The 110,532-nt window shown below is 35.9% G+C and overlaps 4 protein-coding genes across 5 annotated transcripts; 3 read left to right on the top strand and 1 right to left on the bottom strand.

Moving 5' to 3' along the window:
• The first annotated feature begins 7,839 nt into the window (after window positions 1-7,839).
• Window positions 7,840-13,071, top strand: LOC114259274 (uncharacterized). The gene is made up of 9 exons (XM_028199289.2): window positions 7,840-8,110; window positions 8,235-8,297; window positions 8,424-8,479; window positions 9,580-9,673; window positions 9,874-9,934; window positions 10,666-10,747; window positions 11,589-11,644; window positions 12,429-12,492; window positions 12,679-13,071. The coding sequence occupies exons 1-9, from the start codon at window positions 7,961-7,963 to the stop codon at window positions 12,740-12,742; spliced, it is 690 nt and encodes a 229-aa protein (XP_028055090.2). The 5' UTR covers window positions 7,840-7,960; the 3' UTR covers window positions 12,743-13,071.
• An 18,449-nt stretch (window positions 13,072-31,520) lies between these two features.
• Window positions 31,521-35,841, top strand: LOC114319725 (calcium-dependent lipid-binding protein-like). 2 transcript variants are annotated; one of them, XM_082918979.1, is made up of 4 exons: window positions 31,521-31,710; window positions 31,998-32,223; window positions 34,719-34,883; window positions 35,494-35,841. In XM_082918979.1, the coding sequence occupies exons 1-3, from the start codon at window positions 31,643-31,645 to the stop codon at window positions 34,758-34,760; spliced, it is 336 nt and encodes a 111-aa protein (XP_082775105.1). In that variant the 5' UTR covers window positions 31,521-31,642; the 3' UTR covers window positions 34,761-34,883; window positions 35,494-35,841. The 2 variants fall into 2 exon arrangements, with proteins under 2 accessions (XP_082775105.1, XP_082775106.1); XM_082918980.1 differs by lacking the exons at window positions 34,719-34,883; window positions 35,494-35,841 and adding an exon at window positions 33,922-34,329 and having other exon boundaries at window positions 31,998-33,520.
• Window positions 35,842-50,315: 14,474 nt separating this feature from the next.
• LOC114259272 (MACPF domain-containing protein CAD1) lies at window positions 50,316-70,560 on the top strand. The gene is made up of 11 exons (XM_082918978.1): window positions 50,316-51,275; window positions 51,990-52,122; window positions 52,339-52,534; window positions 53,366-53,490; window positions 54,178-54,336; window positions 66,453-66,691; window positions 66,789-66,984; window positions 67,123-67,206; window positions 68,616-68,799; window positions 68,955-69,118; window positions 69,659-70,560. The coding sequence occupies exons 1-11, from the start codon at window positions 51,157-51,159 to the stop codon at window positions 70,286-70,288; spliced, it is 2,229 nt and encodes a 742-aa protein (XP_082775104.1). The 5' UTR covers window positions 50,316-51,156; the 3' UTR covers window positions 70,289-70,560.
• Window positions 70,561-71,236: 676 nt separating this feature from the next.
• LOC114259271 (expansin-A8) lies at window positions 71,237-72,810 on the bottom strand. The gene is made up of 3 exons (XM_028199286.2): window positions 72,509-72,810; window positions 71,864-72,176; window positions 71,237-71,685 (listed from the first exon to the last, which is right to left on the bottom strand). Exons 1-3 carry the CDS (start codon window positions 72,675-72,677, stop codon window positions 71,382-71,384), a joined length of 786 nt encoding a protein of 261 aa, XP_028055087.2. The 5' UTR covers window positions 72,678-72,810; the 3' UTR covers window positions 71,237-71,381.
• Window positions 72,811-110,532: the final 37,722 nt, after the last annotated feature.

Raw genomic sequence — 110,532 nt, 5'->3', positions numbered from 1 at the left:
TTCTCAATCACCAAATCATCATTCTCATTATTATTCACACAATGAGTAGGTTCTTCAATTACCAAATCTTCATCATCATTGTCATTTGAACCCAAAATATCTACTTGTTTCTTGGTACCAAAATATTTATCAAGTGCTCCCGATTGAGATTGAATTAATTGTTCTACTTTCATCCTCTTCTTTCTCTTTTCATTTCCAGAACTATACTTCCTATGAAACATGGCTATAATCACAAACACTTCAATTCAATCCACAAATCACAAACACTTCAAATCAATCCACAAATCACAAACACTTCAATCCACAAATCACAATCCACTGATCTGATAGCAAATAAATTATACAAAATAATTTAATGAAACAAAATTAGGGCAAACAAATTATTCAATTAAAACTGATAAATACCTAGGTAAAAAAATTAGGGCTAAATTATTTATTCCACTAAAATCTAATGGATAAAGAAGGTAATAAAAAAATTAGGGCAAATTTATTATTCCACTAATTGATAGAGAAAGAATATTAAAAAAAAAAATTAGGGCAACTTTATTTAATAAAATCTGATAGTGAGAGAGAGGACTTACATGAGAGAGAGTGTGTGTGAGGGAGAGTGATTCGCCGGAGGAGGAGTGTGTGAAAGAGGGAGAGTGAGTCGCTCACAATGTGCTACGCTATGCTCTGCGTCTGCTGCCTTCAAGTTGAAAGTCTTTCATTTCATTTCATCACTTTGTTTTGTTAAAGAGAGAATGAAAACAGAAGCACTCACCACACTAGCAGTGCACTAGACATGATTTGTATATTGTATTTGTATGTATGGTTTGGGTTGGGCCCAAACAAATTTTCAGTTTTTTTTTTTTTTTTTTTTTATATATTTTTTCATTTTAATAAATATGGGCCAAACACATTTATAAATAAATATGGGCTAAATTATACATGGGCCCAATAAAATATTTGGGGCCCTTTAAATTGATCTTCAAATCAAAAAAAAAAAAAAAAAAAGTTAGGCCTATAACAATTTTTTAAATTTGGGGCCCTTTTTTTGGGCCAAAATTTGGGGCCTAAGGCTTGTGCCTTACCTGCCTTAGGGCAGGGCCGGCCCTGACTTACCCATCAAAGTGCCATTTTCTTTTTTTTCCTTCTTACCCACGAAATTGCTATGGACTATTAATTAAAATAGTTTAAGACTCTTTTCATGCATATATTATAACTAGTCTAATAATGACTTGTAATTATATAAATAAAAATAAAAATTATTAAAACATAATGTTTAGATTTTCCTTTTCAATGGTGGTGGACAGTCACAAAGCGGAAGTGGCGATAAGTCACTTCGTTCAATACCCATTAGAGAGAATTAAATTGAAGTTGATGGTTAAATGTATGGACTAAATTTTGAATAGTTATCCATGTGAATCTATCAGTCCATCCGTACCAATTATTTGGTATTACGAAACACAGGCTTACCCATCAAAGTGCCATTTTTTTTTTCCTTCTTACCTACGAATTTGCTATGGACTATTAATTAAAATAGTTTAAGCCACTTTTCATGCAGATATTATAACTAGTCTAATAATGACTTGTAATTATATAAATAAAAATAAAAATAAAAATTATTAAAACATAATGTTTAGATTTTCCTTTTCAATAGTGGTGGACAGTCACAAAGCGGAAGTGGCAATAAGTCACTTCGTTTAATACCTATTAGAGAGAATTAAATTGAAGTTGATGGTTAAATGTATGGACTAAATTTTAAATAGTTATCCATGTGAATCTATCGGGCCATCCGTACCAATTATTTGGTATTACGAAACACAGACTTACCCATCAAAGTGCCATTTTCTTTTTTTTCCTTCTTACCCACGAAATTGCTATGGACTATTAATTAAAATAGTTTAAGACTCTTTTCATGCATATATTATAACTAGTCTAATAATGACTTGTAATTATATAAATAAAAATAAAAATTATTAAAACATAATGTTTAGATTTTCCTTTTCAATGGTGGTGGACAGTCACAAAGCGGAAGTGGCGATAAGTCACTTCGTTCAATACCCATTAGAGAGAATTAAATTGAAGTTGATGGTTAAATGTATGGACTAAATTTTGAATAGTTATCCATGTGAATCTATCAGGCCATCCGTACCAATTATTTGGTATTACGAAACACAGGCTTACCCATCAAAGTGCCATTTTTTTTTTTTCCTTCTTACCTACGAATTTGCTATGGACTATTAATTAAAATAGTTTAAGCCACTTTTCATGCAGATATTATAACTAGTCTAATAATGACTTGTAATTATATAAATAAAAATAAAAATTATTAAAACATAATGTTTAGATTTTCCTTTTCAATAGTGGTGGACAGTCACAAAGCGGAAGTGGCAATAAGTCACTTCATTCAATACCTATTAGAGAGAATTAAATTGAAGTTGATGGTTAAATGTATGGACTAAATTTTAAATAGTTATCCATGTGAATCTATCGGGCCATCCGTACCAATTATTTGGTATTACGAAACACAGGCTTACCAATCAAAGTGCCATTTTTTTTTTTTCCTTCTTACCTACGAAATTGCTATGGACTATTAATTAAAATAGTTTAAGACTCTTTTCATGCATATATTATAACTAGTCTAATAATGACTTGTAATTATATAAATAAAAATAAAAATTATTAAAACATAATGTTTAGATTTTCCTTTCAATGGTGGTGGACAGTCACAAAGCGGAAGTGGCGATAAGTCACTTCATTCAATACCCATTTCAAAATTTTTTTCAAATTTTCTTAAGTTTTCAAAGGAAATTTTAATTTGTACTATAATGCTATTATATGTATTACAAATTCAGCTCATTAACTTTTTTAATCATATTCTGGGTGCCTGACCCCAAATATAGTGAAATAAACCAAACGAAATTAAACCAAAATTTTTTTATTTAAATAAAATAGAGTCAAAATTAAATATTTTGAGACAACATGATATTTTCATATATTATTTTCAAGTCAATAAAAATATTTTTTTTGAATAAAATAGAGTCAAAATAAAATATTTCAGAGAACATGATCTTTTATTTGAGAGAACAAGATCTTTTCATTTATTATTTTGAAGTAAATACAATTTTTTTTAATAAAATACATTCAAAGTTAAATATTTTTTGTTTAATAATTACATTTAGTAGAAATTAGACATTTTGATTCAAAAAATATAGACATTAACAATTTCTGAAGCATAATTTGATTAAAAAAATATAGACATTTTGATTCACAAGCATAATTTCAAAATTTCAATTTCTTATTTCAAATTTCAAAATATAGACATTTTGTAATTCCAATTCAACAATTCTCAATTACATGAATTTCGTAATATGACATTAACAATTATGAATTATATGAATTTCAAAATTTTAAATTTTATTCTTAATTAAACAAAATTACTTTTAAAACCCTAATTTCAAACCCTAATTTCCTTTTAATTCCTCTTAACAAGCCAAAAAAAAAAAAAAAAAACTCACAAGCATAATTTCAAAATTCCAATTTTTGATTTCAAATTTCAAAATATAGACATTTCATAATTTCAATTCAACAATTCTCAATTACATGAATTTCATAATATGACATTAACAATTATCAATTATATGAATTTCGGATTTTTTAATCACGATTCTTAATTAAAAAAAATTACTTTTAAAACCCTAATGTCAAACCTTAATTTCCTTTTAATTCCTTTTAACAAGCAAAAAAAAAAAACAATTTCCAATTCAACAAACATAAGTTGGTTTATTCAAAATTCAAAATATAAACATTTTGATTCACAAGCATAATTTCAAAATCCCAATTTCTGATTTCAAATTTCAAAATATAAACATTTCATAATTTCAATTCTCAATTCTCAATTCTCAATTATATGAATTTCATAATATGACATTAACATATTTATGATTTATGAATTTATGAATTTCATAATTCCAATTTTCAATTCTCAATTCTCATATTTATGATTTATTTAAAAAATTCAAAAAATTAAAAAAATTCCAAACCTGATTTATGATTCAAAAGCATAAAAATTCACAAGCATTAGAACCCTTAATAATGTGAAGCCTAAAATGTCATTCTAAAAGGATGTGTGAACAATCTGATATCGAACAACAATTATCATTAGAACCCTAATTTCATAACCACACTGATAAAGCGTAAAAAATCCAAACCCAAATATTCAATTCACAAGCAGCATCCAAAAATTCAAAAGCATAAAAAATTTCACAAATTCAAAAGCATTCACATTTCTAATTTCGGATTTCCAAACCCTGATTTCTGATTTCAAAAAATTCCAAACCCTAATTTCAAAAAAAAATTCAAAAAATTCCACAAACCCTAATTTCCAAACCCTAATTCCACAAACAAATTCAAAAATTCCAAACCCAAAAAATTCCAAACCCTAACACATTTAATAATTCACATATAAAACCCTAACATTCACAGCAAATTAAAACACATCACATTTTCACAAACACAAAAAATAAATACATAAAATTAGGGTTAACTGTCATACCACGGAGAGAGAGAGAGAGCAGAGAGCAGAGAGCAGAGAGCAGAGAGCAGAGGGAGAGCGATAGTGAGCCGAAGCAGAGCGAGATCGAGTGAGTCTGAGAGCAGAGAGAGATAGAGAGTGAGAGATGAAGAGTGAGAGATGGAGAGTCTGTAGATCGAGCAGAGACGAAAAATGTAAGTGTGAAAAACATAAATGCAAATGACGGGGTTCGTCTTTTATAGCAATGTGAAAAACGCTTTTTCAATTAGCGTTTTCATTTAGGTACAGTGAAGTCGCCATTAGAAATAGCGTTTTATTCACAAAGGTGATGCACAGTGAAGTCGCTATTCTGAATAGCGTTTTCTCAAAATGAAGCGCTATTAGAAATAGTGTTTAATAATTTAAAACCGCTATTCCGAACAGCGTTTCATTAATTAAACTCGCGATTCACAATAGCACCTTAACTATTCATCAAATTTTGGCCTCCAAACAGTTAAAGCGCGATTTGTAATAGCGCTTTAGCTTAGTTTAGGAATTCCGTCAAAACTAGGCCTAGTTTGGGAAATAGGAGGCAAATGAGGCTTAGTTTGGGAAAAGTCCCTATTTTATAAGTTTCTAGGCTCATGAATAATATAATTAGTTATATTTTTTGAATGAAAATAGTTTTTATCCTATCATCTTAAATATTTTTTTTCTATACTATCTTGCTATATGTAATGTGTTTCCTTCTTAGGAATAAACAAATATTGCTTATCATATTGTCTAATTTTGCATGATTACTGGCGCTGTTTAGAAAGGAGGTTTTTTGATTTTTTTTTGTTTTTTTTCACTAAAAGATAAATTGGTTACAAAATCAAAAAAAATAAATCCAAACAAAATATCGCATCAAGCTCCATAATCATTTCATTTTTTCTCTCACAAACATCACATTCAACCACAAAAAAATCCAACTATCTTTCCAAACACAAAAAAAAAAATTCTCTAATAATATCCTACAACTAAAAAAACCCACTTCCCAAACATCCACATTGTTTTGGAAATTTTTTACTCCCAAAAAAGAGAGTATTTTTTGTAAAATCAATAAAAAAAAAAATATTAAAAATACCCAAAACATATGGTTCCTTTGATGCAATATAGTATGCTATGCTCAAGATAATCTGTAAAAAAAAAATATTTAATATGTCATAAATATTATTAACTATTTTACCCAATTATCTATCTTCATGATTTACATGACATTAAGTTCGCATCTAGACTAATTAACTCAACCAATAAGCATTTTTGAGCTTGTATAATTATTTATGATAAAATCCAACTACAATATAGAAATGTATTGTGCTGTTAATAGATGAAAGTGAAACTACTCATATAAGTAAAAATGTGAACTCTTTAATCTTATTGAATATAGAGATACTTATAGAGAAAAATATATTACATATTATAAAGGGACAATATATTTTATGTAGATGAAATCCAAATTATGCTAGTAATTTTCCTGTTCTTATTATAGATCTAACCATTTTACAAAACACTTATAGGGCTGTGTAGAGAGATTTTTCTTCTTGATTGGTTATGCAAAAAAAAAAAAAAAAAAAAAAAAAAAAAAAAAAAGATTCGGATTGATTTGCTTCTCAGTGAAGCACATCTTATGTTATAAAAGGTGGTTCATGCACATTTTACTTTTTAATAATATAAAAAATGTGATACATTGGGTTTACTTTTATTATAAACATATAGATTTTTTAACAAATACACTTAGATTCGTTGTAATATAAATAGTGGAATTTATCAAAAAATTTACTCTTCAAATAAAAGAGATTAATATAACAAGGTAACTAATTTTATTAGGGCAAATTACATTTTTCCTATTAACTATCATAGTTTTCACTCTATTTTTCAAATTAAAAATTGATATAATGCACCTCTTTATCTTTTAAAAATTTTAACTCTTATGTCTTCATTCTGTTAACAAAATAGACAAAAAAAGGCATATTTAATTTGCACTTGTCACATTTATGACAAAAATACATTTTAAAAATATGTCATGAATAAGACATGTGCTTATTATATGCACATTTTTATTTATTTTGTTAACAAAAAGGAGACTTAAGGGTTAGATTGAAAATTTTTAAAAGGTGAAGGAAATATATTATATTAATTTTTTACTTGAAGGAATAAAGTGAAAAATGGTAATAGTTAAAGGAGGTGAAGTATAGTTGGCCCTTTTATTTATGGTCAAAAATTGGGTTGAATTACCATAAAAATAAATAAATAAATAAATAAATAATGGGGCATGATCCGAGTAGTAGCAAAGTAGCGAGCGGATCCTCTAGAGTCAATCTCCTAGAGTGATCTCCTAAAGTACGTGATCGAACGGCTGAGAATAATACTCACCAAAACGACGTCGTTTTGGTGAGTATTTTGAAAAAAAAAAAAAAAAAAATTCAGATTTTTCGATTTCAAACACAAGAACAACAAGATTTCCAATCCAAAAACTCAACATTAACCTATCACTTCAAAAGACAAATTCCAATCCAATCTATTACAGGTCCAAGAACAACAAGATTTCCAATCCAACTAAGATTTTATCAGATTTTTTGATTTCAAAACAACGAAGGTTCCTGGAAATCTGAAATGAGAGAGAGAGAGAGAGAGAGAGAGAGAGAGAGAAGGGCAGATAGTTTCCGACATCCGACGCACCACCGTCGCCGCTGACATGTTTTGCCCATGAAAAGCCATAGGGCAAATGGAAACAGAAGAACATCTGAAGCCACCCATGTTCGAGTCTGTATCTTTTTCTGATCCCAGTTTTTGCGGCTCGCCAGGTGAGTACTCTGATTAACTTCTCTGCCCTTTCGACTTTGCTTCCGAACCAATTCGATGGGTTTGAAGATTGCTTTTATAGTTTTAATTATCAAGTGTGAGCATTGCTACTATCTCTTGTTTCCATACTGCTTTGGGGTTCAAAAATTGTTGGACCTCCATTGCCAAGTTCATCAATTTGTAAATGAACACTTCCGCTTCCTTCTACATCTTGCCCGCGATCCATCTTACTGGAGCAAGATCAAAATCAAAATCAAAATGGGTAATAGATTGGATTGGAATTTGTCTTTTGAAGTGATAGGTTAATGTTGAGTTTTTGGATTGAAAATCTTATTGTTCTTGTGTTTGAAATCGAAAAATCTGAAATTTTTTTTTTTTTTTTTTTTCAAAATACTCACCAAAACGACGTCGTTTTGGTAAGTATTATTCTCAGCCGTTCGATCACGTACTTTAGGAGATCAATCTAGGAGATTGACTCTGGAGGATCCGCTCGCAGCAAAGTAGTAAAATTTCACGGTTTTCATAGCAAAACAATTTTCTCTTCACACTCGTGTAAAGAGTCGATAGACTAGACTGCGAGGGCTTAGCAGAAGAAAATCATCAGAAGACCTTTCATCAATGGCAAGAAATGGTAGAATAGGCACAAATAGAAGAACAATCATGAATTCAGTGTTGCTAACATCAATGTTAATGTCTCTGGTTTCCACCTCTCTCGCTTACAGACCCGGAGACATCGTTCCCATGAGCAAGATGGGCCAATACCACTCTGTCTGTACTCAAAACCCTTCAATTCCTCTCTCTCTCTCTCTCTCTCTCTCTCTGTATATATATATATATATTCAATTCGATTATTGATCTGTGAATTTGCTGTGTTGTCTATTGCGTGCTTCAGTCGAGAACTGTTTGGCATGACATGATTGGTCGCCACTGCCCAATCTTTGCTGTAAATCGTGAGGTAACCTTCTTTTGAATATATGATTTGGGGGTTTTTATTTGCCTTGAATCAATCACACCCACAATTGGATACACATGTATGTTTTGATTTTGTATTTACTTTGACATTCATTCCAATGTTTTGCAGGCTTTGATTCCTATACCAAAGCCAATTGGTTACACTGGCGCTGATCCGTATAAAATGTGAGATATCTTCTCAAGCTCTTATTGTTATCTTTTTGCCTTCTTCTTCAGATAATTGTCTTTCGATTTGGTGAAATTTGAAGCTGTTTAATGGATAATTTACACTGTGTTAGGAGAGAAAATAAAAGAAATGATTTGCTATGTTAGGGGAGAAAAGAAAAGAAAAGATTGTGTTTTCTCTCCCTCTTATTTGGTTAAGCTGGAGAGGAAAGAAAAGGAAATATTGTGTATTTAAAATTTTGTATGGCATGAATGCTGCACACAAAGTCTCCATCAACTTTTAATGTGTTGCAAATAAAATGCTAATAGAGTGAAAGGTAGATTGTACCTCTTAGTTGACCTAGTGGGTACATTTTGCCTGTTTGTGGTTTTGTACATTCATGACTATGTTAGTATGTGTATTTATCGAGGAGCAATGGCAACAATCTAAAATCACCCATTCGGAGCAAATGATGCAAAGCATATGTAACAACAATATATGTATTACATAAACTAGTAATTGAGTTTTATTTATGACAACGATGAAGGAACCTTCTCTAATTGTTAGTCTTGAATTAGATTTCCTATTGTTTCTTGTATAAAAACAACAACGCTCAATTAGTGCACATTAATGTGTATTTGGGAGGGGAAAGATTGAGTACACACCTAAACTTTGGCATAATGCACAAAGTGGTCCCAAGACTTAAACACGTAACCTCAAGGTTATTAGGCATTAGTTGTTAATGTATCAATTTCATTTTTATGCAAGCATTAGTTGTCATGTTGCATCTTATATCAACTTGTATTGATTGTTGAGAGCCTCTGATGTAGGGCATTGACAAGGGTCTGCTTCATAATTTAATTGAACCCAACATAATAGTTTGGCTTTGCTTTCTATTTATACATTATTTTGAAGGCTCAAAGGTGTTAATTTTTATTATTTATAGAGATACAAATGAAATGGTTTAAGTTTCTATTGCTTGTGCATATGATTGTATGTATCCCTTGAAGCTTTATTTGCTTTAGATGTTATTACAATTGTAGAAGTGATGCTTTCAATAAGCATGTGTTCTTAAGTTGCACAGATATCCAAAGATATACTGAAAATTATTCTCATGCAGATCATTTCAAGTTGGAAAAGAAAAGTTTTTTATTCCATGGCTTTTTGTGATAAATCGGAAGAGTTCTGAGGTTCCAATGATTGATGTTCATTTGGTAAGGGTTTCAATGAGTGGTAAACTTGTTCTCGTGCTTAGAATTTCATATTTTGAACATTTTAAAAGGTACAACTAAATAGTGAGATGTTCTTTATAGTTTTTTTAACATCCAATAAACGACTTTTTGATTCTTTGAATGGTTATTAGAATTTAATCCTCTAAAGTTATGGAAATGTTTTTTATTTGTATGTCATACAGAGGTACTCTGGGAGCGATTTGCTTGGTGTCACTGCCAAAGTTGTAGATATGCCACATCGATGTATGTAGTACTTTTATAATTAGCTTCTTATTTTGAAGTATTATGCTAACTATTACATCAAATCACACAGTGAATGTTAGTATTCATTTGTTTTTCCTCCGTTAATTTCTATACAATGTTCATATATTATCCATTACCTGTCAGAGGTTTGAAAACTCCATTTGCGTCATGCTTTGTTTGTTATCTTTATGTGATTGGTCTTAAACTTGCGGAAATAAGGGTTATTTTGAGTAGATGCTCAAATTAAAACTTGTAGTCACATCTTGTGGTATGGACTACAAGAACTTCCTAGTAAGAGGTTACAATTGATTCTTATTCAAGCATTCTTAATAATTTCTCTGTCCAAAAATCTATGTTGAGGAAGTTGAAACTAGAAAAAAAAAATTAAAATGAGACGTGTTTGTTTTAAATCCCTAATTTCTATGCTATTTTTCATTCTATAATGAGATGTGTTTGTTATAAAAGGCTCACTTTGCTCCTTTTTTGTTCTTCTTCTTCTCCCCTTTCGTTTCTTGGTTAGATTAATGCTATTAGAAATGTTGTAAGCAAAATAGCAGTCATTATGATGTTGGTTCTACTTATTGAGGAATGTCAAAGAGTACTTCTATTGATTAAATTTTGCAGAATATCATCCAAAATTCTGATGTAGTGGGGACTTTGATTTTGTTCTTCCAAGAATAATTTATTCTTTAAGCTTACTCTCAAAAGAATTTATCTTTTGTCTTGAGCAGATGTTGAAATACATCCAGATATCCATAAACAATTTTGGGATCCACAACATTGGCCAAAACATGTGCTTGTCAGATACACATGGTCAGTGTAACTACTTTGACACTCTTGCAAACTTTCCAGTTATTGGTTGATAGTTTTGTTGGTTTGTTTGGTGAGTCTGATCACTATATGTTGAAATGGTTAAAAGGATTTTAGTGAAGTAAAATTCTTAATTATTCTAACTTTGCCTTTTTTGGATAATGCATGTGAGAACTGCTGAGTATGTGGTTGGTATTTTATTATACACGGGAACGTTTTTCTTTTTTCTTTTTGGCTCATACTCAAATAATCTAGGTTTTAAAAAATAAATAAATACAAATGAGTAATCTAGACTTTTGAATTTTCGGTTTATATCATTTATTACGAGTTGCATGGGAGGATCTTTAAGATTTATTGTCTTGCTACATTCAATGCCATTGCCTTGATGAGTATGATAAACTTGCATTGTGTATACTGCATTTCACTTGAGACTCAAGAGTGGGATTCTGTTTGGGTAAGATCATGAATCCTTGCAGTTGGTCATCTGGCCAAACCAGTTACAACAGCCACATTTCCTGGGTTGGGGTCACGTTATCTTTTATCCACTCTGATCTATATGGATAGGTTGATCTTAAACATAACTGCATCTATTTTCTTTCTGGATCTGTATCTATGCGAGCAGCATGTTGAAACACTATACAAGGAATGGATTCACAACAAATAGAACTTTTGTAGTGAAACAGGAACATCTGCAGATTTCAGTGCTTCCTTTTTTGTTTAATGTTTGTAACTGATGATGTCTTTGCAATGGCCAATACATTCAGCTTACCTATTCCCTTTTTTTCTTTTTTATAAATAAAAATAATAAAAATTTGTTGTTGAGTCATTGTTCTGGTGTACGCAGGGAAGAACAGTCAGAAGTAGATGTGGCTTCTGGGTTTTATGTTCTGTTTGGATCAGGTAAGAAAGCTCAATTAAAAGTATAAAACGGTACATTTGTTTTCTGTATTAGCAAGTTCAGCAATGTTTTTCAAGATTGACAAAATCACTGGTGAATAGTTTGTTATTATAATGGTAAAAGTGCTGTTATTTTATCATGCTCAGAGTATTGCCCTTTCACAAGTAATTGTGATTAGACTATCAAATCACTTTTTACTTGACAGAATGCGGCCATTTCCTGTTTCTTGATTGTCATAACATTGCCACATTGCTAAAATGGTTTGAGTTGCGAGGCTTGTTCTGCCATCTGGCTTTAGAACCTAACTTCATGACTTACATGCTACCACATCTAACTGCATGTTTACATACCAAGCAGAAAAAAGGGCCACCAAGTAGTTGCCCGTAGGCTCTCTCTCTCAGTATTATTTTTGCTTTTTAGTTTATTGTAAAATCTTGTGTATATTTTCATCTCAAGTAACAAAAGTAGCTCAATAGTTGTGTCTTCAAAACTTCAGTGAAGGGTTCCTAGCCGCTGCTACCTAATGAGGTCACGAGGATGGGTAGGGTGCCTGGGATGCTTGATGTATAGCCAGCACACCTGTCTGATAGCCCGGCTATTATTCCCCTATACCTGAGTCTGTAATCTAAATGGCCTTAAATTTTGCCTTAAAGCTGGAGTAGGTTCAATTTGAAGTTCATCCTTGAACCATGAATTCATGGTCAATATGCAACTGAACAATAAGATGTGACTAATTGAAAGGTGTCATTACCTAACCTTCTGGTTTCTTCTGAGCATGTAAAACAGGGCTTCTAATGACATTCATTCTCTCGATTTACATCTTGCAATCGTCTCGTGATAAATTTGCAAGGTATTGTTTCTTTCTTCTCCACGCTACTAAAAATGCCATTACAACTGGATTTTATTATTGTTATTTTTCCCCAACTTTTTTTTCCCTCTCTCCCATACCCCATTCAACTTCCCCACAACAATAAAAAGAGAGATATATGTTTTCTAAGCACCATTGAGACCGTTAGAGTTTTGCATTTCTTTCCAGGTTTGTGATGGAGACTGTTGCAGAAAGCAGTATGCCTCCCGGGGGAGTGGCAAAGGTTGAATGATGAACTCTATGAAGTTTCCAAGCACCATCTTTATGTGCAAGTCCAGCAAAGATGAGAAAGAAATTGATGAAATTGTTTGGAGGTGGTTTGAACCTGTAGTTCCCTGGAGAGGATCTTAGTTGTTGTGGCCATTTTTCTTTATTTTTTAATTTCGATACTTGTGTAGAAGTAATTGACATTTGACGACAATTGCCCTCCCTTTGGCCTTGAGGGAACTTAAAGACAAAATCTAAGTAATAGTTTTGTAGAAAGGATTTTGGAGTGATGTGGAAGATCATATTTGTATTATGGTGCAATCTATCATAGGAGCTATATCTTTGATCTGTAAAGTGATGGTTTTGCCTTGAAGATCTCGGCTCTATTCTGCCTTCTAACAATCATTTGGATGGATGAAAACATTCATGTGGCATTGAATGTCGATGTCCCATTGTTTTTTATCGAGTCCATTATGTGTTGGCATGAGTTGCTTGTGAACTATGAAGTTTTTTCCTACATGTGGGGTGCAAAATTGCAATCCCTCAAAATTCAGAACTTGATTTTAAGGGACAAAAAAAAACTCTTGGGTGTTATCAACCATCTTTCTGTCTCCCCATTTTCCTTCTCTTTGCCTTTTTTGCTCTATAAACCCCTCACTGTCAGCCACTCCTTGCTGATCACCATGGCCCCTCCTTTTTCCGTCACTCCCAGCCCCTCCGCACCCTATCTTCACTGCCACTGCCAACATCAACTCATTCCATACCAATGCTAATTCCTTCCATCCCCACACCACACCACACCACAATTCCCTCTCCCAAAATTCTAATGCAATCACCTAAACTCGAGGGCTGAGTAAGGTATCCGTAAAATTCGTAATTCGATTCGATCCAATCCAATCCAATCCGGTAGGTTTAAATTGATTTTTTGAATCCGTGGTTCGGTTTCGGATTAAAAAATTAAAAATTCGTAATTCACAGATTGGTTCTGGATTAAACCCATGGTTCTGGATTGGAACCGATCCAGACCGTATACAAATAGCCTATATTTATATCATACACTCTCCCACATAGTATCTTCTTTTATTTCATATAAAACCTAACCCAAATTTAAACCTGCATAGTATCTTTTTTTATTGCTTTTATTTGTTAGTTTTTAATTTTAATTTGTAATGGTATAAATACTTATGTGGAACCTGTTTTCTTATGATTGTTTAAATTCTAGAATAGTATGTCGTCATTATGGAAAGACATGTTGCTATTGTGGAACTAATATGATATTATGTTTATATTTTTATGAAATTAAAATGTTTTATATTTTTTTTTTGTTATTTAATTATGTAAATTCGTGGTCTTAAACCTATCAAATCCCTGTTTAAATGGATTGGTTTCACGATTAAAACGGATTAGATTGACTCCAATTTTTCAATAACCATAGGTAACTGATTGATTCTGATTTTATCTCAATCTGAATCATTCTCATCCCTAGAACTCTCAACCCCTTACCCCTGTGACCCTGCACCCCCAACCCATGCGTATACTTTGGTGCAATTGAAAATCATACTTAAATATAAGTTGTGGGGTCTTTTGGAAAGAAAATAAAAAGTCAGCTTTTAATTTTTTATTTATTTTGGAGTACATTACTTTTCACAATTTTTTACTCTCAAAAAGACAAAATAGACTAAAGAAGTCAAAAAATTAATTTTTTACCAACTTTTCAAAACACTCATATGTCGTCTAAAAAAAGTAATCTCTATCCACATTTTACATATTGTCGTACATTTTTTTACATAAATATCAAGATTAATTGTTGTTCAATGAGTGATTATTAACAGTTTCATTTTAAAAATAGGAAATTGAAACTGAAGCCAACCTAAGTTTTATATTTAACCTTCATTTGGCAATATGGTCTCGTTTGGGAACAGGTTGTCTTAGAGCATCCACATTACCCTCACCAAATGTAGTTTTTGATTAAATATGACTAGCAAATCATAAAATTCTTGCTCAATCAGTCTTAACAAATTATTTCTAAACTAGCTTTTAGTTAAATTTGCTACAGTACCTCAACAAAATTCATTGGTTATTCAATAGTTTTTTTTTTTTAGACAAGTTAATCTATTTTTTATTATATTTTCTCATCCACCGAACGTCCTCCTGGATGTCCGCCCAGATGTCCGTGCAGAGAAAGAAGTTTTGTTGAATTTTGACCTGACCAGTCAACTGCCCCCTCAGTGGGTTTGCCTCCTTCGGCTACTGCTCTCTGCTGCTACTATGTTGCAATAGAAAAATGTATATTTAAATTGAAAAAGATAAAAGAATAAAAAATAATATTTTAATGAAACAGAATTTTAAAATAGAGAGTTTGATGAAGTGTGTATATAAAAAAGAGGTTAGCTAAAATACAAAAGTAGATTTTGATTTATAATTCAACTCAAAATTTGTTGAGACTGATGCGGATACTCTTAGTAACTTTTTAGTTTTTTACGAAATAATGTGCAGAAATGTAGAGAGTGATGTGAAAATTTATAATGACTTTTTGACTTTTTTGCTAAAATATATAATTGAGAAACGAGGCCTTAGGCCTCATTTAGGGAGTAACTATTTTAGCCAATAAGTCAAAAAATCACTATAAGTTATTACATCACTTTCTTTACTTTTCTGTACATCTTTTTGTAAAAAGTCAAAAAATTACTAAAATAATTTGTTCCCAAAAGAGGCCTTAGTCCACTAAAAAAATAAAATAGGTTAAAAAGTCAATAAGATAAAATATCATATATAAACCATCAGTTTGTTTGGTTTCAAGATTCAGAATTCACTTTTCAAAAAATTAAGGCCTTGTTTGGTTTGTTTTTCAGAAAAAATTTTGAGAAAAATTCTCTACAAACAAATTTTCAAGAGTAATTAAACCAAACAAATTTTTTCAAAAAAAATCTCAAAATTTTGTTTGGTTACCTACTTTCCAAAATCACACTTTCTCTCATACACATCAAATCAATCATTTTTTTTAAACTCTCTCCCCAAAATAATTTTTCAAAACTATTTCTGAAAAAAGGTAAACCAAACAAGTTTTCGTACTTTTTATTTCAAAAACTACTCTACAAATACAAACCAAACACATCCTAAAATTTTTTGTTTTCCTTATTTTTTTATTTTCACTGAATTTTTTTAATATTTTAACCAATTTTTTTTTTTAATTTTTAGATCTATCTAACGTAAGTACACGTAAAAAGTATGACATTTGTTATAAAAAAAAATCTATAAAAAATTCAGTAAATACCAAAAATTTTTAAAATAAAAACAAAAATTCAATACATTTTCGTATTCGTGTGTATTTATTGATTTTTTAAAATATTTTTTTTACAAATATTTAACTTTTTCGATACATCTAAGTAAGTAGGAGTGTAAAAATGGTTTGTGGCCCGTGGGCGGCGCGAAGCCCGCCCATGGCCTGAGATAGGCCCGAGTCTAGTCTAAGACCCTGGGCCTAGGCCTAGGTCATCATTTTGAAGCTCCGACCCATTGGCTTGCTTAAGACCCACTCGAGATCCGGTCCGCTTAAGGCCAACCCAAGGCCCAATGCCTTTTTTAGTGAAAAATAATAAAATTTTGGTTGAAAAAATTTAAAAAAAACAAAAAAAATGTTTAGACCCAGTCCAAGCCTTAGCCCAAGGCCTAAATACCCCCTATGCCTGGACCTAATTTTTTGGCCTGTGAACCAGTCCGACCTAGCCCGAATTTTGACGGGAGCCCACGAGGCCCGACAATGGCTGGGCCAAGCCAAATTTACACCCCTATAAGTAAGGTGCATCTAAAAAAGTAAAAAATTACTTGAAAATTTAAAAATATTCACTATAAATAAAAAAATACGAAAAATAAAAAGGGGAATGCACCAATAAATCCCAAATTTGTATCTTGTGGCCCATTTGGTCTTATTAATTTTCTTATGAACCGTTAGGTCCTACCCCAATGTTAATGACCAAATTAATCGCGTTACATCGCATGTGGGAAGTTATAGCCAGGACAAATCTGGGATTTCACAATGTGTAATTTACGCTTATACCCAAAGCTTGAAATGGAAAAACCAGGGATTACAGATCAACATCAGGCCATGATCAACATCATCAACATTATACATGTATTTCCATGATCAACATTATGCATGTATTTCCAAGATCAACATCATCAACATCAGGCCATGATCAACATCATCAACATTATTTCCATGATCAACATCAGCAACATTATTTCCATGATCAACATCAGCGAATCAACGCCGTGATCAACATCAGCGACATCAGACATCATCAACATCAACATCAGGGCCGTGATCAATATCATCAACATTGGTTCCATCATCAACATCAGCGATATCAACGCTATGCTCAACATCAGCGCAGATCCACACCGATCCATCATCAACATCAGTGGCAGACATCATCAACATGGCGAATGGGTGAGGATCATTTTTGCAATGGCGGATGGGTCTTCTTCGACGTCTTCTTCGGCGCCTCTGTGCATATCATATCAGCGCTGCATCTATCTCAGATCTGTCGAATCTCCGATGATCTCGATCGGGTTTTCAGAAAACATGGATGCAACCGGCGTTGATGTCAGATTCCGGCGAACTCTTTGGGGTTTCGACTATCGGAATCTGAGTTTGAAAATGGAGATTGCATCGCCGGCGGAGAGAGAACATGAAGGAGGAGAAGATAACAATGAAATAATGTTAATCAATAATAATGAAAAGGGTATTGGTGTAAAAACAATCATGAAAAGGGTATTGGTGTAAAAACAAATGTAATCAAATCACATCCAAAAAATCAAGTAATAAATTAGGACTAAATGGTGTACAAGAAAACTTAAAGGACTAAATGGTTTAACTTTTATCAGGATAGGATTTATGGGTAATTTTTCTAAATAAAAAACTCAATTTTCAGAAAATTGAATTTAGAAAATTAAAACCAAACACAATGAATTATTTTTTCACAAAATTATAAAAAAGTCAAAGTTCTTTCTTAACAGAACTTTTTTAAATAATTAAAAAAAAATTAAAAATCAAATTAAAAAAAAAATCCCCAAACAAATGCTTAGTTTTTGGGCCAATAAAATAATACTTCAAAAATAATCCGTCCTCATGAACTTAGCTTCGCCAGAAAGTCAAGTCCATTTTTCCGGAAGCCACAAAGCTAGAAACCTACGAAATTAAGTAGTTGTTTAGGATCTGTTATATAATCAGCAATGGTAGAGGGCCACAAAAACAGTGGCTCAAATGGCTCAAAACTGTTTTTGTGGCCCTCAAACATTTTTCTTATACAATTGTATTTTTTGATTTTTTTTTTTTGTGAAAAAAAGTCAAGAAAAAAGATGTAGATTTTGGATAATTTTTAAATTTTTACGAAAAAATGTGTAATAAAATATTTTAATAAAATTAAAATGTTCATTTTATCCTTTTGACTTTTAGACTTTTTAGGTAATTGAATTCAAATGGCAAAATTATGGCTTCCCCCATAAACTACCTTTGAATAGTATAGATTTTTTTAATTTTTTTAATAATTTTTTGACCTTTTAATTTTTTTAATTTATTCCAAACAAGACCTAAATTCTCATATGTAGGGGTGTAAGTATATGACAATAAGTGATAAAGAGTTTTAAACAAAAAAAAAAAAAAATTTATTTGAATTTTAGTAATGTGGTATAGAAAAAAAAAATAGAAAAAAGAGCGTCTTTGGTAGGTTTTTCAAGATCCTTATCCTACCACTCTCACACCAGCATTACAGCTGGAGTGAGTGTTTTCTAGCGAGCTCTCCTCAACTCTAAGCTCTTTTTGACTTTTTCACAGTTTCACCAATGGCAGACTCTTACCACATTGGCCCTCCACCTAGGGTCTCTGGTTTAGACGTCGAACTTCTTGAAGAATCGGGAGAAAGTGATGATGTTTCAGACCTCTGTCTTATTGGGAAGGTTATCGCCCAAAAGACTTTGAACAAACAAGCGGTATGTAACATCCTCCAGACTACTTGGCAGCCCAGAGCAACGTTGAATATGTCGCTATGGTCGAAGAATGCTTTCTTGTTCCCGTTCCGCGATCCGGAGGATAGGAGGAAGGTGCTTTTCGAAGCCCCATGGTCAGTTATGAGACACCTACTCGTTGTGCAACCACTAGAGGCAAGCAAATCGGAGTCGGAGCTTGAGTTTCAATGGTGTCCTTTCTGGGTTCAAGCACATGGGTTGCCGGTGGCAAAGCTGACCAGACACAGTGATGAAATAATCGGACAACGAATTAGCAAGCTCATTGGAGTGGAGGCAATGCACGATGGGCTTTTCCATGAAAGAAGTTTTCTCCGAATGAGAGTTAATGTGGACATCTCCAAACCTCTCCCTAGGGGGTTTTTCCTCCACCAAAACACATTCCAGAGCAGCAACGTCAAAGAGCTTTGGATCTCCTACAAATTCGAGAAACTCTTTGACTTCTGCTATGATTGTGGACAAATTGGCTATGACAACACTGTTTGCAAGTTTACATCTAGAGAATTGGGAAGACGATCTGGTTATTGCCCTAACTTGAGAGCGGAGTGAGCCCCACAGCTGAAAATGACTCCGGAACAAATCAGGATATGGGTGGACAAAATGGAGGTTGCAGTTAAAGCTTTGGTGGATAATGGTTGCTAGAAGTTCACTTTCAGGCCATCGGAATTAGTCTCAACCAGGCTGAGTACTGCGGAACTGGTGACAGGCTCCAGTGGGAGTAGTGGGAATATGGCTGTCCCTCCTGCACCAAATCGTCCTTACTCGAGGTCTGCGATACCAGAAGGTGGCGAGAGATATGCACAAGAGAACAAATTTGATACCTTGGTGGAGACGCCTCCAAAGGACCTTGACAAGGAGGAGGGCTTGATAGTGGGCCAAAGGGGTCCGAATGGCAGGGAGGAAGTGGGCCTAGCGGTAGAAGCCCAAAAAGGTTAGTCAGGAAAGGCCCCCACAACATCTTACAGAAAATGCGGGCGAGTTTGGGCCCAAATATTTTGTAACTGAACCAGTAGAGGAGGTTTTGGCCTTAACTCAAGCCCAGATGCAAATGCCAAGTGAGCAGCCTAGACTTGAAATTGCAATAGAAGAGGTTAGCCCAAATGTTAGCCCCAGCCGTGTTGCTGTGAATCCTCTGGTGGAGAGATGTATGGCCCACTTATTCCAAGATCTAAATCTTAAAAGGAAGCTGGAGGCTGAGTTGTCTCCCTCTCTTCGTCCACTCAAATACTTGAAAGGGGATGTTTCTAGGGCATCGTGGACAACGGTCGGGCAGGAAAAAGGGAAGTCTCAATCACCACATACCAAGCCTAATAGGGGGTACCGACAGTGTCCCAACACGCATTTGAACCAACAATGGCTGACTGATGTGTGTATCACTAGCCATGGAGGACACCGAGAGAATGGGACTCTATTCACCATTCCAGTGCAACCGCTCCAAGGGGAATTGGCCGATTACGGCTCACAAGTGGCAAACTCAACTCTGGAGCCAAAAGCGGAAGGAGGAGAATGGGTGCTGGCTGGGCCCAAACAGCCATTTCTCCCATGTTGATATTGAGCTGGAACTACCAGGGGATGGGGTAACCCCTGACAATCCGGATCCTCCGAGGGTTGTGCATAACCCATTGCTCTTTCATTGTTTTCTTAATGGAAACCAAAAATAAAGAGGCCAAGATTGATCGTATTCGTAGAAGGCTTCATTTTCTGAACAAATGTTATGTCAATCCCAGTGGTATGTCAAGTGGGCTTGTCTTTTAGTGGACCGAAGATGTAAATTTGGAGGTTAGACTCAAATCTAAGGATTTATTTCGTTGTATCATCAATAGAGGAGCGGACAGTTGTTGGGCCACTACGTTTCTTTACGCCGTTCCCAACCGGAAAGAACATCAAACTTTTTGGGATTTGCTTAAATGGATTGCAGTGGATAACCAATATCCTTGGTTATGTGTTGGGGGTTTTAATCAGGTAGGCTCTGTAGGGAAGAAACAAGAAGGAGTGGAATGTAGTAGATCTCAATTGATGGGTTTTCAATAGATGGTGTCTGACTATGAATTGATGGATCTTGAATTCAAAGGAAATGACTACACCTGGTCAAATAATCAAGTAGTGGACTCATGCGTCCGAGAAAGACTTGACAAAGCCTTGGCATCTATTGAGTGGCAAAACCTCTTACCTTTCGCCTAAGTTGTTCATGAAAGCCTTTTAGGCTCGGATCATTGCCCCCTCCTGATTCATTGTTGTGTCCCTCCTAAAAAAATCCCCTCAACTTTTCAAGTTTGGAGCTATGTGGCTTACAAGTGAGGAGTGTGGAAATGTTATTTGAAGGTCGTGGGCACAGGGTGTAAACGGCTCCCCAATGTTTCAGTTGACCCAGAGGCTCAAAAACTGTTGGTGGAATCTCTCCTCATGGAGTAGAAGTGAGTTTGAAAATTCCAAAACCCAAATAGCCATCTTAAAGAAATAGTTGAATGAACTCCAAGCACATCTCCCGTCTGAGGAAAACGTTTAAGAGCAACTGAATATCAAGGCCAATCTCACAGAACTTCTGGAAATAGAGGAAATTTATGTTCATCAGTGCTCTCGGGTTAATTGGTTATCCCATGGGGATAAAAACACAGCGTTTTTTCATGCCATTCTAAACCAAAGGCGCTAATGGAACCAATTGGTCAAACTGCAAACTGAGGAGGAAGATTGGGTGTCTACGGATGAGGACATCAATGCTCACTTGCATGTCTATTTCTCACAGCTTTTTATAGGAGTTTGACCTAAGGACATGGATGAGGCTCTCAGGAGCATGCGCCCAGTGACATCTACAGACATGAATTCTTCCTTAACCAAGTGTGTAACTGACAGGGAGATTAAAGCAACAGTTTTTCAACTTGCCGCCAATAAGGCCCCTGAACCGGATGGCTACCCTGGACTTTTTTATCAGCGTTTTTGGGAAGAGATTGGCCCTGATGTCTGCAAAGCAACTAGAAGCTTTTTCGAGAACGGATGTTTACTGAAGAAACTCAATCAGACGAATTTGGTCCTGATTCCAAAAATAAAAGCCCCGCTTAAGGTGTCTCACTATAAGCCTATAAGTCTGTGCAATTTTGGGCTCAAAATTATAACCAAAATTCTAGCCAACAGATTAAAAGGTGTGCTCAGTAAGCTCATTTCTCCTAACCAATCTATTTTTGTGCCAGGCAGAATGATAAAGGACAATATTCCCATCGCTCATGAAGGTTTTCATCATCTAAAAGTCCAAAGAATGGGAAACTCCCCAGATATGACAGTGAAATTGGACTTCAACAAAGCGTATGATCGAGTCCAATGGGATTTTCTTCAGGAGTAGTTGCGAAGACTGAGTTTATGTTGTCAATGGATTGAATGGGTCATGGAATGCGTTACCATAGTCTCATTCTCTATTTTTGCCAATGGAGAGAAGCGTGCCATTTTCAAACCGTCTAGGGGGCTTTGGTAGGGTGACCCCTTATCCCCCTACCTTTTCATTCTAGTGGTAGATGTTCTATTGAGACTTATAAATCAAATTCTGTTGACCAACCAAATCACTGGCATAAAAGTAAGACGTTCATGCCCAACCATTTTCTCACTTTCTGTTTGCAGATGACGTTTTTCTTTTCCTTAAAGCTAATCTCAACCAGTGCCATAATGTGCAACATGTTCTGAGGGTCTACTATGAGGCTTTAGGCCAACGGATAAATTTTGATAAGTCAGGCATCCAATTCTCAGCCTCTGTCAATGTGGGCCTTCAAGGTCAGATTTGTGCATTGCTTCAGATGCCCTCTGCAAGATATGGGGTGAAATATTTGGGATTTCTTTTTGTTGGGGGAGATCGCGCTGCGAAACGTATACATACCTCGTGGAGAGAATGATGTACAAGCTCCAGGGATGGAAGTTGAAATTGCTCTCGCATACGGGACGTGAAATTTTGATTAAAGCGGTTGCCTGGGCGATTCCTTCTTTCACCATGTCTTGTTTCTTATTTCCCAAAAAGTTGTGCCCAACTATGAACTCAATCCTCAGCAATTTTTGGTAGAAAGGTGATCCATGTAGGAAAGGTATCCATTGGGTAGCTTGGAACAAAATGACAGTGCCTAAACTATTGGGTGAGATGGGCTTCCGTGATTTCCACCTTTTTAACAAAGCCCTCATTGCTCGTCAAGGCTGGAGGCTCGTGAAATTCCCACATTCTTATTGTACCAGATTTCTAAAAGGCATTTATTACTCTAACACAAGCTTTATGAAGGCTCTGCAAGGTAATCGATCTTCTTGGGCTTGGTCCAACATCATGGAAGGGAGAGAGATCTTGCAAAAAGGCATCTGTTGGAAGATAAACGATGGGGCCTCATTGAATTTCTAGAATGACAAATGGGTTCCTAAGGCACACAACCTCTACATCCAATCTCGGAAGCTGATTGACTGCCCCATTTAAATAGTCCAAGATATGATTCACCCAGTTTCTAAAAACTGGAATATTCAAGCTCTTAAATATGTGGTGATGCCAGCTGAAGTGGAGGATATTAGTGTTATTCTCATTTCTGTTTGTAACTGTAAGGACCAACTGATGTGGCATTTGGACTCCAAAGGACAGTTCTCTATCAAATCTGGTTATTGTGTGGCTATTGGTGATCACCATGCCCAGCTCTTAGCCACTCCCTCTACTTCCTTCCGAGTTCCCGAAAACGTATAGAAGAAAATTTAGAATCTTCTTATTCCTCCAAACTCAGGCATTTTGTCACGACCCGCTCCCCGCACCCAATGGTTAAATATCGTGATGGCCAGTAACTGAAGTTACCTCCGGCCAATTCTTGAATAAATTAATAAACGCTAGCGGAAATAATATTTAAGTGAGGGTACCAAAATAATCATCGGAGCTTCTATTTTTATTATAAAATTTATTGACCAAAAAGGCCGATATTTACATATAAAAATATGATAAAAGTGTTGTGTGTGTCTATTCCGTGCCGCGCATCTAAGATTTTTCAAAAGCTATTTCTGAATTGCATTATTTTCTGAAAATTGGTAAACAACTATAAGCACATGGCAGAGTGAGAATATTATGCCAAGAGTATAAGGGACATGGCAGAGTGAGAAATATTATGCCAAGAGTATAAGGGATACAAAAGAACAATGTATAGTTATGTAACTAAAATATTTAAAATCATTTGGTCTGAACAAATAATCATTTAAGTAGCAAAACTGAGATTATGTAAATAAATAATCATAACCACGATACCGAACAGAACGAAACAGAGATCACAGGAGTGACAGTCAAAACAGAGGTACGGATTCAAGAGGTGGCTCGTACGGATTATAGAGGTGGCTCCCACAATAGTGTAGCATTTATCTCCGCACAGCACTTTGCTCCGCACAGAACAAAGGTCAATAGATCTATGACAACAGAGGGCCACAAAGTGACCAAATAGAAGCCGATAGTTATTTAAATCCCCTAAGGCGTGGGACTCCCATGGTGGTAATTACAAAACATAATTGTTTACAAAATCATTGTCAAATAATCATTAAAAGTTAAACGAACATATCCATTGGTTTCATTTTAAGCAAATACAGTTCAGAAAATAATCAACGTAATTAAAACATAAATATAAGTTATAAAATATAACTTGTATAAAATGAATTATGGTAACTAAAAACATACGTAAAATATATTATGGTAACTCAAAGTATAATATAACTCACCTTAATATTAACCTTTACTATTTTCTTCTTATTTTTACTACCCTTTCATGGCTGTTCCTTTGCTCTCATTTTTCCATTCTATTTCCTTCATCTTTCTTAGTTTGTTTTCCTTCTCTTTTTTCCTTCACCCCAGGAAATCCTCCATTTTGTAGAGAGGTAGCCGGGGCCACCAAGCTACTAGGCTGCCACGTGTCATTCTATGCACCAAGCCACAAGGCTACGTGTCCCAAGCTATTAATTTATACTTATCTAACATATTTAACTTTATGTTTAATTCTACTTTGGCCCAAATTTTAAACTAATTATATGCCTTTTTTTCAATAACATATAATCTCTAATTTAATTACACCTTATCTCATACACCCATAACGTTTAATATTTTATTTTACTTTTACGGAATATTTAATTAAACATTTAATATTTTTCTCATTTATAATTAAATAATACGAATATAAAATTTAAGGACAACTTAAATTTTCGGGTTGTTACAATTTTCCATCTTTTAAAAAATTTCATCGTCGAAATTTGTCATATGTATAAGCTATCCGCTGCGCACTCTAATAAATATATATTTGATGATTAATCTGATAGAAAATATTACCTCAAAAAAAAAAAAAGCTTTACCAAAAATAACTCACTATTTATTTGTCAAAAATTGTTTTGGGCCAAAATAAGAAATAATTGGTGACTTTAAAAACTTTTCATTAGTTTTGTTTCTGAAAATAAAAAATAAGAACATAATTAAACAAGCGACTGGAAATGAAATGATAGAATCATATGCAAGACTTGAATGAATTTGAAATGGACTTCCATTTCTTTTATCCGTGAATCTTTCATTGGTAGGAAATAGTTTCAAAATTAGTATCTTCAAAATTTGAACCCATTTGTAAAAAGTCGAACCAAATTTTTTTTTTTTTTTGAATACTTAACTGGAAATTATATGTATTTAATTATATTATAATTTTGGTGGGTGCTTGAGCCCGACACCCTCTATTTCTTTTCCTTCTTTTGTTATAACAAATATAAATTATATCTAATATCCTTCACAAATTATGCACACACAAAAAAAATAATTTTATATATATATAATCACATAAAATTATAATATAATTAAAATCATATAAAATTATAATATAATTAAATAATTAGCCGCTATCCAAAATATTCTTGACTTCCAATATTTTCTTTTCTTTTTTCTTTGTGTTTTTCCTTAGCTCGAACATCTCCTCCCTATATAGGGAGGCAAAACTGTGAGTCCCAAGCTTATCCAATCGTGAGTCATCACACCTATACACAGGTAGGCAAGCCAGATGTCTTTCTCCAAATTGAAGGTGGCAATTTCCCTTTTATATTTGCACTTTAACCCCTAAATTTTTTACTAATTATATTATTTTACAAAATTACATATAATAATATAAAATAAATCGTATATTGTCCCAATTGTGATTAAATGATTTTAGTATAATTTTTAAAGAATAATTAAAAATTTGAGTTGTTACAATCTTCCTTCCTTTTAAAAATTTCGTCCTCGAAATTTGTCATATGTGTAAACTATCCGCTGCGCACTCTGATGAATATATATTTGATGATTAATCTGATATAAAATATTATCTCAAAAAACATTTTATCAAAAATAACTCATTGTGTAATTGTCAAAACCTGTTTTAGGCCAAAATGAGAAACAATGGGTGACGTTAAAAACTTTTCATTAGTTTTGTTTCTGAAAATAAAAAAAAATAAAATAAGAATACAATTAAACAAGCGACTAGAAATGAAATGACAGAATCATATGCAAGAGTTGAAGGAATTTGAGATGAACTTCCATTTCTTTTATCCGTGAATCTTCCATTGATAGGAAATAGTTTCAAAATTAGTATCTTTAAAATTTGAACCCACTTGTAAAAAGGCGAAATGAAATTTTCTTTTTTTTTAAATACTGAACTAGAAATTATATGTATTTAATTATATTATAATTTTGGTGGGTGCTTGAGCCCAACACCCTCTATTTCTTTTCCTTCTTTTACTATAACAAATATAAATTATATCTAATATCCTTCACAAATTATGTACACAAAAAAATAATAATTATTATATATATATAATCATATAAAATTATAATATAATTAAATAATTACCTGTTATCCTACTTCTTAAATATGCGTGTCCTATACTCCAATGATGAACTTCTTTTTTTTTTCATAAGCCATTGCTCTGATACCATTTGTCACGACCTGCTCCCCGTACCTGAGGGTTAAGTATCGTGATGGCCAGTAACTGAAGTTACCTCTGGCCAATTCTTGAACAAATTAATAAATACGAGCGGAAATAATATTTAAGTGAGGATATCAAAATAATCATCGGAGCTTCTATTTTTATTACAAAATTTATTGACCAAAAGGCCGATATTTACATATAAAAATATCATAAAGTGTTGTGTGTGTCTATTCCGTAGCCCCGCGTCTAAGACTTTCCAAAAGCGATTTCTGAATTGCACTGTTTCCTGAAAATTGGTAAACAGCTATAAGCACATGACCGAATGAGAAATATTATGCCAAGAGTATAAGGGACACAAAATAACCATGGATAGTTATGTAACTAAAATATTTAAAATAACTTAGTCTGAACAAATAATCATTTAAGTAGCAAAACTGAGATTACATAAATAAATAACCATAACCACGGTACCGAACAGAACAAAACAGAGGTCACAGGAGTGACAGTCAGAACAAAGGTCAATGGATTCATAACAATACAGAGGTACAGATTCAAGAGGTGGCTCGTACGGATTATAGAGGTGGCTCCCACAATAGTGTAGCACTTATCTCCGCACAACACTTTGCTCCGCACAGAACAAAGGTCAATAGATCCATGATAACAGAGGGGCCACAAAGTGACCAAACAGAGGCTAATGGTTATTTACATCCCCAAGGTGTGGAACTCCCGTGGTAATAATTACAAAACAAAATTGTTTACAAAATCATTGTCAAATAATTATTAAAAGTTAAATGAACATATCCATTGGTTTCATTTTAAGCAAATAGAGTTTAGAAAATAATCATGGTAATTAAAACATAAATATAAGTTATAAAATATAACTTGTATAAAATGAATTATGGTAACTAAAAACATACGTAAAATATATTATGGTGACTCAAAGTATAATATAACTCACCTTAACATTAATACCTAACTCTTTCTTTCTACTATCAAAAACATTCTTGACTTCCAATATTTTCTTTGCTTTTCTATTTGTTTTTCCTTAGCTCGAACATCTCCTCCCTATTTATAGAGAGGCAAAACAGTGAGTCCCAAGCTTATCCAATCGTGCGCCATCACACCTATACACAGGTAGACAAGCCTTATGTCTTTCTCCAAATTGAAGGTGGCAATTTCCCTTTTATATTTACACTTTAACACCTAAATCTCTTACTAATTATATTATTTTACAAAATTACACATAATAATATAAAATAAATCGTATATTGTCTCAGTTGTGATTAAATGATTTTAGTATAAATTTTAAAGAATAATTAAAAATCTAGGTTGTTACACATTTTTGGTGGCGGGTACGCAAAAACCTTTTAGCAACTAAACACAACCTGTGGTTACGGAAATGCAGTGTAGATGGAGTCTGTCCAATATGCCACAGGGAGCCTGAGACAATGGAAAACCTACTCTTTGGCTACCTGTGGACTCAAGCTGTCTGGTTCGAGGGTTTGGTCTAAGGTTTGGTAGGGGATTTCCTTCATCTGTAGCAAGGTGGACCTGTGATTTTTTTCTCTGGAATGTCCAACAAAGACGGTGTGTTGGTCAGTTTCAGTCGAATTGTATGGTTTGCTTGCATATTTGGAAGGGGAGGAACAATGAGTTTTTTAATCACATCTCGGTAGACCCTACATTTACTATTGTTACGGCAACTCATAACTGGACTGAATGTGAAGCAGTCCAACCCCAACACCCAGTCCATGCCTCTTTTCCCCCTCAACCCCTACCCCTCATGGCCAGATGGACTCCTCCTCCACAAGGTCAGCTCAAAGCAAATTGTGATGTTGCCTCTTAACCTAACTCTACCTCAGCAGCCATTGTGTTTTTGATTCGCGATTGGAATGGCTCACTTGTTAAAGGAACTGTTTGAAAAGTGACTATTAGTTCAGCCTTCCAAGGTGAAACCTTTGCTATCTGTTGGGCCTGCCTTATGAGCCAAGAGCTCAGTATGTCCCTCATTGAGATAGTTGGGGACAACAGTATGGCCATTAAGTTGAGTGTCTCTGAGGTTGATCCCCCTTGGAACTGTGCTGCAATTTTCCATGATATCCGAGAGTTAGCTGCCAGTGTAACAACTATAAAATTTAAGTTGTCCCTTAAATCTTATACTAGTATTATGGTTGTATGTGATAATATATTATTAAATAAATAATAATAAATACATAATCTAATTTGGCATTGGATTATCAAATATGGGATTAATTAGGGCTTATTATTTGGGGCCAAATTAACAGAAATATGAAATTATAATACTAGTTGGGCCAAATTAAAGTTAAAGATAGTAAATAAATAAATATAAAAATAAGAGTAAATAAATAAATAATAATAATAATAACAACAACAACAACAACAACAACAACAACAACAATAATAATAATAATAATAATAATAATAATAATAATAGGTGTGGTAGTAAAATAAATAAATAATTTTCTGCTAGTATACGATAGAGTGTAATTTAATTAGGGATTGATTTATTTATATAGTTATATTAGAAAATTGGGTTAAAATGTAATTATTTTAAATATTTATTAAAGATAAATATAAATCTATATAATTTATGAATCAAATCTTTTAGGGAGGAGGTGATTCACCTAGAAAGGAAAGAAAGAAAGAGAGGAAGGAGAAGGGAAAGAGAGGAAGAAAAAGAAGAAAAAATAATAGAAGCCGAGAAGGTCTTTGATAGTGGAAAGAAAGAGTGGTGTATTAAAATTAAGGTGAGTTATATTATACCTTGAGTTACCATAATATATTTTACGTATATTTTGACTTACCATAATTTATTTTATACAAGTTATGTTTTATAAATTATTATAAATTATATTAATATTTCAATTATGTGGATTAATTTCTGAACTCAATTTGTTAAAATGAAACACATGGATGTGTTTATTTATATTTTAAAGAATATTTAACTATGACTTTATAAACAATTATGTTTTGTAAGTACCACCATAAGAGTCCCACGTCTTGGAGGACTTAAATAACCATTAGCCTCTGTTTGGTCACTTTGTGGGCTTCTATTGTCATGGATCTATTGACCTATGTTCTGTGCGGAGATAAGTGCTACACTATTGTGGGAGCCGCCTCTATAATTCGTACAAGCCACCTATTGAATCCGTGCCTCTGTTCTGACTGTCACTCTTGTGACTTCTGTTATGTTCTGTTCGGTACCGTGGTTATAGTTATTTATTTACATAATCTCAGTTTTGCTACTTAACTGATTATTTGTTTAGACTAAGTGATCTTAAATGTTTTAGTTACATAACTATCCATAGTTATTTCGTGTCCCTTATATTCTTGGCATAATATTTCTCACTCTACCATGTGCTTATAGCTGTTTACCAATTTTCAAGAAACAATGCAATTCAGAAATAGTTTTTGAAAAGTCTTAGACGCGGGGCTGCGGAATAGACACACACAGTACTTTTATGATATTTTTATTTATGTAAATGTCGGCCTTTTTAGTCAATAAATTTTGTTATAAAAATAGAAACTTCAATGATTATTTTGGTACCCTTATTTAAATATTATTTTCGCTTGCGCTTATTAATTTATTTAAGAATTAATCAAAAATAATTTTAATTACTGACTATCACAATATTTAATCCTTAAATACGGGGAGCAGACCGTGACAATCAGAAATAAATTGACCTTTGTTGGTATGCTAGACCAGCCAATGTGGCTGGTCATTGGACAGCGAGAGCAGCACTGAGGAACTGCTTGCCAATGAACTGGGTTTCAAAACCCCCGTAGCCCTGCAAAGGGCATTATCTTTATATTAATTGAGTTCTATCCTCCGTTCAAAAAAAAAAAAAAAGTCATTTCTAATATATGAAATGTGTGTATACTTTCAAGCCAACATAAACTAATCCACCCTTTATCTGAGTACGACTCACCTGGTTTTAGATGTGAATTTTTTAAGTTTTTTATTATTATTAAAATAGTTATAAAAAATTAAAATAAATTTAAAAATTAATAAAATAAAATGTCACATAATTATTTTATTTTTTTCTCATAAAAATAAAAAAAAAATCAAAAAATTTATTCTAAACTAAGCTTTTCAAACTATTTTAATAACTTTTTAGTTTTTTTTTTCAATAAGATGTGCAGAAAAATAGAGAGAGTGATTTGACAACTTATAGTAATTTTTTGATTTTTTAGCTAAAATATATAGTTGACAAATGAGACCTAAAATAGTCAAAAAGTCAAAAAACTACACTACAAGAAAAGCTAGCTATAACAACATTTCTTAGACAACGTTTCTTGGACAAATGTTGTGAAAGACGCGTTAAACACACGCGTTAAATTAAAATACATCCGTTAAACCCGCGTTTCACTTTGTAACAGTGCTCCGTCTCCCCATTTCTCTTTCCGTCTCTATCATTCTCTCTCTATCGTTTGCTCTCTCCGTCCTAGATCTAGGGTTTCCTCCGTCTCTCTCATGCTTCTTGAGAGATTCACCAGTTCGATTACGATTACTTGGTCAGATTTAATTCTAAATCCATCGATTCTGGAATCGATTTGGTTGAAATTTCCAGACGATTTTTTGTTTTTCTTGATTCTGATTCTGATTCTGATGATTTTGCAGAGGAAGATGGACCGGTTGAGTTGCACGAACGCGAGGTTACGAGACTGAGGAGTGAAAAAGGATCGAGATTATGGATCAGGATCGAGACAGGGATCGAGACCGTGACCAGTCGAGTCGAAGCAAGAGGAGGAGAAGAGATCATGAATACTGGGTTTCTGGTAATCCTCCTAAGGTCTGGTCCTCCCGTTGCTACCGCCCCTCAGGTCTCGTCCTCTCTCTCTCTCTCTCTTTCTCTCTCTCCCTCTATTGTTCCATCAGATCTGGTCTCAAACACATGACTCACTATCTTCCTCGCTCTTCATACTGGATTTCGAAATTTCTTATTCAATAACATATGTTTCAGGTATGAGATTTCTTATTCAATGGCCTCACAGGATTGTTGTGCCTATAGGTGGTATAGCTGTAGATACAAGGTAATCACACACACATATATATATTTTAATTAAGAAGGGTTCTTAGTTGTACTTGGCTAATGATTTGCACCATAAGAACAAGATTTATTTGCATTGTTTATGGTATATCGTGATTGACACACTTTTTTCATCGTCAGGTTCAAGTATTTTTTTCATTTTTAGATGTTTTGTTCATCACATAAATTGATAGTATAACACTTTTTCTTTTCTTTTTTTTACTTTTTTCTTGCTTTATTTTATTTTATATGGCAAGTTGGAGTTAACACTTCTTTGTGCCTTTTATGCAGTGAACTAGAGCTTAGACCACAGGGAAAGCTTACGGTGACAGTAATGAAGGCAAATGATCTTAAGAACATGGAAATGATTGGAAAATCTGATCCTTATGTTGTTGTGTACATTCGACCATTGTTCAAGGTTAAAACAAAGGTCATTGACAATGACCTGAACCCCATTTGGAATCAAACATTTGAGCTGATTGCAGAAGACAAGGAGACACAGTCTCTTATTCTTGATGTTTTGATCCACATGCCTTTAGGTCTCTTTTGACTATACTATTTTGTGAAATTACTGGGATGGTGCTTTACTTGTTGACCATTCTTGGAAAGTTAATTTGTGTACATACTGAGCCTCTATGCAATTATTCTCGTAATAATCTCTTATGAAAAAGCTTGAACCAAGGGGATGTGGGTGGAGGCCATTGCACCGGGGTAATTGCATAAAGGGTAGGAAATTATGAGAATAATTGACAAATATTGGGAATAATTGAATAAAGAGGAGAAAATGCACAACAGTGTAAAGGGCAGACTTACGGCATGTTTCCCTCTAGTTGTTCCAAGTTTACTGATCTGTTGACTCAGGTTAGGCCAGACCTGTCACATGACCGGATAAGTGGGGCAGACTGGTTAAAAAAAATGGTTGATCACGTTTGATAAATCTGATGCCAGTGATGATATAGTTCTAGATTAGTTTTCTTTCCACTAGTGTATTAAAACAATTAGGTATCTTTTTGTCGTGATGCGATACATATTCAGGTCCGATGGGTTGGATTACCCTTCTCCATCACCATCCTGAACCCAATTGGGTTCTCGAATTCCACCCTCTAACCTGCCCCTGCGCTATTAAAAAACACTGGGTCAGTGTTTGTGCTATCCCTATCCCTACCCCTTACCTAGATTATGTCCGAAGCTTTTCTCTCACCTTTACCTTTTCCTATTAAAATTTAGCTAAATATAAGCTAGGTCCTTTTATGAAATATAAGCTAAATATAAGCATTACCCTCACAGATTGTCTGTAGCAGGAACGGCTTCAACTTCATCACCAGTTCTCCCTCCGGCATCCATGTATAGTTTTCCTCTGCTTTTCTCTGGTCTCCTCAACTGTCTTCTCCTCTGCTCTCCTCACTGGTTCAATTGATTGAATAATTTTGATTAAGAATATATTTAATTAATGTATTGTGTAGTTGATGTTTAGCATATGCGCTAGTTATAAAAAAATTAAAAAAAAAAAAATCTCTTCGTTTTCTAGTAATGTATCTTTTATGTTCTTCAATTTCTGCTAAACCAGAAAATTTTAAGAAAATATAATGAAATCCCATGGGATTTATATGTACGTAGCACTTGCTAAACTCACTGGGTTAAGGAATCAATTAATTAAATTCAATTAAATGAAGAATTCAATTCGAAATCAAAATTACAGCACTGATAGGAAATTGGCTGACTGGAATACAGGGAGAAACTGAGCCTGCAGTGATCTTCTTTTGCAGAATTATGTTTTACAAACTTTCTTTGATGAGTTAATGGAATTACCTGTGGTACGCTGGTACCACCTCCAGAAAGCATTGAGGGGAATTGAGCTTAGAATTTTGTCAATTGGTCCCAAGAACAGTTGCTGCTGCATAAAGGTGCTTTCTTAATATTGACATGTAATAATGACTTGTTATCACACTCGACATACTAATAGTCTAATACATTCTTGTCATTGTGAAGTTTGGTCCTCATAGTTTCAGCTCCTGACAGCTACTGTAATGGTATTGAATTTGCTTCTAATATGAATATAATACCCAGGCAATTTGTTGTGCATGTGATAGATAATTCCAAGGAATACTCACCATTTGCATTAGTTTATCCACTAATTTGGGCTATTATCAACCAATATACCTTTGGGCAATCTTTATTCTATTTTATTTAGTCATATTTATCATTTGGGTAGAAGGAATGTGATTGATTGTTTGAGAATTATTGTCAAAATACCTCTTTTTAGACAGATTCTTCCCTGAAGGTGTACTACAACCATCAGCTAACAAACTTGTGGAACTGATGCCATTTCTCTTAGCCATAATGTATATATATATATATATATATATGTATTTTTCTACAATGATTGCAGTTGGAAGGTGTGGTAACCTTCTTTGGCCGGGTTGCAATACTGATAGACTAGAATACACAGGCATTCCACATGTTCATTACTGCTCTTCTTCAGGTGCTTTAATTTCCTTGTGTCCCCATTTGATTATTTGCAAGATGAAATTGTTGAGTCTGGTCGTTATAATATGATAGGTATGTTTAATTAAATAACTCGTGGAGTCATCATGTGCAGCTGTTGGATCGATCGGGATGTATATGTGGATGTATTAATATCTTCTTCTGTAACTACCGTTGCAACCCCTTCCTTACCTGCTATTGCTGTTGCCACCAGCAATGTTTTCAAAACCGGACCGGTGAGGGTATCCCTATTAGAATTTAGCTTATATTTCATTTGCATTTCCCTCACCTTTTCCTTTTTCTTTCCCTTTCCCTTTCCAAATCACTACCCAAATCTATAATTAAACACAACCTAAAGGTCCTTTGAATGTCTAATTGGTCCTTTCGAGTACCACAGAGAGCCATTTGTTATGGATACTGTCAAACATTTGTATTATTTTATTTTCTTTTATTTTTTGCTGGTTGAAATGGAGAGTTTCTATTTGCTTTGACTGTGTGCACATAAATTTCACAATCCTTTCATACAAGTTTTCGATGAAGATGTTGGGCAAGACAAATGATTGGGCATAGCAAAATTAAAGCTGATTGAGCTGGAAGCTAAAACTCCAAAAGAGGTTGAAGTGAGACTCTTTCCATCACTTGATATGCTTAAAATAAAAAGATAAGAAGGATAGAGGAACTCTTACTGTTAAGGTACACATTTCAATTTATGTTCTTAGATCTCTTCTTCATTCTTGAATATTCTTTCATTTGTAATCAACCTATTTTACATGGACTCGGATACAGAGGCGTGAGTGCATGTTTGTAGGTCGGACTTATCAAATTTCAAATTTATACATATTCGGACTGGCAAAAAAGTGTCGTATTTTTAATATTTTTAAACTACTATATAAGATAAAATAGCGTTATAAGTAACATACAATGTCAAAAATAATTTCTCATTTTTGTAACAATTATACAACAATATATATATATATATATATATAATACAAATATGTAAGACATGTCTGATGGAAAATATCAGACACGTATTCCATACCTTGTCCAAGTGTCGACACGGAAATTTAATTTTATTTTAAGAGTCCATGTAACATAGTAATCAACTGCCATGGTTTCCTGCATCTCTGTGGCTTTACAACCACGTGTCTTAATGGTGATTTTCTTAGATGCTGAAATTTGTATTTAGTGTTTCCTAGCATTAATTCTCTCCGTCGATAATATTTATTTAGCGTCTGGTTTGGTGTTTGTTAGGAAAAGAATGCTATTATTTGTTTATTTATTAGGAAAATAGTGAAATTTTCAGGTGTTGTATCATCAATTTAATACAGGAGCAATTGGCCGCCTTAGAAGCTGAAAAGATGATCCTAGAAGAGAGAAAGAAACTGAAAGCAGCAGGAGATGATCCTAGAAGAGAGAAAGAAACTCAAAGCAGCAGGAGTTATAGGAATTGGATGATTCAGGTATATAATCATCATTTTGGTGAAGATGATTGATGACTTGATGAAGCTGAAGAGAGCTATGGATGAAGTTATTTTCAGAGAATTTGGAGAGCACACTGAATATTGTTATTTTTTTGATTTTGTATTGTCATATTGTTTTTAAAGGGGTTTTATTTATTTATTTTATGGGAAATTGAAAAATGAATGCTCATTTACATTATGGTATATATTTTGAGAATGGTGATGGATGATGTAGGTTTGGTTTGAACAAAAGTAAAAAGATCATTAATTATGATTTTTCAATTTTTTTTCAAAAAAATGAAAGAAATGGTGGCGTTTTTCTTAAAAACGTCGCGAAATGTTGTCATTATGACGTCAGAGATAACTCCTTTAACGTGTGTAGTTAACGGCTGTAAAGAATTAGCGGCGTTTTAGAAAACGTCGTCTAAAGTCTTTAGTGGCGTTTTTCAAACGTCACAAAAGATACAACGACGGCCGCATCGTCGACGAATTTTATAAACGTCGTTTTATCTTTTTGCGGCGTTTTTCTAGCCTATAGCGGCGTTTTATAAACGCCGCTAATTTCCCATTTTCTTGCAGTGCTAAAAATCCAATCTACTTCCCAAACGAAGCCTCAATAACATCATAAATAAATTGTTATTGACTTATTTGAATCTCATCATATTTCTATTTTTCTACATATTTTTTATAATAAAAAATAAATTAATTTATAAATCATTCTCAAAACAATCCAAAATATAGTTAGAAATCTGAATTAAGCTCGAACAGAGAAAGATGAGTTATTTGGTGGTTTTGAAAGAATATTTTATAATGAGGTTGTTTTGTGAAATTTATTTAAATTATTTATAATTTTTTTATTTTAAAAGTTTGTGTGTGACTGCTTGATGCAATTTTTTTTTTTACAATTTATTAACAAGTATAAATAATTTAAATAAATTAAAAATAATTGATTATGAAAATTAAAATAGAAGTAATTTTGATTTTGATTTTGATTTTTTTATTTTCATCCTTTTAATTTATAATTAAGGCCTCGCTTGACAACATTATTTTTTAGCCTAAAAGTCAAAAAGACACTAAAAAAATAAAAAAACTAACAACTTATACCAAAAAGTCAAAGATTTCCTTTTCTTTCTACTTTTTGTATATCTCTTCGTAAAAAATCAAAAAGTCATTCCAAACATACTAGTTTTTTTAAATCATATAGTATAAAAAAGTCAAAAAATTACTCAAAAAAATCTGTTCTCAAACAAGGCTTAACTACATCATATAGTCTTGCTATTCACATTGAGTCACTTGTCTCATTGTTTCTCGAAAGCCAACATGAAATAATGGATCTTACAATTTCAATCAATAAAATACTAGTTGGGACGCTAATATATGTTGAGAAAATTACCATTCAATAATAATCCTAAAAATTTATTATGCATTAAAAAAAAAATATAATTATAACTATTAATATTTATCACCTTTTTTATAATTTTTTCTCTGATCATCCTATTATATATGGCGGTGTTTGGGAAGTGAAGTTAGAGGCTATTTTAGCATCATTCAAGAAAAAAGTAGAAAAGCATTTACTGAAGCTGAGTTTGGCACGTGGGTTTAGGGCTGTGCAAGATAGAGGGCAAAATGATGATTTTGCCCTTTGAAATTTTGACTAACACACCAACTCAGTAGTCTAACACAAATTTCTCATATCTCTCTCATCTCCCTCAGGCAACACCCCCAAATCAATGGGCATGCAGGGGTGTTGGTGCAAAGCGCAACATTGGCGTGGAAGAAGTGCACCCAAGAAGAAGAAAGTGATGATGTGTCTGGTATGTAATGGTGGAGGCATAGACGAACTGGCGATGACATTGAAACAACAGTAACAACGGCAATGTGGATGACGAGGCAAGGGTCGCAGACCGGTGACGGTACTAGAGAGGTGCGATCGACGAGAGTGTAGTAACGCATAAGAGGGGAAAAAATGAGAGAGAAAGTGAAAGGAAGGAAAAAACGAACGGTGGGTTGGCGTCGAAGAGGATGTTGTCGATGGTGCAACGATGGTGGTAACGATGGTCAGGTGGTGGTTCAATGGTGGTCAGGCAAAGTGGTGGTGTGGGTTTTTGGTTAGAAAAAGGGTAAATTACATTTACCTCCCCTGAGGTTTCTGACAAATACAGGAACCTCCCCTGTGGTTTGAATAATTACAGTAACCTCCCCTACTTTACCTTACAATACCAAGATTCCCCCAATCTGTCAATTTTGCTCAAACGACGGTATTTGCTTATACAAAATGACCATATTACCCATTTACTTGAGCACAAAAAGACAAAAATATCCTTTAATATTTTTTTAACCCAATAATTTATATTGATCCTTTCCCTTCCTCCATTTACCAATCTAAACCCTCTGAAGAAATAAGAGAGAGAGAGATAGAGAGAAAAGCTCTTCTTCACTAGTGCCCCTTCTCTCTACCGTCTGCCACTGCCGTCTTTCCTTCTCCTCCTCTTCTTCTTCCTCCACTCCCTTTCCGTCGTCCGTCGCTGACCTACCTGAGTTGACCGATGATGGCAGCAGCGTTGACCGATCTGGGTTTGTGACGATTGGTTGCGATCTTGGTCACGATCGAAAGAAGAAAAAAAAAGAAAGGAGAGGAAGAGAGAAGGGGGACGAACGACGGGAGAATGAAATGGGGAAGATGGCATCAATTGATAAAAATGGAGCATTATCTCTTTTTGATTGCAAGGATGACAATGGTGGGCCTAAGATTCGGATAGTGTTGAAGAAACAGGAAACATAAGTTTTACACACCAAGCATTCTGGTAGTGATTGATAGATGCAAAAGTTCATAAATCTTGCTGACTTGCTTTCTATTCATTTTTTTTCTTTGAAATCAGATTTCATTGATTTTTGTTTAAACCATACTCTTTTCTTCTCTTGCCTTCTCAACCATTGATTTTTGTTTAATCCATACAGTTCCATTGTTACAATAGAACAAATTTATGAGCTTTATTTATTGTTGCTTGTAATGAAAAAGGAATTGAACATGATTGGCTTTATTCTTTTGGATTCTTTTTCATTAATTTTCATTTTCTTTGGCATGATGGTTCACAATACATTATAGATGCCAAAATTTGGACCAACTGAAACCCAAAATTTGGACCAACTGAAACCCAATTTCATTCTAGTTGTTTCTGTTTGCTGCATATTATAGTTCCCAAATATTATGAATTGTTACTTCTGCGCAGAGACAAATCATGCTATTATGAAGTCTACTAGTTCTTACAATTTTTGTATAAATTTAATGTTGTGTTTGGAATGGATAATAAGGAGATGGAAGTGGTAAGGATTAGAGAGAGAGAGAGAGAGAGGTGATGGTAGTAATGCTACCAGTGGAGGAGTGGGAGAGGAAGGAAAGAAAGAAGAGCAATGTTTGTTTGTGATGTTGTGGGTTGTTTGGTTACAAGGAACAAGGGGTAATTTTGGTATTCAGTCACCATAATATGCCGTTGTAAGAAATTTTCATCACCTGTCTAACGACTAGTTAACAGAAGGGTGATTTGCATATATTGTCAGGTAAAGTAGGGGAGGTCACTATAATTATTCAAACCACAGGGGAGGTCCCTGTATTTGTCAGAAATCTCAGGGGAGGTAAATGTAATTTACCCTTAGAAAAATGATGAGTTCTTAGGAACAATTTGGTCATTTCTTATCCTAACATCATTTCAAACACATTTTCCAATATAACAATCAAGCAAAAAAATCTAATCCATCTTTCCAAACACAAAAACTAAAATAATTTACTAAAATAGTCAAATAGTCAAAAAAAATTGAAAGTAACCACTTCTCAAACGAGGCCATGGTATTTCCAAAAAAAAAGCCAAGACAAGCTGCTGAATCAACAAGAAGATGACAATCTCTGGATTGTGTGCTCGTGAGAATACCCTCGACCAATAACGTTTAAATACTTGTCTCGCCCATATGCTATCCACGTGTTTTCTTATTATTGGCTACTCACTTTCTCTAACTTCTCACCTGTCCACAATCTGAACTATGTTATTTGTATTAATGGCGGGTTTTGGGAATATGTTATTTTAGTTGACATTTTAATTTTTTTAGTTATTTTAACTTGGTTAAAAAAATTATGTTTGGAATATTAGTTGACTTTTAAAAAAAAAAAAAATGATTTGATGATTGTAAGAGAAAAAATAAAATGATAATGGCTTGATTGTGATATTTTGACTTCTTTTGGGAAGTGCAAAAAAAATCAATTTATTGACTTTTTTTGCTTATTCAGGTCGCATCACCTTCTATTTTTTGTACATTTTTTTCATAATAAGCAAAAAAATCAACCTTTATAGCATTTTCCAAAATACTCTTTTTCATATTGGTTATTTTAACTTATTTTGTCTTTATTGTCTATTTTGCCCTAAACCACACTTCCCAAACACCTCTAATGTTAATGTTTTATTGTGAAGGAGGAGGATCCCAGCAAGTGGTGCAGCTGATGGAGAAGACATGTATGATAAATTCCCATACAAAAGACTATTGGAGGATGCTAAAATTCTCTTTAGAAGATATGAATGCACCATACAATATATTTTTAAAGAAGGGAATTTGTGTGCAAATGCTTTAGCAAAAATAAGAGCGGAGCAACCAAAAGACATCTTGGTGGTTAATGAACCACCAGCTAAGATTAGGAGCATCCTTGCAACGGATATGACACGTCTCTCTAGAGAGAGGGCTTAGCCTTTTGTTATTTCTATTGTACCTAAGGAGGATTCCCTGTAGTCGAAAATATGGATTAGAGGAGATTGCTTGGGACCGTAGGCCCCATCACAGGTCTTGTTTTGATGATCCGAACCATTCATGTTGTTGAGCATTTCGTATATTTTATCCACAAAAAAATTAGGATAATTAGATAATTGTAACTTGTTCAATTGATTGTATTTTTCACTAAAAAAATGAATGATAATTGTATTTTTAAAAAATAAATTATACATTTTTTTGATGACAAAAGTAATAAATTGAACAAGTTGTAGTTATTAGATCGATTTAATTTTTTGTGTGGATAAAAATACAAAGTGCCCAACAAAATGAATAGTTTGAATAATTAAAATAGGACCCGTGGTGGGTACCACGGGCCCAAACAGTCTCTTTCAATCCAAATTTTGTTGGATATGGTTAATTTTTTCCTAAGTTAGGTCTATTTTTTAGGTGGGCCCCGAGTGTCGATTAACTCGGGTTAAAGTGGTAACGCGTTCTATGCCGCGTTGTGATTCACGTGGTATATTTGGTTGCTCAAAACCATTACCGAGTGAATGGGAAATTGAAGCCAAAGTGTGCTCCATGAAAATGGAGTTTTGGTGGAAATTCCTTAAGGTTGTAAATTGGCTTGTCCCACATTGATTTGGTGGGAGGTTTTGAAAGGGTTTATAAGGCTTAGGGTGAGATACTTGGGGTGTGCCCCAAGGGGTACCCAAGTGTTTTAGAGGGAGAGGTTATGGGCAAAATGGGCTAGACCCATTGGACCCAAAAATCACCACACACGCGCGCGCGCGCCGCCGCCGCCGTCCGTCCGGTCGGGCGGGCTGGGCGCAGGTCTAATCTTTTTGGGCCAAAAACATTTGAATTTAATTTTATTTTTTATTAAAATAAAATCCATAATTCAAATTAAATTGGTTTGGATTTTTTGTTCATCCAAACAGGGCCCTTCCCGGTTTCAAACAGAAATAACCTGTTTTGGAAATAGTGCACACCCAAACAGGGCCCTTCCCGGTTTCAAACAGAAATAAACTGTTTTGGAATTAATGCACACCCAAACAGGGCCCTTCCCGTTTTGCTATCTGTTTGAATTCAAATCCAACAGGTATCATACCTGTTCAATTCAAAACCAAGAGTTACATACCTGTTTAATTCAAAATGAAGAGCCACCTTCACATCTATAAATAGGACCACCCTCATTTGATGTTTTGGATTCAGAAATTTCGTATTTCACTTCTGTTTTCTATTCTTCATCTTGCTGCATTTTATTTTCAAAAGAAAGAGTGTAAACACTAAGTGTGTTCGTAAGGCAAACAATTAGTAGTGCTGCTATTGTTTGTGGAAGATCATTTCATCCTGGGAGATAGACGTCCGAATTCTGAAAGCACCGTGGAGAGGACGAATCTGTCTTAAGGAGACAGTGTTAAACACTGGACTTGATCACAAAAAATAATTCGAAGAAATTAAATCAAGTAAGTTATTTAATTACTTTCAGTGTTATTTTTATTTGTTTATTTATTCAGATTTTAATTTTGTTTTTGTAACAAAATAAAATCTGTTTTGTTTTTATTTATTTATTTTTTATTTCGAGTTTGATTTTTGTAATCAAACATATTCTCTCTTTTTCTCTATTTCTTTTATTCTTGTTGTTGTTTTGTACACAACAGAATTAAATCTTTTTAAATACAGTGAAGATTGTCCAACAATCTTAAGACAGATTCCTTTTTGGGTATCTTCATTGTATTTAATTTTCTGTGTTTTCAAATTAATATTCTGGTTGGAAAAACAAATAGTGATTTATGCTATTTGACAGATAGTAGTAATATACTGTCTCTTTTCTTTGACAACTACTAGTAGTACGATACTGGTGTCATTAACAATTCAGAATATTATTTGGTATTACAGAAAATTCTTGTGATATTTTATTTTTCTAGTTTTAGTAACAAGGAAAATAAAATTATTTTGTTGTTATAATTATTTTCTGGTTTTAGTAACTAGAAAATTAATTTGTGTTTTAATATTTTCTGATTTTTGTAATCAGAGATTATGGCTACTGCAACTGAAACTGCATCTGGCAGTGATACTCCTATTGTTACACCTACATCGGTCCCTATCCAGAACCATGTTCATGTACCAATCAATCATGGAGAAAAACCGGAAAAATTTAATGGTACCGAGTTTAAGAGATGGCAGCAGAAGATGCTGTTCTATCTTACAACTCTTAATTTGGCCCGGTTTCTCCATGAAGAGGCTCCAGCACTTAAAGAGGGTGAAAGTGATCGGCAAGTTGTTGCCGCTGTAGATGCTTGGAAACATTCAGATTTCCTGTGCAGAAACTACATCCTAAATGGCCTTGACAATATGCTGTATAATGTATACAGTCCTCTGAAAACAGCAAAAGAATTGTGGGATTCTTTGGAGAAGAAATACAAGACAGAAGATGCCGGCACGAAGAAATTTGTCGTCGGTAAATTTCTGGACTTTGTTATGGTAGACTCCCAAACGGTAATATCTCAAGTTCAAAGTTTTCAAATAATTTTGCATGATATTCATTCAGAAGGTATGTCTCTTAGCGAGTCATTCCAAGTCGCAGCTTTAGTGGAAAAGTTACCACCGGCTTGGAAAGATTTCAAAAATTATTTAAAACATAAACGCAAAGAGATGACTATGGATGAATTGATTGTAAGGTTAAGAATTGAAGAAGATAACCGAAAGGCTGAAAAGAGGAATGGGAAAAATCCCATTGAGTCCAAGGCAAATGTGGTTGAACAAGTTCATAAACCACATAACAAAAAGAGAAAGTTTACTGGAGATGGTCCTAAACAAGGCGATAGTAGCAAGAAGTTCAAAGGAAAATGCTATAACTGTGGCAAAACCGGACATCGAGCTTCTGACTGCCGCCGCCCTAAAAAGAATCATGGAAGTACAAGTAAGAAGACCACCAATCAGGCCAATGTAACAGAATTGGATTACATCTCTGACGGAGTGAATGACATCAACCTTTCTGCTGTGGTGTCTGAGGCTAACTTGGTTGGAAATCCCAAAGAGTGGTGGGTTGACACTGGAGCAACTCGTCACATATGTGCGGACAAGAAGATGTTCACTACCTACAATGAGGCTGCAAATGGTGAACAACTTTTCATGGGAAATTCTTCTACTTCTGCTGTGGCTGGACAAGGGAAAGTAATCTTGAAGATGACATCAGGGAAAGAACTGACCCTCAACAACGTACTACATGTACCTGACATCCGGAAGAATTTAGTTTCTGGGTCTTTGTTAAGTAAAAATGGTTTTAGGCTTGTATTTGAGTCTGATAAGTTTGTATTAACAAAGAGTGGTATGTATGTTGGTAAGGGATACATGAGTGATGGTCTCTTTAAGTTAAATGTAATGACAGTTGTACCGAAAGTTGCTATGAATAAGAATAACACATCTTTTGTTTATATTCTTGAGTCAAATTTATGGCATGGTAGATTAGGACATGTGAATTTTGATGCTTTGCGTAGATTAATTGGTTTAGATTATATACCAAAGTTTGAAATTAATCCTAATCATAAATGTGAAATTTGTGTAGAAGCGAAACTAAATAAGGCTCCATTTATATCGGTTGAAAGAAAAACCGAACCTCTAGAATTAATTCACACTGATGTATGTGATTTAAAGTTTATTCAAACTAGAGGTGGCAAAAAGTATTTCATAACATTTATCGATGATTGCACAAGATTTTGTTATGTTTATTTACTTAGAAGTAAAGATGAAGCCTTAGAAATGTTTAAACTCTACAAAACAGAAGTTGAAAATCAACTTGGTAAAACCATTAAAATGGTTAGAAGTGATAGGGGTGGTGAATATGATGCACCATTAAATGAATTTTGTGCACAACATGGCATTATTCACCAAACTACAGCCCCTTATTCTCCACAGCAAAATGGAATTGCTGAAAGGAAGAATAGAACTCTAAAAGAAATGATGAATGCCATGTTACTAAGTTCAGGCTTACCACAGAACTTGTGGGGGGAAGCAATATTGTCTGCTAATTATGTTCTTAATAGAATACCCCACAAGAAAACCAAAAGCATTCCTTATGAATTGTGGAAAGGTCGACCACCTTCCTACAAATACTTAAAAGTGTGGGGGTGTTTGGCAAAAGTTGAAGTACCTGTTCCTAAAAAGACTAAGATTGGACCAAAAACAATAGACTGTGTGTTTATTGGTTATGCTCAGAATAGTAGTGCATATCGGTTTCTGACTTATAAATCAGATATACCTGATATAAATGTGAACACTATTATAGAGTCAAGGAATGCTGTGTTTTTTGAACATGTCTTTCCTTACAAGAAAGGACAGGAATTAAGTTCACAGAAAAGAACTTATGATTGTACACAAAGTCAAGAGACTAATGACAATCAAACACAAGAGACTAGTAATAGTCTCGACCAACAGGATTTAACTAATGATGAACCAAGACGAAGTAAGAGAGCAAGAACATCAAAATCCTTTGGTCCAGATTTTCTGACATACTTGTTAGAAAATGAACCTCAAAGCTTTAAGGCAGCAATGACAGGTCCTGAAGCACCTTTGTGGAAAGAGGCTGTTAATAATGAAATTGAATCCATTATGCAGAATCATACTTGGGAATTGGTGGATCTTCCACCAGGTTCTAAACCTCTTGGATATAAATGGATATTCAAGAGAAAAATGAAAACAGATGGTTCAATTGACAAGTATAAAGCAAGACTTGTTGTTAAAGGTTACAGACAAAAGGAAGGTCTGGACTATTTTGACACATATTCCCCTGTGACAAGAATAACATCCATTCGCATGCTTATTGCTATAGCAGCGTTGTTTAATTTAGAAATACATCAAATGGATGTTAAGACAGCTTTCTTAAACGGTGATCTAAATGAAGAGATCTATATGGAACAACCCGAAGGGTTTGTAGTATCAGGGCAAGAAAAGAAAGTTTGTCGACTTGTAAAATCCCTTTATGGATTAAAACAAGCACCTAAGCAATGGCATGAAAAATTTGATCATGCAATGCTTACTAATGGGTTTAAGATAAACGAATGTGACAAATGCGTCTATGTTAAAAACACTGACCAAGGATATGTCATAGTTTGTCTTTATGTGGATGACATGCTTATCATTGGAAGCAGTCAAAACATGATCAAATCAACTAAGCAGATGCTTAACAAGAGATTTGATATGAAAGATATGGGGGTCGCAGATGTTATATTAGGAATGAAAATTACTAAAACATCTGACGGATATGCATTATCTCAATCTCATTATATTGAGAAAATTCTTGATAAATTTATCAAGGATGATTTGAATTTAGCTAGAACACCTGTAGACATCAGTCTTTATTTATCGAAAAATAAAGGTGATGCAGTGTCTCAGTTAAAATACTCCCAAATCATTGGAAGCCTAATGTACCTAATGAATTGTACTCGTCCTGATATAGCTTATGCTATAAGTAAATTGAGTAGGTACACTAGTAACCCTGGAGAAGACCATTGGAAAGCGATCATTCGAGTTCTTAGATATCTAAGATTTACTCATGATCAAGGTTTGAACTTTACTCGATATCCAGCAGTACTCGAAGGTTATTGTGATGCCAATTGGATATCAGATACTAAAGATTCAAAATCCACTAGTGGATATGTCTTTACTCTAGGAGGCGCTGCTGTTTCTTGGAAGTCCACGAAACAAACTTGCATCGCACGATCCACAATGGAATCCGAGTTTATTGCTTTAGACAAAGCAGGTGAAGAAGCAGAATGGCTTCGTCACTTCTTAGAAGACATTCCAATGTGGCCAAAACCTGTGCCAGCTATTTGCATTCATTGTGATAGTCAATCTGCAATAGGCAGGGCACAGAATCACATGTATAACGGTAAGTCACGACATATACGTCGTCGACATAATACCGTAAGGCAATTGTTGTCAAACGGAATAATCTCAATAGATTATATAAAATCTAAAGAGAATATTGCGGATCCGTTAACAAAAGGTTTGACAAAAGAGCTAGTGTATAGTTCATCAAAGGGGATGGGATTAAAGCCTATTACATAAGAGTCGTCATAATGGTAACCCTACTTATATGACTGGAGATCCCAAGAACTAAGTTCAAAGGGACAACTAAGTTATGTATGGCTCGCCAGAAATCACCAAGGGATTAAAATTCCTACCCATTCCTATGGTGAGAGTGATATCTGCAACATATGTTGTCTGCAGGGGTATAAGGATAAGCTTTGCTTTTAATGATTACTTATATCTTGATTAAGGCATAAAATCAAGACGAGTATAAAGAGATACTCACAATAAGAATCACCTATATGAGTGTTGAACTGGGGCCGGTTCTATGAGAATGAAGAGGCTAAATTCTCTAGAAACACTTATGAAAACCAGGTGCGTTCAAGGCCAAAATGAACACAACAGTGAGAACCACGATGTGTTAGAAGATATTTTGTGTGAAATCTATTGTCTTGGCTTACACAAACGGCTGAACAATTCAAGGCATCGCGTCCATTGGTTAGCCAGTAAGTCCGATAGGTTATCACTAGGGAAGGTTCAAAGCCGAAAACTACCTATCCTGATGCAAGATATTTTCGACTTATACTCTTTCGTTAAGTCTGCATATTGTTGCATTTCCGTTGTCATCAAATTCCATTCATGTGGGGGATTGTTGGATATGGTTAATTTTTTCCTAAGTTAGGTCTATTTTTTAGGTGGGCCCCGAGTGTCGATTAACTCGGGTTAAAGTGGTAACGCGTTCTATGCCGCGTTGTGATTCACGTGGTATATTTGGTTGCTCAAAACCATTACCGAGTGAATGGGAAATTGAAGCCAAAGTGTGCTCCATGAAAATGGAGTTTTGGTGGAAATTCCTTAAGGTTGTAAATTGGCTTGTCCCACATTGATTTGGTGGGAGGTTTTGAAAGGGTTTATAAGGCTTAGGGTGAGATACTTGGGGTGTGCCCCAAGGGGTACCCAAGTGTTTTAGAGGGAGAGGTTATGGGCAAAATGGGCTAGACCCATTGGACCCAAAAATCACCACACACGCGCGCGCGCGCCGCCGCCGCCGTCCGTCCGGTCGGTCGGGCGGGCTGGGCTGGGCTGGGGCGCGGGTGCGTGGTGTGTGGTTGGGTTGGGCTTCTAATCTTTTTGGGCCAAAAACATTTGAATTTAATTTTATTTTTTATTAAAATAAAATCCATAATTCAAATTAAATTGGTTTGGATTTTTTGTTCATCCAAACAGGGCCCTTCCCGGTTTCAAACAGAAATAACCTGTTTTGGAAATAGTGCACACCCAAACAGGGCCCTTCCCGGTTTCAAACAGAAATAAACTGTTTTGGAATTAATGCACACCCAAACAGGGCCCTTCCCGTTTTGCTATCTGTTTGAATTCAAATCCAACAGGTATCATACCTGTTCAATTCAAAACCAAGAGTTACATACCTGTTTAATTCAAAATGAAGAGCCACCTTCACATCTATAAATAGGACCACCCTCATTTGATGTTTTGGATTCAGAAATTTCGTATTTCACTTCTGTTTTCTATTCTTCATCTTGCTGCATTTTATTTTCAAAAGAAAGAGTGTAAACACTAAGTGTGTTCGTAAGGCAAACAATTAGTAGTGCTGCTATTGTTTGTGGAAGATCATTTCATCCTGGGAGATAGACGTCCGAATTCTGAAAGCACCGTGGAGAGGACGAATCTGTCTTAAGGAGACAGTGTTAAACACTGGACTTGATCACAAAAAATAATTCGAAGAAATTAAATCAAGTAAGTTATTTAATTACTTTCAGTGTTATTTTTATTTGTTTATTTATTCAGATTTTAATTTTGTTTTTGTAACAAAATAAAATCTGTTTTGTTTTTATTTATTTATTTTTTATTTCGAGTTTGATTTTTATAATCAAACATATTCTCTCTTTTTCTCTATTTCTTTTATTCTTGTTGTTGTTTTGTACACAACAGAATTAAATCTTTTTAAATACAGTGAAGATTGTCCAACAAATTTTAGATTGGAGGGAATCCTCTTCCTATTGAGAAATGTCACATCTCTTGTTTCATCAACACAACTGCAACTCAACTTCTTTTAAACTTTTCTCTCCAATTAATCAATTATTTTCAAATTTTTATCTCTCTTTTTAAATCATCTCTTTTCAAACTGTTTGGGAAGAGGCTTTTTTGGCAAAAATAGTCACAAAAGACAAAATAGGCTATTTTAGCCACAACAAATAAAACATCACATCCAACCCATAATCATTACACTATTCTCTCACAAAAAAAGTCAAAAAAGTCAAAAAGTCAAAAAGTCCTTCCCAAACCAAGCTTTTTAGCCCAGGCTAAAATAGCCAAAAAAGTCAAAAAGTCAACCCACTTCCCAAACCAATCCTAAAATTATTTATCACCCCATTAGAGGTGCAATTTGATGCGATGAAATAGGAGATGTAGCAAAGCTTTGTTTTATTTGAGGGAAAGTTTATGGTGTGCACACTATCACAAATTAACGTAATTTAGTATAAAATTTCATAATATTAATTATAAAATAAGTAGTTTTGTCACAAATTGACGTAATAAAAAAATCATAATTAACATTAATAATAAATTTTAAAAAAAATTATTATATTAATTTATAACAAAATTATGTATTTTATATTTAATATTGTAAAATTTTAGGGCCATTTACATACAAGTCTCATTTTGTGAACTTATAATCCACTAAGTCCTAGATAAAATTATTTGCTCCTTTAGGTCCCATTAATTTTTGATAAACCAATTTACCCTTCCAACAAACTCCAGGCAAACTATTCAAGTCCTCCATCGACAATTCTGAATGGAAGGATCTTGATGGCCACTTGGATTTTGTTCAATTATGTTGGGTAGAGAGAGATCAGACAGGGAGGTTGTCGACGGAGCTACGGTTGTTGGTGCTATCGGAATTGACTTGGAGATTGGTGAGCTTGAGTGGGCGATCTTTGGCCTCTTCTTCGTTCTCTTCGTCGGACTCGGAGGTTGTGAGGTTCACGCAAGAGCAGCGCTCGAGGGAAGCGAAGAACGCAGAGGCTACGCTCGTGCCCACCCAGCTTGCCAGCCGATCGCGCTTCTCGTTCAATAATTCTGAACTGGTTTTCTACTTTCTATCTCCATTAGAGTTTGGATGTTAGAGAGAGAGGTCTGCAAAACACTCGTACTCCGGAATGCTTCTTCACTCTGGTCGGAGATGCAGATCTGTGACGTTAACTGTTCAGAAACATATTTTGATCAAATCAATTGCATGTTTGATTTTATTTCCGAATGAGATTAGATTCGAATCAAATTTCTGGTTTTGAAATTTGCAGAACACACTTCTCAATTAATAAGTCTCTTGGGTTTGATTTTACTTTCTTCTGTTTTTCGTTACTTTTCATTTCAAATTTCCCTTTCAGTCTCTGTTTATGGGTGTCATCTAGCGTTTTTTGAAATTGAAAACCTTTTCAGTTTATAATATTCTTAATTTTAATTATGAAAAAAATTGAGAAATTTTTCAAAATTGATAATTATAAATTTCTTAATTTTGATAATATTTTCAGTTCATACTAGAAAAAAATTGAAAAATTTCTTAGTTTTAATAATTATAAATTAAGAACATTCTCAGTCTTGAAATTGAGAACATTCTCAGTTTTTGAATTAAAGGACAAAACATTTTTTTATCTCTAAATGAGACTTATTAGTTTAAATACTTTTTTATAGGACCTAAGTTACCATTAAATATGTAGATAGGACTTTTAAGTAATAATAAAATTTCGTGAATTTATAATAAGAGGATGCACACCATGAATTTTGTCTTTATTTTAATAATTTATTTTATAAATTTTTTTTTAAACGAATAAAATAAAATTAATTTAATAATTGTAATCTTTTTCCTGTAAGAAGAGAAGATGCTGAGCTGAGGAATAATCTTCAAAGGAACGCCACACCACGCCACGGGTTCCATTGCAGAGAGATGGTTTTAGACAGAGAAAATGCTGAGCTGAGAGACAGAGAGAGTGTGTGTGACTCTTAGATCATTAGGGTTTCTTTCTTTTGAAAACAGCTTCAATCAGCTAAGCTACGCCTTTGATTATCAAACGCAAGACTTCACTTATATATATATATATATACTATTCCTACGTGTGTATGCGTCTCTATTTATGCATAATCTATATAAGTACGCATGCTGTGACTTCTTTTGTGCTCTATCTTTTTCTTGGTTTCTAGGTTTCACTTTTTTCTTTTCTTTTTTCAATTTTTTCCTCTTCTCGGATTACGAGGCTTCAAGTACAAGTTGAAACAAAAAAAAAAGTACAAGTTGAAACAATCTCAAGTTTGAAATTGAAGTTACTTTCCAATTCCAAGCACAAGTTACTTCTCTGTTGTTGTGATCACTTGTGGGTTTTCCTTTCTTGATAAGAAATTGGTGAAGAGCTCTTTATTGGGATTTTTTCAATATGAAACTTGGGTTTTCTTGTGGTAATTTGAGAAGAAAGTAGTAGTATTGGGTTTCAAGAAATGTTTACAAAGACTTCACCTTGATTGAATTTGTGAAAAATGGTTGCCTTGTAATCTGGTTTTTGAGGAAGGGTTGAAAATGAGGGACTTTGGCATAACTTGAGGGGGTTGCAACATGAGTTGCAGTGAGAAGAACAGAGGAAGTGGAGATAGGGAATATGAGAAACCAGTAGTCATACACAAGTCAGTCGAGGTTGATTCCAAGTTGGTTTCGCAGAATGGATCAATCACTGCCCCCCAAATTAACGATTGATGAGAGTTTGCTGGTTAACCCGAATTTGCTTTTTATTGGTTCAAAAATTGGTGAGGGAGCTCATGGGAGAGTTTATGAAGGAAGGTAGGAGCAAACTCGGTTCATAATGTTGTGATCTGTATTGAATTTTGGCTGTTAAATTGCTATCCTCAATTTTACTGTTTTTGATCAAATTTTGACATTTTCTCAATTAACAAAGTGCAAAAGCTAATGTTAGTACTCATTTGATCCCATGACCAACTGTTGTTATATTTACACACACGTTATACATGAGATCATAGTTTATTGTTTCCATTTATTGTAATTTGTGAAGTTGTTAGTACTGTGTTAGTTGATGAAATCAATTGTCAGACAGAGCTGTGCGGTTATAATGGGTCCATTTGGCTGTATTTTCAGTTTCTGTTTTATATTTTTATTTTTGTGAAAAATGAAGAAAACTTGTTTGGTGAACTATTTTCGGACAAATTTCTTGAAAAGCATCTAATTTTAGGGAACACTAAAAAGTTCTCTCCAATTTTCGAAAACTATTCTTGCACAAAGGAAAACAATGTGAAAATGGTGGGTGGTTTTGAACTTTCCATTCTTTTTGTTTAAGGTTACTGTATTCTTATCTCTGTAGTGTTTATATAATTCCATTTATACCCTCTCACTGGTAGTCTTACGAATTTATGAAGGTTAAGTTATATGTCTTGTCTTGCATACTAAATTCTTATTTCTGAGTCATACAATAAACTACAATGAACTGATGATTGATTTGTGTGTATCCTTTTTACCTAGTACCATATGATCCTTTTCCAGGTATGGTGACCGAATTGTTGCCATAAAAGTTCTCAACCATGGAAACACTTCGGAAGAAAGAGATGCCCTTGAAAGTCAATTTGCCCGGGAAGTTACTATGATGTCAAGGGTGAAACACAATAACCTTGTGAAGGTGAGTATCTTAGAAAAATGTGTGTTTCCATCAGTTTTTTTATTCAAAAATATTTTTTTAGGGATTCTCAGGTTAGACGTTTATCCATAGCTGGTTTGAGCTTGTGATAGGCTATTGCAATTAATGGTTGCATGATTGCATCCCGCTTATCACTTTCTCGTTTTTCTCATTTATCATGTTATGTTGCTGAGCATAATACAAATCTTGTCTTTGCAGTTTATTGGAGCTTGTAAGGATCCTTTAATGGTGATAGTTACAGAGCTATTACCAGGGATGTCACTCCGAAAATATTTGGTCAGTATTCGTCCTAAACAACTTGACCTTCATGTGGTGATTAGTTTTTCCCTGGACATTGCTCGAGCATTGGATTGTCTACATGCCAATGGGATTATACACAGAGATTTAAAACCTGGTACGACATGGCTATATGCTGTATAGTTCTTTTTCTCTGAATTATGTTAGATTTTGTATTGTAGAACGAACCAAATTTAATGCCTATGTCAAAACTTATTTCTTGAGGGTTATTTGTCATCTCTTGAATAAACAACTCCTAATCTTCTTACTCTTCCTCCATTTTCTATTTTTGTTCTCTTTAAATAAAAGAACATGTGAAAAACCTAGATAAATTTAATATCATCGTAATCGATAGAGAACTGTGAATTTATGGTAACAATACAGATGATCAATGTAAGGATATGACTGTGAATAGAACCAATTGGTGGAAATGGATTCATGTGGCCAAACCCATGTAATTGGGACAAGGACTTGTTGAGTTGAGTTGTGTTGTATGCTGATGATAAATGTGATGAAATGTGTCCCAATTTGTCTTGATCTTTTAATTTGTTTTTTTCCCCTTCCTATGAAGAATTCAACCCACCTTGGACATCTTCATTGGGAGTTATCTCAATTGTCATTGTCTGTGCTTATGACTGGGTTTTCATGTTCAGTTCTTCTAGTAAACCTATCCAAATTGCATATGAGAAGGAAAAAGCGAGAAGAGACGACAATTCTTTATGTATTGGTTAATAGATATATTTCATTTTTACTTCTGGAGTTGATGCAGATGAAGTTAATATTTGATTGTGAGATCAAAAAGTGAAAGTGGGTTACTATTTTATTCATCAATTTTTATTTTTATTTTAATTTATTTTTTCTGTACAATATTAGGGATATATGTAGTTCATTATGTATGTTCTTTTTTCCTGCACTAATTCCAAACATATTTAAAAACATAATAATGCAGACAATTTGTTGCTTACGGCCAATCATAAGTCCGTGAAACTCGCAGATTTTGGTCTTGCAAGGGAAGAATCTGTAACTGAAATGATGACTGCAGAAACTGGAACTTACCGTTGGATGGCTCCAGAGGTTTGCGCTTTTTTCTTCAGCTGAATGGATAAATTCTTGTGGTAGGATTTCTTATAGTTTAATTAGTATCAATCAGCATTACCGGAATAGGTTCATACCCTAGTAATTCACTTTATTAATATATTTATTATGATATTATATATCTGGTTGATATTAAAAATCCTATGACAGAGCCCAATGTTTTCCAGTTTTTAGAAAGAAGTTTTGAGTTGAACACTTCAGTATCTTTTCAATATCTGAGTCTCTGTGCTTTGGTGGCATGAGAACAGAGGTAGCTTAATCACAGAGTGTTTGCTGATGTACTTTAGCCTATCATCAGTGGTGGTGGTTCAAATTTGTATTAATTTGTAAACAGACCAAATATTCAGGAGTGGGAAGGATTAAGAATCTGATTATTTTTAATTTTCTATTTGATGGCGGATCCATTTTCCATGTCAATAATGAACTGAGGCTAGGAATGCCTCCCATTGGAGAGATACTACTAAATTTGAAAACAATTTCTTCCAGAACACGTATTGCGTAAAACAAGTTTCTTGCCTATCATATATACTTGTTTTTACGGCCACTCTTGATGATATATGTTTCTGTTTTTTTGAGTTCCCTCTATTTTCTCATAGCATACACATACACAAATTTCCTTCTTAAATTGTCATGGTTTTCACCATCAACATGACTGTAACCTTGCAGTTGTATAGCACTGTGACATTACGTCAAGGGGAGAAGAAGCATTACAATAACAAAGTTGATGTTTACAGCTTCGGCATTGTCTTATGGGAACTATTAACCAACCGCTTGCCGTTTGAAGGCATGTCCAATTTGCAGGCTGCTTATGCTGCTGCTTTCAAGGTATGAAAAGTGAAAACCATCAATAATCTCTTATTCTGTTTGAATTGGGCTATTTCAATCTATGTTTTGTTTGTTGATTTGGGTATTTTTTTATTTTTATTTTTTAAATTGTAGATTTGGTGATAAAATGCTTAAACTATAAAATGCAAGCTGATACCTTTATGCATGGGACATGATACTCTCAGCCATTTCATTCCCTATATGCCTTAATAATATGTACAATGTACATGCATGTTTGTGTGAAAAATCAACAATCTAGGCATTCAAATGCATGTAATGGATTTAGTTCTTTTATCATATATGGCATGAAATCTGACTAATATATTACTAGCAAAAGCTAAACTTCAAAATGTTTCCGAACTGTGTGGTGGTCTGTGAGCATTAAACCTGTATTGTGATTATATTGCTTGTTGATACTTATCCTGTATTACTGTTCCTGTTCCATCTGTAAAATTTGGGGATAATTATAAATTGTTTAGTTATGTGACCGTCATTTCAGCTGATATGTAGTTGGAGAGTACTCAAATAATTTCTCTTTATCTAAACCGAGTATCTTGACCAAAATTTTTCATTGCTAATCGGTATTCAATTGTGATCTGAGAGTGCAGCAAGAGAGGCCTATTCTTCCACAGGATATATCCCCTGATCTTGCATTCATCATTCAATCAAGTTGGGTTGAGGACCCCAATATGCGGCCCAGTTTCAGCCAGATCATCCGCATGCTCAACACATTTCTCTTCACACTGACACCACCCTCTCCATCCTTACCTGAATCTGACACCACTGAAGCTGCCGTGACTAGTAATGGTACCATGACTGTGTTATCTGCGCGAATGAGGGGGAAATTTAGCTTTCTTCGCCAACTTTTTGCTGCAAAGAGGACTAGGAACTCACAGTGAATGGGTAAATTTTGACAAGATTCTTTTTGTTCAGTCTCAAAGAGAAAAAGGCTTGCCATAGGAGATGTTTATGTAAATGAACTGGTGATTGATTAGCTGAGAGTCACAACACAATGATTAGTAAAGGATGAAACTATGGAATAGAACAATCTAACCAGAGGAACTCATTGAGAAATGAATAGTGATACGGAGACTTACTAGTTGACCTTGTTGTAAAGGAGATATACTTGTTGTAGTCATGTTCCTGTCCATATATCAATGTTCTGTCTATTTCCATTAATGGTGTAATATGCTGCAGTTTATTGATTTTATAATATTGTTCTGGCTTTTAAAGATTGTGTAGGAGAGGGTTCAAGAACACCGTTGGAAAATTCGAAGATCTTTGAAGATCCTTGAAGAACAACTTCGAAGTCTCTAGAAGATAATGAGAGGCTTAGATTCTTCAATAGTCTCAACTTAAGAATACAAGAGTGAAGAAGATGATGGAGATAAGAGATTGGGTGAAGAAGAAGGCAAAATGGCTAGAGAGAGAATAATGGCAAGGCTCTTCCATGAATCTCTCACTTTCACTCCCAAGGTTGATAATGGAGAAGGGAAATTAGTTCTTTCCCAAGAGTTAAAAATCTTCAAAATCCATCTCTTGTGAAGCTATGGGTAGGTGCTATTTATAGGCACCTCATGATGTAGGATGGAGCTCATGTGCAAGGCACATGGGGAATACTCTCTCTAACCACCTTGTCCGAGGAGGTGACCTCTCCGAGGATGAGAAAAACCCTGAAGAGGAGATCAATCCCTCGGCAAATCCTTCTTCTTAGCCACGCCTAACCAATGATTCCCAATCATCCCAAAGGGTCAAGAGTAGTCTCAGAGGACGTCCTGCAGCAAAATATTGCCGAGTCTCATGGACCCCCCCGGAGTCGTGCCACCTCGACCCGGGTATAGGCTAGTTTAACCGAAGAGTGAATTTATTTCCACTCACCGTCCTCGGAATCGGGTCCTTTGTTCGGACTCCATTACGTCCATGGTTGTGGTACGCAGATCCCGGAAAGCTCTGAGTTCGCAAGTGTTCTGAGACTCATTAACAGAGCGGCTTCTAGATTGCGTCTGAATCCGTTCGAAGCCGAATGCTTCGGATCTCTAGGTTCGCTGATCCGAACCCTTTCGAGTCCAAGCCCGAGTAAGTTTCTAAGTTCGTGGATCCGAACCTTTTCGAGGCTTCGGGCGATTCGGCCCGTTCGATAGCGATAAATCCGGGCCCACCAATCTTGGACTTGCGATAAATTCGAGTCCACCAACCCTGGACTATTGGGCCTAAATAATTTAGTGGACCCAAATTAGCTCCTCTTACATATTGTTGTGTCATTATTGTGTCACACGTTTTCCATGCATCTATTTCTTTATAATTAGACATGGAGTGTGAGTAATATTTGCTTGGTGGTTCATGGTTGTTAATCTGCAGTCATATGATTAGATACTACGTAAAATTAACTTTTTTGAAAGGGATATGGGCCCCTTGTGTGGAGCGAATTGGGCCGGGTCTAGTTGATTTAGATTTGAGATAGCTTTGCTTTTCTTGTTTAAGGCCTGAGATCAATGAGCCCTAGATTTCGACCACTCTACTTTTTGTGCTGATGATTCAATTGCTTTCATTGGCCTTGCTTACAACAACGTTTTGATGGAATCAATTAACCACGTAATCTTGATTTTGATAGGTCAAAGTGCTAGTGTGAAGGAGTTGTTGACTGGTGTTTAATAAATCAGTAGCCACTTTTTTATTTTATTTTATTTTATTTTTCATAATTATTATTATTATTTTTTATTTTATAAAGATAGCAATTAGTATGAGTAGTTAGATTACAGTGCTTATCATGACATCTAAGTGCTCTCTTAATGATCATTTGGACTATAACTTAGGTCTACATGTTTGTTATACAATATAATGCTTCACTTTACGATCATTTTAAAAATTAATTATTGATACAAATGCCAAATGTTATAAAAGTGAAATGTGAAGTATTTCTTATTAGTGGTAGAATATATGGTGAAATTTAATAAGTGGTAGACACCATCAATTTGGGGTTTCAAAATTAAGACTTTAGGTAGTTGTTGTCGGAGTAATGTTACCCTTAATATATAAATTAGGTAGTTGTTGGAGTTTCAAAATTTTTTTGTGTTAACGTTATCCTTAATATATAATTCAAGTTAGTGATTTTTCACACTTAACAATCAACCTTATTAATTAGACTTATTTACTTATAGGTATTGATTGATAAACTTATTATTGTAAATTTATTCATAAAAATAAGAAATTGATAAATTTATAAAAATAGAATTTAATGGATAATTAGGCCTCATTTGGGAACAGGCTAATTTAGTAATTTTTTAGCTATTTGGCTAAAAAAGTAGGTAAAAAAAACTTGTATGCTTGGGATGACTTTTTGGCTAATTACGAAAAGATGTGCAAAAAGTAGAGAGAAAAGAGAATCTTTGACTTTTTGGCATGGGTTGTTGGCTTTTTGACTAATTTAGTAATTTTTTAGTTAATTGACTAAAATAGCCTCTTGCCAAACAAGGCCTTAGTCTAAAAAATAAACCCTGTTGATAATTTATCCTTTCCTATCAAAATTTAATTATTGCTTATATATCAATTAGTTATTTTTTTATATTAAAAAAAAAGCACTTGTTAGTTTGTATAATTTTTTTTCTCCAAAAATTTAAGAAAGTAAAACATTAATTCTTAGTCACGATGAATCTTGTACTTTTCAAACATGCATTGCACACGTATGTAGCTCATATGCTCGCTCAATAATATTATTTTTTTAAACAAAAATAAGACTTCCATTAAATTAAGATTTGAAAAGAAAATATATGTGGTCTTATTCATTTGAAAAAAAAATAATCTTAAATTGGTTCTTGAACTTAAAAGGTGATAAGTGTAATTTATTCTTTTAATCAACATTTATTTTTTAAATAACTTTTAGAGACTTGTTGGGTAGTTTTTGACTTTTTTTAGATAAAAAAAAATTTTAAGTCAAGTTAAAAATAAAACAATATATAATTTTTTTTCAAAAAGATGATTGGTTTCAATTTTTTAGAAATTGAGGACTAGTTTGGTTTGTTTTTGGGAGAGTTGTTTTTAAAAAAAAAATTGGGAGAGTTGTTTTAGAAATTTTTTTAGTTTGTTTAGTTGTACATTTTGAAAATAGTTTTGGAGTTTAGGAATTTGAGATGATTTGATAGTTTGTTGTAATTGAGTAGATGTGTGTGAGAGAAAAAGTGATTGATTGATGTGTAAAAGAGAGAAAGTGATTTTGGAAATTTTTTGAAAAAAATCTCAAACTAAACAATTTTTCGAAATTTTTTTTTCTAAAACTCATCTCTAAAACTCAAACAAAATATACCCTGAGTTTTTACTTTTAGTAAATAATTCAAAAAATTTATTTTATTTTTTTTAAACTTTTTAAAATACACTTTACTTACATATATCTAAAAAGTAAAATATTTATAAAAAATTAATAAATACATAAGAAGATGAAAATGTATTGAATCTTTATAATTTTTTTATATTTTTAATATTTAGTGAATTTTTTAAAGATTTTTTTCACAAATATTATACTTTTTAACGCTTTGTTTAGTTGAGGAATTTGGAGATGGATTTAGAAAGAGAAAGAGAAAAGATGTGTGACACTAGGTAAAATATAGATATTTTTATTCACATTTCACTTATTTTTTTTATTTCTCTTTTCAAATCCTTAGTCAAATCCTCTTTCCAAACACAATATAAGTATATTTATGTTAGGTGTATTTAAAAATTAAAAAAATATTTAAAATATTAAAAAATTCAATAAAAATTAAAAAAAAAACACAAAAATAAAAATTAAAAAATTTAATTTTTTAAAAAGTAAGGAATGGTTTGGAATATTTTAAATAAATGCACTTTTTGATTTTTTATATAAAAAAAATATAAAAAACTAAAGAAAGTAGATAAAAAAATAAAGAAGAGAGGTTGATAAATGTTAATAAATATTAATTAATATAATCTAAATAAATATATATATATATATAAAAAAAAATACACTTTTTTAATACACGTCAAACTCGTATGAAAAACCAAACTAAGCAAGCTCAACGTCGGTACTTTTTGTAGTCTTTGCTCATTTGGTTGATGAAAAAAGAAAAAAAAATTTGTTTGGCAAAAAAATGACAAAAAACAAGAAAGAAAGAGCCCTCCTTTGCGAGTTAAAATTCCATTGAATTGTCCGTAGAATGACCAAGTCCAAGTCTACTGACGATTTTATTCTCAACCCTACGATAAAAATCGGAGATTATACGTTCAAATCTACGAAAATTTAATGGTACAGATCTCAGCCAGACGTACTGTTTGAATACACAGTACACATTCCAACCAAAAAAAATAGTAATAAATAATGACCAAATAGTCAAATGTTAAACAACAGAACAGTAGACTGACTATAAAGAAAGTACAGAGGAAAGGGAGAGAAATTTAGCAAAGAATCAAATCAAACACAACACATATGCATATAGTTAGATAGATAGACAGACAGACAGAGAGAGAGAAAGCAAGAATCGGAAATGGATTTCAAGGTCTAGAGGATATTCAACTTTCTTGTTGTTTCAAGCAATGGAATTTTATTGATTTCTAATTGTTTGTTTTTTTCGAAAGGTTTGACAATTGGGTGTTGAATTTGAGTATTTTTGGGGGTTGAATTGAATGGAATTGGGGATTGTAGATGAAATGGAGGAAAATGCAGGAGCTTTGCACACAGCTATCAATTCGGTACAGGCGTTAGGTAGGGGATTTGATGTGAACTTTGATACCAGATTGCTCTACTGTAAAGGAGTTGGAGGGTCTAGGGTTGTTGAAATTGACGAAGAACACACTAGGGATCTATTCTTGTATGATGGCTTGGTTGTCCCAAATGTCTCCAGAGATATTAACATTTCTCACGAGCCAATTGGGCGTGATAGCTCTGGTGTTTGCAGTTTTCTTGAGGTATGTTAAACACTATCAATCTGGGTTTTTATTTATTTATTATGTTTTTGCCATCTGAATCCCACAATTCAACTTTTGTATATATAAGTTTAATGGTAGGTTGTGTGCATGAAAAACGAGTGAAATTTCAAGAACGCCCATTGGTTTTATATGGTTTTCATTTTCAGCTGAAACATTTTTTTCCAAAAACAAGAGTTCCTAAAAGAAGTTGTTTTTATCCACACAAAAAAAAAAAAAACCCCAAAAGCTGGTTTTGGAAACAGTTCACCAAACCAAACAAGTTTTATGTGTTTTATAAAAAATGAAAACAGAAAAAAGATACCAAACAGGAATTTATTTTTTATTTTTGATAAATAACCACACTTTATTAAAAAAGCATCAAGATGATACAAAAATGGAAGCCACAAAGGCTCAACAGATTAACAAATCAAATCCTTCACAAAATCAACAAAGGCCAAAACATTAGGATCAACCTAACTTGTTACCCAACTATACAAAACTGTCAGCAGCCGTCGTTCTAACCAAAGAACTGAAAGACACCCCTGGAAAACATGCCTATTACGCTCCAACCAAACCAACCATACAACGCAATTAGAAGCAAGCATTCATGCCTTCCGACACCTTCTCCCAACTCAACCTCCCAACCCAACTTTGCAAAACTGCCTTAACTGAATCCGGCTGCACCCAAGCTAAGCCAAAAGTCACAACAACGAGCATCCAAAGTCAAGAAGTAATCGGACAATGAACCAGCAAATGATCCACCGACTCCGCATCACCACAACACAAGCAACACCAATTGACCAATATGTGGCCGCAATGAATTAGATTATCCAAAGTCAAGATACGCCCCAACATGGCCGTCCTCACAAAAAAGGCCACTTTGGATGGTGTACCCGACACCCAAACACATTTCCAAGGGAAAACAATAGCCTCCTCATGAACAAACACACCATAATACAAAGATATAAAAAACTTCCTCTTAGCCGTAGGACAATCCCACACCAAAGAATCTTGCCCAACCCTCCAACTCGCAACTCATATAAAAAAACCTAACAGCTCCACCAGCTGATCTTGCTCCCAATCCTGTACATTGTGGCGCAAGCGCACATTCCAAACAATTGAGTCCCCGTGCCCAGACCACATAGCACCCACTATCACCTCATTATCAACGGTAATACCAAAAATCAAAGGGAACCACACTTCTAAAGGAAAGTCACCACACCACCTATCCCGCCAAAACTGAACTCTATCCCTCACTCCTACCTTCAGTTTAACCCTCTTTCAAAACTCCTCCCACCCCAACCAAATCCCTTTCCAAAGACCATGGCCATGCAATTACGCTACCCGGCCTGAACACCACCCTCCCCTCCCTTCACCAAACTTCGCAACCACCACCCTCCTCCAAAGACAATCCCTCTCGTTCACATAATGCCATAAGCATTTCCCCAACAAAGCCACATTAAACAAGACCAACCTCCGAATCCCTAGACCCCCATTAACATTGGGACTACAAATCCGATCCCAAGCCAACAAATGATAAAAACCCTCCCCCCCCCCCCATTACTCCACAAGAAATCCCTCTGTAACTTCTCAATCCGCTTTGCCACTAACACCGGAATCACATGAGTGGACATAAAGTAAGTCGGAATGCTGGATAAGGCACTCTTAATCAACGTGATTTTGTCCCTTTTTAATAAATATTGTCGCTTCCATCCTGCCAACCACCGCTGCATACGTTCCACCACCCTATCCCATATCCTCTTCGCCTTGAAAGATGCCCCCAGAGGTAAACTCAAATATGAAACTAGCAGAGAAGCCACCTTACATCCCAGAATAGCTATCAACATCGGAGTCCTCTCCACCTAACCCACTGGGATCAGTTTCGACTTTGCTAGGTTCACCTGAAGGCCTAAAACTGCCTCAAAACACAACAACACACATCTCAAGTGTCCAATCTGATCAACATCTGCATCACCAAAAATAAGCGCATCATCTGCATAAAATAGATGGGAAACCGTCAAAATTGCTGGATCCACCCCCACCTTGAACCCCTGTAAGAGGCCTCATTGCACTACTCTAGATAACAAACGCCCCAACGTTTCTATCACTAGATGAACAACAAAGGAGAAATGATCACCTTGTCGTAACCCTCTGTAAGTAGGAAAGAATCTCACTGGAGACCCATTAACAAGGATCGACATCCGCATCGTAGATATACAGAATTGAATCCACCTCCTCCATCTATCTCCAAAACTTAATCTGTTCAACATATACAATAAAAACTTCCAATTGACATTATCATATGTCTTCTCTATATCAAGTTTGCAAATAAGCCCCTCATTCTCCTGCCGAATTCTGGAATCTACACATTCATTCGCTACTAGGACTGCATCCAGGATTTGCCGCCCATCCACAAAAGCATTCTGTGACTTGAAAACCACCCCTTCCAACACACTTCGTAACCGATTCGCCAACACTTTTTCCAATAGCTTATACACTACCCAAAAGACTGATAGGTTGAAAATCCTGAATATCTCTTACCCCACCCTTCTTTAGGATCAAAGCAATAAACGTGGCATTGAGGCTATGCTCAAACTCCCCTGTCTGATGAAACTGCTCAAACATGGCCATCAAATCTGCTTCACCACCCCTCAGCACTGCTGGAAAAAGGCTATCGACAAACCGTTTGGTCCCAGCACCTTATCACCAAGCATACTCCGTAAAGCCACAAGCACCTTGTTTTCTACAATTGGCCGTTCCAGCAGGCAACTGTTTGCCTCTGAAATAACATCGAACACAACTCCATCTAGGCCCGGTCTCCACACCTCCCCCTTATCCCGAAATAAATGCTCATAGAAGCTCATAATACCTCCCTTAATCTCCTCAGGAGATAATAGCTCCACACCATTTACTCGCATTCTACCTATCTGATTCACCCTTTGATAGGCATTTGCCATACGATGGAAGAACTTTGTATTTTGATTCCCATCCTTCAGCCACAAGCATCTGGATTTCTGCCAAAAACTAATCTCCTCCATACGGGCAGCCTAGCCAAACTCCTTTCGGACCCCATCTTGACGAACCAATCTGCTGCAGACATGCCCCCCGCAGTCTCTATCTCATCCAACTCCTGCAACATAGCTAGCACATTGGCCTTCTGGACCTCCAAGCGCCCAAACACTTCCCTATTCCACCACTTCAAATTGGCCTTGAGAAGTTTCAGTTTTTGTGCTAAGCGACAACTCGGCAAGTTTGAGACAGTATAACTTTCCCACCAACCCTTCACCCGTTCTTTAAAACCCTCAGACAACAGCCACATATTCTCAAAACGAAACGGTGCAGGTCCACTCCTAATGCCCCCACTATCTAATAAGAGTGGCCAATGATCTAATACTAAATGTTGCAAACGTATTTGAGTCACTTGTGAAAAATGCTCCTTCCACTCCCCTGTTACTAGGAATCTATCAAGCCGAGACATCGCTCCGCCTCTAGACCACGTGTAGCCACCACCCTGCAGCGGCAGATCCACCAGCTCCAGCTCATCAATGAACGAAGAAAATGTCCGCATAGAAGCCACCACCGAGCTTACCCCCAACTTCTTCTCTATACTCCTCACCACATTAAAGTCTCTGCTTGCACACCATGGAACCCCCCACCGAAAGGCAATGCACTGTAACTCCTCCCATAAACTAGGTCGCTCCCCTCCACGTACCAGCCCATATACCCCTGTAAAGGCCCAGCGAAAATCATCCTTGACACATCGAATTAGATAGGAAATCGAGAAAGCCCCCATCTTTTCCTTCTTTTCCACCACCCTCCTATCCCAACAAAGAAGAACACCCCCCTGCCACCCTTAGAGCAGGTAAAAAAGTCCAATCCACATACCGACCACCCTACAACTCCCTAACTATCTCCCCCCCCCCCCCCCAAAAACACCCCATCTTGCTCTCTTGGAGACACACTACATCCGCCCTCGCATTTTTTAACACAAACTTTACCAACACCCTCTTCCCCCTGTCATTCAATCCACGCACATTCCAAGTTAAAATTTTTAACCGCATTGCAACAGCAGCTGATTTCCACGACCCCTTCTAGCACCCTGCCCATCCCATCCGCACCCTTACCCCGATCATAATTTATGGAGAACACTCCAATTTTCGTAATTCTCTAACATTCTTCCTATTCTGTTTCACAGGTTTCATTACCTGCCGATTAGGAGCACCTTCCGTCCATGACTTCTCGATTGCAATAAATAATTTCAGTGCCTCATCCTCATGACCTTCAAAAGAAATCCCCAGAAATTGACTAACTTCATCAATGCGAGAGAGAACCCGTTTCGATACCTCCTTTGTGCTCAGGTATCCATCCCCCTGAAATTCTGTTTCTGTCGCTGAATCATCATCCTCATCCACCACATCTTCCCCGTCATACACCACTTCAGGTCGTACCACCAAGGCCTGATCATCTGCCATGTTTGCCCAGCGAGCTTCGTCCTCTGCACCCACTGCCTCTCGCTTGTCGTGACTAGGGGTGCAACTCGGGCGGGTTCGGTCAGGTTGGGAGGTTATCTGAGCCTAGCCCAAGTTGTGCTGAGACTTACCTAGGCGCGAATTGTAATCCGAGATTGCCTGCCCAAGCCCAACCCGAGTTAAACCCGAATTGTCTGAATTGTAAATGAATTTCAATTTTTTATTTTTTTGTGCATCTACATTATTAAATTATTAAAATTTGACTCTATTTACATTTTTTTTATTATATAGAAAATCATTAATACCATCAAAACAAATAATTTATATAATGTAAGAGAGATGCTGTTGTAGTAGTCTTTACAATTTATGAGTGAAAATAAAAAAAGTAAGATTTTATGTTATTTGTATGTATAATATATATTCAATATGATTTAATAATCTAAATTACTTTAATATCATATAATGGCTAATAATTTATATGTATATTTATTATTTTTATATATCTGGATATGTATAATTCGGATTTCGGGTTGCTCGGGTTGTTTGATGTCTTTGTGCAAACCCGCCCAAATTTAATTTGGGTGTCTGAATTTTTGCCCAAGCCCGTACCGAATTTGAAAATATCATGTCCAAGCCCTAAAAAAATTCGGGTGGGGTACGGGTTACTCGGGTTGAGCCCGCCCAAGTTGCACCCCTAGTCCTGACCCAAACAGGAATGTTTTTAGTGTTTTGTGACGAGTTGAGTCTACATGAACAGAGCTTGAGTTGAAGTAATTGAGCTGCAATATCCAAATTTTATGATGTGTTTGGTTCATGGATTTGGTGCCTTAGATCCCATATTTGAATTTTCAAATCATTTAAGCATTTAGCACCGGTGTTGGAGTTTTATGAGGAGCTGGTCCTCAGAAGTTCAAAGCAAGACACTGAGTGAGAGCCAATTTGGTTATTGGTTATGGGAGCACCTAAGTGCTTAAGGATTAAGGAGGTTCGGCGATTTGAAGTTCTCACATTTGTCTATGCATGTTTCATTATTAATTTAGAAGAATAAATATCTTGTGGCATGGTTAATATATTAATGATAAGTTTTGCAAATGATGTAACTGGAATCAGATATTTTTGACAGAGAGCAGCAGTAGAGTTTTGTATCGGCCTTTTAATTTTTGGTTACTGTTTGTTTCTCTAGGACTTCATAGGCTCAATTTGGTACTTGGGACTCCCCCAAAAACAAGAAAAAGGGGAATAAAACTAAAGAGAAAGAAGGCTGTTACTTAGATGAAATCATTTGAATTCTTAACCACTTGAACATGAACACAGATGGTGCAAGGTAGTTTGGGGATTTTTTCAGATGAACTTTTGGTTTTGTCATGGGAGTACTGTGTCAGTTTTACAAGTAAAAACTTGGAAGGATGGAATAATTGTTTTAGAGTGGCAAGCATAACCTTGTAGAAACCAGCCAAGTTGGTCACAGTAATCTAAGAACATTGTGAGATTTTATTTGTTTATTTGTTTATTTTGGGTAAACAAGAACATTGTGAGACTGTTGCTTATAGTGTTAGGCATAAGGTATTCTAAACTTGAGAAATACTGCAATGACAAAAAAATATTTGCACCGAAGGATTGAACATGGACTAACTATTGCATAGTTATTTTGTAATTAACAACCCTGTAGGATACAATTTATTTCTTCTATTGCACTGGTTGTTCTAATATGACCCTCACTGTGATCGACTGCAGATGGTGGAATATTTCAATAAAAAAGCTGGTCTGTCAGGAGATGTTCCTCTTGGTAGCTTCAATGCTGCTTTCAGCTATACTGGTTCTAAACATATGGATGCCGCAGCTACAAAGACCCTTTCCACGGATGGGTTTTTCAATCCACTTATTAAGGTTCAGCTCGAAAAATTCCCATTAGTTTTGCAAGAAAATGTAAAGCGAGCAGTCCCAACATCTTGGGACCCACCCTCCTTAGCAAGGTATTATTGATCTTTAAGTTGCTTATAGAAAGACATTGCTACTGGAGCCCAGTTTTTGTCCATGATATTAATTTTTGTCTATTTGTTTTCTGGACAGCTTTATCGAAAACTTTGGGACACATGTTATAACATCTGTAACTATTGGTGGTAAGGATGTGATTTATGTTAAACAGCACCAGACGTCGCCTTTGTCAACCATGGAAATAAAAAAATATGTTCGGGATATTGGAAATCATAGGTTCTTCAACACCAACAGTCTTACCAGTTCAGGTCTATTGAAATACAATGATAAGGCTAGTTCCATGATATTTCTTATTTCCTCTTCACAAGAAAGAACATTTTGATTCTATTATTTTCTTTCCCCTAAATTTTCCTTGACTCTGTGATCTCTCTCTCTCTCTTTCTCTCTGTTTTCCATATCTATTTTGCAGGGTATTGATCCTTCTTCATTCAGCAGCCAAGGGATATATCCACAACCCACTGGTGCACCTTATCTTACCGGCAGTGGTAAAGAAGTATGTAGAGATCTTCAATCTTGTGTTTTCAATGTTGTTTATTGCTTACGCTTCAAAAATATATGAAAAATCAGTAATACAGGGAGAAACAATTGTTACTTGTGCTCTCCTGCCTTGCATAGAGTACACAGTCTGCATATTAACTCAACTGAACTGAACTCAACAAAGCTTTGCCCATATTATTTGGGGCCAGACGCATGAATCTTATTTCATTATTCCATGCCTTGAAGCTCCATTGCATCAAACCACATGCTAATGCGTGTTTCCTAATTATCTCAAGTCTCTGTAAAAACACATTGGGAGGATATTTCATATTTAAATGATCTCAAATTATTGATCTACTAGCTAAATTTCAATTTCTGTAATGTAATTAAGAATTTTACAAGCCATGTGTTAATTATTAACTAAACTGGCTCTTGGAAATACTTCAATGGTGCATGAGGGGCTCATATTGACTCACTACTCCGTCTGTATTTTTACCTCAGAATTTTGGACAGCTTCCTTGTCGCTTGACCTGCTGAAGGACCTTTACCAAATTGCTTCACTTGTTATTACCCCCTATCTTATCTGGATCTTGAGTGACTACTGTATTTAGGTCATTTCATATTTTTTAGATGTGTCGATAGAATCTTTGTCTTTATTATTTAAATTTGATGCGTTTGTTATTTCTTTGGAGGCTGGCTGCTGGTGGTATTTACACTAGTAGAGAGAATTTGTTTGCACACTACTATTAGTGCATTTTGTTTCCATGGAGTTGATAGTGTTAAATACAGCAGTGGTAGTAGGGGTGTAAATGGTTCGGTCCGGTCCGGTCTAGTCCGGTCGGTGTTTATAGTATATTTAGCACCGAACCGATCCTTTCGGTTTTTATGATTGAGAAACCGATACAGACCGTATGCTACAGTTCGGTTTTATCTGTTTTGTTGGTTTGACGTAGAAGAGAAATTTACATGAAATTTTAAAAGGTTTTATAGTAGATTATAGAATTTTGCATTGAAAATATATGAAGAAAATATATGAAAAATGCACTATAAATGTTTTTATCTCTTATTTTTATCATAAAAGTGTATTACATTAGTTACTTCTCATATAATGTTCAAGAAATTATAATATAAAAATATTTAAATATAATATTTAGTTGGTTCGGTTTGAATCGATATAAAAAGTTTCAAAACCGAAACAGACTGTATGTTATGAAAAACAAACCGAAAACTAAAATTTCAGTTGGTTTCGATCGGTCGGCTCGGTTTTATCGGCTTTTCTATATCCCTAAGTGGTAGAGATAATTTTGTTTACTGTCTGGATTCTGAATCTACAGGCATGCTTCTTGTAGATAGCATACTTTATGTACTGCGCACTTTTCAATTATTATGAACCCTTAAAAATATCTTAATTTACTTCTAATGCAGGATGTTACCGTCATTTTGAGACGTAGGGGAGGAGATGATCTGGAGCAAAGCCATACTCAATGGGTAAGGACTGTTGCGTCCTCTCCAGATGTTATTGAAATGTCCTTCTTACCCATCACCCTTCTGCTTGAAGGTGTAACTGGAAAGGAGCACTTGGCTCGTGCTATAGGTCTCTATCTTGAATGTAAGTCATCTTAAACTTTGTCATCATGTCTAGGTTGAAAAGACCTGGTGTTCTTTTCCTTTCTATGTACCACCTCCAACAATAACAACCATCATAATGATTGGGGATTCATCCTAATTGCTAACTTGAAAATTGTTTTGGATAATTGTGTGCAGACAAGCCTCAGATTGAAGAGCTGAGATATTTCCTAGAGTTTCAAGTCCCTCGGATATGGGCCCCTGTACAGGACAAGCTTCCTGGCCACCAAAGGAAGGAACCTGTTTGCCCATCCTTGCAGTTCAGCATGATGGGCCAAAAGCTTTGCGTCAGCCAAGAGCAAGTATGTTTGTGTGTTTGCACGAGCGTGTATAGGTCCAATTTTAAAATTTAGCTATACTATACCGTCAGCCATGGAACTTGTTACTGTGATAGATGGAATTCATGATTGTGTAACCTTTATGTCGGCATAAAATAAGGAGGTATAAAATAATGATCTTTTTATTCTCATCATCATCATTTTCATGGGATGCCAAAAATCTCCCTCTTTGTTCTCGTCTTTCTGTTTGTAGCCTCCCTAGTGAGTGGTTGGGGATTTGATCCCTATAATTCCTTGATGTACGGTGCATGCAGTATGAGTCCCTTTTCCTCTGGAATCTCATCAGATGATACTGATCATCCATTTTATGTTTTTTTGGTAACTGGAAATTTAGCTATAGGAAAACCCATGAAGCCAATGCTTCGTTATTTATCATCTTGAGCTCAGCTCTTTATTCCATAGATCTAACCTTAAGTTGGTATCCAAAGAAGCCAACATAGGGTAGATAATTATTGACCTTTTAATTCCTCTTTACTTATTGTCTCTCTCTCAATTTAAATGTAGGTATCAATTGGACGTAAGCCTGTGACTGGCTTGCGGTTATGTCTAGAAGGATCTAAGCAGAATCGGCTATGTATTCATCTTCAACACTTGACATCCCTTCCGAAGATCCTCCAACCATACTGGGACACCCACGTGGCAATTGGTGCTCCTAAGTGGGTGGGCCCTGAAGAGCAAGATAGCAGATGGTTTGAACCAATAAAATGGAAGAACTTCTCTCATGTGAGCACTGCACCAATTGAAAGCCCTGCAACCTTCATAGGCGATCTCTCTGGCGTGTACATAGTAACTGGAGCTCAGCTTGGGGTGTGGGATTTTGGGTCAAGAAATGTGTTATTCATGAAGCTTTTGTACTCTAGGCTACCGGGCTGCACAATTCGAAGATCATTGTGGGACCATTTACCTAATGACAAGTTCAGGAAAGTGGTTACCACTGGAAGTGAAAATGGTGATTCGAGTTCAGGATCAAGGGAAATCATTGCAGGCAACAAGTTGGCAAAGTTTGTCGATATGTCTGAGATGAGCAAGGGCCCACAAGATCCTCCAGGTCATTGGTTGGTTACAGGAGGAAAGCTTGGGGTTGAGAAAGGAAAAATTGTTTTGAGAGTGAAATACTCCTTGCTAATTTATTGAGTTTTTACTGATCAGTCAGTTACAGATGGTGTTTTTGATTCAATGGGTTCTTGTTCATGCTTCTGAACTCATGCAGTTTGATTAGCTGAATTGAATGAGATGAGAATGTGCTCCTCAGTGATGTTAGGTATCTGGAGGAATTTCCAATTTTGTCCATGTATTCTGTTTTCTTGGAGATCTTGTGAATTTTGTAGAAAATGCCTATTGTTGTTCCATTCCCTTCAAATGTATATGTAAATATATATGTATCTATGGCTACAATTTTTCTTTTCTTTTCTTTGTTTTGGTGGCAACCAGGAGTCTGATCGTCATGGACTAAACTAAAAAATATTAATAAACACAGATAAAATTGTGGGTTTTTTTTTTTTTTTTTTTTTTTTGTGGTGAACAAAAATTGCGGTTCTCTCGGTAATTTATGTTAGGAGTTGATTACTTTGTTTAGCACACCTCTCTCTGTCTCTCCAGTGGTTATGGGAGCGCAACTTAGTACATCTGAAATTTCTGAAAGTGCAGTTGTCAACAATTTTATCTGACTTGTCCATTGTAAAAGTCAATTAAACATTGGTGCAGCTTATAAAGTTATTTATAAAAAAAATTTTAATTTTAAAATTTGTGTCAAATGTTTGGTGTAGTTTTTGATTAGGAGAATTTATGCCTTAAAAAAGTTTACAGAAAGACAAACAAGGAAAAGGAAAGAAGGCATTCAATTTCACCATCAAACCATATACTATAATTCAACCAACCAAGGTGACATACCTCAATCGTATACCAAAATGTCTTATTTGACCCAATTCTAGGTTTTCTACCAAGTTGGGGCTTATGTCTCTCAAATTTTCTAATGGCAATGTTACTATAACTACAAATATACGTTATATATAAGACTGCAACATCTGATCCTTTCAGACCTTGCAATAATAAGAGCGTTGTGCATTGGACTATTTTTTCTTTTTCTTCTTTATATCCTTTCTCGTACAAAAACCTTGGGAGTAGGTGCTCCATATGCTATCTTTGCATTAAGTAGCTATTAACCTAGATCTTTTCTTTCTCTCTTCTCTAGCACAACTGCAAACACTAGTGAATCTATATGACTTTCCTAGAATTGAGGCCCCTCAAAGGATTGTCCAAATTGCCAATCAGCTGGCACAACATCATAACTGGTGATTGACCTTCCATCGCTGCCTGTAACACGGAAAGAGAGGCTTTGACCATTGAGGTAAGAGTTGCTCTGCCAGTTTTGACCCCAATTCCTTGACATGACTTGCCACCCAGTCCTAGAGCCCTTGATGGACACTGCATGGACATCTCCTGCACCACCTACGTTTGTTATCAACACCAAGTTGAAGTAAGAATGGCCATTGATAGTGAACCTCATTCCTCCTTTCTTGGCACATGGTACCCTAGTCACAAACCAACCCAAACAAGAAGAGTTTTAGTTTTATATGTAGGCAAATGTTGATATTTTGGTAAGTTACAATGAAAAAGATTTTAAATATCAACTGATACGTATTGATTTTTTGGTTTCACTCTTGCTCGACAAAAATCTTAGCTCCACCGTGCCATGGGAATTGGTATTACCTTCTGAAAGATACGGGAACAATTCCAGCTCGATATTGAGCAATCTGCAAGAAGGCAGGCTCTGCCAAATCAAAGTGTTGGCGAGGGGGATTGCACCACCCACCGTTGTCATTAGAGAGGGCGTAATTTGGTGGGCAGAAGTTGGTGGCAGTGACAGTAATGGTGTTGTCAATGCACCATTGGGGATCGTCGTTGCACTTCAGCTCATAACATGCTCCGCAACTCAACCCATTGCTGAAGAGGGCTGTGCTTAGAGCCGCAGTGCTGGTCCCATACCCTTGTCCATACAAGTTTCCATACCCACATGCACCCCCTGCACCCACATCATATCACATGAAACATGTATACATATATTCTATTAACAGCACACTCATCGAGTATGCATAAAACGCTAGTACATATAATCTATTCTTTCTATTATATATATACTTGAGAGTTAGTGTAGACTGTCACGTTTATTTTATTTTATTTTATTTTAATTTTCTCAAAATATCCTCACATAACTAATTGTAATTTCTTGTCTCATATACTAAATTCATATCAAAATTTGTAAATTCTTGCAGTTTTAACAACGCAACTATAAGGAATGCACACATTGCTAGTATATATATATATAGAGAGAGAGAGAGAGAGCTGATTAGTCACCCATAGTGCCAGAAGCATCAGCGCCACCGTAGAAGGTGGCGTGAGCGCTCTGCCAACCGCCGTAGAATCCAAAGTCTGCGCCGTGGTGGAAGGCACAGGTGACATGGAGACCTAAATTGAAAAGCAAGAAGAGAATTGGCATATAATATTGCACTGAAACGCTGGCCATTACTATAAGTGCAGTTGTATCTGTATTTGTAATTTATGTGCTCTATTCTATCTATGTGATAGTGAGAGAGATAATAATAGTGAGAGAGAGAGAAAAAAAAAAAAAAGAGAAAGAGCCTTGTTTTAGAGTAAGGCTTGAGGGTGTGAGTGAAATGGTTTCCTTCCTATTTAAATATATAATACACACATAGAGAGGCAATTGAGTGGGTGGTTCAGGTGGTTGGGGTTGGGCCTGAGATAAAAATAAAAAATGAAATGTACTTTGAAAAATATTTAAAAACGTGCTCAAAAAATGAATATGTATTCTAAATTTAAAGGACTTAGCTTTACTCATAGAGAGACTATGGATGACAATTTGCTCCTCTCATTTCCCGTCTCCGTTCGAGCCCATTTTTTTTTCCCCAATAAGAAAACAAGAAATGGACAGTATTTGCTTCAATTGTCTTGTTTTCCTCCACTCCGTACTCATTATATTAAATAAATAACATTTATACATATCTCACTTTTTTACCTCTTTGTCTTTGATTTTTAAATCTTTTTAACTCAAAAAAAAAAAAAAAAAAACTCTCCCTATTAATTAATATTTGTTCTCTCATATATTATATTATTTCTTTCTCGTGTCTTGAATATGAACACATTTTAAATTTATGAACTTTTTAAAATTATATGCACATGCAATTGTTTATGGTTGGGCCCCAACTCACATATTTGTGTCTCAACGGCTGCTTTTACATTTACTCCTCTCTTTTTCTTCATTTGTTACTTCTCTCTTTTTCACTAGGCTACTTTTTAAGATTTATTCTTAATTTTTACCAAAATTTTCGAAGAAGTTAAAGATGTGTTGTTTTAACAGATGAGAGGCCATAAATTTGGGAGGGTATAGATGGAAGTTAGGATGGATAAGGGAGATTGGTACTCTTTTACTTTCTTTACTTGCATGCTTCCTAGCAGTGCGGTGCACTCAATTACTACGTACTCTCCTATTCCCATCTGCTTAAATTGAATTCACATAGGTTGGTTTGGGATGTCCTAAAAAAGCGCATTTTTTGACTTATTGGTGGGTTTGGGTTGGGTTTGATGTGATGTGTTAGAGAGGTGATGTGATTTAAATAAGATGATGTGACTTAAATAAGATAGTGACTTTTTGGCTTATTTTTCTAAACAAATCTCAATAAGTGAAATACTTAAAATTAGTTAATTAACAATCAATTTGAATAATCTAATCGGTTAGAATCTCTATACTTCATTAGAAAATTAAGAATTTGAATCCTATCATATGCAAAACTTTCCCTCCTCTAAGTTATAGAAATATATATATATATATATATATAGGTTTTACTCTTGTAACAAAATAAATCATAAATTTTTAATTTTATTAATTTATATTTTAATATTTTGATTTATTTTCATTAAATATAATTAATAAAAAAATATATATAATAAAACGTATGTGAGAACAGTGGAAGCGCTTAACTTCCCATTGACTTGCAAAGACATTACAATGGGTGCAAAGACAAAACTTATCATGTGAAAGGATAAATAAGAGGACAATGAGTTGTAATTCTTCAAAGCAAACACATGCATGGTATAGCACTCAGTGAGTTAATTGTTTGTACTTCAATGGGGTTGAAGATCACCAACCTATATAAAGAAAGTTTGGACTCCCAGCTGAGACAGGTTTTAAGACACAACAACTGTCTACTTTACAAATCAAAACAACATTGTGGTGTACAAGTAGAGTCTCAAGATAATTTTGATAGGCCTCAACTTAATTATATCCAGACTTGGATGGTGATTTCTGAGCCCCACAATCATCAATTCACCATGTGCTTTAAATGTCTAAATTAAGGTAGCAGGAGGTCTTTCAACCTCTAAACTTCAAATCGTTGTATTATACCCACCCTCCATGCTGTCTATATATTTATATAATGGACAAATATAATTTTAGTGTGTTAAATTATAACACAAGTCAATGTCTTTCCATAGATTCGAACCTAAAATCTCACTTTGAGACCTTATAAATGTCCCCTCCATGACCACTTGGATTACAACCCCGAGTCTATTAATATATCTTTGTTTACCATATTTTTTTAATTTATAAAGTTATCCAATTAAAATTTGAAATATATATATATGTCTAGAACATTTTGTATCCAATAGAATGTAAATGGATTTATCATTGCTTTTGAAATCACATCACCATGCCATTCATGTAATGGATATGATCCGGATATGTAATTAAGAGGATCCAAATCCTATTATCAGATCTCTCCAATCTCTTTTTTGACGATTTTTTTTTTTTTTTTTTTTGCTAGATTGAAGGAAAGTGATTTACAAACAAAACATAAAATTAACATAATAATATTTTTGACAAAATTATAAATAAAAGGTAGGTAATTTTAGTCTGAAATTAAAAGTTCACAAAAGTCACACCATTATATTGGTAAATTTGGGGAGATTCCATTTGCACTCAAAAAATCATTTAGTATGCTCAATTTCTTATTATTCTCTATTAAATTATTTAGGGATACAATTTATTCTCAATACACCCTATGTTTTTTCATGAATTACTCTTAAAGGTACACTCAAATAATAAACAAATCAAAAATCCAAAGTTTCACCACTTTCAAAAATCTTTTCAAAAATCCTTAAACAGATTTATCATTATAATTATTCTTTTTGTTCACGTACAAGAAATACGATACACTGGCGAAGGACAACGACGAAGGAGGAGGACGAATCAACCAATGAAAAAAAAAATTGTTTCAAGGAGGACGACCTTGCAACATGACTCCATGATCTCAAGCTTGACAGTTATGTTTGCAACAAACCCCTTCACAATATTATTCAAATATACACCATTGTAGTTTTTCCCAATAAGCTGTCACGAAGCAACTAATGGAGGAAAAATAAATCAAACGTACTGATAGTATTTATAAACATAACATCTATAGTATTTATGTTTGATTTTATTTAAACTTTATTCTATTTACAAGTAACAATAACAAATAAGAAACAATGATATTGATGATGATGATAAATTTTTGTAGGATAGATTGGAGTTTTGGATTGAGTAAAGAGATGAAGAGAAATTAATTGAAACTTGTAGAAGAAAATGAAAAGAGTTTAATATGAAAAATACATATAACTGGTATGAGTGTACTATGAGAAAAAATAATATTTTATTTTAAAATTTAATGTATATTGTTCTCATTAATAAATTTATATTAAAATATAATAAAAATAAAAATTTTAAAATTTTAATTAAACGTACTAAATTATTATTTAGGTACTAATAGAATCACCCGTAAATTTGGTCCATAATTTTATTTGCATATCACAATCTTTCTAGAAATAGCCCAATAAGCTCAACCCAAAAAAACCCCATTATCATTAGGCTTTTATTGGGCTTAATGAAGAAAACAATCAGACACGAATCAATTGTTGGGTTATTAGGATTTTATGTGGGCTGGGCTGTCCATTAACGTCTTTTACCCCATGGCGTGTCGATGCTCAATTTGGAATAGGCTTGGATTATCAGGTTGTGTCGGAGATTTGTTTGGTGTAACCCGACAGAGAGAACCTAGAAAAATCAAAAAAAATATTAGAGTGACCGAGCTTATATAATTTGAAGATAATTATTAACTAAGGGCATGTTTGATTGGGGATTAGAGTATGAGATTGGGATTATTAATCTGTGGGCTCAATTATCCTAGGTTTGTTTTAACATTTTGGTTTAGGATTATTAATCCAATGGATAATTAATCTAATAAATTTGTAACATTATTAGTAATGAGGTAGGGGTAAGATTATTAATCCAATGGATGTTAATCCAATTGGATAGTGAATACCACACTAATTTAAATAGGATTATTAATACTTCACTATTAGTCTTGTGAATCAAACATGACATGGGTGTGTTTGATTGGACGGACTGGATAAAGGGGGATTAAAATCCCTCGGACTTGAGTCCTGGGACTGTGAATCCCTCGGACTATTTGGTTAGATTGGATATGTATCCTGTATTTGTTTTTTTCATGGGATTAGATATCTGAAAATGACTATTTTTAGTGAATCCAACGTTTGGTTGGATGGACTGGATAGGATAAATAAACAAAAGACTATTTTACCCTTTTTCAATTATTTATTAAGTAATAGCAATATTAAACATATCTTTTATATTTTAATTATTTTTAGCTAGATTAAATTAAAATTTATTTTATTTTATTTTTTACACAATTAAATAAATTTATTTTTTAAAATTAAATAAATAAAACATCAACAAAAATATATGTTATTTTTTTAATTAAAATTTTAAATAAATTTGTTTTTAAAAATAATAATAATTAAACAATGAAATTAAATAAAACATCTATTAACATTTAAATATTGAAATTAAATAAAATATAAACAAAATTTTAAAATAAAACATCAATAAAAAAAATTATTTTAAAAAATCAAATAAATAAAACATCAATAAAAAGTTAAATAAAATTATTTTATTTTTAAATTGAGACATTTAATTTTTATTAAATTTTACTAAATAAAATACATAATTAAATAGTAGAGGGTCAAAATGGTCATTTTACCACCTAATCTCAACAGTAAACAATCTACCCAAAACTATCCCACACCCCCCCGGGATAGTATAATCCCCCATATGGAGGATAAGAAGTCCGATCGGACTCCATATCTGGCGGACTAAAAAAAAAACAAACAATGGACTATTCACTCATTCGGATAAGCAATCCGAATAGTAAATAGTCCCCCCCTAAATCCTCCCATTCAAACACACCCCTTTTTTTCTTAAAATCATGGGAGTGCCGATTGCCCTACTTATAATTCCCAAAGTCCATCCTTATCAAGGAGTTGTTTGGAGTGATCTACTTTAAATTATTTTTTGATCTTATATGGGTCACATTACTTTTTTTTATCATATTACACAATTTTTTATAAAAAAATCAAAAAATATACTTATTTAAATCATTCCAAACAATCCTTAAATACTCTTTAAGAACTAAATAATTTTTTAAAAAAATTATAATTTTAATATAAATCTCATATACTTTTTAAATACTCTTTGAATATTGGCCTATTTTGGCAAGTTGGTTAAAAACTAACTTTTTTATTTTTTTTAGTTTTGAGTTTTTTTTTAATCATATCACTTTTTTATTTTTTTGAATATTTTTTCAAAAAATTAGTTTTTAATCTACTTCTCAAAACAAGCTATTATAAGAGCATCAACCATGGACTAGCTAAATGTTAGGTTAGTATCAATTGCAAATTTTTGGCCAACTTAAAACACTGTTTTATGCTGCAATGGAGCTATTAACTTGTGTGTTAGTATCAGTTGTTAGTATTGTGTGTTAACTGTGATTACCATTTTAGCTAGAGAGAGAGAGAGAGAGATGGGAGGACATGGGGAAGTGTCATGGAGTCGTCCGGTCAGATGTTTGGCCAGTCGTCTCCCCAGACATTCGGACCCTTCAAGTAAAAAAAAAAAAAAAAAACATTTTTGTAGTTGATCGTGTCGGACCATCTTTCGCCGGACCCTTGCTGCCTTCATTTTCCTGGAAACCAAGAAGTTGTATCACCTTGCTTGTTTTCACTTTTCAAAAATATATTTTTCAAAAAATTCTAATTTTTTATTATTTTTTATTTTTTTGTTTTTACTGAATTTTTTTAATATTTTAAACAATTTTTTTACTTTTTAGACACACCTAACATAAATACACCTAAAAAGTAAAAAAATTGTAAAAAAAATCTTTTAAAAATTCACTAAATACTAAAAATACAAAAAAAATATAAGAATTCAGTACATTTTTTTGTATTTATATGTATTTATTAATTTTTTAAAATCTTTTTTCACAAATTTTTTATTTTTTAGATACATATAAGTAAAGTGCATCTAAAAAAGTAAAAAAAAAATGTTTAAAATTTAAAAAATATTCACTAAAAACAAAAAAATACGAAAATCAAAAAATTCAATTTTTTAAAAATTTAATCCAAAAAATTCAAATCAAACATACTGAATTATTTTTTTGGGTGAATATAAGAGCATCTTCAAAAGGAAAAATGAAGGGAGAGTTCCACGAAGGGAGAGAGAGAAAGAGAGCCTTTCAGGAGAGCCTTCCATGGAACTTATTTATTTATTTTATTCATTATTTATAATATATATATATTCTTAACACACATCTAAATGCATTTATTGCACCACCGCTCGCTCTTTAAAATTAACAAACGCTTAACTAGGAGTGGTTGCGGTTCAGTTTTGAAAGGTTTGCTGATTAGTTTAGACCCGCTCGCATGTATGCAGTTTGGAGAAAATTCAATTCGCAACCGCCCACAGTGCGGGTTGCGGTTTGTGTAGATAGAATTCGCGAAAATACAAGCGATTGCGGGAAGTTTGCGGATTAAACTTTTTTCTTTAGAAATTTATTTTGGAGCCTCTTTTTTTTTTTTCTTTTTTTTTTTCATTTTATAAATATTTATTTTGGATCATTTTCATTAACTTTTACATTCATCCAAAATGCAATAATAAAATAACAACTGTCCAGGTTTAAAAAAAAAGAGTCTATTTTAGCCAATTAGCCAAAAAGTTACTAAATTAGCCAAAAAGCCAACAACCTATACCAAAAAGTCAAAGATTCTCTTTTCTCTCTACTTTTTGCACATCTTTTCGTAATTAGCCAAAAAGTCATCCCAAACATACAAGTTTTTTTTACCTACCTTTTTAGCCAAATAGCCAAAAAGTTACTAAATTAGCCTGTTCCCAAACGAGCCCGCCCACAATCCGTAATCATGTCATATTCAAAACTGCATCTACTCACATTGTGTTTGCAGAACCGCTCATTTTTATGCAGATCAGTTCGGGTTATGCGGTTCGGATAACCTTATACCCAGTCCTACTCTTAACACACCTTAACATACATTTTTAAACCATACTTTTATCACTTTTTATCATATAACACACTATTTAATACATTTTTTTAGCTATCCCACGGTCTATACTCTAACACACTTGTTATAGAGACTCTTATTAACAAGTATTTTTAGAATATAAAAAAATGACAAATAAAATGAAGAAGATAATTTATTTTTTACCAATTTTAAAATATATATTTTTAACCAAAAAATTTATTTAATTTTTTCACAATTTTCCTTTTACACATTTTTATGTTAAAGTGTCCATACAAACACTAGTTAGCATTAAATTAGGTAAAATTTTAAATATGCAGTATTGTAAAAATTCTGAAAACGTAAAATTGTATTATGGTTGATATTTGGTTTCCAAGTGTCGGCGATGTACCCAAAAAAAAAAAAAAAATCGGTGTCGGTGATGTTATCGGCCATTTATTCATTATCTCATGAGAAAATCTAAGTGGTATTTCAATCCAAATATTATTGGTTGAAATAATAAATATCACTATCTCATTTTAAGAAACAATTGAACAAAAATATAAACAATGTAGAGCAATATTCTTGAAATAATTAATAATTTCTCCACACGTGTACGAGTGTGACAGACACTCCATGTATTGTCGACATGTGTCTCATTTAGATGTATTGTCTCTGTCATCAATTACATTCAAATTATACACATTCACTGGAGGCCTTAAAAATTTTGTCAAATTTTTTATTAAATGTTTTACATAGATTTCATGTAAATTTTACATTTATTTGAGATATTTGATAAAAAAAATTTAATAAATTTTTTAAAATATCTAATATTACTCTTTACAAATAGAAAAATTACGGTACATCAACAAATATCTTTTTAAAACAATTTTTCTTTTTTTAAGTAATGTGTCCAAGTCAATTTACATTTATCTTAACTAATTTTTTGATTATGAAGTTAATATTTGTTTGAATAATTTTAAAGATTCCAAATAATTTACTAAATATTTTACCAAACATTTCACATGGGTCTGAGACTCACACACATATAGGTTTGTGTAGGTCTCATACCTATGTGAGAGATTTGATAAATTATTTAGGGTTGGTTTGGAAAGTGGGTTAACTTTTTAATTTTTTGACTTTTTTGACTATTTTAGCCTAGGTTAAAAAACTTAGTTTGAGAATAACTTTTTGACATTTTTGACTTTTTTTTTAAAAAAAAAGAGTGTAATGATTATGGGTTGGATGTAATATTTTATTTTTTGTGACTAAAATAGCATACTTTGTCTTTTATGGTTAAAATAGCCAAAAAAACGTACTTTAATTCTTCCCAAACGGTGCCTTAGGGTTCATAGCATTTTCCTATTTGTTTTTTAAAATTTTTAATGGGCAAGTTAATATTTGTTATAAGTAGGAGCTTTAATTTAGAGGTATTTTGAAAAGTTAGAAATAAACTAGCTTAGTAGCTTCTTACTTTTTTTTCAAATAAATAAAAGGTCAATTTTTTTGAGCATATTTGCATTTGGAAAGATAAAAATAAGACAACCAGTGAAATTACTGAAACACCCTCACTTCTTTTAAGAATATGATAATTTCAAAAATATGCATGGGGTAATATAGAAGTTTTACAATTATATAAATGATGTGACGGTATGTTATAAGGGAGACTTATTTATAAGTCTTTTTTCAAACACTTATGGTAAGCTAAGTATTGTGTAGCTTCTTATAGAGTCTCAAGTCCTGTTTAGATAGGAATGTATTTCACAAGATCCTACATAAACGTAACGTGACGTGACACTTACATAAACGTAACGTGACGTGACACCTACATAAACATAACGTAACGTGACACCTACATAAACGCAACGTAACGTGTCATGTTACATTTCGCAAACTTAATGAGTTTTTATTTTTTTAAATTGAATGTGAAAATGTTACTGGTTTATGTTAGTGTCATGTTACGTTTCATATAAATATGATTTATGGTAACATTAATGTTGCCATAAATCATAGGTGTCATGTTATGTTACATTTATATAAGTGTCACGTTACGTTACGTTTATGTAGATATGATCTATGGTAACATTCAATTTCCTATAATGTTACGTTTATGTAGATATGATCTGTGATAACATTGAATGTTACCACAGATCATATCTACATAAACGTAACGTAACGTAACACCTATATAAACGTAAGGAAATTGCATGTTACCATAAATTATAGGTGTCACGTTACGTTTATGTAGGTGTTACGTTACGTTACGTTTATATATATATAATCTATGGTAACATTCAATTTCATATATATGATTTTACTATTATTTATGATATTAACAACTAATATTAAGGGTAAATGTATCAACAAACTTCCCACAGGACTTATGGGAACATAAGTTTTTTAGTAGGACCATATGTAGCATAAGTCTTCCTAATAGGACTTATAAATAATTTTCTCATGTTATAATAATTTATAAAAAGTAAAAAAAAAAATTACTTAGTACTTTCTAAATATATTTGGAAAAAAGTCAAAAACCAACAAAATAAGCAAACAAGTTGTTTATTTCCAATCTTCTCAAAACACCGTAGTTACTACTCAAGAAGTACAATATTTTACAAATTAATAAAAAAAATTATTGTTATGTCATTCAATAATAAATTTTATAAATTGAAATAAAACACATTTTAATAATTTTATAAAAAATTTATATTATTAATTAATTTGTATAATATTACCCATTCCAAAACTCTAACACATCACTTTATGTATTTTTATTTATATATATATGGTATTATGAAACTTATTAAATCACAATCATTTGGAAATAAAATTCAACACATTAATATAAACAAGCTCTCAAAATGAAAGAAAAAAATTCCACACAAATATATAAGAAATGAAATTTATGTGCAGATGAAAAATTCCGAACCACTGAGATGGCTTTTTTATACTTTAGGGAAATTTTATTTTTTATTTTTTTGTCAATCAATAAAAAAGTAATTATAAATATGATATATATATATATATATATAATCAAATAAATTATTAATTAACAATAGATAGAAAGTCAACAAACCAACAATATAAATAACTATCACAAAAAATATTAACCTCATCTTTATAGAAGTTAGAATAAAAAAATCTCACATTACAAACGCGTTACACAACTTTTAAGGCAAACAAAATTGACAATTTTTTTTAAATGATTATTGGTAACAAGGGCAGTGTAAATGACTAGGAGAAATCACACCATAAAGGGGAGTCCGGATCTTCTCTAGCCATCTCCTCCAGCCATCTCTATGGTCAACGGTCAGGATTTGGCCACGTCACCCTGTAACAAAATCTATGGCTCAGATTAGTTTTAAAAAAAAAAATTCAAAGAACCTTTGTTGCTTTGACTCTCTCTTTCTTTCCCTCTCACATTCATGGCAGATTCACACATGAATGGCAGATTCACCATTTCACAACATTCTATCATGCATTCCTTGCAATTCGTCTATTATTTCAATAGCAGAGCTTCTAAATGTTGAATAGCAGAATGTACGGGAAAGAAATAAACCTTCTCGTATAATCCTGTTGATCAAGTCTGCGCTCCTCCGTATGACGTCGTTTTACTCCCTGAAAACACAAACGTGAGCTAGCCGGCGGGTGTGTGCCGGATACCTCTCCGATGCCTAAGTCAGCAAATAGACAAATAGACAAAAGCTCTATGTATTTGAGAATCAAAGTTGTGTTACCTCTCCATAGGTGATGTTGTGAGCTTTTATAGGTTCCGCGTGGCACAATCCTAGTAAGACTCTTACTCCTCCATGTAGAGTCCTCCTAGGAATCACATTCCTGAAAGATAATGCTTATCCTTCAACACCCCCCCTCGCTGCTTAAACCAAGTGAGATGGTTTTACCCAGGTCGGATGTCAATATGACCGAGATAACATGGCTATGCTAAAGCCGCAGACTAGACCGAGCTCCTACTAGGTCGGTTCTTCATTTCACTGCGTGTACCTCGGTTTGACATATTCCAACTGGGTTGTCTGAAACCATGCTAACCACGCCGAGCTAGGACCGAACTAACCCATAGCATGGTTCTGAGAAAAGCTCAACATTCTAGCTCAAGATGGTTCGGCCGAACTAATTGTTACCGCGCCGATCGTGGTGACTGTAATAACCACCAAGCTCTTTCGTACCGGGCTAACTGCAGAGCTCTTGTTTAGACTGAACTAACACTAGGTCCCTTTCTCACTTGGACCGAGCTAACACTTTTACTAAGTCCTTTTCACCACAGCCCATAGAACCGGCCCATTATCTAGCTCGGCCTAATTTACATATAAATTACCCTCTCAATTGCCCCTTAATTCCATCTGCGCAGCATGATAGGGATTACCTGTTACCAGCCGAGCTAAAAGCTCTAGCTTTTCAACCGAGCTAAAAAAATCTTAGCTTTCTAACCACGCTAAATTCAAACCGGGCTCCATCTATCCGGTCAAAGCGTTTCTTCAGTCGCTGTAACTGAATCGATTTCTATTCCATGGACACGTGGCAAACTCTCATTGGCCACATGTAGCTGTCACACCGTCTTCGTACCTCGTGCTTTTTGAACAGTCTTGTCATTTCTTTCTCTCTTTCCACAAAACCAATACCCTTTGTTTTTTGAATCATTCACACCCACTATTCATCTTTTTCTCTCTGAGTCTTCATTTCTCCCAAACACAGTGCTTGTATAAACTCGTGTTCTTGCTGACATTGCTTTCATCCCTACTCCCTTTACCTCGAACTGGTATATAACTCACAATTGTTTCCTTTCCGTTGATTTTGTTCTTGTTTTGCACAACATAGCATGTGTATTTGTACGTTTTTTTAAAGCACATTCCATTTTTGCATCCCTTTCTCTGAAAAACTTGCGTAATAGAACCATCGCACTTAAGAACAACCTGTAGAACGATGTATTTGATCCAAAATAATACTCCAACTGGACTAGGAAATAGTTTGTATTAGTTGCGAACCTGGCCATACTAAACAACCGAACTAAAACTTAACACTATTCTTATAATTTCAACAAGTCTTAGTACGGTCTGCTTTAACTTAGCCGAGCTAGGGAACCGAACTAGGTTTTGTGCAACACTATTGTAGAAAGTCTCAACCAACGACCGAGCTACAACTTGGGGGCTGAGCCAGCACTCTTAGTCAAGACCGGATTAAGAATGCTGCCCCAAATGCTTCAACCGAGCTAAAGTCCCTTGCTCAAACCGGGCTAAGAAGGGGTAGTACCCCCACCTAGCCGAGCTAGGACTTCATTTATCTTGCCTTTGTTTCTTTTGGCGCGGTCCATCGATCTGTGCTTAACACCTTTCTCTTTTCATTTTGCAGACTTAGGTTGCCAGGCACTCCTTTGAACGCTCGACCGAGCTACTCAGCGTCATTTCACGACCGAGCTAGCACATAGCTAATTTATACATAAGTTAAAACTTCATGGGTAAATATAGGTTTTTGGTAAACACACTAGGTGGTATGGCTGAGTTCCGAAGGGACTACCATATCCCTGATGATGTCTATCTGACTCTAGCCGAACTAGATACCACCCCTTGGGGAAACCGGGGTTTTGTTCCTTTCACCCTTCTTTCGATTGTAGAAACTAGCCTAAGATTCCCCGCACAACCCTTTCTTTGTGAATTCCTCAAACAAACCAACCTTTGCCCTACCAACTTTCCACCAATTCTTACCGCATAATAAACAGCATAGCCGAGCTAAACCGCCAGGCTGGCCTTAATCTCGGTCTAGCCGAGCTCTTCCATCAATACTCCATAGGATCGGCTGAAGATGGCTGGGTATACTACTTAAGAATAAGGCGCCGACGTGAAAAGATAATAAAAGATACCCCAGATAAAGATGTGAATGACGATGATTTCTTCTGGGTATCTGGGAATTTTGAGGATCAACAAGCTCAGATCCCAGGTGACAGAATAAATTGGAACAAGGGTGTAGCCGGTAGGATTACCTTGGTCCGAATCCATGCTTTTCCTTACTTCGAATTTCTTTATCCTGAACCGTACTAACTGTTACCCTTCTTCATGCAGATTTGAAGTTTCTCAAGTCCCAGTACAGCTATCCCAACTTGAATACACTGCGCGCCGCACTACGATATCCCGAACAGAGCTAGGCTAAGCTACTTAATTTTGAACCGACATACCGATATAGTAGCAAACGAAAGACCAGGGTAACCGACTTCTTACTAGAAGCCTCTTCTGAACCGAACCCAAACTTGCCCCAAATTAGATTAATCCTTCTAACCGCTGAGCAAGAGATGGCCAAGAAACGAGCTGTGAGGGCCCTTTTAACCGAAACAAACCAAGCCGAGATACCCCCAGCAAGCCAACCACAAGAGAGCGTGGTGGCGTTACCGACCTATCAACCCTCTTCATCTCGTCCAAACAAGCGTGCTCGGACTTCCACAACCGAGCCACGCCTTGTTGATGAAGAGGATACCATTCCTCCACCGAGCCCTCCACAAAGCATTTAACTGGAGCGCTTTGACCGAGCTAACTCTTCCAAGTGGGCTCCCAAAATCACTTTTCAGAACCGTGCTATACGGGATACTGACTCAGTGGTCTCTGAAAAAGACCACCTAATGGCATTCAATCTGGCCAAGAGTGTTTGCCTTCCGCCTGACATGGAGCACCATGACCACCTGACCGAGCTGAAGGCCCTTCGCTTGTCCACGAAATCCATGGTGCTGGTAAGTAGCTCAATTGCTTATCTTTCAGATTCTTACAACTTTATACTCGGTCGTACTTAATAAAGTTTCTCTCCATCCTTTTGTAGGCCATACAGAAGAACCATATCGCTCATAAGCGAGTGTTGGAGCTTCGAAAAACAACAAGGCAGGCTATGGCCGAAATAACTAAAAAAACTGCCGAGCTAGAAGAGGCCAGGAAGCAGCTAGCCGAGCTACAAACCGAGGATGGTCGTCTGGCTGGTCTTGTTAGCTCGGCTGAGGCGGACAAAAAAAAGGTTGTAGCCATGGTGAAAGATAAATATCTGCGTGAGCTCGCCAAGCTCAAGGGAAAAAAGAACACCGAAATAACCAAGCTTGAGAAGAAGCTGGAAGATGCGGAAGACCGTGGCTTTAAAGAAGGTGAAGCCCTGTACATTAAGCAGTGTGAAGCTGCAAAGGACCTCTTTTTTAAGCGCGGGTGGAGGGGTGCTGTGGTGCAGCTCGGTCATGGGCCTGAGACCGAGGTCTTCAATCCTCCTCAATACTTCATACCGAGCTCACTGGCGGAGTATGCTGTTGCCACTCAGCAATAATTTCTCGAAGCTTCAAATGATGAACAAGAACCCGTGCCCATCGATACCCCGGTCGTCAATGATCCCGTTGATCAGTCAGCTCGGGCCGAGCCAATGGTGGAAGACCTGACTAACAAGCAACCCATTGAAACCGTGCTTCCAACCAAGACCGTGCTCCCGACCGAAACCGGGCTCCCAGTTGAACTAGATGCTGATCTTGACGACTTATTTGCCTGACTTTGTATTTTTCTTCTTTTTGTTTTTGGTCAAGAAATGCTAATCGGGCTGAAGTCCCCTTTTTGTACTTTAACTTTGCATGATCAATGAAATTTCTTTTGTTCCAACTGTTATTTCGGTTTACTTCTATGCATATACTTTGCTTTCCAACTGTAGTCTGAATGAAGTAGAACATTCTCTGGCCAAGATACTTTATCCCGATCGTAGCTTTCCAATCTATCAAGCCATAGTTGCCAACCTTTTTAGCCTAGATTCTTATCTCGGCTGAAGAACAATAACTGTTGGTTTTTTTAGCTAACCACTCTTCAGCCTAGATCCTTATCTCGGTTGAAGAGTACAAAGTGTTGATTTTTTCAGCCAACCACTCTTCAGCCTGAATCCTTATCTTGGCTGAAGAGGACTAAGTGTTGGTTTTTCTAGCCAACCACTCTTCAGCCTGAATCATTATCTCGGCTGAAGAGGACTAAGTGTTTTTTTTCCAGCCTCTAAGTTTGGTTGTTCCTGCCAATTCCAGAGTAAAGTGTTTGGTTATTCTGAACAAACGTCCTGCAGCCTGGATCCTTATCCTGGGCTTAGGAGGGGTGCTAGTTATTCCAGCCAACCTCTAAGTTGGTTTTTCCAGCCAACCAAGAGTAAAGTGTTTGGTTTTTCCTGCCAAACGTCCTGCAGCCTGGATCCTTATCCTGGGCTTAGGAGGGGTGTTGGTTATTCCAGCCAAACTTTAAGTTGGTTTTTCCAGCCAACCAAGAGTAAAGTGTTTGGTTTTTCCAGCCAAATGTCCTGCAGCATGGATCCTTCTTCTGGGCTTAGGAGGGGTGTTGGTTTTTCCAGCCAACCACTTCAGCACTGATCCTGATCTTAGCTGAAGAGCATGCAAAGTTGGTTATTCCAGCCAACTATGCTTACAGTGCTCCTAACTCACTAAAACAATCTTTTACAGAAGGAAACAACTATAATGAAAAGAAACTACTTGTTTTATTGAGAAAGAAAAAGGAAAATTACAAATTCTAAAGAGAGAAAGCTAAAAATAAAATATTTTGAGATTGGCAGTGTTCCACGGCCTAGGGATGGCTTTGCTATCCTCATCTTCCAAGTGGTATGCCCCTTTTCCTGCTAATCCGACCACTTTGTAAGGTCCTTTCCAATTGGGCCCCAACTTGCCGTCTTCGGGTACCATGGTATTTCCTATTACTTTGCGCAGTACCCAATCTCCAATCTTGAATTGCCTTGGGTGCACTGTCTTGTTATACTTTTTGGATAACTCTTGCTGGTATGAAGCGATGTGAACCAGTGCTCTTTCTCTTCTTTCTTCTGCAAGTTCGAGTTCTAATGCTATGGCCTCTTTATTTAAGTCTGGATCAAAATTTTCACTTCTAATTGTGGGGAGACCCACTTCTAGTGGGATTACTGCTTCAATGCCATAGGCCAAAGAAAAGGGTGTTTCTCCGGTTGATCGTCGAGGTGTGGTGAGGTAAGCCCATAAAACATGAGGAAGTTCTTCTGCCCACTTGCCTTTTGCTTTCTCTAGCCTTTTCTTCAATCCATCCAAGACGACTTTGTTTGATGCTTCTACTTGGTCATTAGCTTGGGGGTATGCTGGTGTAGAATTGTAGAATTCTATTTTGTATTCCACGCAAAAGCCTCTGAAAATTTTGCCGTCGAATTGAGTACCGTTGTTTGATATTAGCGCTTTGGGTATGCCGAACCGAGTGATGATATTCTGCCAGACGAACTTCTTCACATCTTTCTCCTTTATAGATGCTAGTGCTTCTGCTTCCACCCACTTTGTGAAGTAGTCTGTTGCTGCAAGGAAGAACTTTCGGTTGCCGGGTGCTGTTGGAAGTGGTCCTACTATGTCCAAGCCCCACATTACGAAGGGCCATGGACTGGTTAAAAGTAGAAGCTCTCTGGCTGGCTGATGTATTTGGTGTGTGAACTTCTGACATTTCTCGCACTTCTTGACATACTTCTCAGAATCTGCTTGCATATATGACCACCAATATCCTTGCAAAATGGCTCTGTAAGCTAATGATCTTCCTCCTTGGTGGCTTCCGCACACGCCTTCGTGTATCGCGAACAAGAACGCTTTAACTTTGCAGGGATGGACACACTTTAGATAAGGCCCGGTGAAAAATTTCTTGTATAAGGCCATTGATGGGGAGAGCCAAAATCGCTACGACTTTGCTCTTATTTTGTTGGCCTTTCGATAGGACGCCGTCTTTTAAGAATACTATGATGGGATCCATCTATGAAGGGCCTAGTTCGGCGTAACATATTTCTTCTACTTCAGGTTCTTCAATGCTTGGTCTTGGTAAGTAGTCAATCAGTAATGGATGTGGGACGGATGTATCTGCCATTGAAGCAAGGCCTGCTAATTTATCCATTCTACTGTTCTCTTCCCTACCAATCTGTTCTATCCGCACTACTTCAAATTTTTTGATCTCTTTTCTGACTAATTCTTGGTACTTAGCCATCATGTCGTCTTTTGCCTCGTAGTCACCTGAAATTTGGTTTACCACCAGCTGCGAGTCACTATAAACCATTAGCTCGGTTGCATTTATGTAGGATGCTAATTTTAGTCCTACTAAAAGTGCTTCATATTCCGCCTCGTTGTTTGATGCTGGAAAGCCAAGGTTGACTGCTTGTTCCACTACTAGGCCATCTGGTGAGATGAGAACTATGCCGAGTCCTGCTCCGTGCCTGTTGGATGCTCCATCCACAAAGAGCTTTCACATCTCTCATACGAATAACTTCCAGCAAGTAGAGGGATCAGATGATGCCTTGGGGTTCTGAGTGTTGCTAGTGTTTTCTTCAAAGTCCATGCTTGCTGTCTGCCCCTCATTATCTGATTGTACCAAGTCTTTATTTGTTGGTGAGTCTTTGGTTGGTGTAGCATGGTTTGCTTCTTTCTTCCTTAATTTACTCTGGTCTGCCTTAGGGTCTGATTGGGTATCCTGCACTAGGGGTTGCACTATTCCGGCGTCAACTTCTAACCCTAGTTCGGTTGTATCAGTCAGGTCGACTGGGCAGATATGATGACTTCCTAGGATGAATTCTGCGACAAAGTCCGCCAAGGCTTGGGCTTTTATCACGATTCTAGGTTGGAACTTGATGTCAAATTGTCCCAACTCCACTGCCTACTTCAAGATTCGCCCAAAAAACTTCACCCTCTCAAATAGAGCTTTTAATGGGAAAGCTGTGAGGACGATTATGGTGTGGGCGTGAAAGTAGTGCGACAACTTCCTTGATGCCATCATCAGGGCTAAGGCCAATTTTTCCAATGGTAAGTACCTGGTTTCCGCGCCCAGCAATGTCTTGCTGACATAAAAGATGGGTAGATGTTGGATTCCTTTCGCTCGGACCAACACTGTGCTAATTGCGTGCGGTGAGACTGTCAAATACAAAAATAGTTATTTTCCAGGTATTGGGGTTACTAGCAGTGGTAGAGAAGACATGTATTCTTTTAAACTTTCCAAGGCACGGTCGCATTCTTCATCCCACTGAAACTTGGCCTTCAATGCTTGAAAAAATGGTCGACATCTGTCTGACGACCGACTGATGAACCGATTTAGCGCGGTTGCCATACCGGTGAGATGCTGTACTTCCTTTGCTGAGTTGGGCCTCTCTAGATCCTGGATTGCTTTAATCTGAGAAGGGTCTGCCTCTATGCCTCGGTTGGTTACTAGGAAGCCTAGGAATTTGCCAAATCCTACGCCGAGCGCACACTTAGATGCATGAAGGCGTAACTTGTGTTTTTTCAGGATCTGAAACATCTCACCTAGGTCCTTGAGATGATCATTCTTGTCCTTGCTTTTGACCACCATGTCGTCGATGTAAGCCTTCATTGTTCTGCCTAACAATGGTTCAAACATCTTGACGACCATCCGTGGGAATGTTGCCCCTGCATTCTTTAGGCTAAAGGGCATGACCCTGTAACAGTACAGTCCTCTTGGCGTTGTAAAAGATGTGACCTCTTGGTCTGGTTCATACATAGCGATCTGATGGTAGCCTCTGTACGCATCAAGGAAGCTAAGACGGTTGCGTCCTGCCGTCAGATCTACCAATTGGTCTATCCGTGGAAGAGGAAAGCTGTCTTTTGGGCATGCCATGTTGACCGTTTTGTATTCCACATAGACACACCATTTTCCATTCTTCTTAGACATTACTATTGTGTTGGAGATCCATCTGGGGTAGTGCATCTCTCTGATAGCTCTTACTTCTAGCAGGTTTTCTACTTCTTCCGCCATTATCCCGGCATGGTGGAGTTCCGATCTGCGAGTGCGCTGTATAATTGGTCTGGCAGTTGGGTGGACATTCAATTGGTAACAGATGAAGCTTGGGTTAATGCCAGGCATGTCATACGGCATCCAGGCAAACACTTCGATGTTAGAGGTCAAAAATTCCATGACCTCTATTCTCCCGGTGCTGGACATAGATGAGCCAAGCAAAAATAACTTATCCGGGTTCTTTTCATCTATTCTTACTTGTACCAAGTCTTCCACTGCCTTCTGTTCAGCGGCTTTGCCGACATTCGCAAATAATTCATTATTTTCGGGCTCTTTTACCATCTGAACAAACCCCTTGGCATCTCGACTGCCATTTACTGTGATGAAACATTGCTTAAACATAATTTGGTCTCCATAGACCTCTTCAATTACTCCGGCTTCGTTGGGGAACCACATGACTTGATGGTATGTTGACGCTACCGCTCTCATGGCGTGCAGCCATGTCCTTCCCAAGATTATGTTGTAAGTGGAGGGCACTTTCAATACCTAGAATTCCACTTGTTTAGTCATGCTTCCAGCTCTGACTGGGAGGATTATCTTGCCGACTAGCCACTCTGGCATTGAGTTGAACCCGATTAGGGGAGATACAGCGGGTGCCAAGTCTTTGTCCTTTAATTTCAATTATTTGAAAGTTTCGTAGTACATTATCTCACATGAGCTTCCTTGGTCAATCAAAATTCGCTTGACGTCGTAATCCTTGATGCGAAGAGTGACGACCAGTGCATCGTTGTAAGGGCAATATATCCTTTCCAAGTCTTTGTCTGAAACGGACATGACATTCGTGGCCTCTGTTTTCCCCTTTTTAATGGTGGGCTGCGCACTTAATACCTCCCTTAAGTGCTCAGCCTTCTTTATCATGCCCCTGAGCTCACATATTCGCTCAGGCTTGAATACCCCATGTATTACGTTTATCACGCCTTGAGGTGGGGCGTCATTCGGTGTTCCGTCTAGGTGATCATGGTTTTGTGGGGCTGGCTGCGTCCCTCATTCTATATACCGGTCCAGGTAACCAGCTGCCACTAATTCCTCCAGATGCTGTCTCAATGGTATGCAGTTTTCAGTGTGGTGCCCCTTTTCCTTATGGAAGGTACACCGAGATCTTTCGTCGTAGTCCTTCTGTGTTTCTCCTAATTTAGTTGGCCATTTGACGAAAGGTTCATCGCGTATTTCACTGAGAATTCGGTAGATTGGTTTCTTGAATACCATAGTAATGGCAGTGCGGACTCTCAACCATGTTTTATCTCGGTCATTTTCGTTGTCTTGCCTGCCTCGTCCATTCTTGCTTTGACGTTCTATTGTATTGACCTTCGCTGTAGTCTTCTTGTTTGGTGTTGCTGTTGCACCAGATTTTGCCTTGGCACAGGCGTCATCCTCCTCCACCCGAATATGTTGGTGCACTCTTTCTATCAAGGCTTCCATCGTGAGGGGTGGAGTCATTGTAATCGAATCCCTCAATCTGTTTCTGAGTGGAAGTCCTCTTTTGTATGGTGCGATGGCGAGATTGGTGGGGCAGTCCCCTATCTGGTTGAACTTCTCCCAGTAGCGACTGTTGTAGGATCTCAATGTTTCTTTGTCGCCTATGTTAATGGAGAGTAGCTGATCAATCTCTACTGGTGTCATGGTGTTCGTTCTGAATCTTGTCACGAACGCCTCCGCTAATTGCGCCTAGGAAGCTATGCTGCCTTCTGGTAACCTTTCGAACCAGGTTAAACCTAGGTCGCCAAGGCTAGATGGGAATATGATGTACATCAAAGTTTCGTTCCGCCGATATACTGCCATAACTTGGCGAAAGTGGCTTAGGTGCATGTAAGGGTTTGTCTTCCCTTCGTACGTGGTAAATTTAGGCTGGATGAAGCCTGAGGGTAATGGTGCGTTCTCAATCACCGGAATGAACGGCGAGCTATGTAGTCTTGCCAATGCTTTATCTGTTGGTTCGTAGGCAAGGTGCGGTATTGGCATTCTAACCTCGACGCTTCCATGCGTCTGAGGAGCCAACTGTTGAAGGGCTGAAATTCTGTGCGAGTCGCGTGCCCTGGCATCCTCCTTTTGTCGCGCCCTTTCTTCAAGCACTGTCCGTAAATCGGACGATCTAGGCAACTCCGTTTGCCTGGATGATGTTTGATGCGTATGTGAGGGCCTATAGGTACTTCCCTCCGTGTAAGACCTCAATGATCTCGTTCTCTCAGACCTAGAGTAACGAGTTTTGAAAGTCCTTGATTGAGTGTCGCCTGTCCTGAGGCTTCTACTCTCTGCTTGTGATGGCGTGGTATGCCTACCACGATCTTCTGAGTGGCGAAGAGGCGTATTGCCTTTGCGCCCCTCTCTTATTGCCACCCCTTTTCCCTTGATTTGGCGCTTCATGGTCTCCATGTCCACCACCATCTTCCTTATTAGTTCATCTTGCTCTTTTACGCAATCCTCAAAAGCTTGAGGGTCGATTCTTCGCCTTTACCTTTCAGGACTTTCTGAGCGAGAGCGACGGGGGCTGTTGTTCCGCCTCCCCCTTGTATCCCTCCGGGGATTCTGTCGCTAGGGCTCTAAGTCCGCCATGGGAGGGAGAGAGGGTAATCCTTCACGCCTCCCACCCCCCTCTTGAGTTTGTTCGTCGATGGCGGATTGCAGAAAATCTTCATTGTGCGCCATTCAATTAGCGAGGGAAACTTGATCAAGAGATTTTGTTCTTTGTCTGATTTTCCCACAGACAGCGCCAATTGTACGAGAAAGAAATAAACCTTCTCGTATAATCCTGTTGATCAAGTCTGCCCTTCTCCGTACGACGTCCCTTTACTTCCTGAGAACACAAACGTGAGCTAGCCGGCGGGTGTGTGCTAGATACCTCTCTGATGCCTAAGTCAGCAAAATAGACAAATAGACAAAAGCTTTGTGTATTTGAGAATCAAAGTTGTGTTACCTCTCCATAGGTGATTATAGCGATCCCGGGTTTACCCTTGTCGTACAGTGATCCGGACATGTGTCCGTGGATGTTAATAGTTGATCATTACCTTGTGTACATCCTTTCTTACTTTGTATTTGAGTTATAGGATGTGTAGGGCAGGTTCGTTACAGGTTGGTTGAGATTAGAAACCAAACTAGTTGCCCAGATTTTGACTTGTCCGCTCGAGCGAGGGTTTTGGCGCTCGAGCGGGAGTTTCACCCATCCAGTATTTCCTGTGCAGTGTTCGACGCTCGAGCGTGGGATTGGCCGCTCGAGCGGGTTTGTGTGTTTGACGCTCGAGTGGGGAGTTGGAAGCTCGAACGGGTGACCTGTCTGCAAAAGTTTTGGGAGTGTGTATCCGGAGCTCAAGCGGGGGATTGGCCGCTCGAGCGGGAGTCTGTGAGTGACGCTCGAGCGGGGCGTTGGACGCTCGAGCGGGGTGACTGGGTTAAAGCTCCGTGTTTTGACTTTTCAAATCACTTTTTCACTTTCTCTTTTCTCTCCTACTTTTCCAAAAACACCATTGTTGAGCCTCTCACTCTAGAACTCTACCTTCTCTCTAGGTTTTGATCTAGTAGGAGTGATTTGCTCATCTTTAGCCTTTACAAAAAAAGTTGTTGATCGTCGAAGGCTACATTTTAATCTGAAAATTTCAGGATTTGGAGCACGTTGGGTTTTGTCATCTTCTCCCTTGGGGCTCCGGATTTGAGATAGGGATATCCTACTCCTCTCTATGGATTTTGTCTTTAGATTTTAGTATTTTGAGATGTTGGGGTTGGTTTGGTAGTTTTGTGAAAGTTTGGGGCTTTTGTGTGATTTTACAAAAGTTAGGGGTTTTATTTATAATAAACCTAGATGCATGTTTGGCATAGAGAAATGGAATAAATGTTGAATCATTGATGAAAATGGGACCTTAAGGGTTGTAATGTTAATTATGGAGAATGCCCTAATTACATTGTTTGATTAATTGGGTTAATTAATCGTGAGAAATGAGGTTATGAAATAGAAATGTTGAGATTGGGAATACATGGGATTAAAGGGTGTAGTTGGATCTCATGCCACTAACCTAGTTGAAAATGTCGATTTTATATCCATTTGTTGCATTTATTTACTGTATAGAAATAACTGCTTTGGGCTATCGGTGGAGGATAGTCGGGATTGTTGTAGACAATGCATGATGATTAGGCAAACGGAAACTAATCACTAGAATGAGTCATTGATTATGATTGATTGAAAGAACACGTTAAATTTATGTGTTGCGTGATGATGTGTATAATTATTGTTTATATGCATTGTGTTGTGTTGGAGGAGATAGGGGATGTACTCCACGGTTTAGGGGAAGATAGGGGATGGACCTCTAAACCGAATGTTGTTGGGAAGAGATAGGGGATGGACTCCGTAGATAGAGCTCATATGCTTATCTAGTACTGTGTTGACAGAGCTCATATGCTTGTCATTGGAAGTGTGATAGTGCTCATATACATATCTGTGGAAGTAATGATATAGCTTGTATGCTTATCTGTTGTTGTGTGATATAGCTAGTATGCTTATCTATTATGAAATGGGAAGTGTTTGATATGAGTTACTGTCTCATATGAGTTGTTTGGCCAGGTTCTGAGCCATGGTTGTAAATTGAGAATTGAAAGGAATTGGAAAATGGACTGTAATATGGACTTGTATGTCATGAAACCGTAGAATGTGATAAGGGAAAATATCTGTATTGGCCATCTATCAACTGCTAATCTCTTAGTCATTGTTCATATTTGGTTTAGTGTATTTCTACTAGGCTGTGGCTCACCCTATATGGGAATATCATTTTCAGGTACAAGTAGCATGCCACCTCCAAGGTCATAGCTTGGGAGGCTAGAGGCGGACAGATTTTTGTTGTTTAAGTTCCTTTTTGATGTATTACATGTATATTCAAGCCGAGGGCTTAAGGTATAGATGAGTTAGTACTCTTTTGTTGTAACCAAGTGTTAACTTGGAAAGCTGTAAGCCCGTAGGGCATTTTGCTTTTGTTGTTAACATGTAATACGTTTGTAATGAAACTCTGATGAATAGAAGATTGTGGATATTTCATATGTCAATGAATGTTTTATTTGATGGGTTTAATGTTATTATTTTGAGGGCGTTACAACTTGGTATCAGAGCGTACCGGGTTCGAATACTTTGGGTACGTGGGAAGTGATTAGGATCACAATGGGTTTGTCTCGCTTGATAGAGACTTGGACGTAGTGTTATATGCTACATGCTTAATTGATGACATGCTTATGTGACTATGTGGGTATGAGATTTAGTTTCTAGGATGTTGATTGGATCCTTGGGTTTCTGTGAGTCTTGTTGGAAAGGCACTTGATCAATGTCGTTTCTACCTGGAACTCTAGTAACGCCTCGGGACTATCATTATCCGGAAATGAAATTCGTAAGTGCTTATGTGTTTATGTGCTTACGTGGAGTGAATTACAGTTGTCCATGCATTAGGACGTGAGTGTTTAGTTTTGGCACATTGTGAAGTGCTAATGTTCTGTGTTACCTTTATTAGGATGTCAGGACGAGAAAGAGGCGCTAGGCATGGTAGGCCTGCGAGGCAGGATGTACCTTTACCGGATGAGATTCCGGCAGTGTAGGAGGGAGTTGGCCAGGCCAATGTGGCCGAGCCAGCGGGTCAACAGGCTATGAGTGCCTTGGCACGAGAGATAGCAGGAGCTTTGGGTATTCTCAGGGCTGGGAATCAGGCAGTTGAGGTAGGACCTTCTTTCTTGAAGAGGGAGTTTTTCCGGTCTAATCCGGATGAGTTTATCGGGGACCCGAAGGAGCCGCTGAAGGCTGATGAGTGGCTAGAGCAAATGAGTAAGACGTTCAAGATGCTTGGCATCGAGGACGGAGCACTGAAAGTGACCTTGGCATCCTTCCAGCTGAAGGGAGATGCGGGTCAATGGTGAAAGTACGGGAAGGCTCGTGTTGGTGGCGCATGGGAGGCGTTTGTGAATGCTTTTCAGGAGAGGTTTTTGTCTGCAGCAGCTAGGGAGAAGTTGAGGGATCAGTTTAGCCGGCTTAATCAGCAGGGTATGTCTGTGGCAGAGTTTGAGGCCACTTTCACTAGCTTGTCCAGGTTTGCACCTGAGTTGGTGGCGTCTGAAGAACGCCGTTGCTATGAGTTTGAGCGGAAGTTGAGGCGGGGCCTCAAGCTGAGAGTTGGTGGGTCTTACATCCGAGAGTATAGACATTTAGTGGATGCTGCAGCTCATATGGAGCTCATGATGCAGGAGGAGGATGAGGGGCAGAGAGGCTCCAAGAGGAGCCAAGATGGTCAGGGTGATGGCAGGAGACAGAGGGGTTCTAACCCTCAGCAGTCTCAGGGAGGAGTTGCTAGATCGACCTTTCTGGTGCTGAGTGCAGGCTTGGGGAGAGGTAGTCAAGGAGTCCTGACTTGTTTTGCGTGTGGCCAGCTGGGTCACAAGTCTTCAGTCTGCCCGCAGAAGGGAGGGGGTCAGCGAGCGGCTTCTTCATCAGCTAGACCTCAGGGCCAGAGTCAGGGCAGAGGCCAGCCGTTGTCTTGTTATCAGTGTGGTCAGCCTGGGCACCTGAAGAGGTATTGCTCGCAGTTGAGTGCCACGTCGGGAGCGTCTGGTTCTAGGCAGACGCAGAGTTTTTAGCCAGCTCAGTCTATGCAGGCCTCGAGAGCCAATCCGGGGGCTTCGTCGTCCCAGTCAGTGCAGCAATCGTATGCTCCTAGAGGTGAGCAGGTAGATCAGGGGCCTACAGGGCGCGTGTATGCTGTTACCGCGCAGGATTTAGTACCGGCTCCATCGGTGGTGAGAGGTACTTTTCTGTTTTGCAACTCGGTTGCTAGTGTGTTGATTGACACGGGTGCATCTCATTCTTTTGTATCTGCTGCATTTGCATCTGTTTTAGAATTGGAGTTGGCACAGTTAGCATCTCCTATTTGTGTGGTATCGCCTTTGGGTGGTGAGTTGATCTTGAAACAGGGTGTTAGAGGTTGTGATATAGAGGTCGCCGACCACAGGCTTCCTTTTCCGTTTGTTGTCATGCCCATGAAGGGCTTTGATGTTATTTTGGGTATGGACTGGCTATCGTCATACCGGGCTGTTATCGATTGCTACCGCCAGAGGGTCACATTATGTACCTTGAGCGGGGAGTGGTTCCATTTCTTGGGAGACCGAGTTGGTAAGGTTTTGCCACTGGGGTATGATTCGTGAGGACGATGTGAGCTTAGTGGTCTACTTGCTAGCTTTGAGAGTGGTGAGAGTGGTGAGACCCAGCTTGTATTGCCGAGGGTGGTTTGTGAGTATTCGGATGTCTTTCCCGAAGACCTTGTTAGTTTGCCACCTCACCGGGAGATAGAGTTCTCTATTGATCTAGTGCCCAGCACGGCGCCGATTTCTATGGCACCTTACCGTTTTGCTCCAGCAGAGTTGGTTGAGTTGAAAGTTCAGTTCCAGGAATTGCTAGATAAGGGATTTGTCCGCCCTAGTGTTTCGCCGTGGGGAGCACCGGCCCTCTTTGCTAAGAAGAAAGATGGTGCCTTGAGATTGTGTATAGACTACCGGAAGTTGAATCGGGCTACGGTCAAGAATAAGTACCCTATGCCCCGTATAGATGATTTGTTTGACCAGTTGAAGGGTTCCCGTTGTTTCTCTAAGATAGACTTGAGATCGGGTTACCACCAGTTGAGGGTCAGGGAGGAAGATATTCCTAAGACGGCTTTCCGTACGCGGTATGGCCATTATGAGTTCCTGGTGATGCCATTTGGGCTCACCAACGCACTGGCAGTCTTTATGGACTTGATGAACCGGATCTTTCGGGAATTCTTAGATCAATTTGTAGTCGTTTTCGTGGATGACATCCTTATCTATTCGCCTTCAGAGGAGGAGCACGAGGAACACTTGAGAGTGGTGCTTGAGTTGCTTAGAGCCCATAGGCTGTATGCCAAGTTTGGGAAGTGTGAGTTCTGGCTAGGAGAAGTCAAGTTCTTAGGCCATGTGGTTTCCAGGGAAGGGGTGTCTGTAGATACATCCAAGATTGAGGCAGTGCAAGATTGGGCACAGCCTAAGAGTGTGTTTGAGATTCGCAGTTTTCTGGGATTAGCTGGGTATTATCGCCGGTTTGTGAAAGATTTCTCCAGGTTAGCGTCACCGTTGACTAGGCTGACTCGGAAAGGAGTCAAGTTTGTGTGGAGTGAGACTTGTGAAAAGTCATTCCAAGAACTGAAGGTTAGATTGACCATCGCCCCGGTTTTGATTATTCCGGAGAGAGGGTTGGGTTACGCAGTTTATTGTGATGCCTCACGAGAGGGTTTGGGTTGTGTGTTGATGCAAGAGGGGAAAGTGGTAGCTTATGGCTCACGTCAGTTAAAAATACACGAGAAGAATTACCCTACACACGACCTAGAATTAGCGGCTGTGATCTTTGCCTTGAAGATTTGGAGACACTACCTTTATGGTGAGAGGTTCGAGGTGTTCTCGGACCACAAGAGTTTAAAGTATCTGTTTACACAGAGAGACTTGAATTTGAGGCAGAGGAGGTGAATGGAGTTCATCGAGGACTATGATTTTGAGTTGCATTATCACCCGGGAAAGGCCAATGTTGTGGCTGATGCCCTTAGTAGGAAATCCATTAGTGATGTAGCTTGTATTGCCATCCGAGAATGGGAGATGTTGGGAGTACTTGGCGAGTTTGATTTGCTACTGGGCGAATCCGTTGAGGCTGCGGCCTTGTTTTCCGTTGTTGCGCAGCCTACACTTGTGACTAGAGTGTTAGAGGCACAGAGAGATGACCTTGGGGTAGAATCCCTCCGAGAGAAGATCTCCAGTGAGAAAGTTGAAAAGGGTTTGACGGTGTATCCCGACCTGAGTGTGAGATATCGAGACCTTTTGTTTGTGCCGGAGTCTTGCCGAGAGGAAGTACTCCGAGAGTTTCACCATTCGCGTCTTGCGGTGCATCTGGGGGGTACTAAGATGTATCGGGATTTGGGTCGCCAGTTTTGGTGGCGGGGTATGAAGAGAGATGTGGCTGTTTTCGTATCGAAGTGCCTTACTTGCCAGCAAGTGAAGGCCGAGCATCAGAGGCCAGCGGGTTTGTTGCAACCCTTGCCTATTGCTGAGTGGAAGTGGGAGTATGTCACTATGGACTTCGTTGTAGGTCTTCCGAGGACTCAGCGGGGTAGTGATGCTATTTGGGTGGTTGTAGACCGGTTGACTAAGTCGGCGCATTTCATTCCCATGCGCGTGAGAGATTCGGTAGATCATCTTGCCGACTTGTATATTCGGGACATAGTGAGATTGCACGGGGTCCCAGTGACGATCGTCTCAGATAGAGATCCTCGTTTTACCGCCAGGTTGTGGCAGAGTTTGCAGAGTGCCTTGGGCACTAAGTTGACCTTTAGTACGGCTTATCATCCTCAGACTGACGGGCAGTCCGAGCGTACTATTCAGATCCTCGAGGATATACTTCGGGGTTGTGTCCTGGACTTCAGTGGAACGTGGGAGAGGCACTTACCCTTGGTAGAGTTTGCCTACAATAACGGTTTTCAGTCTAGCATCGGTATGGCACCGTTTGAGGCCTTGTATGGCCGACCGTGTAGGTCTCCAGTTTGTTAGGCCGAGATGGGTGATGCACCTTTGTTGGGTCCGGAGTTGGTTAGGGAGACGACGGAGAAGGTCGAGCTTATCCGTAGGAGGCTTGTTACAGCCCAGAGTCGTCAAAAGAGTTATGCCGACCGTAGGAGGAGGCCTTTGGCGTTCAAGGTAGGTGATCATGTCTTTCTGAAGATATCACCTAGGCGAGGTTTGATGAGGTTTGGGAAGAGTGGGAAGTTATCCCCTCGGTTTATTGGTCCTTTCGAGATCCTTGAGAGGATTGGCGAGGTTGCTTATCGGTTGGCTTTACCGCCGCAGTTGTCCGAAGTTCATGACGTGTTTCATGTGAGTATGCTTAGGAAGTATGAGCCAGATCCATCACATGTGTTGGATTGGACCGATTTAGAGGTAGATGAGGATGCCTCGTATGAGGAGAGACCGATTCGGGTCTTGGATAGACGGGATCAGGTCCTGCGTGGCAAGACCATTCCTTTGGTGAAAGTCTTGTGGAAACATCACGGAGTGGAGGAAGCCACTTGGGAACGTGAGTTGGAAGTCCGCGAAAAATACCCGGACTTGTTTGTTGATATGTAATCTTGTATTTAGATTTTGAACTATTGTTGAACTTAAGAGCTTTTGTATATGTCTTAAGTTGTGAAACATTGAAAATGTTTTGGTTTATTGGAAGGATGTTTTGGAACTTGGCTCACATGGAAGTTGAATGTAACATTATATATGTTGAATATATTGTTGAAATTGGAAAGGAAATGCGTAATGTTGATGCATGTTGAAAGTACATATGTTGTTTACATACTGTGAAATGCCTCTTGTTAAAGGGATGGGATGACCGGTAATGGGTCGAGTTTTTGAATGTTAAAATGTAACATTGTTAAAAATGGAGGAAAACCTGTTTTTGAAACTTGTGCTTAATTTCGGGGACGAAATTCTTTAAGGGGGGGAGGTTATAGCGATCCCGGGTTTACCCTTGTCGTACAGTGATCCGGACATGTGTCCGTGGATGTTAGTAGTTGATCATTACCTTGTGTACATCCTTTCTTACTTTGTATTTGAGTTATAGGATGTGTAGGGCAGGTTCGTTACAGGTTGGTTGAGATTAGAAACTAAAACTAGTTGCCCAGATTTTGACCTGTCCGCTCGAGCGAGGGTTTTGGCGCTCGAGCGGGAGTTTCACCCATCCAGTATTTCCTGTGCAGTGTTCGACGCTCGAGCGTGGGATTGGCCACTCGAGCGAGTTTGTGTGATTGACACTCGAGCGGGGAGTTGGAAGCTCGAGCGGGTGACCTGTCTGCAAAAGTTCTGGGAGTGTGTATCCGGAGCTCGAGCGGGGGATTGGCCGCTTGAGCGGGAGTCTGTGAGTGACGCTCGAGCGGGGCGTTGGACGCTCGAGCGGGGCGACTGGGTTAAAGCTCCGTGTTTTGACTTTTCAAATCACTTTTTCACTTTCTCTTCTCTCTCCTACTTTTCCAAAAACACCATTATTGAGCCTCTCACTCTAGAACTCTACCTTCTCTCTAGGTTTTGATCTAGTAAGAGTGATTTGCTCATCTTTGGCCTTTACAAAAAAAGTTGTTGATCGTCGAGGGCTACATTTTAATCTGAAAATTTCGGGATTTGGAGCACGTTGGGTTTTGTCATCTTCTCCCTTGGGGCTCCGGATTTGAGGTAGGGATATCCTACTCCTCTCTATGGATTTTGTCTTTAGATTTTAGTATTTTGAGATGTTGGGGTTGGTTTGGTAGTTTTGTGAAAGTTTGGGGCTTTTGTGTGATTTTACAAAAGTTAGGGGTTTTATTTATAATAAACCTAGATGCATGTTTGGCATAGAGAAATGGTATAAATGTTGAATCATTGATGAAAATGGGACCTTAAGGGTTGTAATGTTAATTATGGAGAATGCCCTAATTACATTGTTTGATTAATTGGGTTAATTAATCGTGAGAAATGAGGTTATGAAATAGAAATGTTGAGATTGGGAATACATGGGATTAAAGGGTGTAGTTGGATCTCATGCCACTCACCTAGTTGAAAATGTCGATTTTGTATCCATTTGTTGCATTTATTTACTGTATAAAAATAACTGCTTTGGGCTATCGGTGGACGATAGTCGTGATTGTTGTAGACAATGCATGATGATTAGGCAAACGGAAACTAATCACTGGAATGAGTCATTGATTATGATTGATTAAAAGAACACGTTAAATTTATGTGTTGCGTGATGATGTGTATAATTATTGTTTATATGCATTGTGTTGTGTTGGAGGAGATATGGGATGTACTCCACGGTTTAGGGGAAGATAGGGAATGGACCTCTAAACCGGATGTTGTTGGGAGGAGATAGGGGATGGACTCCGTAGATAGAGCTCATATGCTTATCTAGTACTGTGTTGACAGAGCTCATATGCTTGTCATTGGAAGTGTGATAGTGCTTATATGTATATCTGTGGAAGTAATGATATAGCTTGTATGCTTATCTGTTGTTGTGTGATATAGCTAGTATGCTTATCTATTATGAAATGGGAAGTGTTTGATATGAGTTACTGTCTCATATGAGTTGTTTGGCCAGGTTCTGAGCCATGGTTGTAAATTGAGAATTGAAAGGAATTGGAAAATGGACTGTAATATGGACTTGTATGTCATGAAACCGTAGAATGTGATAAGGGAAAATATCTGTATTGGCCATCTATCAACTGCTAATCTCTTAGTCATTGTTCATATTTAGTTTAGTGTATTTCTATTGGGCTGTGGCTCACCCTATATGGGAATATCATTTTCAGGTACAGGTAGCATGCCACCTCCAAGGTCATAGCTTGGGAGGCTAGAGGCGGACAGATTTTTGTTGTTTAAGTTTCTTTTTGATGTATTACATGTATATTCAAGCCGAGGGCTTAAGGTGTAGATGAGTTAGTACTCTTTTGTTGTAACCAAGTGTTAACTTGGAAAGCTGTAAGCCCGTAGGGCATTTTGCTTTTGTTGTTAACATGTAATACTTTTGTAATCAAACTCTGATGAATAGAAGATTGTGGATATGTCATATGTCAATGAATGTTTTATTTGATGGGTTTAATGTTATTATTTTGAGGGCGTTACAGTGATGTTGTGAGCTTTTATAGGTTCCGCATGGCACAATCCTAGTAGAACTCTTACTCCTCCATGTAGAGTCCTCCTAGGAATCACATTCCTAAAAGATAATGTTTATCCTTCAACACCCCCCTCACTGCTTAAACTAAGTGAGATGGTTTTACATAGGATGGATGTCAATATGACCGAGATAACATGGCTCTGCTAAAGCCGTAGACTAGACCAAGCTCCTACTAGCTCGGTTCTTCCTTTCACTGCGTGTACCTCGGTTTGACATATTCCAACTGGGTTGTCTGAGACCATGCTAACCATGCCGAGCTAGGACCGAACTAACCCATAGCATGGTTCTAGCTCAACATTCTAGCTCAAGATGGTTCGACCGAACTAACTGTTACCGCGCCGACCGTGGTGACCGTAATAACCACCAAGTTCTTTCGAACCGGGCTAACTGTAGAGCTCTTGTTTAGACCGAACTAACACTAGGTCCCTTTCTCACTTGGACCGAGCTAACACTTTTACTAAGTCCTTTTCACCACAGCCCATAGAATGGCCCATTATCTAGCTCGGCCCAATTTACATATAAATTACCCTCGCACAGAACAACAAACCAAAGCACAGAGAGGACAACAAACTCATCGTCAAACCTAGTTGGGTCTTCAATTTTTCCAAACCCTTCAGCAATCCTCATACACCACTACGACCGCCAGCACCTGCCAGACTCCTGTCCCCCACCCCCACCCCTACCCTACCAACTTTGCCCGATCTAACACGACCCTCCCTCATTCTTCTTCCAGATATGAAATTTTCAGATCTATTTTTTTAGAGCGAAACCCATGTACAAATCAATAACCTTCCAAAAACAATATAAAAAAAGAAATGAAAAAATCAAAGAAAAGAAACTAGAGTGTTGAATTTGGATGATTTATGTGGCATGAATTTTAGAGAGAGAAAGTTGGTTTGTTTCAAATTTTGGCTTGAATTTTAGTTTTTGTTTATTTTTCATTTTTTAGCCTGAATCATTAGATTTTGACGATTTTAACATATGAGCCTTGATGATTTGTTGGGTGTTCTTCCAAATCTCTGAAACATTGGTGGTAAATTTGGAAGAACACTTGGGTGTGTTCCACCAATTTCTTGATGATTTACATTGGTGCAAATTTTTCAATACCTCACTGTTAGAAGAAATTTTTTCAATACATCATCAATGTTTGGTGGTAAATTTGTAGAGATTTAGAACATCCCAGCATTTGGAAGGACACCAGGATTTGAAACATTGGTGGTAAATTTGGAACAACCCAGGTTTTGATGATTTGCAACGAGAGTAGACCGGTTGTTGTTGTCCACCGTTGGAAAGAGATAGAAGAGAAGAGAGAGAGAGAGAGCAAGCTTCTTTGAAATTCAATTTTTTTTTTTAAAACTAATCTGAGCTGTAAATTTTGTTAGGAGTACGTGGCCAAATCTTGACCGTTGACCGGAGAGAGGGCCGGAGAGAAGGGCTAGAGAGGGTCCAGACTCCATAAAGGGTACAATTCTACAGAGTTTGAGTTACACCTTCTCAGAAGATGCGTTGTACCTTTTATATTTGAGTAGTGTATTAATTAATATATCAATCGATAATATGACATAATTTAAGATATTTTTAATATTTATAATTGAGTAATGTTGGAGATCCTAAAAATTTTACTAAAGTTTTTACAAAATGTTTCACATGGGTGTCCCATATAGATCCCACACCTATATGAGACATTTGAAAAAACTTTTAGTAGAATTTTGAGATCTCTATCATTTTGTTTATAATTTGTATAATGAGTGAGGTTAATAATAAGATTATAATCAGTGTTGATACACTAGTTAGTACATTAATTAATATATGTAGCACCACTCTTTGTATTTATATACTTTTGTTTTGAATAATATTATATGTACCAATTAATATACTAATTAATATATTAATAGCTGATGTGACATCATTTTAGAGATTTTAAGTATTTTTAATTTGTATAACAGATGAAGTCAATAATAATAACATAACACTAATTAATATACTAATGTATACATTAATTGATACAGATAATACCATTATTTTATTTTCAAAAATGTTAAAATTCTATTAAAAATTCAACTAAATATCTTACATAGGTATAAGACTCATATGAAATTTACATTGTGTAAATCTCATACCCATTTAAAATATTTAATAAAATTTTTTAGAACTTCTGACATTACTCTTTTATTTTTCAAAATTGATACAGACTCCCACTAGGAATGGCCCTACCACCCCCATTAATTGGAAAGAATAAAAATAAAAAATAAAAAAATTAAACCAATCAACACCCACCGAAGGTGGTAGAGGACACTCCAGTGAAGTCTCACTCATTTTTGTTTATTTTTTCTATCCTATTACTACTGCTCACGACCACACACAAAACTCAATTAATGATTTTGTAACGTTGGGCACAAACTCCATCTCCATTAAATGAAAGTTAGGTGGGAGGTGGTATGGGTATGTACGACAGCAAAATAGTCGGTGTCTGCATTCAATGCCTGAAATGACTACCTCGAGGGATGAGTAATGAGTAATGCTATATATATGGGGAAAATGATAGAGAGCTCTAAATATAGAGTTTTAATTTGAGCTCTAATAATGTGTCAAAGTAAAAAAAAAAAAAAACAAAACAAAACAAGATACAAATATCACATCAGGGTGGGACTCACATTTTCATTAGAGCTCTTATATTAGAGTTCTAAAGCATTTTTGTATATATAATAATTGATATATCAATTAATTTACTCATTGATAATATGGTATAATTTTAAAAATTTTAAATATTTATAATTTCTATAATAAATAAAATCAGTAATAATATCATAAAATATATTGATATATTAATTGATGTATATAATATCACAAAAAGAGTAATATATTATTTACTTTTATCATTTCATCTTCAAATTTTATATTTTTAAAAATATTAAAAATTTCAAAAATTCTATCAAATATCTATTCTCATTAAATATCTCACATAGGTATAGGTATGAAACTGACATAATATGAGTCCGATACCCATATAAAATATTTGATGAGAATGTTTAAGAATTTTTAAAATTTTTAACAGTAATCTTATCTTTTTTATCATATTTTGTTAGGTGTTATTAACGTTAAGAATGTTTAACAAGATTACACATATTTTTATAATAGATATAATATTTTTAAGATTCTAAATAAATGATCAAATATCTCACATAGTTGTGAATTTACACTCATATAAGATATTTAGTCATTTATTTAATAAAATTTTTGATATCTCTAACATTACAATTTATTTATCACCCTAGGTGGTATACTCGCATTCAACGAATGTTAACTCATTGTATGCCAAGAAAGATAGTAAACAAAAGATAACAAAGGGTTGGTTTGGGAAGTGAGTTGATTTTTTAATTTTTGGATTATTTTAATTTGGGGTTAAAATGCCTCGTTTAAGAAGGATTTTTTTCTTTATTTTTTTGACTTTTTGTGAAAGAAATAATGTAATAATTATAGATTAGATATGATATTTTATCTTATTAAATTAAAAAATATATTTTATCCTTTTATGACTAAAATAATCTCAAACCCAACCCACCACAATCCAAACGAAACCAAAAAGAAATGATCATCCTACCATCATTATTTTATCTTATTATTTAATATGTGTATAATAATTAAAATTGCATTGGACATATAAAAAATGGTAGGACCCGGCACAAAAATATTTTTGTTAACAAATACATAATAAATAATATAATGTAAAAATATAATAAATATAACATCATAAAATTTATGATCCCAGAAAAAATTAACCAGAATGTGTCTGGAATATTTGATCAATTGTATATGTGCCTGTTTGGCAGAGCTTAATTACAGCTTATTTCAGCTTTCAGCTTAATTTAAGCTATTTTGATGTGTTTAGTTTAGCTTATAACTTATAGTTTATAACTTTTTGGAAGTCAGAAATCAGCTTATTCTTTGAGTGGGGTAGGAGATGCTTTAAGAATAAGCTGGAAATCAGCTTAAGCTGAAAGTTATAAACTATAAGCTGTTAAGGCATAAGCTATAAGCACTTTCCCATAACTCTACCAAACAGGACCTATATTTAAAAAAGCTATTGTGGGCTTATATTTCGAATAAAATCTTTAATGGGAAATTTTGAGTGATTTTTTGATTTTTTTTTCTAGAGTGACACTATACAGATTTTATTTTTTATTTCATTTTGTCACTCTTAATCATAAAGTAATAGAGTTCACATGGCTCGTTTAGGAAGTGATTATCTTAATTGATTTTTTAATTTTTAATGAAAAGATATAAAAAATAAATAAATAAAGTGATATGATAATTAATAATTACTTTTTAACTATATTAAAACCTAATGCCAAATTCACATAAAATGTATTAATTTGTATTTAGAAATAAAAGATAAAATTACGTGTAACATTTTTTTTTCCCTGAATTTATTGACCCACTTGGGTAACATTATTGATTGAGAATACAAATACATTGCCCTTACCTCTTCATTGACCTTTGAAAATATTGTCCCTCGGTTGGCCCCATTCAATGTTCATCAAAACTGTTGATATATGACTGACATGTGTGTGTGTGTGTGTGTGTGTGTGTGTGTGTGTGTGTGTGTGTTTAGAATTGGAAAAACAATTTGGGGGCAAGTAAAGTGGTATACCAATTTGAGTTTTATTTGTTAAGTAACAGAAATCATCACTTTTGTATTACTTTTTTTTAAAAAAATAAAAATAGAATAAGTGTTATTTTAAAATTTCTTTTTAAAAATAATTTTTAAATTTTTGCAAAAAAAGAATCCAAAAAGTAGAGAGAATTTGTAGTAACTTTTACTAAAATTGTGACTTCTCATGACAAGAATAGTATGAAGTAATACTCTAAAACTATCAAATCACCTCACCAGTATTTTCGTACCTTATTGGCTCATATTCTACCTCTTTAAAATTTCGTTTGGCATTGGTTACTATAATTAACTTTTTTATGTTGGAATTTTTTTTAGCTTGACTTTTAGTTTCGTTTGATTTTTATTTTGAGTTTTTTTGATTTTTATGAGAGAAAAAATATAATGATTATAATTTAGATGTGATATTTTATCTTATTAATTTACTAGCCTATCACTCGTGCTATGCACGGGATAATTATACATATTTATATTTGTTTTAAATTTTTTTTAATATATAAATTATATTTTTTAAGATTTTTTACAAAAATAATTTAACAATCTTATCACTAACTATAGTGTATGGGAGAAGTTGAAAAGGGTACTGCAGTAAACTATACACGGATTGTATCTATAATTATTTGTATGACGGGATTTTAAATGCTGATTAAGGGATTTTAACCAAATCAATAAATGCAGGCATGTTGAAAGACATGTGGATTGAAAAAAGTTAATAAATGCTGATTAGGAGATTTTGACCAAATCAATAAATGCTGAGTTTTTTTTAAAAAAATAAAAAATTTAGAAAACTCAGATTGAGATATTGGAGCTCCTACAGATCTTGGGGGTTAAAAATCCCCTTTTACTTAATATATAGTATAGATAGATAGATGGGATAATTATAGATATTTATTTTTGTTTTAGATTTTTTAAATATATAAATTATGTTTTTTAAGATTTTTTATAAAAATAATTTAACAATTGATCACTAACCATAGTGTAAGAGAGAAGTTAAAAAGGGTACTGTAATAACTATTCACAAGTTGTATCTATAATTATTTGTATGAGGGGATTTTAAATGCTGATCAGGGAATTTTAACCAAATCAGTAAATGCAGGCATGTGGAAAGACATGTGGATTGAAAAAAGTTAATAAATGTTGATCAGGAGATATTGACCAAATCAATAAATGCTGATTTTTTTTTAAAATAAAAAATTAAAAAAATTTAGATTGGGATATTGGAGCTCCTACAGGCTTTGGAGGTTAAAAACTCATTTTGCTTAATATATAATAATCATATGTGTTGGAACTTTTCAAGAAATTCATATGTGTTCTATTTCAAAGAATTTTTGTTATACTTGTTCTTAATGCATTAAAGTATTATTATGAGAGTAAGACTTTGGGCTTGGGAGAAGTTAATAAATACTAAGGTTTTTTTTTTTAAATCAAAAAATCAGGAAATTTAGATTGGGAAATTGGAGCTCCCATAAAGTTTGGGGTTAAAAACCCCCTTTTGCTTAATATATAGTATAGATAGATAGATAGATAGATAGATAGATAGATAGATGTTTTTTTAAGATTTTTTATAAAAATAATTTAACAATCTTATCACTAACCATAGTGTAAGGGAGAAATTGTAAAGGGTACTGCAGTAACAATGCACGGGTTGTATCTATAATTATTTGTATGAGAGAATTTTAAATGATGATAAGGAGATGTTGACCAAATCAATAATGGTAAGCATGTAGAAAGACATGTAGATTGGAAAAAGTTAATAAATGTTAATTAGAAAATTTTGACAAAATCAATAAAT

This window comes from Camellia sinensis, chromosome 3, assembly GCF_055761805.1.
Source record: "Camellia sinensis isolate YWXY chromosome 3, ASM5576180v1, whole genome shotgun sequence".
Classification (NCBI taxonomy): Eukaryota; Viridiplantae; Streptophyta; class Magnoliopsida; order Ericales; family Theaceae; genus Camellia; species Camellia sinensis.
Note: the sequence above shows the minus strand (reverse complement) of the source record. Positions and strands in the feature narration are given on the sequence as shown.

Bases quoted from the DNA above. Each gene is read 5' to 3' on its own strand.
- LOC114259274 (XM_028199289.2), top strand. From the start codon at position 7,961: ATGGCAAGAAATGGTAGAATAGGCACAAATAGAAGAACAATCATGAAT. The intron at 8,111-8,234 runs GTCTGTACTCAA...TGCGTGCTTCAG, and splicing joins AGATGGGCCAATACCACTCT to TCGAGAACTGTTTGGCATGA. The intron at 9,674-9,873 runs GTAAGGGTTTCA...TATGTCATACAG, and splicing joins CAATGATTGATGTTCATTTG to AGGTACTCTGGGAGCGATTT.
- LOC114259272 (XM_082918978.1), top strand. From the start codon at position 51,157: ATGGATCAATCACTGCCCCCCAAATTAACGATTGATGAGAGTTTGCTG. The intron at 51,276-51,989 runs GTAGGAGCAAAC...ATCCTTTTCCAG, and splicing joins GGGAGAGTTTATGAAGGAAG to GTATGGTGACCGAATTGTTG. The intron at 68,800-68,954 runs GTAAGTCATCTT...AATTGTGTGCAG, and splicing joins TATAGGTCTCTATCTTGAAT to ACAAGCCTCAGATTGAAGAG.
- LOC114319725 (XM_082918979.1), top strand. From the start codon at position 31,643: ATGAGATTTCTTATTCAATGGCCTCACAGGATTGTTGTGCCTATAGGT. The intron at 31,711-31,997 runs GTAATCACACAC...CCTTTTATGCAG, and splicing joins GGTATAGCTGTAGATACAAG to TGAACTAGAGCTTAGACCAC. The intron at 32,224-34,718 runs GTTTTGATCCAC...CTTTCATACAAG, and splicing joins CACAGTCTCTTATTCTTGAT to TTTTCGATGAAGATGTTGGG.
- LOC114259271 (XM_028199286.2), bottom strand. From the start codon at position 72,677: ATGGCCAGCGTTTCAGTGCAATATTATATGCCAATTCTCTTCTTGCTT. The intron at 72,177-72,508 runs GTGACTAATCAG...ATGTGGGTGCAG, and splicing joins TGATGCTTCTGGCACTATGG to GGGGTGCATGTGGGTATGGA. The intron at 71,686-71,863 runs GTAATACCAATT...GTTTGTGACTAG, and splicing joins GTTCCCGTATCTTTCAGAAG to GGTACCATGTGCCAAGAAAG.